A 128002-nucleotide genomic window follows, 5' to 3' on the forward strand; every position below is an offset into this window, starting at 1 on the left:
CAGAGGTCAATTCAGTCAGGGAGGATGTGGCCCACTTCTAGTAGCTGATGTGGAGGTGTGATACCGGGATACCAGAAATGGGGATCACCACATCCAAAAGCATAAGTGGCTGCATCTTTAGTTAGCATGTATAGCTGCTAGCTATAACAACTCATATTGTCAGTGAATGAGTACGCATGGGGACCTATAAAACACACGCACACACGCTCTCTCTCTCTCTCTCTCTCTCTCTCTCTCTCTCTCTCACACACACACGCAAATATCAGGAATTACACTTAAAATTAGTAGGCTGTAAAGGTTTTAAATAGCTCTAGTTCTGGCACAGTCTCAGATGAAGACTTTAACCATGCTTTGTGTTATACTTTAATTTTCTATTCATATTGACTAAAAAAGGGAAAGACAATTCTGAAGGCATAAAATTTCTGACTTTCCAGACATCTCCAGATAAATGACATTCATAGCTCACTTCTCATCATTAGACTAAACACATGTAACAGGGACTTAAACTTGTATATTCTAGTTGCTGCCAAATAAAATTGGAAAACAAAATATTTTTAGCCTGATTCCTCACTACAAATGGGTATAAAGTGCTACTGAATCAGAACAGTAGAGGTTTATGTTAGGGATGTAAAATCCCATATAATTAGTTAACTGGTTAAACATTAAGTTATAAACATTACTTACTAGTTCTGGGGGACAAATACTTTTCCTTGATAGCAAATAGGCAGGATAGCAATGCAGAAGAATGGGAAATGGGTACAGCTTCAGTTCTGTCTCTCACACCTATGATGTGTTTGCCAGCAGAGCTGTAACTGTGCATGTGGGAAAACATGCTTTACAATGTTAAGAGCTACAGCAAATTATTTCTCACCCACAGATCAAGGGAGTGCACAGAAGAAATTCAGACTTTCGGTAAAATTTCTTCTCAGGATACCACCTAAGGTAGCCTGTCTATGTAAAACATAGGGCTGAATGTAACTTCTCAATCAAGAATCAAACCTTCCGTTTTTGGTGATATTGAAGAAAATGTAAAATATACCATTCTCCTAAATTCCATCTATAGCTCAGAGCTATACAAGTCAGCCATCTTGAATTCTCATTACTTGCAATAGCAGGTAATTTGCATAAAATGAAAAGACTAAATTGTTAGGAATCTAAAAATGTACTGTTGCCAGGATACGTCTTGATAGATGCAAATGTAATTGTTTGTGTAGATCAGCTAAAAATAGTTTGGTACTCATAAAAAATCTTATTAACATTATTAGTGGTAAGTGAAATGATACATACTCAATGAGCTACTAAAACGTGGCCATACATTCTGAATAATAGGACAAATAACTTTTGCATTAGTGACATTATTTCTAGCAAATTGGAAAATTTTTACAGGGTAATTTTAATCCTTTAATAACCTTTTCCAGTGTAGGTGACACTATAGAAGGATCACATTATAAGGGTAAGTATTTTATTTCAGCTTTAGATGCACTGTCTTGTACAATAGATTAGTCATTTATTAATGCTGGCTGCCAGGCAACATTCCCTTCCAAAGCAGCAGCAGTAGCAACAACAAAAATTAAACTAGCAATATATAGTATCACTACTTCTACTTTGTCACTGCATACATACATTGTGGAATCACAGCTTTGAATTAGTATACAAAAGTGCTTTCCTAGGCTTTCAACCTACACTTGTTGGAGTCTATAATAAAATGTTTAATGTGGTATATCTATTTATTCCTGTTTATCAAATAAAATCAGAAGAAATAGATTTGTTTTACTCAAATAATATACTTTAGAAATATTAAATGATTACAAATTGAACGTGCATGCAGGGACTTATTTTAAAACTCTATAAAATTTAATTAATTATCACTTCCCTCTGGGAAATTGTTTAATTTGTGTAATACTGAGTGAGAGGAATGCCAAATCACTGATGGGAGCAACTGGAAATTAATGTATACAGACATGCATATTGGTGATGTGTGCCGTTTAAATTGCCAGAACATGGATACTGAATAAATCTTGAGGAATGAATTGGATTTTGTCATGTTAAAACCTGATGTTTTTAATATTTCAGGAAGTAACACAAATTTATACATCCAAAAACTCTACTGCAATTATAATATTAAGTAAGGAATGAAAAGAGATGTTTAGATTAAAATAATGAAGATGGTTAAAATAATATTGCCATGTCTTCCAAGCAGGCAGGAAATCTTAAGCTTACTCAGCTGCAGCCATGCTTATCCTGGCCCCGGCATGCATGGGGCCATTCTATTCTATACTGGCTGATTGAGGCCCTATATAGGCAGGGCCTATCAGTACACATTATAGCCATACCCCTTCCTAACCTCCTATGTTGGATGTCTCAAAACAAAGTGGCCTATGAATTCATTATGTTAAATCTGCACCCACTGGGAACAATGGAGCTCCAAGTGTTCTGTTCCCTTTGGGAAACTAGAAAAGAGCTCAAGATTCACCCTTGTACTCAAGGAATAGATTTCTTCTGTGACTAGAGAGAGAAGATTGAACAAAAAGGTATTTTTGAAACAGAAAACAAGTATTACATTGTTGAAAAGAGATATTAGATGGAATAGGCCAATTGTGCCACATAATTGAGGAACATCAGAAAATGGATTTATCCCTCACATAGAATTCATTGGTTTGCATTGATATAATTCTATCCATGGCTTTATTGGAGTTACTCCTGATTTGCATCACTGGTGCTGAGAAAAGAACCACGCCCCTTAACCACAGAAAATAGCTCTGGGCCCACTTTTTCAGAAAGCCTAAGTATCTATATTTCCAGCTAACGTCACTTGTGCAAGGATTGGCAGGCTCAGGCTAGCTATCAGCATAGTTTATTTAATCACATTTACAGTATTAACTTCATTTTTTTCCATTTAACCACAAATTGTAGTCCTCACAGACTGAGGAAGGGTATGTCTACACTACAGCACTAACTTAATTCGAACTAGTGCATCTAGACCTAAAAACTAATTCGAATTAGCATTTTATGTCCACATTGAGTGTACCCTGAACCGAAATTAAGGCTGGCTAGAACCAGTGCCAACAGGGCATCAGGTTAGGACTTAGAGTGTGGAGCTGCTGCCTCAGGCTAGCCGAGGGCTGTGCTTAATGGGACCCGACCCCCACCCCGGACAGACAGTTCTCAGGGTTCCCCTCTTGCTTGTCTACCTCGATGAGGGAAAGCAAAGCAGTCCTGTCTTGGAGTGCCCTGAGTGCCCGCACTCGGCACGTCACAGCACTCAGCCATCAACCTGGCTGCACTTGCTGCAGGCTGCCATCCGGGGGGGGCCAATCGGAGGGCTGTCAGGATCCAGGATGCCCTGCAGGAGAGCTTCCACCCCGAGGAGCCTGCAGAGCCACCCCAGTCCTCCCCATTGGGGGCTCGTGCCCCATTCCTCCCTCACCTCCTTCCACTTACCCCTCCCTAGCCCCCCTTCCTGATGTAAAATATAAAGGACTATATATATAAAGGATTATTTAAATCACGGCTTCATTTCCCTTTACCAATTAGCCTAATCGACATGGCTCCATCGATGGAGCAATGTAGTTTAGACACACCCCAATGAATGGGATAGCAGGCTTCAAACTAATAAGTGGAAGTTCTTCTTCACACAGCACATAGTCAACCTGTGGAACGCCTTGCCACAGGAGGCTGTGAAGGCTAGAACTATAAGGGTATGTCTACACTACCCTCCTAATTCGAAATAGGAGGGTAATGTAGTCATACCGCAATTGCAAATGAAGCCCGGGATTTGAATTTCCCGGGCTTCATTTGCATAAAGCCGGCCGGCGCCATTTTTAAATGCCGGCAGTTCGAACCCCGTGCCGCGCGGCTACACGCGGCACGGAGTAGCTAGTTCGGATTAGGAAGCCTAATCCGAACTAGCTACTCCGTGCCGCGTGTAGCCTCGCGGCACGGAGTAGCTAGTTCGGATTAGGCTTCCTAATCCGAACTAGCTACTCCGTGCCGCGTGTAGCCGCGCGGCACGGGGTTCGAACTGCCGGCATTTAAAAATGGCGCCGGCCGGCTTTATGCAAATGAAGCCCGGGAAATTCAAATCCCGGGCTTCATTTGCAATTGCGGTATGACTACATTACCCTCCTATTTCGAATTAGGAGGGTAGTGTAGACATACCCTCACAGAGTTTAAAGAAAAGTTAGATAAATTCATGGAGGTTGGGTCCATGGAGTGCTATTAGCCAGGGGGTAGGAATGGTGTCCCTGGCCTCTGTTTGTGGTAGGCTGGAGATGGATGGCATGAGACAAATGGCTTGGTCATTGTCTTCGGTCCATCCCCTCCGGGGTAGCTGGCGTTGGCTGCTGTCGGCAGACAGGCTATTTGGCTAGATGGACGTTTGGTCTGACCCAGTATGGCCATTCTTATGTTCTTATGTTCTAAGCTCAGGGCTCAGGGTTGGGGGTCTCACTGGACCAACTTGATTTTCATGCAAACCTGCTCCTGGGTTCGCATGTGGCTTTTGGTGGCCATAGAGGGCCGTTTTCCTGTGTCTAGTGCAGAGATTGTGGATGTTGGAGGCCTTCCCCCAAATCTCGATGAGGTCCACGATCTCCGCACTAGACCAGGTGGGCACCTGCCTCTTGCGGCCCCGGGCAGGCTCCTGTGAGCCGCCAGCCTGGTCCTGGGAAGAGGTGGATGGCTGGGTGGCAGCGGGTGGCTGGCTCATGCCATGCAGGTGCAGGGTCTGCTGGCTGGGTGCTGGCAGGCTTGCAACTAGCACAAGCAGTGTAGCTAGACCATGCCCCTTTAAGGGCTCCGGGGCTTGGAGGAAGGCAGAAGAGTTTCCCTGGTTTGGCCCAGAGTGGCCACCAGGGCAACCTGGGAAGGGCTACCCTCCCATTAGTTCGAATTAAGTGGCTACACAGCCCTTAATTCGAACTACTTAATTTGAACTAGGTGTTAGTCCTCGTAGAATGAGGTTTACCTAGTTTGAATTAAGCGCTCCGCTAGTTCAAACTAGCGGTTTGTAAGTGTAGCGCCTATGAAAGTTAATTCGAACTAACGGCTGTTAGTTAGAATTAACTTTGTATTGTAGACATATCCAAAATGATTAAGGACTTGAATCAAAGGCCATGACACAGATGAGTCTTTTTATTGACTTCAGTAGTCTTTGGTTCAGGATCCCAGTCTTTTTTGTTAAAATTATATTACTTCTTTTTGGTCTTCACAGAGGAGAAAAATGAGTATTAACCAGGGTTATCATTTTATTCCATATACTAGATCTTGTGTAATGAGGAAACAAACAAAAAAACCTACTACAGTTGAACCTCTCTAGTCCAGCACTCCTTGTTCTGACAATACCCATGGTCTGGCATGATTTTATTTAGCTGGATGTGTCACTCAGTGTGCAGGAGTCACTGGGCCCTGCACCCCTATATGCAGCCATATGTGACTTTCTGCCAGCAAGTAGAACGGAAGGTTTATTCATTGACAGGGACACAGCGTAGCTCAGACTTGTTGTGACAAGAATCAGGAGCCTTCAGTTCAACCCATCTTTGGGGATAGGGCCAGCTAGATTCCCTTCTCTCTAAGCCAGCTGAAAAACTAACTCACACACTTAGCAACTAGTCACCTAGCCTCCAGGCTGCTCCACCTACTCTTTTTTCCTGCTTACATAATCTACTGGTTCTGCAACATCAAACACAAATAACTCTCTCTCCCATCTGTTCTGGGACCATTGTTTGCACCCGACCCATGTTCCTCGTGGTGCAATTTTGCATAATGAAATAGTTCAACAATTGCAAGGCTTCCTATCCTCCAAATAGAAAAGGTTATGTCAGATGGATAGTCATTTGCCAATGTTTTCAAAATGATATTACAATTGATTCATACTCAAAAATCATTCAGAAGTCCATATTTTAGCAAATCATTAGATTTTTTTAAAACAATCACATTTTAAAATTATTTTACAAATGTATCCTTAGTATCTATTTATTGTTGGTTTCTTCTAAACTCTCATCACATTCAGTGAATGTCAAAACTCATATTGATATTAGCAGGAGAGGATGGTACTGTGATAGTCACTTTCAAATGAGGCAAAATGTAGTAGCTTTCATCCAATATGGTCCCCCCTGCCAATGGTCACTCTGTTGTGGTAGTGCTCTCTCTTCACAACTCAGTCTTCTGGCTTGGTCATTATGTGACACACTGAGTAGTTTTGTTTGACCAGCTGTCCATATGGCACCCCTTCCAAGTGGAAGCTAGGGAAATGTTGTCCCCCCCTCCCATATTGTGTTCCAGTCTAGGCACCCTATGTACAGCACTTATAGTCTATTTGCTCCCAGACCCCACTGCTATTTTCCTGGATTCCCTCCTACTTCCCTTCTCTATCCCTATCCTCTTCTAGATTCGCTAACCTAAATTCTTTCCTCCCAGGCAACAACTGTAACTGCTCTCAGTCCCTCCTCCCAACTTCTTACCAAACTCTGTAGTCCCAAAGAAATCTTCCTTCTCCTAGGGAGTGACCGCAGAGTACTTCCCCTGCAATCCTTTCCTTTTCTTCCTTTTTCTGTTCTTTTTTCAACATTTTCTAGCAAAACAGCCTTAGCAGCATCTATAGCAGTTTTCACATAAGCAAAAAATAATTTCCTTTCACCCTTTCTTGTATCCATAAAAAAGCAAAAGCAATACTTTATAAATGCTATCACTATCTTGGTATTCATTAATCCTTTTAGACTATATTCTTTTACCTTGAGGCATCTCAGTTCTTCATAAAGAATCTTTCTGTGTAATGCTTCCTGCATTGCCACAGCAGATGCTCAACTGTTCCTTGGACTTTGCATGTATCACACAACCAGTCCTTGTACTTATTTAGTAAATATAAATTGCCATTCAGGTCACAGTGACCTGTTGGCAATCTAAATATAGTTACTTCACTTCATTTATCATAGCTATTAAGTATATCATTGTCCTCGAGTTTAGGACATATTTCACAGAATCTTCATCCTTTTTTTTTGTTTATTTTTTGCTTTGGTCCATAGTTTTCTTGCCATTGCTCCTTAATTCCTCTCTTAACCTAACTTTTGGAGTCCTGAGTACTCAGAGGGATTTTTACATCAACCGCCAATTTGTAAATCATTTTGTCAACTTTATCTGTCTTATTAGTGACCAGTATCAATGCTCGCAGTAACCCTTATATTCATTGGAATCGACACTATTACTATATGTATATCTAGTTGTACTAACTCCATAGCTAAGAACAATATTTCATTATTTGTGTCATTCTTACTTTCCAAGACTTTTAATTGCCATTATACCAATAAAGGGTCAGATAGGAGAGCAGTCACGTATAGACAAGAGTCCCTTATCCAGGTGAATGCTCGCAGTAAGCCTATTACAATGACCACAGGATTAGACAGTCTCATAGATCTCTAAATTCCTACCTCGAGGATACAAGTCTGTTCCCACTCTACCAGTTTTGTCCTGGCTACAGCAGACAGTATTAATTTGGCAGTGCTGACCTCCTTTGCTAGGTATAGCCTTAGTCATCTTATTTGACAGTCCTGCTCTTCCCTTTGTTTTATTGTATAATTCCAAATAAAAAACTGGAGAGTAGGGATGAGGGGCTCTCCAGGGCTACGTCTACACTGTAGCCTTCTTGCGGAAAAGCTTATGCAAATGAAGCTCGGCATGGAATATTGCCACGCTTCATTTACATAATTAATGAGCAGCCGTTTTTGCGCAAGAGGCTTTTGCGCAAAAAGGAGCTGTGTAGACGGCTCTTGCACAAGAGGGTTTTTTGCGCAAAAAGGAAGAGTTGATTGTTCCTAATTCCCAACAGTCCTTATATATCCATTTTGTACTCTTATCTTTCCTGTTTCCATTAACTTTCACCCAAAACTTTAAACCTGACAATTTAATTCTTAAATGTATAGACATTTTGCTGGTTGCTAGCTGCAGCACATACAATGGATTCGTGATACTTGCACTACATATGTTATTCATAGAGCTTGTGCTATGATTTACTTTAATTTTTAATGGTTGGTTTAGAAGTTGAATTAAAGGCTTGGTGTCCATGATTTAAAACAGGTCTTATTAATATTCTATACAGCATCAGTGACTTCTAACATTAGATATTTATCAGGAGAAGTTTGTTGATACAGGAAAAATGTATCTTCTATTAAGAGATCTGGCAAAAAGAAGGAAATATCAATCATTTGATGACATTCCACAAAGAGAGAGAAATCAGACTGAGAACACTGCAAAAGAGGATCCTGTTTTGGGTGATCTTGTTTCTTCTGCTGTTGTTCTAGAAAAGAAAAGCAATTTAGAAAGAAAACATCTCAGACTCATAAGGGACCCCCTAAAATTGAATTTAACAAAAGTAAACTCTCTCAACATCAGCCCCTTCCAGAAGAAGATCGTATAAAAAATGGAATAAGGGATCTTTCGGAAAAGGCTTTATTTTCTGAAAGATCCCCGTCTAGACTGGCGCTTTTTTCCGGCAAAGCTCCGAGCCGGAAAAAAGTGGCAGACATGTTTATGCAAATGAAGTGGGGGGGATTTAAATCCCCACTTCATTTGCAATTGCGATGTGTCTAATTTGCATCCCTTTTACGGAAAAGGGATGCAGTCTAGACACAGCCTTAGTAAATGATTACAGCATCTGTCAAATTGACCTATGTGCAGAACTAGAGGGGTTAGGCATTGTAATTTCATTTTTTGACAACAAAGAGGAAACATATATTTGGCACAACACAGTAGTCTTGTTCCCTAGAGTAAATTGGGGCATAGCACTAAGGTAATAATTTCCAAGAATCCTCTCTTTGAAGGGAAATATATGAAACTAGAATCAGAAATAGTCAAGCTTACTAAAGATGAAAAGCAAGTACTAGGAGAAAAGAAGACACTGCCATTTACATCAGTGGGTCCATAAAAGTGCAGGGAGGCATTTGGATTGCTTACAAGAAATCAGTTTGCAAGTCATCATTTGCTGGAGGAAGGTGTGTACCAGAAATAGAAAAATTGGGGTGGTTATAGAGAAGAGCTGTAACCTATTCCAGATTTCACAACCCCCCATATGATGTTCATTGAAAAATACTTGGTGACTAAGAGTTCCAATATTAATGGTTTAGGAATTATTTCCAATTTGAGAAAACACAATCCATAAATGTGTTAAGTGGAGAGTGCTTTGTCTATGAGAATCCTGACTTTACAGGGCAGCATACTTGAGAAATGACTGTATCCCAGCACTGAGGAGCCACAAATTATAAGATCTCTTCAGTTCTGTCTACAGTTGTGAATATCTTCAACAGCCAGATGGGGAAATAAAATGTCCAGTTATTTTCATAACTAGATTTCAAAAGTTTGGACCGTTTGCTAAAATGTCTTTGAAGATTTTGGGTGGCAGCTGTATTGTATACGATAAAGAAGATTTATCTGATATTCAGTATTTGTTAGAAGTAACCTTTCCTAATTAGTCTGAAATGGGACATCCATTCCAAATAAGCCTTAATATCCATATGTTATAAACATTAAGCTTTCTGGCTCAGTCATAGACATCTTTGAAAAGGAAGGTTTCAAGTGGAAGAAAATTGAATAAATCTCCAGTTCCAAAAATACAATCCTCAAATAGCATCAGTTCAAGTTCTTGGTGCAATGTGGGTAATCTGTGAGTACAGCAATTACAGAAGGCATCAGAAACTGCTGTCTCAAAATGAAATCCCAGATCAGTATAGATTAAGTGGCTAGCACCAAACAGGCTCCTTACATCTTTTATTAGAAAAACATGTATATCTCTAAATTTGAAATAAGAAAATTGGAAAGTATGTCAACTGATAGAAATATAGATTTGAATCTTCTCTGGTTACAATTTAGGGCACATTACCCCAGAAGAGTAATGTGCCCTAAATTGTGTGTGAGGTGACTGTCTCTCTCTCTCTCTCTCTTTTTTCTGCTTCTCAGCTGGTAGGGACACATCAGCAAGGGGTTTTTGTTTTGCTTCTCACTTGTATGTGGCTGGTGGTCCCAGACTGATTTTTCTGTGGGTCGGTGCCCCCAGATGCAAAAAAGGTTTCCCACACCTGCTTAAAATACCTCCAAGCTGAGAAACCAGATTTGCATAAGTAAGTGATTTCAAATGGTAGAAGCACTTTACTTGTTGTAGTTGAGATTTGGGTCTAGGCTGCTTTTAGATAAACTCAAAAATTAGCTAGAGGCTGAGATTGGAATTGCTGCTTCAGAATGGAATCACATAAAATGTCACTCAATTCCTCTTGGCTGTGTCTAGACTGGCCAGTTTTTCTGGAAAATCAGCCACATTTCTGGAAAAACTTGCCAGCTGTCTACACTGGCCGCTTGAATTTCCGCAAAAGCACTGACTTCCTACTGTAAGAAATCAGTGCTTTTTGCGGAAATACTATGCTGCTCCTGTTCGGGCAAAAGTCCCTTTTGCACAAAACTTTTGCGCAAAAGGGCCAGTGTAGACAGCTGAGATTTGTTTTGCGCCAAAAAGCCTCGATCGCGAAAATGGCGATTGGGGCTTTTTTTGCGCAAAAGTGCTTTTGCAGAAAAGCGTCCGTACCAATCTAGACGCGCTTTTCCGAAAATGCTTTTAAAGGAAAACTTTTCCATTAAAAGCATTTCCGGAAAATCATGCCAGTCTAGACGTAGCCCTTGAGTTTTCAAGGTGAGATTTTAATTTTGAGGTAAGGCAATGGGCAGTCAAATGGTTTTCTTATCCAATTAAATATGGTTAGGTTACAATCAACAAAACATTTCAAAAACTAGGATTGGAATGTAGAGACATTTTCTTTTATATCTCCAATGATAAGGCTATTGGATGAGAAATCCAGGAAATCGTTCTGTATTGAAAACATTTGAAAAATGTTGTTGTTGACTTGTGATTTCCAAGTATTTTTAGTTAAGGCATTAATTTTGTCATTGAGTTTGAGAATGTTAGTTTCTTTTTCCTTGTAATGCTACTCATTCAATGAATTTAAACAGTCAAAAATATCAGCTAGATATGTGAAACAAAAACAGGACTATGTAGCACTTAAAAGACTAACAAGATGGTTTATTAGGTGATGAGCTTTCGTGGGCCAGACCCACTTCCTTAGATCAAATAGTGGAAGAAAATTGGCACAACCATATATACCAAAGGATACAATTAAAAAAAATGAACACATATGAAAAGGACAAATCAAATTTTAGAACAGAAGGGGAATAGGGGGGAAGGGGACGTAAATGTCTGTGAGGGTATGTCTACACTACCCCGCTAGTTCGAACCAGCGGGGTAATGTATGCATACCGCACTTTCTAATGAAGCCCGGGATTTGAATTTCCCGGGCTTCATTAGCATAAGCGGGGAGCCGCCATTTTTAAATCCCCGCTGCTTCGAACCCCGTGCAGCGCGGCTACACGGGGCTCGAACTAGGTAGTTCGGACTAGGTTCCTATTCCGAACTACCGTTACTCCTCGTGAAATAGGAAGCCTAGTCCGAACTATCTAGTTCGTGCCACGTGTAGCCGCGGGCACGCAGTCCGCACTAGCGGACATTTAAAAATGGCAGCGCCCGGCAACATGCAAATGAAGCCCGGGAAATTCAAATCCCGGGCTTCATTTGCAAGTTTGTATGACTACATTAACCACCCCAGTTCGAACTAGGGTGGTAGTGTAGACATACCCACATAGACCAATAACTGCTGCCAACAAAACATCAGTAGATTCTGTAAGGAAAAGAACTAGTTCTTTTGAATCCTTTCCATCATTGGCTCTCTTATGTCATTGGACATGTTGTCAATATGACAATTCACAGTGCAATAAATCTCAGCCAAATGGCAGCATATTTGCCAATCATAGTTTCTCATATTTGTTTAGCCTCAAGAAGAAGAGAGTCGAGATGGTGTGAGATTTTTTGCTTTAGTGATTAAAAGTGAAACAGGATAAGCTACCTTCAGAGTTTGGCTGTCATAATTGATTTACAGATAACAATTTCTGTTGCTCAAGTTCATGTATGTAAATGTTGCTGGATTTTATTTGTTTTTAGGCTGCTATTGACCAAAATTTCATTGCACAAAACACACTGGGGACTTGGAATGTCTTCTGAACCAGAGTAAGTAAATCCAAATGCAAAATTACAACTTAAGTATTTTGTGTTTTTCACCACACTTGTGATTCCTAACTCCCGTTCTCCATCATCTGTCATCTTCACGACTCCTCCTCTTGGCATAGTTAGGATGGCTTGGTATGCTATTGCCACCTTTACTTCTGAGCTACAGCTGCCTGGAGCTCTGGGCCCCTTTGAATCACTGCTGAAGCGCCGCTCCATGTGGCTCAGTGGGCTGAAGTTGAGAGGGGTTGTCAGCCGACGGTCAGGGTAGAGTGTGTGTGTGTGTGTGTGTGTGTGTGTGTGTTACCGAGAAAAGGTTTAACGTCCGTGCCTTTACCGCTAGGACCGGGGTCCCGTCGCGGAGGGCAGCCAACAGGCTGACAGATGCCCCGAGTTAATAGGAAGAGCTTATTACATCTCAGATTTTAGCTGCTAGGATACAGGATCCCTTTGCAGCGGGCAGTCTAGGGAAGATTGAGAGCTGCCCCAACGGATCTGTCACCTGGGAGTGACACGATCCAAACGCCCAAGCTCTTCCTATACCTGTCCCTTATGACCAGCTGAAGTTCTTTTAAATTGTGCTTGGTTCTGTTACAGCAACTGAAGGAGTCAGGTTAAAAACTTAAACAGTTACAGGTTAATTAAAAGTGACGAGGAGTCCTGTGGCACCTTATAGACTAACTGAAGTGTAGGAGCATAAGCTTTCGTGGGCAAAGACCCACTTCGTCAGATGCATGTCAGATGCATCTGACGAAGTGGGTCTTTGCCCACGAAAGCTTATGCTCCTACACTTTAGTTAGTCTATAAGGTGCCACAGGACTTCTCGTCGCTTTTGCAGATTCAGACTAACACGGCTACCCCTCTGAGGTTAATTAAAAAGACTTATAAAGCATATGGTTACAATGGCTATTGCTCTATTTCTTAACTGCTAGCAAATATAGATATAAAAAATAGTTACAAAGAAAATAAAGATAGAAAATAGAAATAATTGTACCAAGTGACAGCTTAATCTTTAAAGAGCTCTAAGTCTATGTGTACACTTAAGACAAAGGACCACATCCAGGTACAATTTTTACCCCCTTCTGTGCCTCTCAACTCCAGCGGGTCAAGCCAGGGCCGGTCCCTCAATTCCTAGGAAAGACGAATACGAGGTGGGCGTCCCCGTGCAACCTCGGGAGGTCATACACCTAACCTGACCAGCAGATAGATAGTAGATTGACACTCAGAGTAAATGTGCTGCTGGACCCATCTTTATACCCATAGGCGCCCGTATCCTCTTTCTTATATAAGATGCCAAATTGTACTGGTCCGTTTCTGTGGAGCCAGTTCTTACAAGCAAGTTTCAAGTTAATTTACACTTGCAAGAGAGATAACTAAATTGTGAGTACTAGACATTTTTTTACTGGGCGAGAGATTCCTCTCCCCGCGGACGGCTGTGTGTTCGTATCAATATGGGTTTCACTCAAGGGCACTCCTCAGAAGCCTCTTGGTCAGCAATTGGCATATCTCTGTTTACAGCAATTCACGGTCACAGCAGCCTGCCATATCCAGGCAAGCAAAATTGGATGTTACAAGGGGGGTTCCTGTCTGGCTACAGGGGTGCACAGTCCTAGCGGCTCTGAGAGCAGGCTGCCCTGTCCCTGTCCCTTTCTCGTGATGCTTGCCCCTTGAAGCAGCATGGAGCTGCCCCCACATGCCTTGCTCAGGGGCCCGCAATAGCTGTCGGCTCCACTTCCTATAATAGTCTTGCAACCCCTTTTTGGACCAGGACCCCCAGTTTGAGAAAACTGGGCTAGAGAATCCATTTAGTAGCAGATCCAACCTTCTTGCCCCACCATCTTATACAGCCCCAAAAGATAGGCATCTCAGATCTCCCCTTCTCTTATCCATTAGATCGACTCCAATTCCATCCATAGGTCTTGTCTTCACTACATAATTTATCAGGCTATAGAGTTCAACAATTTAAATATCTTGGTTCAGAGTTGATGGAAATGGGACTGTGGAATATTAGGAGTCACAGGAAGAGCACTTGATGGAAATGGAGAGAGCTGATGGGAACGCATCACAAGACCTGTGATTAGGTCACTCATGCTGTATGGATCAGAAGGTTGTCTAATGAGGCAGCGAGAAGAGCAACTTCACTGCTGCCGAAATGAGGATGCTTTTGTGGATGTTGGGTGCAATGAGAACTCATAAGCTATGGAATGAAGTGACTTCTGCCAGGATGCAAGTAGCCCCTATCATGGAAAAGCTGAGGGAATAGTGACTGAGAAGGCTGGGTCAGTGCATCGTTTCTCCTCCACTTGCACTGGGGCTGAGAGGTCCCACTGGCTGTTCCCCTCTTTACGCTGGGGCTGCCCCCACCAGGGTTGCCAAAATTTATTTCGTAATAGTACCAAACTTTTCACGAAAAGGTACCAAAACACACAAAAACGTACCAAATTTTAAACATCAATATATAAACCCTATAAAACATCTTAAGCAGGAAAAAATACATTTAACTTACATTACATCTTACTAAAACATCGAAATGGAAGAAATACTTTCAACTTACCTTATATTTTGTTAAAAGAGAACTTTTTCGTCAACTGCTTCATTACTATACCATCTTTTTTGTTGCATTCTATCACAAAGCTCTTTTGGTGGATTCCACGTTGTGCAGTTAATGTCTTGAAGTAAAGATTTAGATCTTATTAATGTATTTAAGGTGGACATTTTCAGAGATGCACGATTTTTAACTTTAATGTTGTTGAGTAAGGAGAAAACTCTTTCAGCAGCTGCTGAAGAGTGAGGCAATGAAAGAAGATTGATCATAAATTTTGACAACAGAGAGAAGTGATATTCGTCACCACATTTTTCTTGAGATATGTTAAACCAAAAATTTTCAGGCATTTTTTCAGCATTAGGAGGTTGATCTTGCGTTGTCAGCTCCCTCCATTCTTCATTTATTTGTTCATCGACTAGGTTAGAAATTTCATAACTAGTGGGATAATTGATTTAGGCCTTCCCTCAATAACATTAGCTGGGTCCAACGCCTTAAGCAACTCCAATTTTGCAAACAATTCACAAGATAAAAAGCGCTGAAACATCTGCTTTGTAAGGCAAACATAGAAATTTAAAATTTTTACTTGAAATTCTTGCAATTCTTTCCGGGAAATTTTTCCTGAATTATCCAGGTAAATGCTTTCTACAGTGGCACCACAATAAATGTCATCTATCCTGAGATATGTTGAAGGATCATTAATATTGATTTTACTTATATCATTAGGTTTCAAAATTTCTCGTTTGATGAAATTACTGAGAATCCCTTTAACACTAGTATTAATAGAATTCCTTAACTTATGAATTCTCAATGTTTCTGCTTGATACTCCAAATTGAGCTTATTGATGTCAGGCAAAATGTAAGCTAAGAAAGCATAATACATTTTTGTAATTGGATTTTGTAATCCCTCTAGAATTCTTGAAGCCATAGGAATGCCATCTTCTAATGCAGCAGATGTAAAGAACATTAAAAGTGCAGGCCATTGTTCTAAAATTCTTTTCACCACTTGCTCAAGGGAAAGCCATCTTGTGTAGCTAATGTGGATATTTTTTTGAGGATTGGTAATTGTAAATGTTTGAAATTCTTTATATTCATTTAGGCGCTTAGGACTATTGCTCAAATATGAAAAAATATTTCTGGCTAACTCTTCTAAATAATGTGGCAGTGCAGTGCAGGCTTTAGGAGCACACAAGTACAATGAATGGCAAACACAAGGTTGTATGAAGATATGAGAAATTTTCTGTTTTAAGAGATGCTGAACTCCTCCTTTGCTTCCCATCATAACAGTAGCATTATCGCTGGCAAATCCTATTAGGTTTTCAAAAGAGATTTCATTACTGTTAAAAAACACCTCTATGCAATTATAAATTCCAAGAGCAGTTGTGTCTTTAATTTCTAATAGTGTTAGAAATTTGTCCACTGTTTTTTGAACTTCAGTATCATAATGTCTAGCTACCAGAACAAGTTGTTTGATAGTAGAAATGTCATCAATAATAAAAGAAAATTTTGTCACCTTCAACTTAGAAACTAGGTTACTGAAGTCATGTTCACTGATCACATTAGAAAAAATGTATGTTCCTTTGGTTTTAGCACACTTGATATCCTTTGCTATTTTTGAATCTGGACAAACGTTTGCAACGAGGCCAGGCAAATGATCCAAAAGGGCTATAGGTAAATTGTGTTCTGCAATAAATCCACACAGTTTAAGCTCAGCAGCTGCTATCTGTGCTGAGTGAATAGAGGATGGACCAGGTTTCATAAAGTCAGTTACTTTTGAAGTTTGTTTTGTAGATTTTAGGGTTTTTTTATGCTTTTCTGTGTTTTCATGTCTTTCAATTTGACTTAAACTACCAGCAATTTCGCAATTGCATAATTTGCAGAAACCTTTACCTGGGTTGTATTTACTAACTACTAGCCAGCCAGAAAATTTTTCATGTGTCAACAACTTCGACGGCAATTTTCTCTCGTAAGAAGCTGTACACTTTTGTTTTTTTCTCTTAGGAGTGTTATCCTTATCATTTTCATCACTATCTGAACGAATAACCATATTTTTCTCTTCACTCATAATGGGTTCACCAAAAACAACGTGAAAACACAAAATGTTCACAAAGGATTTGTAAAAGTAAGCAAACAAGTAGCCGAGTAACCGGAACACAGCGCTAACTGCATCACTGCAACTCAAACTGACGCCAGGGCGGCTGGGCCAGTGACGCGGCCACGTGAAGAGGAGGAATACATCACATGATTGCATCACATAACACAATACACGCAGTCACAGTCTCGTCTCCCCAGGCTTCATTTGCATAATAAACTGAAAAGATATTAATGAACATGTATCAGATGTAAGAAATGTTAACGTTTTAAAAATGAGTGTGGAACATGAAATTATAACTTAGAGGCTTCTGAGCAAAAATTTATAATATTAGCACAAAAATTCCTAAAACGTACCAAAAATATCAGGCGTACCAAACGTACAACAGGAGGTAAATAGGACCAATAGCAACTATGGCAGCCCTGGCCCCCACTTGCACTGGGTTTGGGGAGGAAGCTAGAGGTTGCCTCCTCTCACACTGTGGAAGGGGGTTCATGGTCCATTATTCCCCCCCCCTCCCCCATGCACGGTTTGGTTGGTCCCAGCTGCCCGTTAGCTCTGATTAGGATGGTAGGAACGCGCTGCCCTGTCTGTCACGGCGAGGAGGCGGGGTTGAGGGGGACATGTGTCCGCCCATAGTGGGCTGGGGTCGGCGCCCGTGATAGGTCAGTTGGCGGAGGGAGGTGGGGCAGAGTAGTCTACGCCTTCTCTGACTGGGCGGGGACTAGGACGCCTGTCTCGCGCGGGGGAGGCGTTAGTGCGGGTGGCTGCCGCCGGCAGAACGTAGCGGTTCAGGTAAGAAGGACGGTTGGAGGCCTTCCCCCTCCCTCCCCCCGCACCCTCACGCGTGGGGAGGTGGCGCTGGGCTCGCGCGGCCTCTTGCGTTGCCCCGGGAGACGGTGCGGGTGGGCGCAGGCAGGGACATGTGGGCGCAGACCAGAGCACCGCCGCTTTCTCCTCTGCGAGCAGTTCCCCGCCTAGGCGTCCAGCTACCCGCTCCCAGGGGTCCCGGACTCCTCCCCTCCCCCCCCACATTCGCTGAGGAGGCGGGTGGCTACCCGCGTACTGCGTTGCTGCTCCCCCCCCCCCCCCCCCGCGCCGCCACTCTTAGTTGGGCTTTGGGGAGAATGTGAGGTTCCCGCTTTACATTTGGGGTGGGGGTCGCAGGGCCTGGTCTCCTGTCCTAGAGCACCTGCGGGACCAGTGCGGGGGCTAGCACCGCACAGGCACTTAAGCAAGTAGGTGGGTAGCTCTCTCCCCAAAGAGATGATGCACGTAGTTCAAACTATAGCAGGTGGATAAGGCGAGCAGTAGGAGGGTGTGTGCATGGGGGAGGGGGAGATTAATGCACATATATTTAGGTGTCTTTCGTGTCCACTGAGCTCTGTGTTTATGTGATTGTATTTTCCCTTTTATTATAGCTATTCTTTATTCATCCAGCACACTGCACAATGTGGTTTAGCCTTTGAACCAATCATGTGCCTATAAATAGGGTGAAGCAGTACCAAATGGCTCCTTTCTCCCCTTTAAAAGCAAAATTTAGTGTGTGTGTATGTGTATGGGGGAGAGGGGATGGTTGTTTATTGTTGAGGTTTTTTGTTTGTTTTTGTTTTTGTTTTGCCCTACTGTGAATCCTTGAAACTCTCCAGGCCTCATCAGCATGATAAAGTTTTACCAGTTACGCTGGTATCCTTATATCAATATATAAGCCCTGTAAGGACACTTCTATTATAGAATAAGGGTGCTTTTCTTTAGTTTAGCTTAATTCTCTTTCCAAGTAGCACAAATTAAGTCCAAAAACTGCCAGAGTGGCGTGTACAAGCAGTATAATTATACTGGTTTTAATTCATGTCTCAGGTTACACTGAAAAAAAAATTCTTTCTAGCAGCTAGTGACATCTGATTGTAAACTGCTTTGAAAATGCTTTTCTTAGGTTAAACAAGAGAATAATGAAGTTAGTTATGAGGATGGATAGAAAAGACTCTGACTCCACCCTTTTGGCTGAATCCCTAAACAACCCTTTTATTGTGATGTATTTGACATTGAACTTATACCACGCTTGATTTCACTCATTATTTTTCTAGTTTAGCTTCAAGGTACTCTTCATTTTCAATTTATTGATTGGGCTTTGATTATGCTAAACTCTCAACATTCCTGTGTTATGTACTAGAATTGTGTGTGTTCCATAAAGTGATAGAAAGAGACTTTCGCTTTGCACTTTCTCCATTTTCTATTTTCATGTTGTCCTGTCAATTTTTTTTATTTTGATTTTTTTTTCTCTTCCCTCCTCCCAGCATCTCCCTGTCTGCTTAGTTAGAAATATATAATAATCTAAAACTCACTTTTGCAATGAGGAAAACTCGCTTGCATACCTGGAGGAATAAAAACATTTGTGACATAAGATTGACTGTTGAGCAAGTAATTTTATCTACTCACCACTTGACTACAAAAAAACAGTGAAGCTTAATGCCAGATAGAGGAAAAAAATAAAGCTAATTTGTTGCATGTTCTGTAATGTGTGATACTGTTAATTTTTCCTTTAAAATATAGATAATATTTGTACAGCAGCAACTTGTCATTTTTCTTAGACATGATTTCTGTATGATGACAGAGTTTCTTTCCTGACTTCCCATGTGTCTAGTTTAAATGAATAAAATTATGAAGAGCTATAGAGAGCAGGAATTTCTTACCCTACGCAGGCTATACTGTAATTTTTTTCATGGCTATAAAAGAAAATTATAGATTACATTAGAAAAACATCAAGAGCTTGAGTTAAACCCACAAAAGTGGAAACTAATAGTTTAAGGCTAAAATTCTTCCAAATACTGCATTTTGTTCAACTATTACAGCACATCTGGTTTATAAGATTGTACCTAAATGCAACTAACTGTATCTAAGATGTTCAGGATTGCTTATTATTATTTTTTTTAATTGAGTACTTCATATGCACTCTCTTGTAATTTCCTTTTATGCTGTCCTCTATTATCCTTTATATAGTAACTCTTGAATTCCTGTTTCCTTCACCCTCAATTTAAAAAATCTATACATTAGTAACCATTAAAAAGTCAAGTACCTGCTAGTAAAAAACAAACAAAAAAACCCCAACCCCATGGGGAAACTGTAGTAATGTGGATTAGTTGGATACCATTGGGGAACATTGAGTAGTAGATTGTCATAGTGCTATGGAGATTCTTTATTGACAGTGTCCTGCATCTTAGTATGTCTGCATAACACTGCTTTATATGCTATACATTTGTTTTAAGTGGTAGGAGTCCTGTGGCACCTTATAGACTAACTGAAGTGTAGGAACATAAGCTTTCGTGGGCAAAGACCCACTTCGTCAGATGGGTCTTTGCCCACGAAAGCTTATGCTCCTACACTTCAGTTAGTCTATAAGGTGCCACAGAACTCCTCTCCGCTTTTACATTTGTTTTGTCAGGCCAAAAAATCTTTTCTGGTAGTCTGACAGTTTGTATTGATTTGCATATAGGTGATGTGAATTCCCATAAACAAAATTCCCATATTGTTGTTTAAAATTAGTGTTTAAAAATACATACTCAAAGTATCTATGCTACACAATGCAAATCATCGAGACTAGAATGAAATTTCCACCTTAAAAGAGAAGCCTTTTGCGTATGTACAGATAATGTCAAACTGGTTAGTTCTCTCATCAGTCATATTTGTATGCACATCTGAATACCCTGTAATTATAGCTTGTAACGTAAATTATTTGTGTTGGGCATGCTGCAAAATTCTAGTGGCCTTCTTTAAAACCATTTAATGACTAGATTCAGAAACCCCACTTTCTGCTGCGTGTATGAAGTTTGATCATTCACTTACTAATTCATATATTTTTATTTTGTAGTAATAACAAATCACAACATTTTCATCCTTTGGATTTAATTTGATTATTTAGCTGTAATACTGATGATCTGATATTAAAATCCTGAAAATAAACTTATGCTACTGATAACCCTTAATTTTAATGTTCCTAGTGGACAATAAACCATACATAGTAAATATGAGGATTTTGGGAGGCAGAACCTGCAAGAGATATATATGTTTGTATGTAGTCCTGCTGAATTCACTGCCTGTCATGATTTCGGCCCATTATTAACACTCTAACAATAGTATATTTCATGAGTCTCATTCAGTCTTACTATATTGTTCATGGGTATAGTGAATAGAGAAAGTAATTTGAAACGAGTGAGTTAAAATGTTTTATACTGAGCTAACCCAAAAGCTCAAAGAAAAAAATGAGGTAAAATGGAATTTCTCTGAATTATATACATGGTGCAGGATATTGGGGATGTATTTGTAGTTATAAAATTCAAACTGCGATAGATGATGGGATTCCATGGTGAAGGGTGTAGGTAATTTTACTGAGAGGCAGTGAATGTCCTTTGTTTCAGTGAAAATACAGAGTACTACTGGTTTTGTTTTTCTATATGTTTGTGCAGTGCCAAATCCTAACTGGAGTTTTGATGCTACCGCACTACAAATGACTGAAATGGGACAGTTATTTTGGGGGGGCATATCTAATTACTGTTCAGGGGCACTCATTCTCAATTCTCATTTTTTAAATGTTTGTAAGCTTTATTAATTTTGAACTCTAGAAATGGCAAAAGCTGGGTAACTTTTGTTTTAGCCTAATTAAATATCAGGCAGTCCCAGTGAGATACATATGAATAATTAATTTTATTTCACTAATTGCTTTAATAATATACAAATCAGTAAAGCACTTCAGAAACTAAGAGATGATTATCTAATTAGAAGTGCCTGAGTTACACAGATTACACTCACTTCTCTGATTTCATTGTGTGTTCTCTACTTAGTTTATAGTTCTGTGTGACATCATGCAAGTCAGCTTGCAGGATTTGCTCCTTAGTCAGTAGGAATAATTACTGTGCTCAAAGCGAAGTACACTATAAATCTTTGTAGGATTCAGCCCTATATATTCAAGTGATTCCTTTTTGTATGTAACTGTCTATACTCTAAGATACGATTCTGCTAGTGTAGTAGTTATGGGTAGCATAGTCTATCAGCAATCCTGTTTTTTGCAGTACTTTATTGTAGTAATATACTGGTCCAGTTCTGTGAATGTATTCTTTCTTTGATCTGGTAATAAGTATTGATGTGGTGTGACATTAAATGGTTGTATAAATTATGGAGTGTGTGTCTCAGATTCCTGCGTGACATTACTATTTTTGACTATAGCATATTGGGAGCTTATGTTAAGCATATTGTCCACCATGATCCCCAAATCCGAGTTATTACAGAATAGGGCACTCTATCCTGGGTAAGTATGGTCTACATTCATTGTTCCTAGATGTATGTACTTATTTTTAGTTGTATTAAAAATGGGTATCGTTTGCTTGTTCCCTGTTTACTAAGCGGTCTGTATCACTCTGAATCGGTGACCTACCCTCCTCTTTATTCACCACTCCCTGACCTTTTGTGTCCTCTTCAAACTTTATCTGTGATAATGTATTTTCTTCCAGGTCATTGATAAATTGTTAAGTATTGTAGAGCCAAGAACTGATACTCGTGGGCTGTCTCTGAGAAAACACCCACTTGGTGGTGATATGCTGTTGAGAATTATTTTTTGACACCTATCAGTTACACAGATTTTTCATCCATTTAATGTGTGCTATGGTAATTGTAGATCATTGTGGTTTTTAATTAAAATACCATGCAGTACAAATTCAAATACAGGTTGAAACTCTCTAGTCCAGCATCCTTGGGACTAGGGATGTCAACTAACTTTTTTTGTGTGTAAACATGTAATTGTGTGAATTTTTAGTGGTTACACATTTACACTAGAGATGTAAGCTACTAGACAACTTTCCAGTAAGCAAAAGCTTATTGCATAGTCGATACACTACAGAAGGAGACAGGATGGGGTGGGTGGGTGGGGGGGGGAGGAAAGTGCAGCTCTCTGTGGGGTGTTGGCTTAAAAGCTGGTTTCCCTCAGTTCTAGTTCTGTGGGAGGGGCGGGGACGCAGTGGTGGCTTTCCAACTCCCTGCTGGCCTTGGGCTCCATGCGGTGTTTCAATCTTTGAAATGCACAAGAGCCCCTGCTGAGGCTCTTGTACATTTCAAAGGCGGAATGCTGTGCTAGTACTTATTAACTACAGGCAGTCCCCGACTTACGCGGATCCGACTTATGTCGGATCCGCAGTTACGAACGGGGCTCGCCCCGGAGGACACGGACTGCGGGACCTCGTGGTCCTGCCGCCCGTGTACTCCGGGGCTTTCTCCGCGTCTCCCTGGTCTGCAGACCAGGAAGATGCGGAGCAAAGCCGTGGGGGGGGGGGGGGGGGGCTGTCCTGCTGGCAGCTGTCCTGCTGCTGGCGTCCTCAGGGGCTTTGCTCCCCGTCTCCCTGGTCTGCTGGTCTCCAGGCACTCCAGCAGACCAGGGAGACTGGGAGCAAAGCCGCGGAGGACCCAGGCAGCGGGACGTCTCGGTCCACTGCCCGCGTCTTCCTGGTCTGCTGGGGTGGGGGGGGCGCAGCTAGTACGACCCCCCCCCCCCCCCCCCAGCAGACTAGGCTTTTCTCCAGACTCCTGTGGCAGAGCAGCTGGGGCGCTTCCGGTTAGTCCCGCAGCGCCGCTCTGGGCGCTACTGGACCAACCCGGCAGCACCCCAGCTGCTCTGCCCCAGGCATCCCTAAGTCAGCTGCTGCTGAAACTGACCAGCGCTGACTACAGGAAGCCCGAGGCAGAGTTGCTCTGCCCCGGGCTTCCTGGAATCAGCTGCTGATCAGTTTCAGCAGCACCTGACTTGGGGACGCTTGGGGTTCTTAAGTTGATTCTGTATGTAAGTCAGAACTGGCGGTCAGTTTCAGCAGCGGCTGAATCTGGACGCCAGTTCCGACTTACATACAGATTCAACTTAAGAACAAACCTACAGTCCCTATCTTGTACGTAACCCGGGGACTGTCTGTATTCAATTAGTCAGTGGAAATCCCATCGACTAGTTGATTAGTTAATTGAAAGTTAACATTCCTAGTTTACACACAGATGGGGCATATAGGAGCTACTGCTTATGGGGAGCTGGCTATCGCTGAGCACTGGCTCCAGCCTGCACACCCATCCCTTGGATAGAGGTAGCAGAATGGGGAGCAGACAATTGGCAGGACCCAGTATGTTTAGGGTGTCAGTTTGAAAGCCAGCTTCCCATGTGTACTGTCTTCTATCTGCCCCCTCTCTCCTCCCACCTCCCGCTGCAGCGGGACGGGGGAGGAAAGAGACAGGTAGCTCTGTAGGAGCTGGTGCCCTGGGGGAGCTGGCTCTCTCCCCCGCACCTACTGCCTCTGTGGGAAGCAGCTCTGTGGGGCGAGGGGGAAGGCGGCTCCACAGTACTAAGCACTCTTTCCACACACCCCGCACTTGCTACCTGACTGTTGCCAAACCAGAGAATTTGCCAAACCGCAGGAGATCAATATTGTCTAACAGCATTACCAATATTTCCACTAGGCTCTTAGAAGATAACACCTCGGAACACTGAGAGCCAGGGCTGGTGGCTGTAAACAGAATTTTTGGGATTGCAGGAAACTTGACCACACCCTGGGTAAGTGGGCTTTGGCTTACTAAAATCATACCAGTGCTCCAAGTCTAATTGGAAGAGTAATGATGATTTTCAGTGGTTTACTTGGCTAACTCGCTTAATTATTGAATGTGAATTATCTGGACTTGCTGATTTAAAAATATTTGCCTTTATTGGATTTGGTTAATATCGTCCATGAGTACTATAGGTTGAACCTCGCTAGTCCAGAACTCTCTGGTCTGGAAACATCCATTGTCCAGAATGATTTTAGTTTTTTCATTGGTATGGACAGTTTTCCCACAGTCCCATAAAGTTTGTTTACGGCCCTCAGTCTTGGCTCTCAGTGTACTGTGCCGTTGTTTAACTCTAATCTACCTTTAAATGTCCTCTAACAGCCCAGTAAGCAGTAAAAGTGTTGATAATGCTTCTAGACAATATTGACCTCCCATGATCCAGAAAATTCTCTGGTTCAGAACTGGTCAGGTCCCCTCAGTGCTGGACTAGAGAAGTTCAACCTGTAGCAGAATAGAAAAGAATATTATTACTGCCTGGTGAAATGATGTAATCTTTTCCCCCAAATTGAGAACTTCAATATTTATTGAACACTTGTGCCATTTTTGTATTATTATTGATTGTATAGTGGTCTTGTGTACCCATATTATATTCAGGTTTCTCTTGTTCCTAATGCATTTTTATAACAAGGTTTGTTGTTATCCACAATTCTTCTGGTCTTTTTTTTCCCTTTTGTGTTCTTTGACTTCCCTAATCAGATGTCTGTGACTTCTAACTGCCAGTTCCATATTCCTTCCTATCAGCTTTCCCTTTGTTATATTTTGTTAGTATTATTTTTAATTGTTTTTAGCTTTCTTCTCTTCCCCTCCAAGCCAGATGTTTGTTTGTTTTTTGTTTTGTTTATTTGTTTGTGTTTTGCATAGTCTTCTTCCTTAATTGTTAGGTTGTGGCTTTCTGGGAATCTGTCAAGATATTCTTAGATGATTCCAAATTATCATTTGCACTGTTCTGAGTCAGTTCTTCTTTGTAGCTAATTGGCTCGAGATTGTTTTCAGCTTTGTGAAATTGGCATAGCTAAGGCAACAAATCTATATAAATGGTATGGATGTTTATAAATATATCAAATCATGATTACTTGTACCTAAGCTAACATTTATTTTTACTTCTGTTATCAGTTCCTTTTATCTCTTAAAACAGATTCTAAACTAATAAAGAATTTCTCCATATTAGCAGTAAAATGTTGGATCACGAAACTGTAATCTGTAATGTTTATAAATTCCAAAGAAATTTTAGAACTGGCATCATGAGACCTCCAACATATCACTTAAATTGAAACCCATGTTCACACATCTTTTCTCTTACACATTATCGATACTTGCATAAGGAGGTCGTTATTCTTTTCCCTGTTGTCACTGAGTGGTCTGTAATAGATGCCAACTAAGACCCTATCTTGTGATAGAACAGTTAGAAATGTATTCATAAGCATCTGAGTTACTTGGAAACAGGGAGTAAGGTTTTGTTTTTATGACATTTATTGTTTGTTCAAATGACTTGTTTTCTAGATTGGATCCTTTACTTAAAGTGTGGAAATTGAAATTGCAGGATTGTTTCTCTTCCTTGTTGTCATTATTTCTAGAAACTGTTAGCATCTAATGTTTCTTCAGCATGATAATCCCACCTTTAGTGTAATGTCATTTCATTACGTTAGAACCTAGTTTTGTAGTTCTGCAGTTCTCATACTATGGTGTATGCTGCTGCTGGTTTCTGTAGAGGAGGTTTTATGTTGCCTGCTCCTTATTTTGAGATCTGAAAGGGTTGGATGCCAATAGAAGCAGGTAGAAACCAGGCAGAGCCACCATAATTGTGTCCAGTAGAGGCTCTTCCGGCATAGAAGAGGAAATGGGTGCTGTCTGTATTCACCTGTGCTATGTCCCCCACCTGCTGCACTGGGCTGGGACTCCGTGAGCTTGGAACATCTGTGGTGCTGCGCCAGACCAGAGTCCCAGTTTTATAGAAGGTTAACCTGTAGTTACATTTTAACAAGCATGGTTGGGATATCACTATTCATTGTCACAAACACACATTGGTTTTTTTGGGGTTTTTTACTGAACTAAAAGTAAATTACCTAAAAAAAATCCCCTTTTCATTTGTTACTGAAGCATCCTGTTGATTCCCAAATCCTAGCAAAGTTATCAAAATTGTAGTAAACGTCTGTATTTTTGTGAATGCAGTTACATTAATTATCTGCTTTATTTATAAATCAGGTAAATGTCAGCTTAAAATGTTAAGCTTGCTTACATTTGAAATAGTATTTGATTATACAAAATTAAAACTTTTTCACTATTCTGCTAAATGCAAAGAGAAAATTCTATGGCAATAAAAATGATTACGTTTCTAACAAATTTCTTTGTTAGGGTCTCATGTACTAGCAAAGATAGTTTTGCAGAAAACCCCAAGAACTTTTTTTTATGAACTGATTACAAAATCCAGTGTTTTAATCATTTTATCCGACAGTGTGAAAGAGATGCAAACTTTTAACAAGGCAGTTTAGTTTTAAGGACCAAGACTCCGCTAATTCAAATACTTACACGTGTTCTTAACTTGAAGACTTGGCCTGTGATCCAGCAAACACTTTGCCTTGGTAAACTTGGTTTGCTGCATAAGTGCCCAAGAAGGCAAGGAACAGCTCTGTTACAATATTAATTATAAAATAGCTGAGTAACAACAAGGTGGATTTTGGATGAGTCTGCAGCCCACATGCTATGGGGCTGGTGAATAGGTTGATCCTATAAATAATTTGTATAAGAAACTGTATTTTGGAGAATATATGCATGCCAGGAGTTTGGCCAGGCTTCCTAATTGTTGTATTAGTTATTGAGACCCCAAACAGAACTTTGTTTTGTTAGTAAGGCAGAGCAACAAAACTCATTGAAGGCATGCTACAACAATGTGGAATGGCATTTACCTTACTACAGTTTGGTGCATTAAAAAGTTGGCAGTGTTTTTGAGAAGTCTAAATGTTTGTGATTGACATTATTAATCTGTTTCCTAATTCACTGTATAAAAAACATTATAAAACACATACAGGATTGTAGAACAGTAAATACTCTATTATACAGTTTTGCATTTTAATTGAAGCTTTGAGTCATTGTCAGTGCATCTTATTCCAAAAGAGAAATTTGTATACCAGTGATATGGCATTAATTCAAAAAGGGACTGTTATATAAGCAAATACAATGCATATACTGCATCCTTTAGTTTTTAATACAGTCTTTAAAGGGTAGATTTGAAACTGACACATTTTGTGACGGATATTAGTATATATACATTGGAGAAATTGTCTGTACTTTCAGGGTATGTGTTTATGTGTTTTTTTTTGTTTTTTGTCAGCCTCCTCCTCCCCCTGAGGTAGAAATGAGTGAGTAGCACAGCAGCTCACAACAAATTCATATGCTGGCACTGAAGGGAGCAGGCTCTGTAGTGGTGCTGACTTCCTTCTGTTCTTTTGACCATAAAAGGAGAAAAACACTGCCATATGACTTGTACTGGAGAGAATCACAGGGCAAAAACTGCATGTTTTTAAAGTTGCCTTAGGAAGCTTATTCTGTTACATGGCTTGCTGAATTCTGTTTCATGTGTCTCTTGTCTACTTCCCACCCCTGAGTGCTGTGCATTTCAATTCTTTTTTAAAAGGCTGTAGAGGTAGTAGGTGAAGAACAGCTTTAACTTTTCCTGGGAATACTTATTAGTAACAAGTTTAATGAACATCTGAAGAACTGAAATATACTTTATTCTGATCAAAAATAAGATTTTTTTATATCAAATATCTGTAAATTAAGGGCTCAATTGTTCTTTCTTTTCTTTTAACATGAGAGGATTCTGTTAGGGGACTGGGTGTAAAGAAGGCGGAAGGTAAATAGCTCCTCAACCGAGCCATTTCTAAACCTTGCTGGAAAATTTCTCCCGGGGCTGAGAGGAACACCTCTCCAGAACATATTCATCCTGTGCCAGTGACTGTCTACATGCACAGTCACTTAAGAATCACTTGTTAGTCTTTAAAGTGCTACCAGACTATTTGTTGTTTTTTAAGTTTATCCTGTACAGACTAACTTGGCTACCCCCTGAAGGTTTTGGATTTCACAGAGTACCATGCAACGTTATCAATAGCATTGTTGTGTTGGCTACTTTGAGCTAAAATAGACCAGCAATTTGAAATATGTAGCGCAAAATCATAGAATCAGAGGGTTGGAAGAGACCTTAAGTGGTCATTGAGTCTAATAACCTGCCCAAAGCAGGACCAACTCTTTAACTGAATCATCCCAGACAGAGCTTTGTCAAGCCGGACTTAAAAACCTCTAGGGAAGGATATTCTACCACCTCTCTCAGTAACTCATTCCACTGCTTCACCACCTTCCTAGTAAAATATTTTTTTCTAATATCCAACCTAGACCTCCCCCACTGCAACTTGACACCATTGCTCCTTGTTCTGCCATCTGTCACTACTGAGAAAAGCCTCTCTCCATCCTCTTTGGAACCACCTTCAGGTATAAAGGGAGTTGTAGAAAATCATTTCATTGTGTGACTATTCTTGTATGAGCAAAAATTGCACATAAATTGCACATTGAAGTTCAGATTCTTTACTGCTTTCCAATCTTGTGTAATAATTTACTCATATGCAAAGCAGGTATAAAACATGACTAGTGATACTCTCACCTCAGTGGTTCATGAGCTAAATTAGCGAGCAGCGTTATCCAAAAGAACCACAATAGTGTGAATACATAATTTAATTTACGTTAGTAGATATTCATACTTAAACAATATGACACTGGAAATATTTAATATGTATGTAATATAAAAATTATTCTCAATAAAATGATTGATCAATTAGTTAATGTATTAAAAGTATCCTGATTAGCTAATCATTCAGTTGGTGTTTTAATATCATGTGTGGAAAATAGCTGCAGGAGATGCATTGAAGAGACACTTGCTCATTCTGAGTATAGGCTGTGTTTTATACCCACTTTTTACCTGGTGTAGCCAGTTATGTAAACTGGAAAATCACACCTTATTTATGGTGATTAAAGAGTCCTTGTTTTGTTTATTTTAACCAAAATTGAGGGGAAACTATTGTATTAACTATGAAATCTTATTCTAGATTAGGGATGTTAAATATTGGTTAATTAAATAGTCGAGTAACCTCATGAATTCTTGTCGGTTAGTTGACTATTCTATAGTCCCTGAGGGTGGGGCCCACAGCCGCTGTGCTCTGGCTTCATTCCCGAAGAGCCCACTTACAATCTACACTGCCGCCTCTGATAGAGGCAGCAGCGTGGGGTGCCAAGCAGGAGCTGGTCCGTAAGGGGAGCCAATTTAAAAACCAGCTCCCCTTGCAGACAGGCTGCCTGTTGTCCAAGTGCTGTTTCCTCTGATAATGAAGCAGCAGTGCAGGGTGGTAGCACATCCTCTCTACGGGACGTCTGAGCTCCCAGACCAGGCGTGAGCTGGAACTGAGCTTGGCTGCCTGCCCATGTGGCTCCTAATACACTTCAGATGTAGAGCCACAGGGTGGGAGGTCCTGGACCCAGCATGAGCCAGGACTGAGCCTGCCTGCCTAGCTTCTAAAATGGTTTAAATGCAGAACCGCAGCAGGCTAGGTCTCAGACCCATTGCAAGCCAGGAGTGAGCCAGGCAGCTGGCCAGCCAGCTAAAAAAATTTACTGTCGGGGGGGGGAGGGAAGTGCATGTATTTTGTAGCATTAACCTAAGTTTTTGCTAATCGGTTAATCGACTACACGATTACATCCCTAATCTAGATCTTGGTGCCTTTTGTTTTAGGGGAAAAAAGTTATCTAGTTCGATTTTAATACCTAGAGAATTTTGTTTGGAAACAAGTTAAAACATCAGTAATTTCCCCATGTAATTCATAAGCAGAAGCAAACATACAACCTCCGAAAATTCGTGATTTTTATAGTACAGTCTCTTCTCAAAGAGCTTGTCTTCTTCAGACTTCCCAGATAACAGCCAGCCAGCCAGCCTAATGTGAGGAGAGATGGAGGGTCATATTGTCAGCTTCTCTTATATCTTCATTGAAGCTGGTGGACCTATACCAAATTACAGCATCTGACAATCTGGTCCGGAGTCTCTTCTGGTGTTGGAAGCAATCCAGGGTGATTAGAATTAAGGAATCATGTGTGCAGATACAATTGAAGTGGGCACATTAGTTGTATTTTATTATTAAACAGAGATCGAGAGTTCTCAGGTTTCTATGATAAAATGCACTTAAAATTCCAGATATTCCCCATAGTGCCAAAATGTGGAAAGACTGTTGTCTTTGATCACTGAAATACATGGGTTGATATGCACCAGCAGAGGATCAAGATCTTTATATTTTATTATCTAACAAAATATTGCAAATCTGTAGTTAAAAATATGATTAAATGTAGCAAGGAACTGCTTGAGTATCCCTCTGGCACACCTGGAAACTTAAGATACGGTTTGCCTTGGTAAAATTTCAGTATTGTTTAACTCAGCAATGTCTCCAGAAATGGAATTGCAGCAACCCTCGCACAAAAGAGTATTATGAGAAGCTTCACAAACTTTCCATTGATGCTGTGGGGTAAGCTATGGCAAGTTTATCTTCAAACTTCTCAACCTGCTGTGGGGAAATTCTAGCCACATTTAGGAAGCAAGAAGTGATATCTGTGGGGAAAAAAAACAATACTCGTATTAAAAACACATTGAGGGACTCAATATTATGCAAGGGGTCTCTTCGGGGCATGTTTTGTGTACAGCCTTTTGAGAGAGCTTTCTAGAATTAAAATCTTCTAGTCAAAGAGCTAAACTTTTTAAACTTTATAATAATGTTAATAGATTTTTTTATCATGCGCAAAGGATACATACCCTGGTTCAAGTCCAAATTTATTCCCATTTGCCTACTTGCTTTGTAGTGGGGATGTTAAATGTTCAATAATTGTGTAACCACACCAAATCTTATTGGTTAGTGATGGCTGCTGGCTCGCTCCCAGAAACAAATGCATTCCTGTGGACAGAGGCTGGTCTACAGCATCAGCCCCTATCTGTGGGGGGGCCCTAGCTCCCCATGGACAGAGGCTGCTCCAGCATCCTGTATGCCACCTTAGGCTTATCGGTTAATTATTTAAATGACTAATTGCTAACATCCCTACTTTGTAATTAACTAAAATAATGGCACCAACACACAAACATAACGTGTAAATGTGGTTGTTGCTACTGTTTCCACTGCAGAATCTCCCTGCTTCTTGGGGGATGCTCTTATCGCTTTTTATTCTGCTAAATTTAAGACCACTGGACAAACTTAACCTGAGAGAAGACTTCTAACCATGCAGGGTTTATCCACTTTCGTCTTACGTAATAATTAATACATATCTGGTGTGGACAAATCCTTACCTTATTGAAACCATAAACTCATATTATTGCAACATAGATTAAGGGCATCTGTACTTTTCTTAAATCAAAATCCAGAACATGTAACTTCATTTTAGACTATGAAACTTGGTACCTTAAGTAATGAATATCTGAGATTTGAGGTAATTTTATACAGTAAACTTCTGATAATACGGCACCTTTAGGACCCAGGAGATGCCAGATTATCAGATATGTCGGCCTATACGAAGGGGGGGCTAAGAGGGGTCTGGGGTGGAGTGGAGCGATGTGCCCCTTGGCGCTGTGGGACCAACCCGGAAGCACCCCAGCTGCTCTGCCCCAGGTGTCCCCAAGTCAGCTGCTGCTGAAACTGACCAGCGGCTGACTCCGGGAAGCCCGGGGCAGAGTACCCCAGCTGCTCTGCCCCGGGCTTCCCGAAGGCAGCTGCTGGTCAGAGTAGCTGGGGGTTCTGCTGGGTTGGTCCCGCAGCGCTGAGGGGCAATGCTATGGGACCAACCCAGCAGCACCCCAGCTGCTCTGCCCCTGGGTTCCCTGAGTCAGCTGCTGGTCAGTTTCAGCAGCGGCTGAATCAGGGAAGCCGGGGGCAGAGCAGCTCCAATTGTCCGGCTGCCTGGAGCACTTCTGGGTTTCAGATGGTTCCGGACCATCAGGAGTGCTGGACCATTGGATGCCGGACCACTGGTGTTTTACTGTAGTGACCTTGTTTAGAATCTGGTGTGTTCTTTATATTGCATACTATCTTATCTAATCATTCTGTTTTACCTGTGGTCTATAACGGTCAAATTTTGCAGTCCTATGTTGAATCTACTTTGCTTAGCTCTGTACATGTAATTACTTCAGTATTTATGTACTATTTAAGAAATGATGAAGCCATATGATCAGTATTAAACAGCAGGAAACTGTTAGAGGGCACTGCCTTAAATTAAACTGTGGGCAGAGTAAGACTGCTCAATAATCCCTGATTTACACTAGGAAGTTACTTAGAGAAATAACTCCCGTTATTTTGAAATAACAAGCAGAGCATTCAAACTACCAAGCTCATTATTTCAAAATAATAACTCCTGCTTTCCACGTGGAGTAACACTATTTCAAAAGTTATTTTGAAATAGCGGTAGTATTTTTTGTTTTAATCTAGAACCCTGCAAACATGTGGGTATCCAATGCAGATATCCATGGATCAATTTTATGGCTGCAGATAGAAATTTTGTATTGGTACAGGACTCTATAGAAATATGACAGTCTTTTCAGAGAGTTTCTCAACTTGAGCAGTTCTACCAGTCATCTCTAATCAAACAGGAACTATTTTTTAAAATGCTAAACCATTTTTCCTTCAGACTTTGAAAACAAAATTCACCTTCAGGCATAGCTATTGCATGAAAAATTTCAGAGAATGAAAATGTGAGGTTAGATTGGAAACAGTTATTTTAGATCCTATAATAATTGTATCTATAGAAGTTCATCTCTGGGATTTCAAGAGCCAAATTTTATTCCAGTTATTTATTTGCCTCTAAGCTTGCTCAGCAAAGGAAATAGTAAACCTGGATTCAGAGTGGAGAGAACTCTATTTTCTACAGCCATGTTAGAAGTATTGTGGTTATGGGTGAGCTGGTATTTTAATTCCAAGCTTTCATGTTGTACCTAGTACAACAGACTTCCGATAATCTGGCACCTTTGGGACCCAGGGGGTGCCGGATTATTGGATATGCTGGAGTATCAGTATGGAAGGCTGTGACAGGTATGGGGGTGGGAGGAAGGTTGGGTGGGGAACGGCGTGGCGTGGGGCGAACTGGGTGCTCGTGAAGGGCAGCGCTGCGGGACCAACCTGGCAGCACCCCAGCTGCTCTGCCCCAAGGTTTCCCCAAGTCCACGGCTGGTCAGTTTCAACAGCGGCAGACTTGGAGAAGCCGTGGGGCAGAACAGCTGAGGTGCTGCCGAGCAGCGAGGTGAGGAGTGGGGCTGCGGGACCAACCCGGTAGCACACCAGCTGCTCTGCTCTGCACTGCTTCCCCAGGTCCGCAGCTGATCAGTTTCAGCAGCGGCAGCAGCGGACTTGGGGAAGCAGCTCCAATTGTCTGGCTGGCCGGAGCACTTCAGGGTTCCAGTTGGTGCCGATCTATTGGGAGTGCCAGACCACTGGATGCCGGACAATGGGAGTTTTATTGTAACATTTTTAAAGGTGATTTCACTTGTGATCTTGATAAAGCATGAGCCTTCAAAATTAACATCATAAGAAAAAAAACAACAACCAAAAACCTGTGCAGCCATTCTTGAGTTTGAATATGGAACAAGTGGTGGATTTTTAGTCATAAGAAAGTGATAATGGTATACTACAAATTACCTTTGTTTTCCCCCTGTATTTACATGTTTTTAAAGCTTTGGTAACTTTCTGAATGTATAAGAATTTGATCTCCGAAATCCTCCAGCATGCAAAGGATTTTGGGAAAAACAGTTCCAGTTTATGTAAATATTTTTGTTTTAAATGCACATAGGAATTATGACAAGCAGCTAAATTTTACAAGACGCATGTCTCATGCATTTTCCATAACTTAGTTGAATTTTTAAGGGTACGTCTAGACTACATGCCATTTAAATAATTGCCGCTTCATTTAAATTTACATGGCTCAGCACGATAGTCTGGACGCTCCCCTGCCGACATCAAAGGTATTTGTCGACCACCCAGGTATGCCTCATCCCAGGAGGCATACCTGGGTGGTCGACAAATACCTTTGATGTCGGCAGGGGAGCGTCCAGACTATCGCGCTGAGCCGACAAACAGCTGATCAGCTGGTTGTCTGCTCAGCGCGGCAGCCATGTAAATTTAAATGAAGCGGTGATTATTTAAATTGCCGCTTCTTTTTACTATGTCCAGTACCCTAATCTGTCGCCAGAGGCATGTAGTCTAGACGTACCCTAAGATAATGCACATGCCTCAGCTACATAAAAACCACCTGCACCAATTTTGGCAGCAATTCATCACCTTAATCCCAACTACCTTATTGAGTCAATTAAAAAATAATTGAACATTTTCATGAATAAAAATCCAAACTAAATATTTCTAAAAAAAATCAGATCTGCTACAACTTTTAAAATTGTTATTCTATTTTAACAAAGTTCCAAATTTCACTTAAAAAATGAGAACAGGCTTAACCTAACTTGTTTTCTTTTAAGCTAGAGAAGTCTTATCTGCAAAGTTGAAAGAAAGGAAAAGCACAGTGATCCTGTGTGGTTTTTTGTGACAGACGGATGCTGAGCCTCTAACTCCACGGTTCCAGATTATTGAATCTGAACTAGAAATACTACTTTACTAGGTAAGAAATTGCTCTGTGTGTGCTGTATAAGTCTTCCTCTTCACAGTGTTTAAATGAGTATTTACAGTATTATGAAAGGTAGTATTATGTAGGATTGTAGAGTATTTTTAGTTTAATGTGTTTGGCTTTGCTGGATGTACCTGCATTTCTCAAATGATGAATATAGTGTCCTCACTGTCATGAGACAGCAGTAATATGCTCTGATTGAGATGACTTGTTGAGTTGAAGTGTTAGAGCATGTCTATATGAAGAATTAATGTTTGGCAAGCTGGGGTGTAAATGTGCAGCACTACACTTTGATAGGTACTAAGCAGTCACGTGGGCTTTTTTTCTGTGCTCTAGATTAAGGTCCCTAATGTGCTTTGTTGTACTGCAGTTTGAAATAGCTGGCAGTCAAAGTATACTATGGAATTTAGAGCACTGCACAGCTACAGTCCACCTTGCTATTCACTAAGTTGCTGTATAGATAATCTCTTGATTTCCCTCCAAGAAAAGACTTCTGAGGCATCATGAGCGAGAAGGAGCCTGATCTGAAGGACTCCACAGATTCCATGGTACTCCACAGATTCCAGAAGGATGACTTTCTCCTATCACACTTATCTATGGGGGAAAGCCTTGCTATTACTCTACTGATGCCCATCCCTGTGGAGAATACAAACTCGAGAGAAATATAATGGTTCTTTTAGCACTATTAACAGTGTACAAGTTCTTGATAAGAAATATTCTAGATCTTCCTGGCAGCATGCCACAGAACTGTTCTGACCAGATCTCACTTAGATGAGCTGCTCTTCACTAGTTCTTCTTAGCTTGTTTGAAAACTTTGGTAGATGTTGGTGTTTGCCGTGGACTGTCCCTCAGATAATAACTTTTGTCAGTCATAAACGGAGGGACAAATTTTGTTGGCATAGTGTTTGTGGGACAAGGATCATTAGCAGAGGTCATCTTGGGGCTAATGGTTCCTAGCAGAAAGAGAGAGCCTTTAGATGTGTGGAAAAGAATCTTTAGGATAGCTCTTTCTCACTCTGTCAACAGGGCATCTCTTGTGCATTATCCAGCATGTCATGGCATGAGCATGAAACATCAAAAGAAAAATCAGTCTCAATTAATCACGCTAGAAGTCTGTGTCACTGAGGATGTCAGGAAACAGATATGGTTCAGTCACACTCACATAAACTCAGAGAACTCTATGCTAATATTATAGATGTGATATAAAAGAAACAGAATAGAACCATCAGCAGAATTAAAGATTCACTTTAAGTCCTGTTGTGTGTAAAATGACATAACCAAGTCCATAGATAAATACACCCTGAGATGTAATCAGTTCATCATAGAGAGATCCCTCCTAAAAACATCTTCTGCAGTTTAATAGAAAACAATCACTGGTATATTTCTACAGGATTTTTTTAAGTTTAAAGAACATAAACATTAGAAAGAGTATAGAGCATTGCCCTTAGTTACATTCCAGGACTCTTGAAGAATGAGAGGGAATGACGGTTGAGTAGCAGTGCATGTGTTGCTGTCACTTTTACAGACAGGAGCCGAAGGCCTGTGCATCCAGAAAGTCACTGTTCTTAACTGAATGGGGGAGAGGAAATTGAATGAACCAGTGAGTGAACAGCTGCAGCTGTAGGGGTGTCTGTAGGATTGAGAAAATGAGAGAAGAGGAAGGGTTTAATTAAGGCAAAGGAAAGAGAGATCTTTGGGGAGGGGGAGTGAAACGGGGAGGAGAAGGAAGAGGATAAGAACAAAATGATCTAAGAGGAGAGGATACAGGTGTGTGACGGAAGAAGAAAAGAGAAGCGGGTCTAACATAGAAGAGCATCTGATCTCTAATAAAAATGGGTTGAAGATAGGAAGGGGTAACGAGGAATAACAAGCATAATATCTAGTTAATTATGGGTGTTTTAAAGTTTATTAAATAAAAAGTCAATAACATTACAACCAAATACGACAGTTGTCTTTATTTTGTTAAATATCGGGGTTATGGCTTATAAGGGCTGTTGTGGTACAGTTATTTTTTCCAGCAAGTTCTCCTGGAAAGTAGAAAGCCTTCAATGAGACTTACTTGCCAGTGGACAAAGTTCTCCTGCTGGGTGTCAGAGTGGGGCATCTCTCCTTTACATCCTTCCGTGCAATTGGTATTGACTACTTACTGAACTTCAAGAACAGTGGTCTAGCACACTCCTCTGTCAAGTTGTGCTTTGCTTTCATCTATGCTTTCCACTAGGATGTTAAGAAGCCTGTAATTTGTTAATTGAGTAGTTGACAAAAACTTCGTTGAAAGTACATTGAAAGTACTCAGTTCTGGATCCCTGCTGCGGTAGTTTCTGGGACCTGGCACAAGCCTGGACTGAGCCAGCCTGTCGGACAGCCTGTTAGTGTTCCCGACCACTATGGCCAGAACCTGTCTCAGGCTCGTGGTACACTTGTCAGCCTGTACTAAGGTAGTTCACTTTACCAGATTGCATTGAGGTCTCTGCAGGCCTTGTTGGCTCAAGTTTACAAACTGGGTTGTCGCCACTTAGAGTAGTCACCTTAGCTCCACTGGTGCTCAACTCTCTCCAGTGGTGGTTAAACCAAGCCACTGGGTGCACTGGGGTTCTGTTCTGTGCACTCAAACTCTCGCTAACATTGGTCATGGATGTCTCCATTGGGCTGGGGAGCCCATCTGGCTGAACTCAGAACACAGGACCTGTGGTCACCAGCAGAAATTTCCCTGCATATCAACATCAAGGAGCTATAGGTGGTGCGTTTGGCCTGCAAAACTTCTGAGCAGCCCTGTGGCAGGTGTTTTCTCATTTGGACAGATATCACTCTGTTTTCTATCCTTGCGCGGGTTGAATTTTCTTATGTGCACTACCAATATTGAGGGTGCGTGGATGTGCACCACCAATACAAACAAAACCAGATAATTTTAAGCAGTTCATAAGTGTGTGGAAGGCAGTATATTAAAACAAGGGATATTTAATACTGAGCAATGCATAAAATATTTAATATGAAATTAAATACAAAAGAAAATTAACACTCCGTTGGAGTACATGTATCAACTTTTCTAACAGCTCAAGCTAATACATGCTACTCCTGATTCATAAGAGCCAGAACTCTACCAAAAAGCAAAGATCTGGCCTTAATGCAATATAGTATACCATGTATTAATTAGTAACACAGATTTTTTAAAAAAATCGTTAAGTTCAGAGTTTTAGATATCGGTAACACTCCAAAAACATTCTGTTAACAGAATCTTTTTCTTCCTTATCTTAAGCCATTAACACCTTATGCAAACTTTGTTTGAAATTCAATCATGCAAATGTCCCGGCATGCACCATTTCCCTTCCAGCCTGCTCCCCCACTCAACCCAGTCAGACAGCTAGTCAAACACCCCTGCCTCCGTCTCACTGCACAGATGCCAGCACCCACCTACCCTCTCTTTCCCCAACCTGCCCTATGTAGTCAGCCCCTTATCTCCATTCTAGCTCCTTTGCTATGCACTCATTCAGCATTGGCTCAGGCCTTCTGAGCTGTGTTCCTTGCTCCTGTCCTTATCCAAGACATTTGTAGAGCAGCTACCTGGTCTTCAGTACATACTTTTAGGTCTTATTGTATAATTCAGCATAAAGCAAGAGAAGACACGGCTGAGCAGTATTGCAGTCAGCAGATCGGTGAGCTCCAACTCCTCTTCAGTATAATGGCTTGGGAGCCGCCTGACTTGGAATAAACATGAACAATCACTCGAAGAAAAAATGGTTATGTACATTTTATAATGGCTATTCTTTGATATGTGTTGCTCATGTCCATTCCAATATCCCTCCCCCTGTGTTGGCGAATTCTGGAAAGAAGAAATTGGGGGGAGGGGGCCGCGAGGCTTGGCAGAGGACTATATATACCACCACATTGAATCAGCACCGCTCTAGGGATCTCCACAGCTGATCTGTGTACACTGCTATGGGAAAACCTTCTGATGACTGTGCACAGAGCTCATACGTGTGACTTGGAATGGACAGGAGCAATACATCTCAAAGAACAATAGTTACAAAAGGTATGTAACTGTTTTTCACCTGTTCTGTAACGTGTTCTTCAAGCTGTGGTGTTTATCATGTCCATTCCATGATCTGCCTTCCTTCCCCACTGTGACTCATTACTGTTACTGGAACTCCTTGGGTGCTATTTCAATAAAAATATATAATAAATAGCTTTCAGGTTACACATCCCGCCTAGCTGCTGTCACATGTTCTATGAGCATTGTGACATATGTGAATGTTAAGGAGTTGTAACACATGACAAGGAATTACAATTACTTGCAGGAGGGATTTTGTTAAAAGGTTTGTTTTTTTAGAAAATAGGCAGATTTAGAATTTTATATTCTGTGCTGGGTGGTTCCACAGCCAAATGCCCAAACTGGAGAATACCTTTGTGCTAGCCTTGACTGATACTCTCAAGGGACTATCTCAGAGCACATGAATGGGGAGGTGTTCTCTGAAGCTTTTTGTGACCAACCTATTAATGGGTCAACATATGAGTAGGGTTTTCAGAATCATGTTCATGATTTAGGGGCACACGTTCCATTGGCTTTTTTTTTTTTTTTTTCAAGCTGTAAGATCAGGGCTTTGAACGAAAGCAAACTGAGAGGCCATAAGAAGTGAGCGTAGTGTTAATTTTTTCACAGCATTCATGTTAATATGTTCTAAAAACACTTGTTTTTGTGGTGTCCATGTCCATTAACATAACTCATTGACGTCTTCCTCAAGCACAAACAAAAAACAGGACTATGTAGCACTTTAAAGACTAACAAGATGGTTTATTAGGTGATAAGCTTTTGTGGGCCAGACCCACTTCTATTTGATCTGAGGAAGTGAGTCTGGCCCACGAAAGCTTATCACCTAATAAACCATCTTTTTAGTCTTTAAAGTGCTACATAGTCCTGTTTTTTGTTTCAGCTACACCAGACTAACACGGCTACATTTCTATCGCTATTCCTCAAGCACAGTACTTCCTGAAATTAAAGGTCAGAACTGAAAGAGAGCAACAAGCCATCTGTCTCTTTCACTTTCCATCTGGAGCAAAGAAACATTTATAAAGAGCTCTTTAATTAATTGATGTGAAAAATTGGATATGGATTCGATCATGTGTACCAAATGTATAAGGTAGGTGGGTGCAGAAAATAGATTGCTGGCCAGGTGTGAGCTCTGCTGTGCTTACACAAATCAAGAATTTTTTTTTTAAAAGAACAGAATGGCTTCACTCTTGCAAGTGCGTAAGCATGCAAATTAGACTATACATGTGCACAAAGCTCATGCTTATGTGCTTGCAATATTTGGGCCTAAATAAGGAAGTCATTATTTAATCCACAAGCCACATCCAAGACTGAAATTGTGCTCTTGTATGTACTGATGAAAATTCTCTGCTGCCTTATGTAGTCATTTACTGTTGTGTGAAATGGACATAGAATACTGCTTAGTTTTGTTGGCAGTGTTTAGTGCGTAATGGCACTCACTCTTCACAGGTGTAAGTAACTACACAAAGGAAATCAGGCCCATTTGAAAGCTAAGTTTATTCTACTGAGCTAGCACTTTGCCTTAAACGCTCTGAATGCATATGAGTCAATCAGAAAATACTTTTTGTGCATTAATAATCTAAATAGCATTTTGAAAACCTACCCTTGAGCAGTAATTTAAGTGTTTTTATTCAAGAATTATGGTATAAATACAGTAATTCCTCATTAACACGTGCCCGCTTAACACGTTTTTGTGATAGCACGATTTTTTTTGGGGGGGAGTGTTTTTTGAACTACATGACCGTCCCCGGAATAACACGATTTTCCCCAGTCGGTCCATCACCAGTGGCTGTGCTGGGCTTCCCCTGCCTCCCTGCAAAGTGGCAGAAGGTTTGCCTGTCGCTGTGCCGTTCCCCACTGACTCCCCCTCGCTGGACGCCTCGCCCCCTCTCCTCTGCCCCTGCTTGCAGGCCAGTGCCTGGGTTTCCCCAGCCGGCCCGTTGCTGGCGGCTGTGCAGGGCTTCCTCCACTTCCCTGCAAAGCGGCGGAGGGTTCGCCGCTCGCCGCGCCATTCCCTGGCAACACCCCCCCCCCCCCTGCCGGATGCGGTGCGGGTCCCGGCAGACCTGTCACGGGGCATACTCCCAATCTAATCTCTCTCTCTCTCTCTCTCTCTCTCTCTCTCTCTCCCCTCTCCTCCCCTTACCCAGAGCCAAACACCTCCCCTCCCTGCTGTAACCCAGTCCCCTTTCTCCCCCAGCCTTCTGTCCCAGTCGCCACAGACACCACCACTTGAAACGCAACCCCCACCTTTTCCATTATTTTCAATGGGAAAATTGACCCCGCATAACATGTTTTCACTTAATACGATCATTTTCTGAAACATATCTATACTGTTAAATGAGGAATTACTGTAGCACCTTTGAAAGTGTTGAGTAGACCCAATTAACCTACACTAGGTACATAACTTTTAGGTAATAACTTTTAGAAATACTAGTGCCAAAATCTTCAGACAGGCCATCTAAATAGCTGGCATGATTTTTAGAACTCGTACACACAACTTGAAATAATTTGAGTTGTGAATTTTCAGCACTTCTGAAAAATCAGCCACTCTTACAGATGCCTTGGTATGAATCTAGGTGTCTAAATTTGAGGTATCCTTGAATAAAAATATTATACAGTCCTTGGTCAAACACTCTGCTTCCATTGTATTAATGTTACACTGATTCAGACTTGAATTTCCATGGCTGGATTTTTAGGAGTATGTTCTTCTAAGTAATCCTAATGAGTATCCCGTTTCCTGCCCCTCACTAACGCAACTCTGAGGGAATCCAAGCCTTTGCTGCTCTGGATTCCTGAGGTGTTTTAAAAAAAAAAAAAAAGTCTCCACCTCCAAGGGAAAAAAAACAAAACTAGATTCTAGTCACTGCCCTGTTTACAGGGTTTCTAGGAATACTTTCAGGATACAGAATTTATGTGAGACCCCCTCTTTGGGAGTGCAGAAACTTGCCTTCTTTTCCTTCTGTGTGCAGCAGCAAACAGATTCCTCACCACTTAAACAATTCAATGCAAAAGGTAGGAAACGTCATTTACAGTTCAGCTGTCACGGGCACACAGTAGTAGAGAATCAGTTAATTTATCTGGGCAAAGTTACATCTCTAACACACTTATGATCTTTTACTTTATTATTCAGTACTTAGGAGAGTGCAGACGATAGAAAACAAACACTGTACTTGTGTCCCACACCACTCCAGGGAATTCTTTGGTCTGTAGCAAGCTGTCCAGATTTGCTTCTGAGATTGTGCTTGGCTCATAGCTGGCACATGCTGGATTGCTTTTCCTTTGGGCCATTTTTCTTCAGTCCACCTGTGCAAGCAAATCAGTTTCTGCCTTCCTAAAAACTTTCCCTTCCCTCCCTGAATTACTTGACAATCTTGCCAGCTTTCCCACATGACAAACCCTGTGAGATGATTTTGTTGTCCAGATGACCTCCCCCGGCTATGCTTCTTCTTCTGGGTAGGAATGAGTCTTCTCGCTAGATTTCCAGTAGTGAGGTACTTAGCTACCCTTTGTCAGTCGTGTATCTCTACATATTGGGTCTCAGTCCAATGGGGAGGCAAACAGGTAACAGACAGTGGAAAAAACTGTACATTTGAAATGGAGCCTCATGCAGAAACATAGTTCATAATTTATAAATTGTACTGATTTCCAAGTTATCACAGCATGATATGACATTTCTGTTTTGCATCTTTCTCATGATGGCAAAAGTGTCTAGTCACAAAATAATGTATTTACAATTGTGTGGACTGAACGAAGAACCTGGTGGTGTAAGGTTAATAAACTTGAAATCTGTTAAGTGGAATAATTCTTTAATCTTTGACATTAATACATGAAATTAATTATACAAAATATTATTGTTCCGCCTAGGGGGTACCTCTTTTACATTAGGGGCCACTGACCCACAGAAAAATCAGTTGTGGGCTGCACACAAGTGAGAAGAAAAAACACCCCAAAAACCTCTCACTGACATGGCCCCCAACTGAGGAGGAGGAATACACTCCCCTTATTTCTTTTGCACACCAAAAGCTTGGCCGGAGGAGTGGGGGGGGGGGAGCGTTGATGTTGTTTGCTCTAGCCCAGTAGCGGGGGGAGGGAAGGCTGTAGTGCTAGTGCAGGCTTCCCAGTGCTGGGGGACTCAGAGCTTTGGGAGCTGGATCCAGGCAAGCTGTGGGACACATCCAGCCCCTGGGTCTGAGGTTCCCCATCCCTGGTCTATATAAATTATCATTGTATTGCTATAGTCATGTAAAATATGCCACTTAGTGGATAACTGCTATCACTACAGCCTCTTTTGCAGAATTAAATTACAGTAATTTATGGCTCCTTAATACTGTCGTGTTCTATCTAAAAATAAAATAAAAAATGAAAAAGTGCCATCTTTATCATAAGACTACACAAGTCCAACATGTATTAATGTTCTTTGCTTACACATTGCTTAAATAAAGTGGAGTCAAAAGTGCAGATAATTACTTTTTACAGAATTTGAAATACATTTGTATGAAATGCCTTAGAAAAGTAGAGTAGAGGTTTTGTTAAGATAAAAGATGCAAAGGACTATGTACAAAATGTCTATTTTATACCAGCTATCTTAAGAAAATACAACACATCTTGGTGCCTGCTCAGCACTTCAATGTTTACGTAATGGCTCTGTTTTCTGTGTGAGGGTAACTCCATATGCATTGTGCGAGGTAGTGAGAAAATTGAGAAATAGAGAACTTGGAGTAAATTTTAAACTTTCTAAATCGAGCTAAATTTAAAACATGGAACAACTGAGTTTCATAAATTGGTCACTTTCAAGCTCTGTAATCAAAGGATTGATGGCTGACTAGCCAAACACCTAGAATGAACAACAAATTGTTTCCCAGAACTGGAATGAAGTAAGAAAAATTAAACCATCTTATTTTTGACTCCATTGGTAAAAGAAGAGAATAGTACATTATTAATGGAGAAGAGATTTGGGGGAAGATAAAAATATTAAGAGGATGAAAAGAATTCTTTCAAATTCAAATGAAATCCTACTTTAGACATCTCTCTAGATTTCATGTCAAATTAATCATTTATTCTAAACACAGAATTGTGTGATCAGATGCACTATTGCATCACTTCAGTGCAACAGTGCTTGCTTCTTGACCTATGTTCTCTAGTACTGTCCATGGCCTACAGAGCAATAACATATAGCAGTGTATTGAACAAGTTATACTACAAGATTTGGATGTCAAAATCACAATGAAAATCCCCATAAACTAGCCTTAATCTACTCATGATGAAGCAATAGGTGGGGAACAGTGCTGCTTTAGATCTTGTGGTGCGGAAAGTATTAACAGAAAATGAAGCAACTGGGTTCAAGTCAAAGTTCATTGTAAGGCATTGGGGCATGAAATCAACTTGGCAAAATAAAATAAAAAAATTGGAAGGTGTAGCGTTAGATGATATAGAGGTGAGTTCCTTAGCTTATGCACTGTAAAACTGGAAGACATATTTGAATTGGAGATATTTTATTTTGGGAAGTTTTTGTACTTGACCTGTATTTACAATAAATGCCAAGAAGATTAAGTGCATCTTGGGAAGGGGGCAGTAGACAGTGTTGAATGCAACAGTAGTGAAATCATCAACAGTAAAGTCTTGTGTAATTAGGAAGCTTGATCATTCCCAATAGCTCCATAAGGGATGACGTTCTAAGAGCTGGGACACAGCTACCAGTGGTGCATTGAAATTGACAAAATAGTGGCTGCTATAAATATTCATTTTGGTTCTGAAGCGTACTACCAATATTATGCTATCGTCCAGAAACAGCTGTTTTAAATGAAACAGACATCATAAGGCTGGAAGTAGTAAAAATGAGATTTTTTTTGAAAGATGTGAAGTGGAATAATTTTAAGATAAATCGTTAGAAGCAGAATAGAATGTGAAATCAGTATAGGATTGGCTACAATAAATGATGATGTTGACGAGAAGGTGAACATGATAGAATGCCATACACTAGTGTTTCTCAAACTATGCTCCACGGAGCCCCAGGGCTCCACGTGGTTGACAAACTAGAAAGCCTTCAAAAGCATAATTGAGAATCGCCTCCAACTGATGCAATTAACACACACTGCTGGGGCTCTGCATAAATTTTTATGAATGTAAAGAGCTCTGGAGCCCAAAAAGTTTGAGAACCACTGCCATACACAAAAAAAAAATGCAAAACCAACCTATGTGATGGCAGGGTAGGCTTATTGGAGGAACAAAACATAATGGGAAAGAATACTGACTCTGTTCTGCTTCCCATGTTTGCACAGATACTTTGGGATAAGAGAGAGGCATTCTTCTTTTGACCTTGTGCATGAAAGCTAATTGATGTACACACCCTGATATTAGTACTATAAGAGCCTGGCTTCTGATTATTAAAGCTAATTTAAAAAAAATCTGGATACATTGTTAGACTCTTAAATCCTTTGTTAGGTGCTGAAATAAGTGGTCTGATATTTCTCCTTTGAACACCTGAAAATTCTCCTTGCCTAGTTTTAGGCATCCCCCCCCCCTTTTTTTTAAACTAACTAAATGTTGTAAAAATAAAAGAAGACGCTTGAGCGGCTTCCAGGGAATATATTCTTTGCACTGTGAAACATACTTCCTCGTAGAAAGAAAAAAATAGAGAAGTTACACTCCTTTTCTGTACTGTCTTGAATATAATTGTATGTGCTGGTGGTATTTTTAGGGTTGTCTGGACCCCTTTTTCTGGAATACATTTCCACTGCTTCTCATGAGCCTTGATGTTCTGTTGTGCTTAGGGTTTGGGGTGTGTTTTTTTGGAAGGGGGGAATTATTTCATTGGTCTCTGGAACATGTACAGTAAAACTCCATTAGTCCGGCATCCAATGCTCAGGGACTCCTGATGGTCCGGCACCATCAGGAACCCGGAAGTGCTGGGGCATCCGGACAGGCTTCCCCCATTCAGCTGCTGCTGAAACTGACCAGCAGCTGAATCGGGGAAGCCGGGAGCAGAGCAGCTGGGGTGCTGCCGGGTTGGTCCCGTAGCACTGCTCCTCGGGGCTGCGGGACCAACCCAGCAGCACCCCAGCAGTTCTTGGGGATGCCTGGGGCAGAGCAGCTGGGGTACTGCCCGGTTGGTCCCGCAGCGCCACAGGATGGCGCTGCCGGACCATCCCGGTAGGACCCCAGCTGCTCTGCCCCAGGGGTCTCCGTTTCAGCCGCTGCTGAATCAGATCAGCGGCTGATTCCAGGAAGGCTGGGGCAGAGCTGCTCTGCCCCGGGCTTCCTGGAATCAGCTGCTGATCTGTTTCAGCAGCGGCTGACTTGGGGACCCCTGGGGCAGAGCAGTTGGGGTGCTGCGGGGTTGGTCTCGTAGTGCCGCCCCGAGGAGCAGCGCTACAGGACCAACCCGGCAGCACCCCAGCTGCTCTATTGCAGGCATCCCCGATTCAGCTGCTGCTGAAACTGACCAGCAGCGGCTGAATCAGTGACTCCTGGGGCAGAGCCTGACTATCGTAAGGGGGGGGCTATGAGGGGTCTGGGGTGGCATCCCCTCCCACCCCACTCCAGACCCCTCATAGCCCCCCCCCCCTTCTGATAGTCCGGCATATCTGATAATCCGGCACCTCCTGGGTCCTAAAGGTGCTGGATTATCGGAAGTTTACTGTACTAGGTTTCAACTGCAGAATTTTTGATTCATCAACAGCAAAAAATCAACTTGATTTTCAAAACCTATGATGAGTTACTGATTAAAGACTTTTTTCACCTTTAAACTGATCAAGAGTTCTGTGGAAGTTGTTTAGTTTAAAAAAAGGACATCCATACCATTTTTATTCTCTTTGGAGTTTCACCTTTCAAGCTTTTTTGTATGTCATTCCTGTGTCCCAGTTGTGATACTGAGATAATGCAAAATACTTGAAACTTGTCTCTTCCTTGTAGTTGTCCTTGCAAACAGTAGAGGGTGGTATGTATTCACTAACTGTCCCTTCCTAAGTTTGTTTTATCCTTTCTCATATGAAGCCATATTGAATGAACAAATGTCTATAGATTGGCCTTTTGAGTTTGAAATGTCTCCTTCACAGGAAATCCACTGAGTAGCATTGCAGGGTTGTGAAAACAACTGCACAATGTCCACTTTTGTGCATGTGTTTAACTTTTCTCACGTCACTGAACAATACTCTGTTTTCTTTATATAATGGCGATTTCTGGTCATGGGCATTTTGTAATATGAAAGGAGTAAACTGAAAATTATAAATGGGTTTATATGATTATTTACTACCAATTTGACCAAATAGTAGTGAATAGAGTTAATATAATACCATTTAACACAGTTGAACTTGAACATACAATTGATAAAGAATAGAATTTATTGCCTTAATAAAATAGCTTTTGAAATTACACCAAGTTAACAAAGACAAATCACAATCAGACACTGCTGTTATCTCACAACATATTTTGTTTCCGTTACCATTTTGACAAGTTTCACTTAGGAATGTGAAAGGTTAACCCAGAGGTGGGGAACCTTTTTTTGCATCGGGGGGCCACTGACCCACAGAAAAATCAGTCTGAGGCAAAAAAAGTGTGAGAAGCATTAAAAAAAAAAACCAACCTTGGCTGACATGATCCCCGACTGAGAAGACACTCCCCACACTCCTCGCCTGCACCACAGGGGGACAATGGTGGGGCTGGAGCACCAGCACAGGCTCTCTAATGCTGAGAAGAAACCTTGAGCCACGGGGCTGGATCCATGTGGGCTGTAGGCTGCATCCGACCCTCGGGCCTTATGTTCTCCACCCCTGAGTTAACTGGTAAGTTCACCCTTAACAGGTGATGCTTACTAGTTCTGGTTAACCAATGGGGACTGGAGCAGCTTCCCACCCACCACAGGCAGGGGACTACTGCAGTCCTGTGGGACCTGCTGTGGACACTGGCTGCTCTATGTGGAGCAGCCTCTGTCCATGGCAGACCAGGGTGCTCTGCAGGCAGGGGCTGCTCTGGCGTCTATCCCCACTTAACCATTTAAACAATACATTTAACTGGTTAACCAGTTAAGTGAGATTTTCCATGCCTGCTTTGAGTTGTTAATTCTGATTGTGTGCTTTGACAACATTGTGCTTTGTATTTGTTCAGCTGCTGGATTGTTTTGAAGTTGAGGTGGGGGGGAGGGGAAGAGTTAAACTGTTTAAAACTTTGTATCTTGGAGGCAGAGTGGAGGGTGCTGTTCTTCTTACCTATTTAACTTGAATGGTTGGCTAATGTTTTGGAAGAAGAAAGTTTATAAGATTCAATAACTTGATCCACAAATTGTGATAGTAAACAATATATACATATTAAGATATCCAATAGGTATTCATAGAATTGTAGGACTGCAATTTACCATTAGAGTTCATCTAGTCTAGACCCCTGCACTCATGGCAGGGTTATATTTAACTTGCTCTTAAATCTCCAATAATGGAGAGTCCACAACCTCCCCAGATTATGTATTTGTAAATTCTTGTTGCGTCTGACGAAGTGGGTCTTTGCCCATGAAAGCTTATGCTCCAATAAACCTGTTAGTCTATACAGTGCTACAGGACTCCTCTTCGCTTTTGCAGATTCAGACTAACACAGCTACCCCTCTGATACTTGTGAACTGTTATATCATCTATTCTTCAGTCTAAGCAAACATAATTTTTTCAGAATAGTGGTAGAAATGTAGCCGTGTTAGTCTGGTGTAGCTGAAACAAAATAAAGGACTATGTAGCACTTTAAAGACTAACAAGATGGTTTATTAGATGATGAGCTTTCGTGGGCCAGACCCACTTCTTTTTTTTGATGAGCTTTCGTGGGGGACCCACGAAAGCTCATCATCTAATAAACCATCTTGTTAGTCTTTAAAGTGCTACATAGTCCTGCATAATTTTTTCAGTCTTCCTTTTCTTGACCTTTCATAATTTTTATTACTTTTCTCTGGACTTTCTCCACCTTGTCTACATCTTTCCTAAAATGTGGTACCCAAACTTAGATGTGCTATAGGTTGAATCTTTGAGGTCAGGGGTTCTCTTTTCCAGCATCATCCGTGGTCCGGCCTGACCATGGTGGTTGCTGGACTAGACAGCCCCAGCACAAAGGTTGCTGGCAACGGGGAGCAGAGTCAGCCAGCGAGACAGCAAAGCTCATGGGACCTGCAGCTTGGCTGGGTTGGGAAACTGGTGGGGCAGCTAGAGCGTGGTGAAGTTGCAGAGCCCATGGAATGGGGAAGCCACAGAGACTGCAGCGAGTGGGGCCAAGAACCCAGTTGGATCACTGCAGTTCACAAGGCAAGGGAGTGGCAGAGCCTGCAGCTGTCAGGGCCACGAGTGCTGGCAGGACCGCTGCATCTCATGGAGCTGCAAATGCCAGCAGGGATGGCAGGGCCGCTAGCATCTGGAGGGCTCTCAGAGCTCCTGGGGCTGGCATGGCCACCAGAGCTTGCGAGGGTTCTGGGGCCACCAGAACTTATGGTACCACAGAGCCCACAGGGCTGCTGCAGCCAGGGGGTGAGGGCAGCAGTTCCAGGTAACTGGGGAGAGGAGCCAAGCGGAGAGGCTGGTTACTCTCTCTCCCATATCTTCCCTGGTCCAGAAAACTCCCTTGTCTAGGACTGGTCAGATTCCAAAGGTGTAGGACCTGGGAGGTCTAATTTACACTCCAATTGAGGCCTAATCAGTACAGAGTTGAGTAGAAGAATTTCTGTTCCTCCTTTAAAAATCTAGATAGCTTTTTCTCATATTTCTGAAGTAAAAAGCAGAGTGTAGAACAAAAACTTTCAGGCACTCTTTATAAATTGTTAAGCAATAATGTCAATGCCAGCCGTTTACCTGGTCTCTTTATATTTGTTATTCATATCTTCTTTTTAAAAAAAGTCTATCTGGCCTAAGGTAATTCATGTTCTTATTCTTCCGAGTCTTGCCATCCTTCCCATTCCTTTCTAGTGCTAATTATTCTTAGTGCTGTGCATTGATTTTTAAATTAGGCTGCAAAATCTTCTGCGACAGCCTAATTGGTTGGTATGGGACAGTGGTGCACCAATCACTTTTGGGGTATGCGAACGTTAATTTAATACAAATAATAAATAATAGGAATGTGTTCTGTTGCTTTTGTTTTTCCTGTGCTGTCACTCGGAAATGGTGCCAGGCCTTGGACTAGCTAATTTGAAGATCCAGGTGAATTAAAATTTTCATAGTAGCAGTCAAAATATATATATGACCTAAGTTTTCCATCAACCTGTTTGCAATGTTGTCGAATAATGCATTATATTCACTGGGGAATGTCAATAGGATATGAAAGTGCAGGTGTAATGTTTCAGAGGAGTCAATGATCATTGTTATTTTATGTAACAGAACTGTTAAATATTGTCATCCCAGGCATACTAAAACACTTAAATCAAGAGAGGGTAGTCTTTATAAACGCCTACTATTTCTGCATACAGAATGTCAATGACCATTTTTCACAGAATTTCTTGACAGAACTAATTGCTTGCTTAGCATTATAACATGCTTGTTTTCTTTTGTCAGTGGGATACTTGCAAAGATTAGTTCAGATCTGTGCTCCATACTTTACTTTATTTTTTTCCATTTGTAGGATTTATGGATATGGTAATGCACATGTATTAGACTGGGAATAATACAGGCATTATGCTCTTAATCCTTACATTTGAAGTACACATCACCATTTACCTCAAGACTGTTATGGCATGTTAGAAATTAGATTTGATGTTTTGACACATACAGAACAATGGTGATAAAATATTCATTTATGTAGAACTAGGGTAAGATTCCTTAGAGCTTTGAGAGATGTGAAAAGGTTTTTAAAGTATTTGTATTGAATTTTCTCAGTATACTCCAGAAAGAACATAAGAACGGCTGTACTGGGTCAGACCAAAGGTCCATCTAGCCCAGTAGTCTATCTGCCGACAGTGGCCAGCACCGGGTGCCCCAGAGAGGGTGGACTGAAGGGTATGTCTAGACTACATGCCTCTGTCGCCAGAGGCATGTAGATGAGGCTACCAGGCATAGGAAAATGAAGCGGCAATTTAAATAATCGCCGCTTCATTTAAATTTACATGGCTGCCGCGCTGAGCTGATCAGCTGTTTGTCGGCTCAGCGCGGTAGTCTGGACGCGCAGGTGTCGACATCAAAGGCATTTGTTGACCACCTAGGTATGCCTCCTGGGATTATTTAAATCGCCGCTTCATTTTCCTATGCCTGGAAGCCTCATCTACATGCCTCTGACGACAGAGGCATGTAGTCTAGACGTACCCCAAGACAATGATCAAGCGATTTGTCTCCTGCCATCCTTCTCCAGCCTCTGACAAACAGAGGCCAGGGACATCATTTATATCCCCTGGCTAATAGCCTTTTATGGACCTAACCTCCATGAAATTATCTAGCTTCTCTTTACACTCTGTTTTAGTCCTAGCCTTCACAGCCTCCTTTGGCAAGGAGTTCCACAGGTTGACTACACGCTGTGTGAAGAACTTCCTTTCTTTTATTAGTTTTAAACCTGCTACCCATTAATTTCATTTGGTGTCCTCTAGTTCTTCTATTATGGGAACTAATAAATAACTTTTCTTTATCCGCCCTCTCCACACCACTCATGATTTTATATACTTCTATCATATCCCTCCTCAGTCTCCTCTTTTCTAAACTGAAATGTCCCAGTCGCTTTAACTTCTCTTCATATGGAACCCATTCCAAACCCCTAATCATTTTAGTTACCCTTTTCTGAACCCTTTCCAAAGCCAAAATATCTTTTTTGTGGTGAGGAGACCATATCTGTACACAGTATTCAAGATGTGGGTGAACCATAGTTTTATACAGGGGCAGTAAGATATTCTGGGTCTTATTTTCTATCCCTTTCTTAATAATTCCTAGCATCCTATTTGCCTTTTTGACCGCCGCTGCACTCTGAGTGGAAGTTTTCAGAGAACTATCCACGATAACTCCAAGATCTCTTTCCTGATTTGTCGTAGCCAAATTAGCCCCCATCATACTGTACGTATAGTTGGTTTTTTTTCCCGATGTGCATTACTTTACACTTATCCACATTAAATTTAATTTGCCATTTTGTTGCCCAATCGCTCAGTTTGGTGAGATCTTTTTGGAGTCCCTCACAGTCTGCTTCTGTCTTGACTATCCTAAACAGTTTGGTATCATCCGCAAACTTTACCACTTCACTGCTTACCCCTTTCTCCAGATCATTTATGAATAAGTTGAAAAGGATCGGTCCCAGGACTGACCCTTGGGGGACACTACTAGTTACCCCTCTCCATTCTGAAAATTTACCATTTATTCCTACCCTTTGTTTCCTGTCTTTTAACCAGTTCTCAATCCAAGAAAGGACCTTCCCTCTTATCCCATGGCCATGTAATTTACACAAGAGCCTTTGGTGAGGGACCTTGTCAAAGGCTTTCTGAAAATCTAAGTATACTATATCTACTGGATCCCCCTTGTCCGCATGTTTAACCCCTTCAGAGAACTCTAATAGATTAGTAAGACAGGATTTCCCTTTACAGAAACCATGTTGACTTTTGTCCAACAAATTATGTTCTTCTACATGCCTTACAATTTTATTCTTTACTATTGTTTCGACTAATTTGCCCAGTAGTGAAGTTAGACTTACTGGTCTGTAATTGCCAGGATTGCCAGTAGAGCCCTTTTTAAATATTGGTGTCACGCTGGCTACCTTCCAGTCATTAGGTACAAAAGCCGATTTAAAGGATAGGTTACAAACCACAGATAATAGTTCAGCAATTTCCCATTTGAGTTTTTTTAGAACCCTTGGATGAATGTCATCGGGTCCCGGAGATTTGTTAAGGTTAAGTTTTTCTATTTGTTCCAAAACCTCCGCTAATGACACTTCAATCCGGGACAGTTCCTCAGATTCATCACCCATAAAGGACGGAGCAGATTTGGGAATCTCCCTAACTTCCTCAGCCCTGAAGACTGAAGCAAAGAAATCATTTAGTTTATCCGCAAAAGCACCATCAAGAGTTTAAATAGCAGATGAGATAAGCAGAGAAAGGAATGGCTACACTATTAAAATGCTGTGCAAGAGCTTCTGATCCTAGTTTATTTCATATTTATTTGCCATGTGTGATGAACAATGGCATACTTTCATTTTCAGCCTCTGCATGATCTATGGGATAATTCCCAAATAAACCACTTAATTCCCAAATAAATGCACTTATGCAAGGGTGTATTTTATTTGTGTGTGTGTAGCACTTCAGATTTGGAACACCTCAGGAATAAATGGGGTTTTGATGTTATGATGCTGTCCTAAAAATTTTGATGCTGTCCTAAAAAATTATGTAAATGAATAGAAAAGATCTTTTCCCTACATGCTTATATAAATTCCTAACTAAACTTGAATAGTTTGGAAAGCAGAAGAAAGCATAAATATATAGCTGAGAGTCTGATGTCAGCACTTGACTGATTTAAAGCATGCCACCAAAAGTTAAGTTATTTCTAGAATTTTAAGTGGTTTGGACACTAAACAGAATTTGGCACCCCATTTAGGAGTATTACAGTACATGCATTTTAGTCCTGTGTATGTGGTGCTGGAGCTCACCTTTTAAAATGAGTCCACAGAATTAGAGAGCAATTACTTTCCAGGTTAGTGAAATGGAACATTGTGCTCTACTAAAACTAATGATTATACATGATTTGCTAGTCTATAAGCTTTTCACATAAGTGATTAAGGAGATGAATTATATTCATACCCCTGAGTTGAAGTAATTAGCTGCTATTTTGTAGAGTTCACCACTACCACAAAAGATTCTTTATTACATTAAAGTTTACAACTGGTTCGTACTTCTACATCTTCCCTTATGACAAAACTTAAAATATTGCATTTGATGTTTTCCAGTGGCAGTTTTGTGGAAATTCTGAATTTTATACCCTAAAATGTGGTAGAGCATTCAGCTCTCTACACACATTTGTTTGAGGAGTGAGCTACAACATGCGAAATATGAGATTAATGTATTGTATTTATTAACTGTTAACACAGCAGTTGACCCTTTGCTAACAACATTCATACTGCCATAGTTTCCCCTCACTGCAGAAAGTTCCTGAATAGGCCTTAATATTGTAAAATGTTTTCTTTGTTGGAAATAACATTGAAAACTATAGTTTAATGCAGCTCAGACAGTTGCAGGCATTTTTACCATCCTGTCATTCAATATTATATGCACATACATATTTTTGAATGACATTAATTCATAAACAAAAGGCAGATATCCGAAGAGGGGATCCAAGATGGATCCTGACACACTCTTTTCTCCCCACCCACTTCCTTATTGAAAATCTTTCTTTTCATATCCCTGAAAACTGTGCAGAACCTTCCTTATAGTTAGTTGTTCCTAGTGTAATTTCATCTCTTAGTATGATGGGTAACGTAAGACCAGGAACAATGTGAGACTGAGCACATTGAACATATATTAAGAAGACTGCGTAAAATGCAAATTGAATTTCAAAAACTCATTGACTAGGCAGGCTTTGCAGGTATTTCCAACAGATACATAATGTTTCTTATCCCTGAAGATTTATAGCCTCTCTGAAGAGGAGCAGCTATGTATTTGAGGTTTGGTTAACAGAATAGATAATAGCAAGTTTCCATGGGATACTGGAGCAGTCTCTGTCTTCAGGGAGCTCAGACCCCCGACACCTCCCCTCCCTTCCCCCATGTGGGCCTGCCATGAACAGAGGCTGCTTGTGGCAGTCTCCCCTGGCACCCTTCTCACCCCCGTGCTGCTTCCTCTATCAGTTGGGAGAGGGGTATGCAATACTGCAGAGCTGGTGCTGGAGTGAGCTAGCTCCTGCCTACACCCCCTCCGCTGCCTTTTGTAGGAGGTAGCAAGAGGGGGCAGGTGGGTCTGCGGAACCAGCACACGCAAAGAACCAGCTTTAAAGTCGGCTCCTTGTGTGTATTGGCTCCTACCTGTCTCCCCTCACCTTCCATGCTACTGTTTATCTATCTGAGGTAGCAGCGTGCGGGGGTGGGAGGGGGGGGATGGCTTAAAAGCTGGTTCCCCATGGGCACTGGCTCTCAACTCCCTCCCCCACTTGCTGCCTCTGATGCAAAGGAAGGGGAAGAATGCATGTAGTCAACGGGATTAATGGATAAGACTAGGCTTATTGGTTAATTGTGTAGTTGTCTACAAGTTGACATCCCTATTACTAACTCCATTTGGTTTACTATTCTCATAGTGGAGGAAATGGAGAACTATGTAGAAGGAAAGAATGGGTGCAATGTGAAGATTGGGAAATGGGATGTTTAATTTTTTTTTAAATAATCCATGAGCAGAAATCTTTAAGAATGTTTTGAACATTGGATTTTAACCTCTAAGTACAGTACTTTGAGACGAGTGAAAAAAATCTCACAACCGTTTTGTGTTTATTGCCCTTTGATATTAGTACTACAAAACAAGAAGCCACATTTAGTAATCCACTTCATCAAATTTTTAGATATAGAAGTTGTTTTTGTGTTTTTATTTAGGTAGCTTTAGACAGCAGAGGTAGAGGATATTGAATGGCAGAGGTGGCAACATGACCATCAACAATTATCACTGTGAAACAAATACTTTGCTAACCTACTTTTTTTTGTGATGGGACAAATGAAACTTGAGGTGAAAATAATTAAATTACCCGACTATTCCAAATGAGGGAATGAAAATAAATGTAAAGTGGAAATTCAGGTATATGTAACTTATATCCAGGAAAATGTACTTAAATGAAATGCATTTTGATATTTTTCCTTTAGCCCTGGTGTGCAACACTCCAGGACTATTCCTAAAATACCTAATATGAGATAGGAGTTTGTCTCAGACTAGCCCATTTGTTTTTTGGCAAAGGGAAATGCTTTCTTACTGTTTCTAGCATGCTATCAACCAAGCCAATATTTGGATGTAGTTTTGACTTTGGAACTAGAAGAAATCGCTTCATCAGATGCTGTCAGAAGGGTGAGGTAAGACAGTTTAAAATGAGAGGAATTTGAAATGGGACTGAGTAATATTATCTACTTTCTTAAAGCAAATGTTCAGTAACAGTGCATTGTTGTTTTCCATGTTTATGAAAAAATGTGATCTACATACTCTGTTTTCTGCATGATGTTGATAGCAATTCGTTACTGTTGTGGGGATGAAATATTACATTGCTGACTAACTACATGATTATTACTGTATGAACTAATAGTTTTATTTTCATTTTGTTCACTTATGTAATTGAAAAGTTAAACTCAGTAGATATGATAGACCTCACTTAAAGTTTTTTAAAAATTGGTGTTTCTGTGTATGCATTGTAATAACTTTCTGAAAAACTAATTTTTGATATTTTGAATATATGTTGCTAATTATAAAGGGCTTGACAGTCTGCGCTTTAGAGGATTTTGAAAAGGACACTTACAGATAATTTAATTCTCTGAAAAATATAGAACTGTATTAAGCCTAATATGACTTCCCTAAAGCAAGTTAGATCATCAGTCTTTGACTGTTAAGTTATAACACTTTATGAAATAAACAGGACTGCTTTAAAATCATGGAAACATTCCACTACGAGGCTATTCCTGTTCGTTCTTATGAAAAAAACATCCTTTAAATGTGCTACAGGAAGGTGTCATGTCACCCTCACTCACAATATTTATAGAAGAAACTCTGTGGCTGCTCTTAATAAGTCAGAGTCATGTTTGGTTTAATACGCCTTTACATTAAAAGAGACAGGAGGAGAGAGATGAAACTGAAAAATAGATGACTATCCAGTACCAGTCTAAAGTTCTATAGGTGATAGGGTTTGACAAACATACTTGCAATGCTTAGATTGTCATTAACGTAGTGCCCTACTTATTTTTAATATAGTACTTCTGAAAGAGGTACTTGTATAGAATGAAGGTAAAGGGAAAATATTGTGGTCCTGGATCGCTGTGGGCATTGTCTAAACATAAATTTTTTTAGTATAACAGTGTAACGCTTTCTCTCTCCTGTTATAAGTGTGCCTTTTTCAGTTTAGCTTCTCTCTCCCTTGAGAAGTGGAGATAAGTTAAACTGAAAAAAAAAAGTCTTTTTATACTCTGCCAGAATAAGAGTCTCTATTGTAGAATGATTCTACTGGTATAGTTGGTAAAACTTTCCAGCAAAGAAATGGCCATATAGAACTCCTCTTGTGTTTCATTGACAGATACAATAGCTTTTTCAGGAATTTCTTTCAACTTCTCTGATAATGAGTGGGTGTTTTTTTTTTTCATTAAGATGGAGTCTAGGTATTTTTGAAATCACTAAAAAGATGCATCTGAGGTTTAAAGTTTTTCATTTAAAAATGTATTATGATGAAGGGGTACAGGATTTGTCAACAGTTTTGTAGCCGATATTTTGATGTTGATGATGATATTTAAATCTCTTAATTTTTTGAAACATAGAATAAAAAAATTGCTTTTCTTTATTTCTTACATTAATGAAGGGTGGCTCTTTTTCAGATGACTTCTTGCGTTTCTATTTTTAAATACAAATCAAAGACTGAGGCCTTGCTTTTTCTTTTGGAATATTCCTGATTCAGCAATTCAGAGTCTGTCAGTTTTGCTAAGAGAAGTAATGCCAATGCATCTTTGCATAAGTTTAAGGGTCAAAACAAATGCATCTTCCCTGATTGGGAGACAGCTGGTCATCAATCAGAGATATTCCTGAATGTAAGACAAGGCCTCTCTGAGTTGATATGTAAATAAATACCACACAATTAATAATAAACACTTTCTGAAAAGTTCAGAACTTACCATGAAACTTAATAGATGCTGCAGACTGTGTCAAGCCCTTAGTTGTAACTTTCTAATTCTGTATATGTAACTTTTTATAATTTTGTTGCATTCACTAGGTTTGCTGGGATGGGTAATCTTCTTAAGGTCCTTACCAGGGAAATTGAAAACTATCCACATTTTTTCCTGGATTTTGAAAGTAAGTTTTAAAAATTACAAAACAATGAGTGAATCTTTTCCATTAATTTAAAGCTGGCTGAGAACTTTTTCATGATTGAATATAGTGACAAGTTTCCAGCAGTCGGACTATCTAAATCTGTGTCTCCAAGATCATTCACTCAAGATGCGCTTTCTATTTCTTTTTCAGTAACAAGAAATAAAACCTTCAAAACTATTCATTTGCATGGAACTAGGTCAGGGGCCAATTTTTTTCCTTGACTTTGAAAATGAATATAGCTTTTTGTCTGGTTTGCTGCCTTATTCCTAATAAAATATGGATTTATGCAGCATGTAATATTTCAAGAGATTTGCAAATAGATTAATTTATGCTTCCGTTTTAATATTGAATTCCGATGCTTGTGAAGTATTTTACTATAAAATAGCTAAATTCTTGTTGGGCAAAGAGTATAAATGTAAGAGTAAAGTCTTAAATTGATTTCAATATATATATACTATCAATCCTGAAAGTAGATGCACACATACTAATGTTTCTGATGAAAAACCTTCATTTGCCTTAAGCAATATTTTCTTTTATTATTTCATTATATGAAGGGTGTGTTTTTTAAATGGACCAAATATATCCATAATTAGAACACATGCCACTTTTATTTGCATTATTCAATACTGATTGAACTGGGTTATTTTTATAACTTCTAAAACACAACTATGGTCTGTATATCTGCTTTATTGCAACTCTTTGTCAGATGTCTGTCAGCTTGCAAAATGTAATGTGTTGCATGTTAATTTCTTAACTACATATGTACCTTGATGCAAGATTTTTGTGTGTGTTTTGTTTTTGTTTTTGCTGGTTGGTTTTGCTGCATGTATTCTAGACATTCATTTCAAAATTGGCCATCAAATTGTTTAAGATAGATTGAATCTTAATTCTGTTACTTATGTGAAATGCCTTTTTAAATGATACCAATGTATGTTGGCATGGCTTTTTTTCTTGGAAGAGTATTTAAATACATTCATTGAGCATGGTACTGGCAGAAATAATTAATTACATACTTCTATCAAATTTGAAAGAATGAAAAGGGGATTTTCAGATTGAATCCAAATGTGTACTTATCTTAAAATACTCCGCTTGAAGAATCTGATACTCACCTTTTTTCTAAAGTCATATTTTTTAAAAATTCAATTTTTTTAAGTGATTTTTCAAAGTGATTAGTTAGAATACTTAACAAAAAACAGATTTATACTCTCAGGTTAACATATTCTTAAATCAATGCCCGTTCAAGAAACTACTTGAGCATGCTTTTGTGAATTGAGGCTACAGCTTGGAAATAGTATTATTTGGACATACAGTACTTTCCCTCCTACACCTTGATTTAATACAGTATAAAGAATCCTGCTGATACTACTTGTAGAATTTAATCTGTTAGCTGCAATAAATAAATACATACAAAGATTGGCGTTTATAAACCTTGTATCTTTCTTTCCTTTGTCCAAATCTTGTGAATACTTTTTATTGTAAAACAGGTGTCAAACTTTTGTCCCAGATACTGTAATCTGGTCTACCAAACTTCAGAGTACAGGCAGTCCCCGGGTTACGTACAAGATAGGGAATGTAGGTTTGTTCTTAAGTTGAATTTGTATGTAAGTCGGAACTGGTACATATTGTACCCCAGGTGTCCCTGATTCAGCCGCTGCTGAAACTGACCAGCGGCTGACTACAGGAAGCCCAAGGCAGAGCTGCTTTGCCCCAGGCTTCCTGGAATCAGCTGCTGATCAGTTTCAGCAGCAGCTGACTTTGGGACACCTGGGGTAGAGCAGCTGGGGTGCTGCCAGGTTGGTCCCTGCAGCGCCGAGGTGCGGCGCTGCGGGACCAACCCGGCAGGGCCCCAGCTGCTCTGTGCCAGGCATCCAGATTCAGCCGCTGCTGAAACTGACCAGCAGCGGCTGAAGCGGACACTCCTGGGGCAGAGCAGCTGGAGTGCTGCTGGGTTGGTCTGGTAGCACCGACCCTTGGCACGGCGGGACCAACCCAGCAGCACCCCAGCTGCTCTTGGGGACGCCTGGGGCAGAGCAGCTGGGGTGCTGCTGGGTTGGTCCCGCAGCGCCGCTCCTCGGCGCTACTGGACCAACCCGGCAGCACCCCAGCTGCTCTACCCTAGGCATCCTGATTCAGCTGCTGCTGAAACTGACCAGCGGTGAGAAAAGCCTGGTCTGCTGGGGGGTGGGAGGGAGGGGCGCACTAACTGCACCCCCCCCCCCCCAGCAGACCAGGTTTTTCTCGCTGCGGAGGACACGGGCGGTGGGACCGCCGAGACGCACCGCGGTCCCGCTGCCCGCGTCCTCCGTGGCTTTGCTCTGCGTCTCCCTGGTCTGCTGACCAGGGAGACGCGGAGCAGCTTTTCTTGCTGCGGAGGACGCGGGCGGCGGGACCGCCGTGGCGCGTCCCGGTGGTCTGCTAGCGGGGTGGGCTGCAGCTAGTTCGGGGTTTCCTCACCCCGTTCTTAAGTAGGGATCTGACATAAGTCGGATCCACGTAACCCGTGGACTGCCTGTATTCTAATTGAGCTCTATACCTGCCTTTGTTTTTATAAAGGCCTTTTACTGCCTTTAGGATGAACTGTTTAATCAGTACCATCATGTCATGGATTGGAAAAAAGGTACTTCTGCCAGAACTGCAGACTCGGCAGGTGGTCTGGCTGCAGTAGGCCTTTAAGGAAAAAAATATCTATTTTAATATCTTGGCTCTGGAGCTGGATTTTCCTGAAATACATTGCCAACAAGAAATGAAATGGGGTAACACAGAGAACACCCATTCCCTGAGGACAGCAACAAACAATAATTCTAGGCATATGCACACATTTGTCTGGCACTCCCAATTATTGACAAGCCAAAGTGACTACAAATTTTAATTTGTTTGATACTGCTGAGTGAAAGTTTAAAAATGTTATGGTTTTGTTACTACTGTTACAATCATGTAGTCTTTATTGGATCAAGTCTAAAATGTATCAAATAGGTACAACAGAAGAGTCCCTTAGCTGCATGATTTGATGTACATTATTTACCCCATTATAGCATAAAAAGAGGCTTTTATACTAATGTACATGCATAATAATGTACTTAAATACTTTGTTGGGCTTGTTTTGTAGTTTTAGGTTTAAGTAAATTAAAATGCCACCAAAGCTGATACTTCAGAAGGCATTTCTACACAATAACCAGTGCCCTTCAATTTACTGTCTTTTGCATTGTTGAATTTTGTTTGAGGGAGCTTGCAAACTGTAAAATTACTGCAAACTCATCCACCGTAGTTCTGGACTTGGGAGGTGGCCCCATTTATTTTGATACTCAGTGAAACAAGATATTACCCTTAGTCGGAATCCCCTCACTTAGACCCACCCAAGGAATTCCAAGATACAGGCAGTCCCCGGGTTACATGGATCCGACTTACATCGGATCCCTACTTACAAACGGGGTGAAGCAACCCCGCACTAGCTGCTTCCCCCCAGCAGACCAGGGAGACGCGAAGCTAGTGCCTCCCCCAGCAGACCAGGGAGACGCGGAGCGGCTTTTCTCAGCAGACACCTCAGCTTGAGAATAAAGGGCTGAGGAAAGTGAGGTATGGGAGAATAAAACTGAGCTCTGGAGAAATGTTTGGCTAGAGTTTCACCTACAATATGTACCAGTTTCGACTTGCATACAAATTCAACTTAAGAACAAACCTACAGTCCCTATCTTGTACGTAACCCGGGGACTGCCTGTATATGCCTTGATTCTGCAAGCACTTATGTTCATACTTAAGTTTAAATAATCCTGTCAGTTTTATGGGACTACTCTAATAGTGGTAAATGCATTCATAAATGTTAGAGGATTGGGGCTATATTGAGTATGCTTTTGTTCCATGTTCATTAAATGACCACCTCTGATTTGCAACCAGTTGTTGTTGGTCCCTTACAGTGAAAACAATCTTAATCATGTATTTCAATAATAAGATAATTTTCACTCAAAATATAAATATAAACAAGAAAAATAGAACTATCAAATTAACACATGCACCTCCTTACAGTTTCTGTGCTCCCTCCCCCCTCATTGTATATGAAAGGACTTGTATGATACATGTTTTATGAATATATAGTATATATTACAGCTGTTTTTCAAAATAATATAATTTTACATCTGAAAATAGTTGTGTTCAATAATCTTTCAAATTCTTATGAAGTTGAAATGTTTATATTATGGAAGTCAGAACTATTTTCACACTTGGTTGTGTGTTGCAAACACAGGCTCTGTGTCTCAGACCTTCCTGCTTGTCACAGGTGCACAATAGAAAAGTGATGATTAAAGTGATCATTAAAGGTCTCAAAAATATGACCGATGAGGGAAGACTGAAAGAATTGGGTTTGTTTAGTTTAGAAAAGAGAAGACTGAAACGGGACATAAGTTTTCAAGTATCTAAAAGTATGTGTCAAGGAGGTGGGAGAAAAATTGTTCTCCTTGGCCTCCGATAATAGGAAAAACTGCATTTTAAGCCCATTGCTTCAAGGGAGGTTTAGGTTGGATATTAGGAAAAACTTCCTAATTGTCAGGGTGGTTAAACACTGGAATAAATAGCTAAACGAGGTTGTGAAATCTCCATCACTGGAGATATTTAAGAGCAGGTTGGATAGACATCTATCAGGGATGATCTAGGTGATGTTTGATCCAGCCATGAGGGCAGGGGACTGGAATTGATGATCTCTTGAGGTCCCTTCCAGTTGTTGGAGTCTATGATGTGTCTGACTGGTTTGAATATAGCATGTATCCACACAGTGAATGTATATTCTTATCTTTAGATGTATAGTTCTTAAAGTGAGATTACTGTGTAACAGCCAATAAAAACAGTTTGTATTTTCAGGGCCGTCCTACATATCTGATATGTAATTTTAAAAGTGCCGAGACTTCAACAAGTGTGACCATATTCTTCTGCTTTTGAGATTATAATGAAAATCAGTATGGAAGGGCTATAAATATTGTCTTTTGGTTACTTTGATGTTAATTTAAATGTATCAATTGAAATCATAAACCCAATCCTCTGTGTTTTTCTTAAACCTAGTTAATCATCCTAGTCCAGAAATGACTAGTTAGTGTACTGTAATAACCAGGGTTCGCCAAGTGGCGGCGAGCCCTGCTCGCCAGCTACATTGTTTTGTGTGGTTCTGTGCTCTGCGCATGCGCAGATCGCTCTGCACTGGCTCTTCCGGGTTCCTGCCACGGGCAAGTAGATTACATTATTTGTCGAGCCCTGGTAATGACATGTTTGAGGTAAATAGGAAGAAGTTTAATAGGGACAAATTCAAAGTACTTCACTTAGGAAGGAACAATCTGTTTCACACATACAGAATAGGAAGTGACTGTCTAGGAAGGGATTCTGCAGAAAGGGATCTAGGGGTCATAGTGGACTACAAGGTAAATATGAGCCAACAGTGTGACACTGTTGCGTAAAAAGCAAACATCCTGGGATGCATTAAGAAGAATCTATGATTCCATGTCTGATTTACTACACTTAGTAAATATTAGTTTTGTTTAGGACAACTGCCTTTGGTAAAGTGACTTTATTTTGTGATTGTATTATTAGAGCCCTGCGTAGATACAAAAATGTGGATCTGCTTCCAATTCATATCTGTGATGTAATCCTTTAGCCATCTTTTACCACTTTCTGAATTCTCACCCAGAGCAGCAAGTTGTCTTGAGACGGGGAAGAGAGTGGAAATAAGCAAGTAGTGAGTTGGGTCTTGCAGGTAAGAGGCAGTGCAAGGACAAGGACTGGAGATAGGGAGGTGTTGGGGTCTTTAGAGAGGATGATGTGGAGATAGGGAGCTGGATACGCAGGGTATCACATTTCTTTCTGCTTATTTAAAAACTTAAGGCATGTTTGGAAGTAAATGCAGTAAAGTTCCTTTCAATAAGTGAAGTACAGGTTGGAAGTACAGGGCTTTATAAAGGAGTGAGTCAGCGACCAGGGAGTTTGGGAACAGGGACTGCCAACAGGAGTTTGGAGAGGGAGTTCTCTAAGTAGAAAAAGAGCTAATACAGGACCCTTGAGGAAAGTGGCTGTCTGTAGTGTGTGTTTGTGTTTGGGGGTTTATTGCTGTGTGCTGAGCTTGTGTTTTATCTGTCTGGGGTTTGAGTTTTTTTTTTTCCTCCCTCTTCTCCTCTCCTCCCCCTCCCCTCCCCCCCAGAGTGTATGTGCTGTGGCTGACAGGTGGAAGCTGTGAGCTTCTATCAGGGTTTGAAATCTAGAAGCTTCTGCTCATTGGTTGAGTCTTAGCCCCTCCCCCTGATTATCAGGCAGTCCAGGGCTTTATTAAGGAGTGAGTCAGCAACCAGGGACTGCAAACAGGAGTTTGGAGAAGGACTAGGAAAGGGGACTGGGAAGGGTGTAAAATACACTCGCAATTCTGTTAAAATTTTCTACTGCACTCCTGCCCTTCAAGGAGGCATTTAATAACTGAGGAATCTCTCAGAATGCAGGTATGGATATTGATAGGTCTGCTGCTGTTACCTGCACAGCAGATGCCATGTTTATCTCCCTCCCAGAAGAAAGAAGGGATTTCATCTGCACTAAGTGCAAGCTGGTCGCCATTTTGGAAGAAAAAAATAGAGGACTTGAGGCACAAGTAACGACCCTACGTTCCATCAGAGAGGATGAAGACTTCCTCGATAGAAGACAGCATTTAATTCTGCAGGCACAGCAAGCTGAAGAGCCAGTCAGGGCAATACAGGACAAGGAAGAAAACTGGCAGCATGTAAGCTCTAGAAGAAGGCGGCGGCCAACTCAGGTATCCCCGATTCATGTAGAAGTAACCAACCGCTTTCAGGCTCTCTTCACAGGCACTGCGGTTGAGAATGCTTTGTCAGGGACCTTTCAGGGAAGAAATCAGAAAGGAATGCCATCTACTGGAAGGCATGGGATGCATAGTCCTAGGGATGGGGGTTCCACGACTACCACCCCCAAAAGAAGATGACGGGTGGTGGTGGTGGTAGAGGACTCCTTCCTAAGAGGGACTGAGTCATCCCTCTGTGGTCCAGACCTGCAATCTCGAAGTGTGCTGCTTTCCGGGATTACCCTAACCTTAACCCATACCCATTCATGATGTGACCGAGAGTCTTCCAAAAGTGATTAACCCTCCGGATCGCTTCCCCTTCCTGCTTCTCCATGTAGGAACTAATGATACAGCCAAGCATGATCTTGAGCGGGTCACAGCAGATTATGTTGCTCTGGAAGAAGGATCAAGGAATTTGAAGCTCAAGTGGTGGTCTTGTCCATCCTTCCGGTTCAAGGAAAAGGTTCGGGTAGGGATTGTCGAATTAAGCAAATGCATGGTTGCACAGGTGGTGTCAGAGAGAGGGCTTTGGTTTCTTCGACCATGAGACTCTATTATGGGAACAAGGATTGTTAGGAAGAGATGGGATCCATCTAACGAAGAGAGGAAAAAACATCTTCGTGGAAGGGTTGTGAACCTAGTGAGGAGGGCTTTAAACTAGGTTCATTGGGGGACAGTGACCAAATCCCTGAGGTAAGTGAGGAAGTTGGATACCGGGAAGGAACACAAGGAGGAACAAGCAACAAAGGAGGACCCCTGATTTGGATGGAGAAGATAGGGCGATCAACTGGTTATCTAAGGGTCTTGTTTCCAAGGCTTGTAGCACTTCTGTACAAACAGGAAGAATTAGAAGCCCTGGCCTAGTCAAAGAACTATGATTTGATTGGAATAACAGAGACTTGGTGGGATGACTCGCATTACTGGGGCACTGTCATGGAAGGGTATAAAATGTTCAGGAAAAACAGGTGGAGGAGAAAAGGAGGAGGAGTTGCATTGTATGTAAGAGATCAGTATGATTGCTCAGAGCTTCAGTATTTAGAGGGAGAAAAGACTGTTGAGAGACTAGAGGTCATGTTGTAGTTGGTGTCTGCTATAGACTGCTGGATCAGGTGGATGAGGCTTTCTTTGGACAACTGAAAGAAGCTTCCAGATTGCAGGCCCTGGTTCTCCTGGGGGACTTTAATCACCCTGACATCTGTTGGGAGACCAAAACAGCAGTACACAGACAATCCAGGAAGTTTTTGGAGAATGTTGGGGATAACTTATTGGTACAAGTATTGAAGGAACCCACCAGGGGCCATGCACAGCTTGACCTGCTGCTCACAAACAGGGAGGAACTAGTAGGGGAAGTAGAGGTGGGTGACAACCTGGGAAGCAGTAATCATGAGATGGTAGATTTCAGGATCCTGACCAAAGGAAGAAAGGAGAGTAGCAAAATACACACCTTGGATTTCAGAAGAGCAGACTTTGACTCCCTCAGAGAACTGATGGATAGGATTCCCTGGGATACTTATATGAAGGGGAAAGGAGTCCAGGAGATCTGGCAATATGTTAAAGAAGCCTTATTGAAGGCACAGGAAGAAACCATCCTGACGCGCAGCAAGAAAAGCATTGTTTCCCTCTGTTATATAATGGTCATATTCACTTTCAGAATATGATCTGAAGAAGTGGGTCTGCCTCACAAAAGCTCATCCCCTAATAAACTATCTTGTTTTCTTTAAAGTGCTACATCATTGCTTTTTTTTTGTTTTTACCAAAGAAGGGTGTTTGCCACAATAAGGGAGATTGGCCCCTATGCTGGTGGACTCCGGATTCTCCTGGGGTCTGTCAGCAGGTCACCAGGCTCTTGGCTCTACCCTGGTGCCACCTGGCTTCTGGCTTAATTTTCTCAGATCTGAAAAGATTCCTTTCTTGATAAGAGAAACCCCTGTCACAGAAAAAACGTTTATTTCAATTATGTGCTTGTATTTAAATCAGTTCAGTATTGGTTCTCAGTTTATTCAGCATACAATACAATGTATAAAATAGGACAAATTAGACATTTTATATCAGATTGGATGAATCTCAAATACATTTAAAGGAAGGATAATCTGCATGTATGTATTTACAAGAAATTATTCCAGGCACATATCACGTCTGTGCTATCTCTAAAGTCAGACATTCTGGTTAGAAGGAGTAGGTTTTAGCTAAATACGTTCCTTCCTTGGGTTCTGTTTTCCTTGTAGTAGTTAAAATGAAGTCCAACTGAGTCAAAAATATTATTTCAGCCATTTCATAGAATAACTGCTGTTCAGTAACTTTCTTAGGTGTGAAGTTACTATGCAAACAAATATGCAACACTCTTGAGAATTATTAGATTAGAATGTTATTTGTCAAATAAATGGTGTTTCAGGTCAGCAGATTCTGTTCTCTGCTTTTTGAGACTTAGCAGGACACTGTCCTCTCTTCATAAATGCATGTAATCTCTGCATCAACTCAGAAATATATATCTTTTGTAATTTACCTTGCAATTCTTTGCTAGGCCACAGGATATGTCAGATGTAGAGTGTGTATCACTTTGTCATGGATTCAAATTGTCTTAAAAGATTGCAATCCCTGTTGCTTTCTTTATCCAACCAATCTTTTTGAAAGTAAATATAACTATGGCTTACATGATTGCCCTACTTCTAAACAGGAAACGGGCAACTATTGGTCAAAAGTTGTGCAGAGAAAAGGTAAAGGATCTGAATGGGGGAAGAGAAACCAAAGAACAGCAGGATTCTATACTTTCCATCCTTATTGTGAGCGGTCCATAAATTTGAGGCATCTAATTGTAGGGATCAGCTGCATATCCTCTTCCAGCAAAGTAACATGATATATGTTTGTTAAATACTGATTCTCCAAAGCTGTTGTTTCTGGATTGACCAGTCATTCTGTAATTTGATAGTAGCAGGGCATCTTCACTTAAGGAAGTGAAAAATCCTACTACGTAATTTTCCACAGAGGACTTCAATCTGTTTCCAACTGCTCTTCCTTTTCATCAGCTGAAGGCTCTTATTTTTATCTGGATCACTTATCTCCCGCCTACTCCTTACATCTTTTTGTCCTCTGTGTGTCAAATTCTTTTGACATAAAATACTTGATTCTGCTATGCTAGATATTTGAAAAATGAGCTGGGGACTCTTGAATATTTGTGTGAAAATTCACAAAACAGCCCTTTTCAAATCAAAATTTGTAAAATGTTATCTAGCTTTACAGTTGATTGAAAATGGGGTTAAAGCAGGAATGGGCAATAATTTTAATGGGGGGCCACTCCCAAGAATTTGGTAAGTGGTCAAGGGCTGCACTTCTGTCCAGTGTCTGGGACAACGGGTGAGATGTAGAAGGGAGCTTGGGATAGAGGAGAGGAGTGTAGGAGAGAGTGAGGTCTAAGAAGGAGTTTGGGTGAAGAAGGGGGTTATTATCTGGGGAAGGGGCTTGGGGTGAATGGTCCAGGATGGGTTATGGGTGCAAGAGAGGATTCTGGCCTGGGGGAGGGCTTCAGAAGGGGGTGCAGGGTCTGGGAGGGAGTTGTGACTTGGAGAAAGTGGGGAGAGGGGATAGCCTTGGGCATGTAGTTGGATGGATAGAGGGGGTGGGATGCCAGAGTCAGGCTCTGCCTGGGAGGTGATTACCTAGGTGGCTTTCGGTCAGCAGCTCTGCAGGAACCCTGCTTATGTGCTGGGTGGGCTGCTCCATGTGGCCCTGCTGCAGCACGGGGAGGGGTGAGGAGAGTGAGGAGGCTTCATTCACTGCCCTTGTCTTCAGTAAGATTTCTCAGTTCTTCTTCGAGGATGTCCCCGCGGGTGCTCCACTATGGATGCTGGGCTTGCCCTGGCGCCGCAGACGGAAGCTTGTTAGGAGCAGTATTCAGCCGGACTAAGCATGTGCCGTGAGGCTCGCGGCTTTCGCGCTCTTTTCCTTGGCGCGTGGTCTGGCCTCCCGTCAATTCTTCAAGACCGCCTTAGGCTGCAGATGCTTGTAACTGCGCTTCTCACTTTAACCTCTGGAGGCTAGTCTTGCTGTAGCCTCTCGCTGTTCTTAACTTCTCCCTTCTCCTTTCTCCCCTCTGCCCCATAAGTTTAAAAAAAACCACGTTAACAGCGCTCCGTCCCTCTCAGCTGTTTTCCCGACTGTCTTCTGTATATAATTGCTGGTTTTAAAAAAAAAAAAAAAAAAAAAAAAGAACATTAAGAACAAACTACTACTACTTCTACATTAAGAGAAAGTGAGAAACTCACTTCTCCCTGACTTCGGGAAGGAGCCTCTCACCACGGAATCAAACCGGCATGTCGACCGCTTCAAGAAATGCGGCTCTTGCCGGGAGGCAATGTCTGCCTCTGACGGCCACGCAGAGTGCATAAAATGCCTGGGCGAAACTCACGTTCCTCAGAAATGCACTCGTTGTAAATTAACCTCCAGGGCTAGAAAGGACAGGGAGAGGAGGCTGCGGATGCGGATGCTCCTCTTTGATTCAGCCCTGCAGCCACAGCGAAATGACACCGGGGATCAGCCCCCTAAGAGGTGAGCTTCATCCCCCGCTGCCTCTGGCCAGAAGAAGACCAGGCTCTCCCCTACTAGATCGTTGCCACCTGCTTTACGTGGCAGGGAGAGCCAGGGAGACAGACCAGGAGCGTCCGGCATTGTAAAGCCGTGTGCCTCAGCCAAATGTCCGTGGGAGCCTCCAAAGACCGGTATCACAGGTGCCGCTGGTTCAGCCCGCATCTGTGCCACCAGCACCGACCCCTGAGCCACCAATGAGTGCTCCCCCGGAACAACCAGGGACAGTGCCGGCACCTGCACCGCCTTCTAACCACCTTGTGGTGCCAGAGCTCTCGGTGCCGATGCGCCTGGTCTCCCCCGCAACACTGGCTCCTGCGATCTCTCAACTGCCGGCACCAGGGACTGCAGCGCATACTGGCACCTCTGCCCACGCCGCTCATGCTGGAGCGATGAGCCCTGCTCCTCTCTTTTCACACCAGAGCCGCTCTCGCTCCCTCCTCTTCTCCCTGGCACTATCAGCATCTCCTCCAGCATGGCACTCCCCATACTACCGTGGGAGCCACCGCAGGTCTTCTCCTGCCCCGTCCAGGCTCCTATCTCCATTCCTGGCTGCTGGACCCTCTCATCAAAGAGATGATGACAGACGACTCTCTCTTTCCTGCATCCTCCAGGGCGTCATACAACCGCTCTCTCTCACCATACTCTCCACGCAGTCATCGGTATCGTTCGCATACCCGCTATCTGGACAGATGCTCATCGCATGACCAGTTTTATCATTACAACAACCGTTACTCCAGAGACTTTCGCAGCAGGTACTCTTATCGCTCACAATTTACACATGGCTATGCTTCATCCAGGCTCTCCCCAACTCCAGCTCCACTCACCCCACTGGAACGGACGGCTTCGTCTTCTCAGCTTCCATCTGAGTCAGAGCACGTTCCTTTCGCGGACCAACCAACTGGGCTTTCTCCACCTCATTCCTCGCTGCCACACGAAGCACTCACTCCAGGCAATGCCTCCCCTCCTGATGATCTCCGTCATTTCCAGGAGTTATTTAAACAGGTAGCCATCACCCAGGAGATACCATTGCAGGAGATTAAGGACAAACAGCATAAACTCTTCAGGAACCTCCAGCCCCAGCACAGGTCTCGCCTGGCCATTCCCCTCAATGAGGGCATTCTGGAAATTGCCAACGAAATATGGCACACTCCGGCATCCGCTCTACCGACTAACAAAAGAGCTGACAGAGTATTTCATGCCTCCTAAAGGGATGGAATTCCTCTTTGCCCATCCCAAGCCAAACTCCTTAGTCGTTGATGCAGCCCAACAGAGGGCGAAGGCCTCACATTTCAAACAGGCTTCTGAGAAGGACATGAAGAGGCTGGACCTCCTAGTCAGAAAGGTCTATACGGCTGCAACTTTGCTCCTGAGAATTGCCAATTATTCGACGCACCTCTCTAACCTCACCTTTGACACCTTTTCACGCTTGACTCCTCTCATGGGCCACTTGCCAGACTCAAAGAAATCCATACTGAAGTCTATTATTCAAGAAGGCTATACATCAGTGCGAACGTCCCTTCAAATGGCTATGGACGTCGCCAACACTGCTGCACGCTCTATGGCTACCGCTATAGTTATGCACAGAGCATCGTACCTTCAAGCGGCAGGGGTCCCTAAGGAACTCCAGACTAAGGTCGAGGACTTACCCTTTGACAAAGACAAGCTTTTTGCGGCAAACACAAACACGGTCCTACACTCATCCAAGGACTCCCGAAAGACCCTCCGAACGTTAGGGATGTATACACCCGCCCTTCAGGAGGCGCCGATACACACCATACCAACGTAGGTACGACTACTCCTACATTGAACACCAATGGCAACAGCAACACCAGCAACAAAGGGCCTTCGATAACCAACGCTCGTGCCAGAGGCCTCAACGCCGCCGCAACGCAAATGGCAGGCCAAACATTCCCCCCCCAACAATAAGCAGCAAGTTTGATGCTTTGGTCAGGGGCGGGCAAGCAAACAGTCACAGGCAGTACCATGAATTGTCCTACCCAACCTTTTCACCATCGGTTGAGGTCCTTTTTCCATCAATGGGCCAGAATCATCACAGACAGATGGGTACTTGAAATTGTTCAGACGGGTTACCCCATTCCCCTTACCTCAATTCCGCCAACCACCCCCCCACTCCATCCCTTTTCAGGGGCCCCTCTCACGAGGCCCTCCTATGAGCGGAAGTCGACCGCCTTCTTTCACTGGGTGCCATAGAACCAGTCCCAAATGACTTCAAAAACAGGGGCTTCTACTCCCATTATTTCCTCACCTAGGGTACGTCTAGTCTACATGGCTCCATCGACGGAGCCATGTAGATTTGTTTGTTCGGCAAAGGGAAATGAAGCCGCGATTTAAATAATCGCGGCTTCATTTAAATTTAAATGGCTGCCCCGCTCTGCCGATAAGCTGTTTGTGGGCAGATCGGGGCAGTTTGGATGCTCCCCTGTCGACATGAAAGCCTTTTATCGACTTCCCCGGTAAACCTCATCCTATGAGGCATAACGGGGAGGTCAATAAAGGGCTTTCAGGTCGGCGCGGGAGCGTCCAGACTAGCGCACTGAGCCGACAAACAGCTGATCAGCTGTTTGTCGGCTCAGCACGGCAGCCATTTAAATTTAAATGAAGTCGTGATTATTTAAATAGCGACTTCATTTCCCTTTGCCTATCAGCCTAATCTACATGGCTCCATCAATGGAGCCATGTAGTTTAGATACATCCCCAGAAAAGATCTGGAGGCTGGCGTCCCATCCTAGACCTCCGCCAGCTGAACAAATTCCTGCGGAAACAGCAATTCAAAATGATCACCTTAACTGCCATAATTCCCTCACTAGACCACCAAGACTGGTTTGCCTCCCTCGACCTCCAGGACCTTCCACATCCCTATCCATCCAGCTCATAGAAGATTCCTGTGGTTTGTCGTCGGAAAAGATCACTTCCAATATAAAGTACTTCCTTTCGGACTCTCTTCGGCCCCCCGGGTATTCTCAAAGGTCTTAGCAGTAGTCGCAGCCTTCCTTTGATGGCATCTTCCCGTACTTGGACAACTGCCTACTCCAGCCTCCTTCAGCACTCGAGGTCTCCCTCATGGTCCAACTCACCCGGCAAGTTTTCCAGTCGCTTGGTCTCCTTCTCAACGAGCAAAAGTCCATTTTACACCTGACCCAGAACCTCGAGTTCATAGGTGCCCACCTGGAATCGCTAGAAGGCAGAGCCTTTCTACCTCTCCAAAGATTTCAAACCATCCAGGACCTAATTCATCTCATTTCCCTCAGCCTCGCCATTCCACTCATAACATGCCTCAGACTAAGGGGCCATATGGCCGCCATGACGTACGTGGTCAAATACGCAAGACTACACTTTTGCACACTCCAATACTGGCTGACACTGGTCTACAACCACACCAGATATGACCTTCACAGGCCAGTAGCACCTCCACCTTCCATCACACGGTCACTCTGATGGTGACCAGCCGCAAGAATCTTCTATTGGGGTACCCTTCCATTAGCAACAACCCCTCCATCAAATCACGACAGACACCTCCCTGTTAGGATGGGGTGCACACATGGGACCTCTCTCAGTACAGGGCCAATGGTCCCCACGTGAAGCACGACTACATATACATCTCTTAGAACTATGCGCCATCTTCAACGCCTGCAAATCCTTCCTCAAACACATCCAGAGCACCATGATGAGGATACTCACGGACAATGTCACGGCCATGTATTATGTCAATTGCCAGGATGGCACTCGCTCCCCTTCTTTGTGCACGGAAGCTATCCGCTTCTGGAATTGGTGCATTCGCCATGGACTAACACCTACGACATCTTGCTTACCTGGCACCACGAACGTGACTGCAGACTTCTTAAGCAGGCATTTTGATGCAAAACACGAGTGGGAATTGCACGACGGTATCCTACTAGAGCTCTTCCAATGCTGGGGGACTCCCACAGTGGATCTCTTCGCAACATCCTGCAATGTAAAATGCCACGAGTTCTGCATCCGAGCGGGTCTCGGTCACTTATCCATGGGGGATGCTTTTCTTATCAGCTGGAACGGACCCCTGCTATACGCTTTCCCTCCCATACCACTGATCCCGCGGGTCCTTCAAAAAGTGAAAGCGGACAGGGCGAGGCTCATTCTCATAGCACCAGCTTGGCCTCGCCAGCACTGGTTCCCCTTCCTCCACCGCCTGTCTGCGCGTGCACCGCTTCACCTCCCAACACTTCCAAACCTGCTCACTCAGAACCAAGGACACCTGGTACACCCCCAGATACACACCCTGAACCTGACAGCATGGCTCTTCACTGGCTGAACCCATTCGAATCACTTTGCTCGGCACCAGTCCAACGCGTCTTTATACACAGTACATGACAAGCCATGAGGAAAACTTACCTTCATAAGTGGTGCAGATTCACCTCCTCGTGTGTCACGAACCACCACGTTCCGAAACGTGCATCTATTCCACTGGTGCTGGACTATGTGATGCACCTGAAAGACACAGGACTGGCATTAGCTTCAATCAGGGTACATTTGGCAGCGATCTCGGCTTTTCCACCATCTGTGGGTGGCGTTTCCATCTTCGCCCACACTACCACAAAGAGCTTTCTCAAGGGCCTCGCCAACATAACCCCACCGCATGACCCAGTATCGCCGATGTGGAACCTGGATATAGTCCTCGATGCCCTAATGAGGCCATCGTTCGAGCCTCTGGTGACTGTACCCTTACATCTTCTCATTATGAAAATGATCTTCTTACTTGTCATAACATCAGCTACGCCACCATACACAATCTTTCTCAAAGATGGGGTAGTGTTGAGACTGCACCCAAAATTCATACCTAAGATTGTTTCCCATTTCCATGTCAACGAGCCAGTAATCCTACCAGTTTTTTTCCCGAAGCCCCGTTCCTTACCACGGGAAGCGGCCCTACGGTCCCTGGATGCCCGGAGGGCCCTAGCTTTTTATATAGACCACACCAGTCCCTTTAGACATATGGACCACCTATTTGTTTTCTTGGCACATAGGTCGAAAGGTCAACCGTTATCTTGCCAGAGGATTTCAAACCTTATAGCCTCATGCATAACACAATCTTATGCAGCAAAGCACTTATCCCTTCCCGCCCAACCACACGCCTACTCTACCAGGGCCAAGGCGACCTCGACAGCCTTCCTTAAAGGGGTCCCCCACAAGGATATTTGTAGGATGGCCACCTGGTCATCACACCAAACCTTTGCCAAACATTACTCTATATCTTCGGGCATTCGCTCTGATGGGGCACTGGCGACTGCGGCGCTCTCCACAGCGGATAAATAGGGACTTGTTTGCTCTCCTTCCGTTCTGGTGACCACTGCTATGCAGTCACCCATAGTGGAGCACCCATGGGGACATCCTCGAAGTTGAAAGCGAAGTTACTCACCTCCGGTGCAGTAACTGTCGTTCTTCGAGATGGTGTCCCCGCGGGTGCTCCACTACCCGCCCTCCTCCCCTCTTTGGAGTCCTCCTTGCCTCGGAGTCTGTAAAACACAAGAGAAAAGGAGGACTCCAAAGAGGGGAGGAGGGCGGGTAGTGGAGCACCCGTGGGAACACCATCTCGAAGAACGACAGTTACTGCACTGGAGGTGAGTAACTTTGCTTTCCTATTGGCTGGAAACTGGCCAATGACAGCTGAGCGTTTTTGCTACTGGGTGGAGACAGCGTGTGATGCTCCTCCCTGCCCAAACTGCTTAGCAATTAGCAGCCTGCTGTTTAAAGCATCTGCAGCTGCTCTGTAGTAAAGGTGCTGGTGAGGTGGCAGCACTGCCATGTTGAAATGTCAACATTTCACACAAAAAGTTGACCAATTCCATTTTCTTAATTTTCATCTGTGACTTTCAGGTACAGAAAAATTTTTACCTCATTTTTTTTTGTTTTTTGTTTACACAACTAGCTATCTGATCAGTTTGAGTTATGTGGAAGTTTTGTGTGTGTGTGTGTGTGTGTGTGCCTGCGTTATATTTACAAGGAAGCATACTTCTGATCTGCAGATAGAAATAAGAGCTATGAGGGTAATATTTTAAAATTGCCATTATACTTATATGTAATAGTGTCTTGCAAGCAAAGGGAGTTCAGCATACACAGGAGTAGTTTTCCTGAGTCAGGCAGGTACTGTGATTTGTGATCAGTGCCAAAAGCACCTAGACAAATTAAAATTGTAGACGGGGAAAAATTAAAGCTGTTTAATCACAGCACATACCTCAATATAACACTTGAGTCGATTCTGCAGCTTCCATTATCATCTTTCACTCCAAACTTGAAATCAAATATCAGTGCCCAAGACAGTGCTGTGCCACTTCAGGAAGCAAGTCTTGTCTCCTATGAGTGGGGGAAAAAGTCATTTCAAAAGCCTTGCAGATAAATGTAAGCCATATCATTTTAATAAACGACTGCCAGGATAATCTTACTTTACTTCCAGCATTAAAAGAAATGAGCATTCTTGAAACGTTTGCATCACCAATACCTCGTTTTCTCATTCAAACAGATTTGGATTAATTATACACCTTATATACGTCTTCTCCTTATCCCACCACATTTTGAGTTTAATGGAATAAATTATACGGAGCCGCAACTCATATGGCTTCCTATTGGTCATGTGACTCTTAAGTATCACAACTTAAAGACTTTCATTGGCACTTACTGTGAATTCCCTAATATGTATTTTGTTAATTCAAGGGGCATTGTATTGTTTGGGTCTGGCCAAGTTTAAATTAAGGGCTAATAGACTGAACTTGAGTACCTGAGGCTGTTCTCAGCAGGCTCTGACTTTTCTCTCTCATAAAGGATTTATTACCAGACTTTACTGTTGCCCATGGAGGCCCTTCTTCAAGGAGTACAAAGAAAGCATTAAAAAAAAAAACTTGTTGCGAATTCTTAGTGTATACTTGGGAGTCTCCTTAAAGTAACAGAGTCAATTTTGAACATGGAAGGAGTTCTATTTTACAGCAGTTGTGCATGTTACTGTGTGTGTGTGTGTGTGTGTGTGTGGTTTTTTTTTTCTTGAGCAGGTCCCCTCTCCCATGTACTGCTTCTCCCCTTTCCCCTTTAAAAATACCTTTCATTGTTTTTGAAAGCAGGGGAACTTCCAAAATCCCAGAACTCAATGTAACTTAAACAGCGCCCTGCTGAACTTGACATTTCATTTTTGAACTGTTAGCCAATATTGTTTTTATTTCTATTCAGATAGCTTTCATAAAATATGATGAACTTTGTAATGACAGCCCAGAGCATTTAGGGCTGTTAGTATAGATAAGTTTAGCATGTCTTGGGAATAAAATGGTTAAGACAAACAATTTCAAATTAGATGGTCTCAGTTCTGTATTTAAGCACCTAAGGAATGAGCCTGTTTTTTTTTTTCTTCCAAGCCAATGATATTTGTGGGTGTTCAACATCTTGGAAAATCAAGCAGGCTGATTAGCTGCCTAAATGGGAATTTGTGCCTAATTTGAGATACTAGAGTCTTAAAATTTGACTCTTCTGAACTCCTTTTAAAAAATAAAAAAACCAACAACTGGTACTCTGTTTCCAAGACCTTTTTTATTCATATCTCAGTGAATGTAGTAGTAGATATCTGTAGTACATCACAGTCTAGCATCTTAACATAGTTGGAACTTACGCTCCTTCTACTTCCCTCATATCTACACAATGAAGGCTGGAGAGTGTGCAGATGCTGAAAAGGTTTGACCCAGTCCTTCACCTAGATTTGCACATTTGTAGCTTCACACAGAGGAATGTAGTTATCCCCAGGGCTGGACCGAGCCATTCCAGTGCCCAGGGCAGACAGTTTAATTGCGCCCCGGGTTGGGGGAGGGCACATGCGTGGCCCTGTCCCCACCTGGTGCATGGGGGAGGGTGCGCGGAGCTGGCGGTAGCAGGATGCACGTGCCCGGCCTAGCCCAGCTACCGCCGCTGGCACACAGCCCAGGGCAGGCTGAACCTGGCCGTGCAGGACCCCGCGGCTGCAGGGGGAAGGGTGCTGCTGGCCAGCACTGCAGGGGTTAATGCAGCCCCCGCTCTGCGTGGCCGCTGCAGGGTGGCCACTGGGAGCTGTAGCAGCCCACGAGCCGGGCACAGGGTGCCTGATGGCAGCTATAAAGGACGCTGCATGCCCCTTTACAGCTGCTATCAGGCGCCCCCCCATAGGTTGGTGCTCCGGGAAGCTGCTCGGCTATCCCATGCCTTAATCCGGCCCTGGTTATCCCAGGAATCCCAGGTTTTGTTACTTTGCAAAAGCATTGTAGCCAGGAAGTAATGTTGGTTATAGTGTTCCCTTAATGGGTTCCTGGGTACCTCTGTTCAATGGAGGTACCGGAGCTACTTAAAGTTCAAGAAATTGGCATGCAGGTGATGTAGACTTCCTAGACTCTGAAAACACAGACGTGTAAAGTCCTTTAACATACATAAAAGTGCTTTTAAGTGACTCTAATTTCTCCCTTAAGTTTTCCTTCAGTCTTTCAAAAAAATCCTTGCGAAAGGTGCATTCGTCCTTGCCAAGACCAACAAATTTAGAATTCATTGGGAACGCTTTGTTTGGAGGTAGAGCCAGAAAAAGTGAAACCGCTACCTCTTACTTTTTTTGTAAATACATCCTTGAGATACCTCTGCTGAAAACATCAAAAAATTCCCATTGTACATGATCGTACACAAGAAATTTCAAGTAGCTTGGTTTTATTTGACTAATAAACTAATTTGGGGAAAAGAAATTCATGTAATTTAGAGTCCTCTTTGCTACAACAAATATTCTTGGGGTAACTAAAACTATCTTTTGTCTAATTCTTTTGATACATGAGGGGAATCAATGTTGCTGTGATGTTAAAATTTATGACTACAGCATACATATGGTATCTTGCATTCTATTCTGTTCTTTGTCCACAATACAAATTCTTAACAGCAAGATCTATTGATTGGCTTTATTATCCCCATAGCCTATAATTTGAGTGATATCCAGTCATTTGTACCAGCTTCACCAGAAAAACAATCCTTTGTATATTTGACTGATGAGCAAAGCCCTGCTAGACAGTGGCATTTACACAGCTAACATTGATGCACATGTAGCAGTTGCTACACTTCCAGCTACTGCATGGCCTGAGGCAGATCTTTTGAATCCTGAATATTACACCCTGAGAAAACTGAGGGCAAATTGTCCCCTCTACCCCGCCTGTGTAGAAGGAGGAGACAGAGAGCTTTTCCTCAGAAATGTCTGACTTCGTGGTTTATAGGTAAATTGGCATGGATTATCTCTTCTACTTTCGAGACCATTAGAACCCCATGGCAGGCATTTTGAGTCACATTTCATAGAGGCAGCACCTATACATAGGGTAAGTGATTACTACCATCCTGTTCATGACTAGTTGGTTGAATAACAACATCCTTGCATCTTCCTGTCTATCTCTAATGGGACTGACAGAGTATCTTCTTTCAAGGGTTTGCACTAGTTGTTTTCCACCTTCCTCAGGATGATTTGCAGTGGGGAGGCTGTAAGAGGCAAAGCCAAATTAGCCAAGCAGTGTTCTGATACAGGATTTACCAGTTAATAGTAATGATAATTCATATTAGGCAAGCAAAACTTGAAGCTGGTGAAGAAGAGCTCACTTCTTTGTCTATTTTATTTCCTGGAAGAGAGAAGTAGCAAACTTTCAGTGATAAACATGTAGGCAATTAGACTAAGTGCAGGTGTTTCAAGTGATGGTGATGGTGTCATATTGAGGGCAGTTGCATCTAGCACAGGTGCTTGCTGGCTCTCATGGCTGTGGCTGTGTTTATCAAAATTTTAAAGTAGAACCTAGAAGTTACGAACACCCTCTGGAATGGAAGTTCATATTTCTCAATGTCCACAACTTTGAACCAAACGTTATGGTTATTATTTCAGACGTTTACAACTGAATAGTAACTGAATAAAGTTTTGAATCTTTACTGTGCAGAATAATAATGCTGCTTTTAATCATTTTAAATGAAACCAGCACAGAACGTTTCCTTATTTTGGCAAAGCTTTTTCAAACATTTCCTTTCTTTAAAATTAATTTACATTTAACACAATACTGTACTGTGTTTACTTTCTCTTTCCCTGCTACTGCTGCCTAATTATGTACTTCCAGTTCCAAATGAGGGGTGTGGTTGACCTCTCAGTTCATAACTCTGGTATTGATAAAACTGTAGTTCTATTATTTATGGAGATTCAGTAGCAACTCTAGGATCTGTTGTATAATGGAGGCAGCTTTTTTAAGGAAAGGTAGACATTAGTTTTCACAAAGTCTGAAGAAGATTGAAAACATTCTAAGATTTGCCATCCTGTCCTCTGCTTGTTTCACCCATAAAAAAGTCCAAGGAAGATCACCTGTCAAGGAGCAGGCCTATAATGTTAGGTTGGGGTTCAGGAATACCTGTTACTCTGAGTCAGAGCACTGAGGCTATGTCTAGATTATATCCCTCTTTTGAAAGTGGGATGTAAATTAGACATATTGAAATTGCAAATGAAGCCGGGATTTGAATTTCCCGTGCTTCATTTGTATAATCACGTCAGTGTTTTTTCAAAAAACATTACTTTGAAAGACAGATTCTTCCGAAAAAGGCTTTTCTTTTTGAAAGAACTGCGTCTAGACTGTGGTTTCACTTTCGAAATAGTGTTTTTCGAAAAAAAATCATGACGTGATTATGAAAATGAAGTGCGGAACATTCAAATCTTGGCTTCATTTGCATTTCGATATGACTAATTTGTATCCGCCTTTTGAAAGAGGGATGTAGTTTAGATGTACCCTGAGCTTCCTATATATCAGCACTGAAGGAAATTTAAATGTTGAAGGCCTGAATCTGAGTGGATTTTTTAAATTTTAATTAAATCTATTCAGAGGAAAATGAAATATATTCAATGATATTACTTTACTTTTGGTAGTTATCCTCATGAAGAACATGGCCCTAGTCTGTCTTGATCATCTGTCTACATAACAAGTAATCATACACCATATGTACATAAAATGCAGGATAGAAAAAGTAAACTGAATCACTCTGTTTTATCTTACATTTTCAGAAAATGCTTTTTCTTTTTGAAAAGTATATGTATATTTAAAGTAAGTTAAGCCTGCAGCTCTTTGTCCCCTAATCTGTCTCCTAAGGCTGCACTCAGAGGTACATTTTGGACATTTGTTTGATTTAAAGAGTTGCTTTAAAATGCTTTTAAAAATCTTTCAATTGATAGCAGCTATGTTGGAAACTCCTAAGCTCCCTACTTAAATCTGAAAGCAGCTAATTGCCTACAGAGCATGGATTTGTGTGTGTGTGTCCGGGGTTGGGGGAGGGTAAGGGGGGTGTAGGATAGGAAGAAAGCAATTTTATATAGAAAACAAAGTGTAAAATAAAAACTAAATTACAAAACTTCTGAGTAGAAGTCCATTAATTGTTGTGTCCAGTTGTCCAAAGGTCTCAGTTCCACACACTTGTCATGCACTAATGGAATACTTAAATCTCTTCTCTTGTGTATTAATAATTAGCACCTTATTTGTAAATGTTCTGTTTGTTATCATTAGCATAACCTTTACAAAAAAATATGTAGCCATTTACTTTGAATGGACACTGCACCTATTCATCCATCTATTTTCATGATCTGTCACTTTTCAACAAGATGTCTGCTGTTTCTAGTATGCTCAAAAGAGCTCATTGAAATGTTAATGTCTTGTTTGTGCAGAGGTCACAAATTCATTACTATGAGTGTGTCTGCCTGCTTGCATCTTGGGGCAGAGCCAACCCATTAATCATTGGCAGCAGTGGAATACACACCCTTGGATTTCTCTATAGTTTTATCTACCTTCCAATTTTCTGCTGGAGGCAGATAATTTCTGACTAATCATTGGCTCAGTACTGTCTAATTCCCTATGCATCCCCCCCTGCATCCCTCTCCTGTTCTGCAATGTGATTTGTCCTTTTCATATTTGTTCATTTTTTTTAATTGTATCCTTTGGTATATATGGTTGTGATTACTTTCTTCCACTATTTGATCTGAGGAAGTGGGTCTGGCCCACGAAAGCTCATCATCTAATAAACCATCTTGTTAGTCTTTAAAGTGCTACATAGTCCTGTATTTTAATTCCCTATGTTGATTCCAGGCTGCATTTGCTATGGGGAAAGTGTCCCCTCTGCTCCTCTTCTTCTTGTGAAACATTTTGCAGTGGTTAGTGCTCTCCAGTATTCAAAATGATTGAGTTAGGCCAACTAGAGAAGAAAGAAAAATGGCCTGTTACCTGCATTATTAGGGTGTGTGTGCATGCGTGTGTGTGTGCGGGGGGAAGGGATGAGAGGGACTGGCCAGCCCTGTCTTCACAGTACAGTCTCCCTCACAGTACAGTCTGGGTCATGTTACCTAAACCTTACCTGGGCAAGAAAACAGAAAGGCAAATATGGAAAAGCCATCTCTGCTGGGCAATATCTTAGGCTGGATATGGTGACCTTAATCCCTTTCTCCCAATCTGGAAAGGAACTCGGAAAAGCAGCATGTAGGGGCTAGAAACTTGACTCTCCCCATCTCTGTGAGTGTAGTGACACCAGAAGGTTTGTACACCAGGTGACAGGTTGAGGTACTTGGCTTTATAACTCACACCAACATCTATATTTCTAGCTGCAGAATGCATGCTCCTCTCCCTGTAGATTAAGGAAAGAAGGCTTTAGACCCAGCATAGACACCGCCAATACTGGAGAGTGTGATAAGGGACTCTTTAGAAATTATTCCATTCTAATGCTTCTGCGTCTATATCTGAGGTACTTACTAATTTTCCAAACTATAGTGTCCAGGAGAAACGTGAGCTCAGCATGGTCAGGATGTTAAAAAGTGATTATCTGCCTAATTGTATAGTCGATACAATTTATATCAACTATATGATTAGTCGATAAACGCTGCTGTGCAGAGCTGCAGTGGCGCTAGCTCCAGGAGCCAGCTGCAGAGCCACCTGCGCTGCTGCTTGCATTTTAAATGTAGTAAGAATCATTGGGCTCTTACTACATTTAAAATGCAGAGGTGCAGCAATCAGCATGAGCCATAACTGCTCGGTCCCAGCTCGCACTGAGTCTAGCAGCCCCTGTCAGTTGCCAGCCCTGGCTGCCACCAACAGGGATGGTGCCGGAGCAGCATCTGTCCATGGCGGCAACCGTGTACAGGACTCATGTATATTTCAAAATTAGAAGCACCAGCAGTAGGAACCGGCGCCAGTGGGGACAGAAGCAGTCCCTGCTCATGCCGTTTCCCTGCTGTGCCTTTGCCTCCCCTGCCTCCTGCAGAGAAGGTGCTGGGGGGAACTGCTTAAAGCCAGTTCCCCCCAGCACAGGCTCCTTCTCCCCCCTCCCTCCTTCTCCCAGATGCAAGTGTGGAGGATAAGCGACTAGTTGAGTGGTTACTCGACTATCTAGTCACTAACATCCCTAAATCGTGTGCAGTGGAAAGGAGTAGGACTTTAAAGAAATCATCCTAAAACCAATGCCTTCCTTGAGAGTCATCAAAAAGACCTATGTGGAAATGGTCTCTTGAGATTATTTAAAATAAATTTCCAACAATTTCTGAGCCCACTTTTATTCCACTCACACCCACCATCCTTCTGAAACAAGATTATTGGGATAGACTTCTAATAGACAATAATTTAAAATTAGCACTGTTTCCCCTATTCACCTTTCACAGAGTTCAACAGAAAATTTCAGGCTTTTAAACGATAGCTAACCTCAGTTGCCTCAGGGCTATAATCATGACTGCCAGCCAGCCATATCTGGTCATGCCAAGTCCATAGTTAACAACAGTGTTAAATAAGTGAAACATAGACTTCAGTTCCTTCATATTGTGAGTATTTGCAAGTGTGTAATCAAAAACTTCAATTTTCTGTAATATAATATTAATCAGCATATGAAAGGAATGGAAGTTTTATATAAATCCCACCATTAAGTACTCCCTTGGGGCAAGAACTCTTTATTCCAGAGTTACAGAGCACAACCTGGAAAACTTCCTTTACCTCCGTACAGCACCACCGGATTGAACCCTTGGAGGAGATGTCTTTTTAAAGTAAATCTGTCTTCAATCATGAGATCTCCCTACTTGAAATCAGACTGATAGTTCTCACTTGTCCAGAATATTCATTCCAAAAGTAAATGCGAGAGATTTTTTTCTTCTGTTAAGCTTGAAAGTGTAGTCCTTAGAAGAATTTATAATCTTGAGGAATCGATGTCCTGTGCAATACGTTAGATGACTGTTTGATCATATGTACATAAATTAACCAAAATTCAACGTATTGGTCCTTAGCTAATGCCATTTTGGGGCAGAACTGTTCTATATGCGTTAGAACCTAGAGGAAACATATAAGTGTAGGACTGAAAGGGACCTCCATAAGTCATCAAGTCCAGTTAGGTATAAAGTGGGGAGTGGCGACTAAAGAGAGATGCTTGCAAATCTGTGGATATCTGCAAACTTTGTGGCTCATGGATGAATACGGATGTACATTTTGCATCTGTTCAGAGCTCTCTCTAATATAATATACTTAATCTTGGATGCAGGCCCGGCCCTAGGACAAGGCAAGCAATGCAAATGCTTTGTGCCCCTTGCTTTTGGGGCCCTGCGCTGCTGGGTATTCACCATCCACAAGCTAGGCCTGGAGCCCTGCTCCCAGCATCCTGCCTTGGGTCCCGCAAACCCTTTTGCTGGGTCTGCTTGGATGCCTGATTCTGATCTTTTTTCCTTTGATGCAAAGGAATAACTACTTTGAAGTTAGTGGAATCATACCACAATAAAATAAGAATCCATTATGAGTTATCCCGTTGATGTTAACTCCGTAAATAGAACTGAATTATGTTGACATTTGTATTTCATTTGTAATGTGAGGTATATTTGCTTTTTATATTTTGTAGATGCACAGCCAACAGATGGAGAAAAGGAGGTATGGAATCAGATCAATGCAGTCTTACAGGATTCTGAAAGCTTGCTTGCCGATCTTCAGGCTTACAAAGGAGCTGGACAAGAAATAAGAGATGTATGATAATATAGCAATGACAATTCTCTTGAAGAAAAGATCAAGTATTTATTTCTACTTTGCATGCAGTATTTATTTCTACTTTGCATGCAGACAGTTCACAAAAGATATTTTGTTAAACATAGTCAGTAAAACTACTTATAAAATACATTGGATTGCTTTAACTCTTTCATTGACTCAGAGGTGTAGCTGTGTTAGTTTGTAACTGAAAAAACGAAAACAACAAATGGTCCTGCAGCACCTTAAAGACTAACAAAAAATATTGATAGTATCATGAGCTTTCATGGGCTCAACCCACTTCTTCAGATGATTGGAGCAAGGGGTCTTTCAATGACACCTATTGTGCTGCCACTGGTGTTTCATTTAAACATCTTACTATTAATACTTTGCTTCTCAAAAACACAGTTTATGTACCTTTATGGAGGAGTAAATCAATATGCCTATTGAGAAAAATATTTAAATATCATTAAGGCTCTGTAAAATCAGAAAATGCAAAATAGTTTCTGATCTATGTATAGTTTCTGTATTCTATGTACTGTCAAATGATACTATAAAATACACTAGTTACAATTCCATATGTATTCCTTAAGCTTCTGAAGTCCTGCAACTATCTGCTAACATTCAGAATTTGTTTTTCTTCTTTTAGCTTTCACTTGACCTAGGCTGTTTGCGAAGATAGGTGTGTCTGTCTTTTACATAAGATATTCATGGTAATCATTAGTGAGAGCAGTTAGTTACTTAACAGCCAAAATCTAAAAGTAGTGGAACAACTCCCATTCACTGTGTAATGATAGAGCTTTGACCTTGTAAACCTCTTTTAGTGTGAATTTAGTACAAGTGACCCCTGTTAATGTTTCTACTGTGGATCCTTTCATCTAGAAGACCATTCCAAAGCATGTTCCTTGATGTGGGTGTTGCATTTTGAATGAATAGTTTAAAAATAGTTCCCAGGACCTCATTAAATGGTATTGTTTCTATAGCAGCTGAAACAGATGTCTTGATATTTTTGTTTTGCTCTTTTTTTGAAAAAGCCCTTGACCTAGTATTTTTTCCTTTTTTTTCCCTTTTATCCAACAGCTTTTTTCCCCTTATAGTTCTAGATTTATTTTAAGAAATATTATTTTAAACCTACCATACCCAGAATCTTCCTGTACCTGTACATCCACAAGAGCCTGGTTTTTTTTTTTTTTTTTTATCCCAGTGTCCTACAACTATTAACAGTAATATTGTCATTGCAGGCAATACAAAACCCAAATGATATCCAACTTCAAGAAAAAGCTTGGAATTCAGTGTGTCCTCTGGTTCTGAGGCTGAAGCAGTTTTATGAGTTTTCAATTAGGCTAGGTGAGTTACTCTGCATTTGGTTTAACAGAATTTTTTATATATGCAAACATCCAAAGATTTTCTCTTTCTGAAAGCTTAGAGAGTTGAATAGTAATCCGTACCACTAATTTGACTTACAGTGCCTAGATTTCTCTTTTCTGGGAAGACTGTAGATTCTGTTTGCACAAATCTGAATGCAAATTTATCCTGTTGTAATTTTTCCACTTTATTAAAAGCAGCATGAAGCCACATACTTTAACATGTTAAGTTCTGGCCAGCCCTTGAATATGTTTTCACTATCAGTATTGGTTAATTTCCTGAGTTAAGGGTCTATAAATAACTGGGAAAGGAGGTCTAGGTTAGGACTCCTATATGGAATGGGTAACAAATATGGACAACTGTCATGTCCACCTGGCTTAGGTTTGCTCTCCCGAAGCCTGTGTAGGAGATTATCCCTGCATCCTGTATTGCCAGACTCCACACTTTGCATTTGTAACCCTCAGGTTGGATCCCAGTGACCTTGGTGACTAACGGTGAATTATTTTTGGCAGAGGTCCCAGAAGCATCTTTGTATTGAAGGGGGATGGTGACCATTATGGGGAAAGAATGGGAAAGGAAAGGTGGATGAACAGTCTGAGGAACTCTGTGAAATATATCTTAAGTATTTGTGTATGGGGAATTGTGGTCAAATATCAGGGAGGTGGAAGATCTTTTTTGAGAGAGGAGAGAGAATAATAGGATGATGTGAATAATTGTGAGTGATGACAGAGAGTGAGGAGCCACTGTCTTTGTTTTCTTTCATATCTCATTTTAGATTCCTAAGGACAATTACTAATTATGTCCTTAGGTCATCTATGACCTGTGGAGCCCTTCCTCCTTGACAGAATTTTATTTAAAAATCAATTTACAAACATAGCTATATAATGGCATAAAGCATCAAGATAAAATGTGACATTGTTTCTAAAATGCAGAAGACTTGAGTTAGTGCACTGTTTATGCGGGCTTTTTAATCTTCCTTAGAGAAAGCACTACAGAGCTTACTGGAATCATTGACCTGTCCACCCTATACTCCAACTCAACACCTAGAACGAGAACAGGCTCTAGCCAAGGAGTTTGCAGAAATCTTGCATTTTACTCTCCGCTTTGATGAGCTTAAGGTTAGAAATGTTTTTTACATGTACACTGAAACATTTCCTTGTATTTTGAAGTGTTGAATACTGATTCTTTTTATCCATTAAGATGAGAAACCCAGCCATTCAAAATGATTTCAGTTACTACAGACGGACAATAAATCGCAACAGAATAAACAATATGCATGTAAGTAAATGGAACTTGGAAATTTTGTTTGCACTCTGAAGTTCGTAGATGTGCATTCCCACCATTGATGGCATTTTTTTTTTTTTTTTGGCTTGGCTTACATGCTATCTACATTAAAACCACATTGTCAACTCCTTACATTGGTGAGCACTCCAGTTAAATCAAAAAAGTTGTATCTTTGGCTGCAATGAGTACATGTATTCATTTTATTTGTTTCTGCCTGCTGGTAACATTTTGAAAAGTGTCATTTATTAATTACTTGTTCTTCATGTTTTCATCAGATAGACATTGAGAATGAGGTAAATAATGAAATGGCCAACAGAATGTCTCTGTTTTATGCAGAAGCCACGCCAATGCTAAAAACTCTCAGCAATGCCACAACATGCTTTGTATCAGAAGTAAGTGCTAGAAAATAGTGCAAAAAACTTAACTTTTCATTGTACAAGTTGGTTTAATGATTGATTTGTGTTTAACTTTTCTAGAACAAAACCCTTCCGATTGAGAATACAACAGACTGTTTAAGTACTATGGCCAGTATATGTAAAGTCATGTTGGAAACACCGTAAGTTATTTATTCCATTTTTTTTGGTCAGTTTAAGTAGCCATGAAGTATGTCAGCAGTTTTTTGAAACCTAAATCTGTATGTATACTGTAAATTAATTCTTAGATTTTTTTAATAAAGCATCCACCCTAGTAGCATATAAGCAGCCTTGCCTCCTATCTTGACTTGTATGAATATTTCTCATTAATAAATTACCATTTTTGCCCAGGGAGGTTCTCAGCAAAGTGACAGATTTGGTACTACTGTGTGGGACTACTTTCATCCATAAAGTTATATACATACTCTGTTTTGCCTGATTGGAAGTCATTGGACATTTACTTAGAAGATCCACATCTTCTGAATGGGGAAATCTTGGTATAGTTTATATCACAAAACAAGATATTTCTCTGTGAGCTGTGCAGTTTGTATAGGTAAACTGATGGCAACAGAGATATTTATGGAGAAGTGTGTGTGTTGGTTTTTCTTTCTTGATCAGTAATCTTGTCTAAATATAATCACCATTTTGCTGTAAACCAACCCAGTTGTGATGCTTGGCCAATTCTACCTTCACTGCAACAGTTCATATAAAAAGTGTATCTAAATAGAAAGCGCAGATGAACTTTAACAAAAAAAAAATGTTCAAATGCTCCTCTGCTTTGATGTCTATAAAATGGCTGTACTGACACCATCGCTTATGAAGATGATTATAGTCACTTGCTACATTGTGCTTTTCTCCCCTCCACCAATTTTTATTCCTTTCCAGTCAGATTAAAGCAATCTTTGAGCTAGAAACTAGGGATGTTAGATAGCAGGTAATAGAATAGTCGACTCACTGCACAAATTCTTACTAGTTAGTTGACTATTCGATAGTCCCTGGGGGTGAGGCCGGCAGCCAGCACAATCCGGCCCTATGGAGAGCTCCCTGCCACTCTGTGCTGCTGCTTTTGTATCAGAGGCTGCAGCATGAGGTGCCAGGTGGGAGCTGGTCCACGAGCGAACCAAGTTTAAAAACAACTTCCCTCACGGACTGGTTGCCTGCCACACCACGCTGTTGTCTCTGATACAGAGGCTGCAGTCCGGCGTTGGCACCAGTCCCTTCCCCACCCCCTTCCACCGTGCAGACAGAGGCTGCTGGAGTTGGGGGGAGGGCAGGAGAGGCTGCTGTGAAGTAGCCTCTGTCCATGGTGGCTTGGGCTGGCTGCAGACAGAGGCTGCTCCAGCAGCCTATCCACAGGAAATTCAGACACCCTCCGCAGTACCGTCAGGATAGGAGATGTAGGAGAAAGAGAGCCTGAAGCATGGGGTTGGTGCTTGAACCAAAGTAAACAAAAGTTATACACGTACGTCGTCTTCACTTCATGACGACACAACCATGCCCTCATCACCAGTCAGTGGGGATGATTTTCGGTAGCGTTAAGATCTTTTAAAGAGAGTCACTGAGACTTTAGATATTTCGCTGTCTGACGTGCCTCAGACACAGTATAAGCTGACAAACATTCTGAACGCATCTCCCCAGGTAAAATTGTCAATCCCCATGAATGAGATGCTTATGGACCCTGCTAAAAACATCTGGCAAACACCCACCACAATCACACCAACCTTCAAGAGGGCTGAAAAGAAATGTTATGTTTCCCCTAAGGGAGCAGAATTCCTCTTCTCCCACTCCACATCAGACTCACTGGTTGTTGAAGCGGTCAATCAAGGAGGGAAGCAGCAGACCATTCGTACCATCCCCTATGACTGGGATTGGAAGAGGCTGGACACAGGAGTAGTTTGAGGACGTCTGTGGCAGCTAGCGCCACAGGCAGCCGGCGCAATTGGCACCCCCGCCTGCACGGCCGTCAATGGCTATGATGTCATCATCAGGCGCCCAGGCCAGCGGCGCTCTAGGCAACTGCCTAGTTTGCCTAGGCTCACGGGCCATCCCTGGTTGGACACAATGGGGAGGAAATCAAATTTGTCAGTGAGTCCAAATTTGTCAGTGAGTCTTCAACTCAGAATAGTTAACTATGTGGCATTACTGGCAAAATACACACATCACCTTTTCGACCAGTTAACATCCTTTATTGAGTCACTCCCAGACAACAAAAAAATAGGACCAAGTAACATCCTTGACAGATTTGCCCCAGATTCCTAAATGTCCCCTTCAAGGAATGAACTCTCAACTCTGGATTTAGCAGGCCCGTGCTCAAACCACTGAGCTATCCCTCCCCTCCCAAAAAAGGAGCAGTTTAAGATCAACATTAAAGAGAGCACACTAATATCATGAATGGTCCCTCCAGGCAGCATTTGACTCAGCAGATACAGCTGCCAGATCCCTGGCCTTCGCAGTGGTGATGAGGGGGTGGTGTTGGCTCCAGCTCTCTGGCTTTCTGAGAGAGGTCCAGTCCACAGTACAGAACCTGCCCTTTGTGGGCACTAAGTTATTCGCAGAGTCTTTGAACACCTCACTACATACCTTGAAGGACTCCAGAGATACTCTGAAAACTTTAGGCATCCACGTGCCTGCCACAAAAAGAAAAAAAAAAAGGCTGTTCATTCACTAAGAGATACCGACCAGCACCTTTCAACCAGCAGCAATGACACTATAACAACAGATGTTGACCATTCCAAAACATAATATTGGATGGACTAGTCTCAGGCCTCTTTACTGCTTAATTCATTTTTCACCTTCCAGATTATGATGATTTCAAGAAATAACTGTTGTAGTGACAGTTTAACTTTGCCATCCACATACTGAGGCTGCCATTTATAAAGCAAATGAACTCTTAGAAATCTGAGAGTTATCTGTTCACTACTCATATTTAAATAGGAGTAACATTACTTTGAATTCCTATTGTTTTGGAAATGAATTATGAAGATATATAACCTTTTATAACCTTCCATATCTTTGGAGATCTCAGGTAAAAGTCCAAGATTGATCATTTGATAAAGGCAATAATATGACCTTTGAAGAAGTAGTAGAAAATCAGTTTTCTGGTTTTTTTCTCTGTAAATTGCTAAGTTGATGATTCAAGGATCATTACTCATGTTGGTTTCCTTAAAACTTACCGATTTACACTTTTAACACTATTACATCAGATCTGAGATTTCCTTGCATTGATACTCCAGTTTGAGAATAAAATTCTCCTGTGAAACACGTGAAAGAATAAAATTGTGCTATACAGTATCAGTCAAGATTAATTTTTTTTATTTTGCAGAGAATACAGAAGTCGGTTCACCAGTGAAAAGACTCTTATGTTCTGCATGAGAGTAATGGTGGGCGTTATTATTCTCTATGATCATGTTCATCCTGTGGGAGCTTTTTCAAAAACATCAAAGATTGATGTAAGCATAATTTACAAAGAAGATCTTTTTAATGGAAAATTTTGGAAAATATTTATCTACAGATTTCTTCCATGAAGTTTAGGCTTTTATACCAATCCTTTGCAATTGTTTTTGAATCCTGTCTGACACTAGTGTTCATTTGTCCTACTTTAAGCCAGTTCTGTTGCTTTGCTAGCAGTTCTGTTACAGTAAAATAACTTGTGGTATTGACATTCTGTGTGTTTCTTTTGTCATAATTTCTCTTTCACTAACCTTGTAATTCATCAGTTTTAAAACTCTCACTTTTTTGTCATTGTTTCTAATTTAAATAACCAGCTCTTTTGTGTAGTTACTATTTTGGTTGAAACCCAAACTAAGCCTAAAGTGTATCTCTTTCATGCTAATGTAAGCTTTCAGCTAAAGTTTTAGTGAGCATAGTCATGAAGTGAAATCAACATTTAAGGTTATATATTCGAAAGTACCCAACTGTTTGCCCAAAGTTTTTTCACAAATTTAAATCAACAATCAAGTAGCTAATCTTCAACACAATTAAACTGCAACTGACAAAAACGTTTTCCCTATCAGTCCCCTCTCTCATAAACTGACTACTTTCAAAAAATTGTGTATATACTTTTCTTATACTATTGATATAGTTAGCTTTTTAATATGCTTTAAATACTATTTGCTGACTCCATATTACACTGATGAAATTGAGGCATAATAGGGGAATTTATGTTCTCAAGGTTACAAAGTAGGTCAGTGTTAGAGCTATGACCAGGTTTCCTGATTCCAGTGGATCATGCTGCCACAAAAATAAAACACTTGAAATGTTGCCAAAAGCCCCATTGTATGTTACCTTTTGTAATATATATGATTGTTTCACAATGCAGTTATCAAATGAAGGGGGCTCTTTGTGTGTTTTGTAATCAAATTTATAAGAGTGTGGACAGTTAGATATGCAAGTTAGTATGCAAAGGGGACCCATATGCTATCTTCATTTCAAGTGTAAAGTGCATGTCCAAGCATGAATATGTCCATTATTTCATACTGTTCTATTCAAATGAAGTCAGTTTTCTGCAGAAGGCAATTCTCCTCTAAAAACCAGTAATCTTTTGGGGAAAGTTTTGGAGCACCCTACAGACAGTGGAGCCAATGAGCCCTTTCTTATCCTCTAAGTCTCCTAGCTTCTGAATGTTTCTGTTCTTGAGAAAAGCCACTTTCCTGCTGATCAATTTGGGTGACTGTGGCATAACTTCTGCCTGAGGCTGCACCCATCTGTCTATAGATGGCTGATAGTTATACTGTATCTCTCATATATAGAGAACGAGCAACTGGCTATGCCAATTTGATTAGTCACTGGGTAGAGGCTGAGACAGACATTTTCCAGATCATCTAATCCGTAGACCTGGCATTAGTTAAGAGTCTAGGAAGTGCTTAACTCCATTTATCTACCTACAGATTTAGACACACGTTTATCAAAATTTGGAAGGAAAGACTGACCTGTGGTTAAAACTCTGCAATGGGACTCCTCAGTAGAGCTATCCAGAAGACGACGATTCTGTTTCCCAGCAGATTTTGAATTTTGTTTTGTTCTACAATGGAACAAAAACAATATTTTTAATGATGTTGGAAAAAACAGAATTGTTAAGAAAAGGTAGTGGGTTTTTTATGTCTATCACCTGGTGGCTAGGAGAGTGACCTGGAATGTGGGAGACCTAGTTTCAAGAACCTGTTCTGACTGATTTTGAAGTAATCTGAGATGACAAATTATGTTCTGTATTGGGTGGGAATTCCACATTATAGGCACTGCCCAAACTATTAAACTGTAATCTCCCCCTACCAAAAGTTTCTCAATTAGAGTTTTAGAGAAATAGACACATCACCGCTGTAGCTATGTCAGTCCCAGGATATTAGAAAGATAAGGTGAATGAGGTAGCATCACTGGATCCATATCTTCTGGTGAGAGAGAGGAGCTTTTGGACCATATGTGGGTTGTAGGACTAAGAATTGCCATGTAGATATTCTGGCTTAGGCTAGAGCCTGAATTTTGGGAGACTCTACTTTTGCCTGTTGTTCAATGTAATGACATTCTACTGCCATTTCATGCTCACTGGCTATATGAGACATGGAAAGAAAGCTGACCTGCATTTGTTAGGTTTCACCTATTCTCAATATTTATTGGACTTTTCAATATTTATATATTTTTTCCAGATGAAGGGTTGCATAAAAGTGTTAAAGGAACAGCCTCCGGATACAGTAGAAGGCCTTCTGAATGCTCTCAGGTATGTACAGCAGTAGATACAATAGGATAGTACAAAGTAATCAGGCCATATGGTAGGAAGGAAGAAAGACACGTAGAGCCCTGCAAATGTCCACTTTATATACACGGATATCCACATATGTGAATGCAGATATCTGTGCTCTTTTTTTATGGATATGGACGTGGATACAAATTTTGTATCCATGCAGGGCTTGAGACACATGCCACATACCTAAGGTAGGTAGATGTACTAAAAGAGGATTACAAATTCTGATTATTACTAAGCAAAATTAATGAGATTGTTTTGAGAGCATGGAGATAAAATGCATGAATGGTAATGGAACCACTGGCTGTCTTCTATAAAATATTAATATCAAACCATACAATTACAACATCCATTTTATGTTCCAGCAGTAGCTTTGTTTTTCATATGAAAGCTGAAGAAACCATGTTTAATATACATAAACCTACTACAGGAGTAACATTTCATATTTCACTTGAAGTACAGCAAACAAAACTGTGAAGATGTCCTAATTCATGTTCACTTTTTGTATATTACCATTCACTTTATATTCATAATTCCTAGGTTCACTACAAAACATCTGAATGATGAATCTACTTCCAAGCAAATTCGAGCTATGCTTCAATAGTTTCTTCTGAGACAAGTGAACTTGTGTATTGATCACAGAAGATGTGTATGTTTACATAATTTAATACAGATTGATGTTAATACTTGTATGTTCTTCATGTCACTGAAATCTATTAATCTTATTCATTACATGACTGATTTTATATAGCACAATCTCTATTTACGCATCAGCCTTATCTTTTGACATTTTACTTCAGCTACATGCTATAATAGTCTGCTGTTTGTATTTTATCCATATATGCTGCCTCTTTTACAAAAATAAGCAGCAGTAAGGACAAAATGAAGGTCAAATAGACTAAACCATAGGTGTGCAACCTTGAAGGAGAAATTTTAATATGAATTAAAATAAGAGATATTGTCTATTCATTTTTACTGGGCCATTTAAAACTAAATTTCCAACTACAAAAGTTTTCCATTTTTTTTCTGGAGTGAAAGTCATTTGACTGTTCAGTACCATTGCATGAGACCTAACATATTTTATCAGTTACTGCTGATTCTGGCCTGGCAGATGACAACCAACAGATTATCTTGCCACAGAAGACATTTTGTCTCTTTGGTTTATTACGTCAACCTTGTCATTCCACAGTGGAGAAATTAATATGCTGTTTCAGGTTCAATGTATTTTCTTGTAAAATGCAGTTGAATACTGTCCTTCGAATCCAGCAAGTTTGATTAATGAAACCTAATGCCTGAAGCTTGGAGAATAATAGAGAAATACTAACGTTCGTTAGAAAATGTTTGGTCGTGTAGCTATGACAATGAACTACCCTAACAGGGAGACAATTTATACCAATTAAAGAATTATTTTGCCAATATAGCTTATGTGAGTTTCCCCAAATAGATTCTGAGGGTCTGTCTACACTGAAAAAAAAACAACCCACCTGCATCTGGCCCACATCAGCTAACAGTCTTAAAGCACATGAGCTGCAGGCTGTAACATTGCACTGTAAATGTTGGGTCCTGACCTGGAGTCCAGGACCATGTCCTCTCAACAGGTCCCAAACCCTGGGTTCTAACCCAAGCCCAAATGCCTGCACTGCAATTTTCTAGTCCCAATCCCTGCAACGTGGGCCGGATGCATGTCTCTTGTTGTAGTATAGACATACCTTAAATGGGCCAAAAGCATTTTTGTTAGTATAACTGTACTGGAGCTTTATACTCGTATAAAAATATTGTTAAGACTCTTACCCCTAACTGACATCACAGCAAGTTTCTAGCGCAGACCTGGTGTCAGTAGATCGGGAATCATACAAAGGAGAGTTTGACTGTTTGAAAGTTAGGCTATTTGTGAACTCGTTTACAGTCATACTCCTATATAGTATTTTTTATCAACTAAAAACGTGAAAACTGAGACTTTCAGTTGCTTACTTAGCCCGTGTTTTCACACATTTGATACTTTCAAGAAGTTGAGTTGTTCCTGTTGAAGGATTAGAGGTCTTTTGCCAAAACCAGCAAAATACTCTTCTGAATGTCTGAGTGACCTGCAGCAGCTGTGAATTTTCTAGTGAAGAGGATCACATTTTCAAAAATGTGCACTAAATTTTTCATGCTTGGCTTACATGTTTTCATGTAAACTCTAAGGCATGTGCATAAATCCTGACTTATGTATCTGTATACATTTGCAGTAACTGGAGTTTTCATGAATGTACTTCAGAAAATGTCTCTCTTAAATGTTTTGGAGGTGTATTGCTATGTACTAGAAACTGTACTGCACTGCTACAAAGCTATTTATCAATGTTGATTCCTAGGCAGTATTTAGTTTGTAAATTCCCTCGGGTAGGGATTGCCTTCTGTTTTATATTTGCACAGTACTTATTACTCTGAGGCCTCAATTCTGATTGAGGCCTCTAGAAACTAATGTAATACAGATAATAATGCTTATGACTGTAATATATTACTGCTGCTGCTGAGTACTCAAATGTCATCAGAAACAGAATAGATTGGTTTGGTTTGGTTTTTCCCAGACCTAATAATGTCCCTAATGTATTTAAGACGTATTACTGTTTAATATAGGGATATTTACCAATGTACTTGGGGGGAGGAGGGGAGTACTTTCACCATTGTCAGCTAAATGGACTGCAGATCTTGCAGTGGTCCTGGTGGATTTTTTTATTTGCTAAATCTGCTAAAGTTAATACTTGTCTATCTGTAATTATAACTGTTAAACATTAAAATATTTTAAGAGCCAAAAGAGCAGGGCCGTGTAGTAAAGAAAATCGTAATCCTAAAAGCAGTCTTAAAGTCGTGATGTGCTGTTTGCAAATGTCAATGCATTTCTTTGCCTGGTGTGACAGGGCTTTTTGTACAGAAGTTTGTTTGAAGTAATAAAAAGTTTGGTACATTCACAACATTTGGGTTGTCTGTATATTTACATGGGTAATAAGAAAGGAGAATATGGATTGACATTTAAATGTTCCATTTAATATCACCAATATACCCAATTTATAAAAAAGGTTATACTTTTTATATCAGTAATAATACAGATACTACAGTTGTTAGATACTTGAACAGTTCTGCTGGTTGAATGTATCCTATATAAATATTCTTGGTGGAATTATGCATCATTGTTCAATAAAGAATTTGTGCAGAAACTAAATGTTAGGCTCAGAATTTCCATTCCCCCAACAGAAATTGACTTCTGAGTTGCTGGCCGCCATTAGGGAGTGGTATGCCCAGTCCCAACTCAGAAATAGAAGACACTGTCATAGGGAGTGAGAGGGATCTGGAGGGTTCTTGGCAGCCACAGTTCCCACCATGCCATGAAGGAAGGAGTCAGCCTAAATGAAACTCCATACAAACCCAGAACCCACATCAGGATGTTTCTCCCTCTGGATCCCTAGGGTTGGGGTGAGGTGAGAGATGGTCGGTGCATGTAAATGTCTGGGCTGAGGGGGCACAGGTGAGCTCTAGATAGTAAGAGTTCTAGGAGTCTGGGTTGGAAGGAATCTGCAGCTGGCCTTTGGGAAGAAGGGTTGCGGGTGTCTCGCCTCCAGGCCGAGCTCTGGAGGAGGGGGGGGTATAGAAATAGTAACTGAATTGTAGGTGTTTCCTTAACTCTCCACTCCTTGGATATTTTGTGTGTGCGCCTGTATTTTTGGACATAGCTGCTGACAAGTATTTTGAAATAAATTACCAAAACAATTGAATCTGGCATAATTATATAGTATTATTTTGACACAATGTTCAGAATTTTGCAGAATTATAAAATTGTGCACAAAATTTTTATTTTTTAAATGTAGAATTTCCCCAGAAATATATAATATACCTTCAAGTACTTGTACATGTCCATTGTGTGTGTGCTTGCCACATGCACTGGTGCTAGAAGCTTTTCCCTCAGTGGTATCTATCGGGAACTGGCTCTGGTGTTGTGTGGATTAAGGATGTTAACATGTGGTTGTCAGGCTAATTGTATAGTTGATAGGATTGTTCTACAGAGCAGAGCAGGGGTAGCTGTGACCGAGCAGTCCCGGATTTTGTTGGCTCTGGAAGCCACCTGCGCTGTGGCACTGCATTTTGAATGTAGTCAAAGCCACTGAGTTCTTACTACATTTAAAATGGAGAGGCTCAGTGATCAGCGTGAGCTGGGATGGCTCGGTTCCGGCTCGCGCTGAGTCCCGCAGCCCCAGTTTACAATGGACAGCCCTGTCTGCCGCAAACGGGGGCGGGTGCTGGAACAGCCTCTGTTCCCCGTGCACAAGGCTGGCCACCACAAACAGAGGCCTCTCTGGCACCAGCTCCTGTTCACAGCAGCCAGGGCTGGATGCTGATAAGAGCTGCTACTGGAACAGCCCCTGCCCGATGCTAGCCCTGGCTCCCATGAACAGGGGTTGCTTGGTGGCAGCAGCCCCTGTCCATGGAAGGGGGGGGCAGCTCTCCACTGAGACCCCTGCAGACAGGGGCTACTTTGCAGCAGCCTCCTCTATCCCCCTCCCCACTGCCTCTCAGAGTCAGCATGGGGGGAGCAGGTGGCACCCTGGAGACAGTACTAGGGGGAACCGGCTTGTAATCCAGCTCCCCCCCCCCAACACCAGCACATGTTCCCTGCCCCCTTGCTGCCTCTCAGATAGGAAGCAAGGGGGCACTGCAGGGAGTATGTAGTCAGCGGGGACACAAGCAGTCCCCCGCTCCTCCATTTTCCAACTGCAACTGTTTTAATGGGGCTCTTGTACATTTCAAAGGCTGAAGCAGCCATAGTTGTAATTGGTGCAAGTGGGGGGTCTGTTTCAATCCCCTCTTGTGCTGTTTCCCTGCTGTGCCCCTGCCCTCCCCCCATGGATCCCTGGAAGGATTGCAAAGGGAAGATCTCCCACTCCCTGTAAGGGAGAGGAGAGCCAACACCTGTTCTGGGCAGCTCAGTGCCTCAATCAGGGTATGTCTACACTACCCTCCTAGTTCGAACTAGGAGGGTAATGTAGGCATACCGCACTTGCAAATGAAGCCCGGGATTTGAATTTCCCGGGCTTCATTTGCATAAGCGGGGAGCCGCCATTTTTAAAACCCCGCTGGTTCGAACCCCGTGCAGCGCGGCTACACGGGGCTCGAACTAGGTAGTTCGAACTAGGAGTGGAACAAGGTGTACCGGTAGTTCGGAATAGGAATCCTAGTTCGAACTACCTAGTTTGAACCAGCGGGGTTTTAAAAATGGCGGCTCCCCGCTTATGCAAATGAAGCCCGGGAAATTCAAATCCCAGGCTTCATTTGCAAGTGCGATATGCCTACATTACCCACCTAGTTTGAACTAGGGGGGTAGTGTAGACATGCCCTCAGGGAGTTGGGCTCCAGCTCAAGTCAAGCCGTCCAGCCAAGCCCAACTAATGCCTGCCATGCTGGACAATGACGAGGACCTCTATCAAGTAGATAGATATGACATTGCACAAAAATGTCAAAACTCGGAGCTGTCCATTCAGTCTGTGAGGTCTTCCTATCACATATGTCATGCAAGGAGGTGAGTGTTGATAGACAATACAGCCTCAACATCAATAGGCAAGAGGAGCACACTCAACTTCAATTCTTCGAGTACTAAAATGCCTAATCTGTCATGTCTGGAGTAATTACCCCTATGGTTGGTTGTGCTCCTGGAGGTGGCTGGCATGCCCCTGCAGCCCCCTGAGAAGATCAGAGCAGGGGTTCTCCACAGGCTGTGCTTGCCAGCGGACACCACTCCTGCAGCGCCCATTGATCAATGAGGGAGAACTGTGGCCAGTGGAGGCATCAGCTTTCACTTGGTCCAATTCTTGAGAGGCCTTAAGAGATTCTTCCCAAATGCCTGGGCTTCTCTCTCACAGTGGAAACTTAACTTGGTTTTGCCTAGGCTCCTGGGCCCACCTTTTGAGCTATTGGACTTCTGCTGCATTTCCTTCATGTCATGGAATGTCACTTGCCTTATAGCAATAATATCAGCAAGACAAGTGTCAGAGGTTAAGCCTTGACATCGGAGCTGCCATATAAAATGTTCTACAAGGACAAAGTTCAGCTGTGACTCCATCCAGCATTACTGCTGAAGATGTCTTCCTGCCATTTTAAGCATGATATTTTCTTCTCAATGTTTTGTCCCAAGCTGCACGTCTCAGGTGAGTAAAGAAGGCTGCATGTCCTGGATGTCAGATGTGCATTGGCATTTTATCTGGAGCCTACCTAATCTTCTTCAGGTCTACCCAGCTTTTCATCATGACTGTAGACAGGGTGAAGGACCTTCCATTGTCCTCATTGAGGATTTCCAACTGTGTCCCCTCCTGCATCCCTACTTGTTACAAGCTGGCACATCCCACAAATGCCTGAAGCCCCTGTGGCAGCAGGGAATTGATTACTTGACATGCCCAGGTAACCTTTGCAGGTTCTGTGTTGCAGAAGAAGGTTATAAAGTCACAAGGTCTTTGGCAATTTGACCTGGATGAATATTCTTTCCTGATACCATATCAAGAAATCTGTGTGAACCTGAGCATGTAAGCGTCTGCTAAATATATAGGAGAGGATTCTCTGTACCTCCTTGGAACATTGGTTGATCTCGTCCTTTGGCCTGATTTCAGCTTTGGCCAATATCTTATGTTTCAGATGAAGGTGACGAAAAAACCCAGAATGCAGCTGGCTAAATGTGCACGGAGGGGGGGAGGGGAATCCTTCCTGACCCTTGCAGGTGACTGAAACATGAGGTTCGATTGTAGCAATTGACTAAATACAGACCTGCCAGCGTTATGGACAAGATAAAGGCAATGCAGAGTTCTTGTTCTCTCCAGAGCCCATGAAGGAAGGGAATGAACAGGGGGAAGGGAAGAGGTTATACTCTTTGACAGTGAAAAAGAGAATCAGGAAATAGTGTGGACCATGCCTTCAGTGCACTCAACGCTTACACAAAACAAATCCAAGCAGAAAGATTCCATGTTATCTTCTGTTGTGTGTGTGTGTGTGTGTGTGTGTGTGAGTCATTTACTAGGCTCTCCCTTTGTGAATGATGGCTTGGCTGATGGGCTTCACGCTCTCATCCCCCTCTTATTCTGTGTAGATTTAGAAGCATGTGGTCAGGATATGTATAAAGAAAGTAGCCGACCCCACACACTGAATTCAAAGCATGTGGATCTGACTGATCCCTCACCCGTGCAAATCAGGGGTTATTCTGCTGAAAAACAGATGAGTGAACAGACTGAAGTGCTCTGTGATTTGTATTTTCATGGGCAGATGAAGAATGATGATAAAAAATACTTTGCTGGGTTTTTAATAACTCTTCTCTCTTTTTTGACTTTTTGTTTTGACCTGCCAGCTGGCTTACTTGGTTTCTGGTGCTATCTCAAGTGGATAACTGAAATAAATGGGACATTGTCCATGAACTATGGGTAGTACACAACCATTAGCCATCACCACCTGGATTAAAGCTACATACCACAGTAGAATTGGTGGAGATCATTTACAGCTTTTCAGTATATTAGTAACAAAACTATAATGACAAAAAGGTGTGCGCAATAAAATGGGCAATCTTGGGAAGTGTATTTTTTTTCATTTTTACCTGTATGATACTTAATGTCCATGTGTAAAATACTTTGCAAGCATTAATTAATAGCCATACAGCATCCATAAGTGAAATTTTCAACCTTATTTTACAGGTGGTGAAATTAAAGCTTGATGGGTGAGACATGCTCTATGCCAGGGACTAAAGTGTTGTCAGTCTAGGGATTAGAGTTGCGGAGTTCCCAAATTCTAGGCCTCTCACAAATCCACCTCTTGACAGTGTTTGTTATTATGTACACTGAAAGAATTACATATAGTCCCGGGCCAAGAGATTGCTCAAAAGTGTAGGATTCTATAGGCATGAGAATTTGAAAAGCCAAATCCTGGAATGCAGAAGAATTCCAGATTCCATGGTTGTAATTACATACCACGCAATACAATATGGGAACCAATGGGTAGAAACAGTTTATAAGATTTCCACTTGCAAATAAGTGAATGAAAACCATTTTGGTTGCATTGAAATATGACTCCAATTCTCCTCAGAGATAATTAGCCGAAGTAATTATCAATTCTAATTGTTACTGTACAGACTAAAAATAATAGTGTATGACTATAATATCAAAATTCTATAAGCCTCATTCCATTCTCAAATTAGTTTCACACCCGTGTCACTGAGTTGATTCCAGTGAGAGAATTCTAATTGAGGCTAATATAAATGCTATACTTTGTGTTTTCTCCATCTTGGTCTTCCTTTTTACTTGTTTTGTAATAAGGATGTGAAAAGTTTAAAAATGTAACCGTGTAACCACTAAAAATCTAGCGTTACATGTGCTGCAGGCTCTGCAGTATGGGAGGCCCCCTGAGATACAACCAGAGTTCCGACTCCCCACGCTTACAACCATTTTTGTAAGTGCAGAAGGGGCCGGAAACCCCCAATTTATGTCCTTGGTCTGCATTTACGATGGTACATGGTGCCTACTGTAAATGCGGGTTTGAGTTACGACGCCCCCGACTTGTGATGTTTCCTCTGTTACGAATCGCGTTGCAAGTTGGGTGCCTCCTGTATAAAGCTTATGCATAAGGTTTGTATTGCAGAGCTTGCAGCAAAGCTGGCTACCTGGGAGCAGGGCCAGCAAGGGCTGCAGGCCCCACTCATGGGGAGGTTTTGCTGCTGGCTTTGAATCAAATTCTGCGGGAGTGGGGCCAGTAGCCTCGCTCCCAGGGAGCCTGCTTGCAACCCGCAGTGTCTGAGCCCAACAGAAACAGGGTCTGCTCTGGCTGGACCATCCCCTGTCTATGTGGGGCCCTGTGAGGCTGAAGCAACATCCTGCTTAGAGCGGTCGGGAGCTGTTCCAGCCCCTATCAGTTAACTAGAGCTGGTATTTGCCTCTCTATTTTATTATGTTGCTTGGACAAAAACTGGAAAGGGGGGGGCGGTGTTTTTTGCCTTTTTAGCACATTTCAAATCCTGTTTTGTTTTTAGTGTCTATGTTGTTTGTTTGGACAAAAGCAAGATTACCATATTAATTTGGTTGGGTGCTAACTGCAGAAAACATTAATCTACTTTAATCTAGAATGATTTTCTGATGTTTTGGTTTGTCTGGGAACACTAAATTCTCAATTGGGCACAGAGAGAACATTTTCTTAAGTTCATTTTCTAGTTCAGAGACTACAACAGCTCTGTATAGCCCATTGGAACTGTTGTACCATATTTCAGGCTGAGGACCATGGATGAGATCCACAAAGGGGGCTAGATATTGCAAGGCTGAGCAAGGCCACACCAAAATTTCGAGACACAAAAATATCACGTGAACAGTACTGACTCACAAAGCTGAATTAGGCTTCTGGGATCCCTAAAACTGCAATTTACAAAAGCCAACACACTAGGTAGGATGCCACCTAAACTCTTAAATAGGTGATACCAATCAACCGAATATGTGCAAAGCTAAATCCAGGCTTCAGGGAGATGCTTAACTACTCAATCAGGTGAACCAGCTGCCTGGAGTAAGGTGCCTAAAGTGCTTCTTGAGGAATGAGTTAGGAGTCTGCCTTGCTCTACTTGAAATGGCCAGAGGAGATATGTACCTTATAATATTTAGCCCAGAGATTAGTGCATTTGCCTGGGCTGTAGGAGACCCACGTTCAATTTGTCCTATCAACCATAAGGAAAGACAGGATTTTAACTGGTATCTTCCACTTCTTAGCAGAGGGTGTTATACACTGGGCTGCAGAATAATTCTCATTCTTCTTCGAGTGGTTGCTCATGTCCATTCAAATCAGGTGTGCGCACCACGTGCACCGTGTCTTCCGGAGCGTTTTCCCTAGTGGTACCCGTAGCGCCGGCAGGGCACCTCCTGGAGTGGTGCTACTATGGCGGAGCATAAGTACCCCTACCGGCGCTCCCCCTCCTCAGTTCCTTCTTACCGCCTGTGATGGTCGTTGGAGCGTGTCTCTCTGTTAGAGTAGTTAATGGTTCCCATTTCTCTTAGTGTTGTAGATAGCTGTAAATAGTTCATATTAGTTCGATAGCAGTTCTTTGGTTTTCTTTTTTTCCTTTCTCCCCCTTCGGGGGTGAGGAATGCCTGGGCCACAAGGGTTTAAGGCTTGTGCTGTATGCGCTAAATTCATGCCCAAGGGAGACCCTCATGACAGCTGTTTAAAGTGTTCGGGTGAGGGTCACCTAGCAGATGTCTGTAAGATCTGCAGGTCATTTAAGCCACGCATGAAGAGGGAGCGGGACTCTCATTTGAAGCTTCTCCTCATGGAGACGGCTTTACAGCCGGCACCGACTGGACATTCCACGGTGCGCAGTGTACTGGCATTGATGCGCAATGCTCCATCCCGTGCACGGACTTCGGTACTGAGGCCTGGCACGGCTGTCACTCCCCGGCGCTGAAAAAGTCAAGGTCTTCGTGGGGTAGGTCTCCGAGCCGGAAGTCCAGGTCCGGCCTACACCGTTGCCTTGAATCCCTGGTGCAGGCGTCTCCGAGTGCTGCGGTACAGCGTAAAAGAGCTGGACGACCATCAAGTCCCAGTCAGCTACCCTCGCGTCGTCCTTCGACACCGGACACTTTTGAGGCAGCGCAGGACCTGATTAGCCTCACTACCTCCCCTCTGTCGTCGGTTGAGGCAGAGAGGTCGAGGTCTTCAACGCTGGGAGCCATGTTGGCACCGGCTTCTCCTCCGCACCGGTTGGATCGGTTGGCACGGTCACATATGCAGCGGGACTGTCCATGTGGGACCAGTACCGCTTGCCTCTATCTCGGTGCCAGCCTCGACACAGGCTGCCAGGCCTCACGCGGTTCCTGACTGACCTCGACCCCTGTCGGTGCTGAGACCTTTCCCGGAATCGGTCTTCGCTGCCCCGGTGCCGTATTACTCAGGCCTTGTGGCATCGTCAACGGCACTATCAATGGCACCATATTACTCAAGCCTTGTGGCACCATCAACGGCACCAGCACCGACCCTTTTGACCGGGGTGCCACTTCAGTCTTGGGCACCGGGCTCTTAGGCACCACTGCAGATACCGGCATCGGCCCTGTTGGCCATGCTGGTACTATCAATGCCGATAATGCCGATCTCTTCGAGGGCGACTACTACGGCTCCAGCACCTTCCATCCTGCCTGCTGTGGTGTCCACAGGGGCAACGATGGGGGTGCTATCTTTGGGGCAACTGGACTTGGGAGTTCCACACCCACCACCGGCACCCACTTCGGCACCGCAGTCCACATGCGCTGCATCGACACTGCATGTGGCACAGGGGCCTGTTTTCTCAGCACCGGTACACCCTCACCGCACGCACGCAGGCAAGCCAGAATCTATGGCCAGTTTCGCCCCTCCAGTGGTGGCAGGGTACTCATTATTTGCACCACCCTGGACTGAGTCTGACTACTCTTCAGATTCTGATGTGGGCTGTTTCACATCGGAGTCCTCGGGAGCTTGGCAACATCATAGATCCCATTCACGCCGGTGCCGGGACCATTCGTGTGTGCAGCAGACTTGGCCACCTCACCGCATTGGTCTTTTTGGACGCCGTGAGCCCTGGTAGTCCAAGCCGTGGCCCAGAAGGAGAGAATTCCGTAGCCAGGGCCGTCCCCGAAGGCTAGAGAGCCCAAACGCCTCGACCTGATGGGGTGTAAGGTATATGCCACTGGTGGGGTGCAGCTCCGCATTGCTAACCAGCATGCAATGCTGAGCCAATACGCCTATAACCAGGGCCCTACTCGCCAGCTGTGCTGTCTGGCGATCTGCGCATGTGCAGATCGTTCTGCGCATGCGCAGATCGCCCGAACCAGGCTCTTCTGGGTTACAATCTACTCACCTTGCCTATAACACACAGCAGGCGATGAATAAGTTTAAAGATAGGCTTCTCGCCGAGGCACGTCAGGAGTTTGCGGCTATGATCACAGAGAGCAGGACTATCGCCCGTACTGCTCTTCAGGCTTCCCTGGATGCTGTTGACTCTGCAGCCCGCACCATGGCGCCAAGTATAGTTATGCACCGTGGTGCCTGGCTGCAGGTGTCTGGAGTACCTTCTGATGTCCAGGCTACTATTCAGGATCTGCCTTTTGACGGCAAGGTGTTAATCTTGGAGCATACGGACTTGAAGCTCCATATGGTCAAGGACACAAGGTCTACTCTCCGGTCCTTGGAGATCCACACGCCGGCTCCTCAGTGACGTCAGCTTCCCTACAGACAGCAGGGGGGAACGCAGTCCCAGTTCCCCCGTGGGGATTACTGGAGATGCCGTCCTCGTGCTCCCAGTGGGAGTGCGAGGGCAGCTGTGGCCCCGTTGTCGGCCAGAGGTCGTCGTCGCCGCCCGAAAGGGGATAACCCCCGTGGGGTTGGACAGGACCCCTCTCAACAGTCCAAGCACCCTTTTTGACAGTCCTCTAGAGCGTTGCACACCAGTTTCCCCCTCTGGCCCCCTGTTTGGGGCCAGGTTATCCCGTTTTGCCCTCACCTGGGCAGGAATCACCACCAACGCCTAGGTTCTGAGAAGAGTCAGAGATGGCTATACTATCCCTTTCCTGGGTTTGCTCCCTTCCAACCTACCCGCCCCATCCCTTTTCAAGGACACCTCTCACAAAGGCATTCTCCATCAAGAGGTGTCGGCGCTGCTCCAAAAGGGAGCAATAGAGAGGGTCCCTCCACATTTAAGGAGCAAAGGGTTTTATTCACGGTATTTTATTGTCCTAAAACTCAAGGGCGGGGTTCGTCCCATCCTAGACCTCAGGGACCTCAACAAGATGGTGGTAAAATCCAAATTCAGAATAGTAACCCTGGCTTCTGTTATCCCAGTATTACAGTTAGGAGACTGGTACGCAACTCTCGATCTCAAGGATGCTAACTTCCATGTGGCAGTAAGACCCAGCCACAGGAGGTTTCTCCGCTTTATTGTATTCCGTTGTCACTTCCAGTTTACGGTGCTCCCATTTGGTCTCTCAACAGCACCCAGGGTCTTCACGAAATGCATGTCGTTCGTAGCGGCTTTCCTCCTCAAAAAAGGGGTACACGTCTTTCCGTACCTAGATGACTGACTGATTCGTGGTCGATCCTACGAACAAGTGGAGGCTCAGGTTTCCCTTACAAGGACTCTCTTCATAAAACTGGGCCTCATGCTCAACAAGGAAAAGTCATTGTTGACTCCCTCTCGGCGCCTCGAGTTTGTGGGGGCTCTCTTGGACACCAGGGTGGCAAGAGCATTCCTCCCCAGAAACAGATTTCTGGCCATAGTGGAGCTGGTCTCCGAGTTAACCCGGTTCCCCATTACGACCGCCCGAGTCTGCTCGAGAGTGCTGGGCCACATGGTGGCATGCACATATGTGGTACGCCATGCTCGATTGAGGCTCAGACCCCTGCAGGCCTGGTTAGCAAAGTCATTTGACCAGTCTGGGGGTCTCTGGGACATGGTTCTCTCGGTGCCTCCAGAGGTAATTGTCTCCTTACAGTGGTGGACTCAGGAGGCTGTGGTATGCAGCAGGGTTCCGTTTACTGTGCTTCCCCCCTCGATCACTCTGGTGATAGACGCCTCGGACCCGCGTTGGGGAGTGCACCTGGGGCGTCACAGGACCCAGGGCTTGTGGTCTCTTGCAGAGCAAGCCCAACACATAAATATCCAGGAGCTCAGGGCGGTCAGAAGAGCCTGCGAGACCTTCCTGTCAAAGCTGTCCCGCCGCTCCGTCCTGGTGTACCTGGACAACAGCTGTTTTGTTCCTCAACAGGCAGGGGGGAGCCCAGTTGCCTCCCCTCTGCTGCGAGGCTTTGTGGTTGTGGGACTTGTGCATAGTGCACAATATAGCTTTGCAGGCAGAGTACCTGCCGGGGTGTAAAAACTTGCTGGCCGATGCTTTGAGCAGGTCCTTCGGAGCCCATGAATGGTCCCTCAAGGATTCAGCCCTTCGTCCGGTCTTCCACAGGTGGGGTTGTCCCCTACTAGGCCTGTTTGCCTCAGCACACAACACCAAGTGCCAGAATTACTGCTCCCTGTTGGGCCTGGGGGAACACTCCAGGGGAGATGTCATGACCGTACTGTGGCCAGCGGGCATCCTCTATGCATTCCCTCCGTTTCCCCTAATTCCCAGGGTTCTGACCAGGGTCAAGACCTTCAGGTCCACGGTCATCCTGATAGCCCCTTGGTGGCCCAGGCAGTTCTGGTTCCTGATCCTGGTGGATATGCTCACCGAGGAGCCTATAACGGTCCCACCAGTTCGGGATCTCCTCACCCAACAGGGGGGCTCATGGTTCACCCAAATCTCAGCTCTCTCCACCTTATGGCCTGGTTGATCTGTGGCTGACCCAACCAGAAAGGGAGTGTTCCCAGGAGGTACAGATGGTGCTCCTAGGTAGCAGGAAGCCATCCACCATGTGGCGGTGGTTCTCGTCTTGGGGGTCCAAAAGGGGAGTGCACCTGTCCTGTGCATTTGTCCCGTCCATTCTGGACTATCTTTTCGAGCTCAGGTCCAGTGGCCTCTCTACCTCTTCTATCAAAGTCCATGTGGCATCACTGTCCGCCTTCCATGTTGGATTGGCAGGAGTCTCTCTATTCTCTGACCCTGTGGTCAAAAGGTTCCTTAAGGATTTGGATAAGTTGTACCTCTCGGTTACAGCCCCTCTCCCCACTTGGGACCTTCACCTCGTGTAGTCTAGGCTTGTGTCACCCCCCTTTGAGCTGCTGGCTACGTGCTCTTTGAAGCACCTCTCTATGAATGTTGCATTCATCATAGACATTATGTCGCCTCGCAGGGTCTCTGAGCTGAGGGTGCTAACTGTAAACCCGCCCTACCTAGTGTTCTCGGAGAATAATGTGAGGCTCCACCCTCACCCGGCCTTTCTCCCCGAGGTGGTGTCACTGTGCCATCTGTCCCAAGAAATGTACCTCCCGGTTTTCTTTCCAAAACCCCAAACCTCTCCTAGGGAGCAAGTCTCCACTCCCTAGATGCTAGGCAGGCGTTAGCCTTTTTATGTCGATAGAACAAAACCCTTTTGTAAGTCCACGCAACTGTTTGTTGCTTTCACAGACAGAATGAAAGGGCTCCCTATCTCGACCCAGAGGTTGTCCAATTGGGTCGCGGGGCGTATCAGGGAGTGTTATGTCCTGACCAGGAAGGTCCCGCCCCGGGTTACAGCACATTCCACCAGGGCGCAGGCATCCTCTGTAGCTTTTGGGGCGCAGGTTCCAATTACGGAAATCTGAAGGGTGGCCACGTGGTCGTCAGTGCATATCTTTATGGTGCACTATGCACTGACACAGCAGGCCAGGGAGGACACAGGGTTGGGCTCTGCAGTTCTCAGCTCTGTATTGTAAATATATTGGTTTTTTTCTCTGTACCACATTGCACTTTATTCAACAGTTCTCTGTATTATGTTACTTGAATAAATATGTTTTGGGTTGATCAACTTTCCTGGGCTTCTCTTTCTGGGTGCTCCGACCCCTCCTCCGTAGAATGGGGTTGGCTTGGAAGTCACCTGATTCGAATGGACATGAGCAACCACTTGAAGAAAAAAACGGTTACTTACCTGTAACTGTTGTTCTTCGAGATGTGTTGATCATGTCCATTCGATTCCCACCCTACCTCCCCTTCGTCAGAGCGTCTGGCAAGAAGGAACTGAGGAGGGGGAGCACCAGCAGGAGTACTTATGCTCCGCTATAGCGACGCCACTCCAGGGAGCGTCCTGCCGGCGCTACGGGTACTGCTAGGGAAAACGCTTTGGAAGACATGGTGCACACGGTGCACACACCTGATTTGAATGGACATGAGCAACACATCTCGAAGAACAACAGTTACAGGTAAGTAACCGTTCTTTTCTTCCTTCAACAGGAGAGATTGGAAGGAGATTCTCATCAAAACTATCTCAGATCCCTCACATCAGAGATGGGTACCTTACCAGAATTTACCTCATTTTTTATATTTTAGTCCACACAGAGGGTATGTCTACACTACCCCGTTAGTTCGAACTAGCGGGGTAATGTAGGCATACCGCACTTGCAAATGAAGCCCGGGATTTGAATTTCCCGGGCTTCATTTGCATAAGCGGGGCGCCGCCATTTTTAAAACCCCGCTGGTTCGAACCCTGTGCAGCGTGGCTACACGGGGCACGAACTAGGTAGTTCGAACTAGGCTTCCTAGTTCGAACTACCGTTACTCCACGTGGAATGAGGAGTAACGGTAGTTCGAACTAGGAAGCCTAGTTCGAACTACCTAGTTCGTGCCCCGTGTAGCCACGTTGCATGGGGTTCGAACCAGCGGGGTTTTAAAAATGGCGGCGCCCCGCTTATGCAAATGAAGCCCGGGAAATTCAAATTCCGGGCTTCATTTGCAAGTGCAGTATGCCTACATTACCCTCCTAGTTCGAACTAGCGGGGTAGTGTAGACATACCCAGAGATAGTAGTTCCATTTAAATCAAGCATAAATACCCTTGGCCTTAGAAATCATCCTCCCCATATAATGTGACTAGGTATCCCAATTTTATAGAAACAGCCTTGATATTCATGGCTTTGTCTTACATAAACACTTATTATCTCCACCCCCATCCCAATGTTTCATACTATTTGGTCACAAACCCAATAGAATGGTTTCTAACACAGGATTCCTTAGAGTGGGTTTGAACCAGGACCTATAGATGAGTTTTATAGAAACCAGTATATTTTGTCTCAGTTACTCATATTTGTCTGTCTTAGTTTATGCTTTCTCAGGTGCTAGATGTCATGATGAAGGCAGCCTTTTTAAATGCTTCTGAAATTAATAACTAATTGTGTAAGTAAACCATTGTGAACCTGAAACCAACCTTATTAGATTACAAGTATGTATTCATTGTGATGATTTTTGGTTACACACATTTTTATTAAAATAGATGTCCATAATATCCTAATATTTATACCCTTGAAGATTATTTCCAGCTACTTGTTCAGTCAATTCTTTGTAGTGGTGCTTTAAAATTATAGAGTAAGTGCCACATTTGTTTAGCTTAATGTGTCATAATGACATTTGTTTTATTAATTAACAAGTTAAATAAGCTAATGAAGATTCTTTGTTCAATGGGTTCATGTCCACATTTAGGCTTACCATTCTGGTGTCTTGCACAGCTATAATTTTAATTAATGTAGTGAAATATGCATTTAAGCTTGAATAATTAATCTTTATTTTATCACTCATGACATAATTGCCTATATCCTAAACTGATGCAAATTGCTCTTGTGCAATTGAAGCGAATAGAGCTGTTACAATTTACACCAGATGATGATTTGACTCAAATAATTTAAGCTGGTTTGAGGCTAAACCAGCTCCCACTAGCCTTTTTTATGTTACAGTGAGAATGATTCATATCAGAACTGCTAGGGATAATTCAATGTCATGGATTTTGCATTTGGTAATGAATGGTAGATAGGAAACCAATAAAAAAAAGAGCTGCTTCTCCTCTCCCCCCCCAAAGAGCGAGAGTCTAGTACTCGTGAGGACGTGTAGGGCCCAATTCTGTCATTTACACCCATTTTACATAGTGTAAGTTCCTGGTCCCATTGAAATCAAAGAACATTTAGCCATTGGTATCAGTGGTAATATTTTGATTTAAACTGGCTGTAGTTCCAATGCGACTCAAGATCTCCTTGTAGTTATTTGCCTTTTAGCTGACAATAAAATAATCTTGTTTCCATAGGTTATATTATATTTTAGATCATTAGACTTTAGAATGACAACTGGGTCTTATGAGGAAAGTGCTAAAGCATTTTTGCCTTCAGTGGGTTTGTCCAGCTCTGACTGGAATTTAATAAACAAATCTATGAGTAATGCGCAAGAAGAAACACAGTCCAGCTTACTCTCTCCTACATGTGTTGGCTATGCGAAGTGAACAGGAGTAAACAGAGATGAAAGTAACCTACATTTCTATGGGGGTACTTTTTTATTGGAGGGGTTGCATTCAATCTTCCCTATACTCTTTTCCATCTGTGTGCAAAATAATTTGTATGTGTACCAAGACATGTCAAATGTTCACCACCAGTAGAAACCAAAAACCTAGCTGCAGGTGCTCTGCTAATCACCTGGGCGGCATTTGAATCTCTCCTGGGTGGCTGCACAAGCACACAGCTTATCATGATGTGACAGTATCTGTAAGAAATTTAAGTGTGGGTGTGCTCATGGCAGAGAGTTGTGGGTGTGCGCAGGGAAGGGAGTGGCCATGTGGGGGCGCAGGAGTCGCAGCAGGAACTTGGATGGGGATGTGTGGATGCAGAGAGTGCAGGGGGCAAGGATACTATTTAGGGAGTCTGGGAGGGGCTCAAGCTTCCTAATTTTTGTACTAGGATGCTACTTGCTGTTCCCCTTTGTGTCTCTAAGGGATTAAGAAGGAAGCTTAGCGAAGGTCACTCACTCCTGTCCCTTGCCTTCTGTTCCCCAGCCAGGAGAGAGGATTGCGCGCACACTATGTGCTTTGCTCTCACTCCCTGAGGGAGAGGGGAACAGGAACAGCAATCAGCATCCCCATATGTCTCTCAGGAATTGGGGGCATTAGTGTGTCCCCCCACACACACATACACCCTGCTTAAATGGCACATTGAATGTGGCTAGGGGTTGACAGCAAGCTGCAGTGTGAGTCAACTCTACATTTGACTGCTGTTGATGAATAAACCACCTGCACTGTTCTGAAGCACGTTAATAGCTCTTTAGAACAGTGTTACTCAACCTTTTTTTAATAAAGTACCACTTTTTAAAAAATAAATAAAATTATAAGTACCCTCAGTACCTATAGTTTTCAAACACATTTTTTTCTACAATTGCAACACATTTGTTGAATACTGGGTGATGAAATTTTTGGGTGTAAAAAGTACAAAAATATTAAAGCACTGTAAAAACTTAAAACAAAAATTCAGTTTTTTCCAAATTTTAGTTGTGTTGACCCCCCCCCCCCCCAGATTTCTCTTGAGTACCCCTGGTTGAGAAACACTGCTTTAGAACACTTTGACAGAGTTGTCTTTGAAACAGGACTGACACAAAGTGGTCTAATGAACAGTTAATTTGTGGGATGCAGACACAACTAGTGAAGCCTGACACACAAGTCCTTATTTTTAGTCACTTCAGTCAGCAGCTATTATTCTGAATTAGGGTTGTAATTCAGTATTGGTAGTATTTTCTGTGAAAATCATTGTACACAGTGGGAAAAAAAATAGAATTACTAGTCCCCAGAGCTCCTGGCTTCTCTTCCTTCATCCCTTCCTTATAATCAGTCACAGAGAATGCCTACAAGTAATAAGCCAATAAGCTGAATGAAAGTTGCAGCTTTGCTTTCTTTTTACTCATGTTAACTGAAACATAGCAAGCAGACTAGAAGAATATATACTCATTAGCCATACAGGAGTTGCTGTATTTGAACTAACTCAGATGATGGTTCTTTTATATCTTATCAGATTCAATGTGAAACAAGTTGAAGAAGCAGACACAGCTCCCAGGAAAATGGCAGTTTTTAGCCTCATGCAGAAAGTTTCTTAAAGGCTCTTTGTTTGTGTGCCCCAGAAGCTCATTTTTCATGGAACTTTTGTTCCATTGTATTATGTGCTATGGGTAATAGTAACTGCCTCTTACTGCGTATATTCCTTTGACATAGCTTTTATTGACTTCCCAGGTCAAGAAGCATAAAAATGAAAGATAGCATGTTAACCCCTGCAGTGGTGGCCATTTACCTCCATGATCTCTAAAGCAGTATGAAAACAATTCATGGTTGAGTGCTGGTATTAGGGCAGTTAAAAAGACATTCTCTCAACTACTTTTTAATGGGCTTTAATATTGTTTTTACTAGCTGCCACCTCCTCCTGCTTAAAAGCTTGAAAATAAAACCTCTTTCCCTGACTTATTCTCTACTCGTCCATTTGGTGCAGGGCTATTTCTCCCAGGTCCTGTTTTGCAGTATGTCCAATGGAACTGGAGTGAACCCTGAGAAGCTTAGACTTCTAAATGCTGCCAGCAAAAGACATCACGGAAAATATATTGCATATGATTCCCAGCATGAAAGGGGGAACCCTAAACGTGATTGTTCCTTGTTTTATTTTATAGGCAATATCAGCAGAATTCTGGGAAGGGGCTTCTCTCCCAGGAGCCTTGGGGGTGGTGGGAGGCTTTGTTTGGGTCAGTTTGGCAGACAAAATCCAGATTTCTCTAAGATAGCACCCCTACCATTATTTTCCTCCTCATGGGCCTGAGAAAGATGGCATAGGTCCCCTTCTTATAACAAGAGTTACTAAATGACCCCAGGAGGTGAAGCCAACCGCTCCAGGCAAGGAACCAAAGCTCAAGGGCTTCAGCTCTAGGCAAGGGGCCTGTAACCTGAGCCCCACCAACCAGTGCTGAAGTCTGTGGCTTCTGCTTCTGCCTTGGGAGGTGGGGCTTGAGTTCTGGCCCTGAGTCCTAGCAAGTCATAAGTCAGTCCAGGTGACCTAATTAAAATGGGGTTGTGACCCACTTATGGGTCCTGCCCCACAGTTTGAGAAATGTGATTACTTAGCTTGATTGGCTGAACAGAAGCATTCAGCATAATCTATTTGTTAAGATTAGTCCTGCCTTGGGCAGGGGGCTGGACTTGATGACCTCCTGAGGTCTCATCCAGCTCTATGATTCTGTTGGCTCCTGTGCACCCAAGGAGAAGGCGTATGAAACCTTTGTCTCCTTAGTATTACAGTAGGGCTGGGGTTTTTTTTATTCCCCTTGCTGTAAGCATCATGCTAGTTGCCTTTTGGGGGTGGAAAAGGACTTTTTCTTCACTGACAGATTAGTCTGGGGGTGGAGGTTTTTTCCCTTCACCTGCGCAGCCCAGAGATCAATTAAACAGTAAAAAATCACTAGGACCCAATGTTATACACCCATAATATGAAATGCAGAACTATTTACTGTTGAATGTCCCCTAATGCTGAAATCAGCCACTGTACCAGATGACTGCTAGCTAAGGTAATGCTAACTTTTAAAACAAGCTCTTAAAGCAATCCCGGTAGTTATAGGCCAGTTAGCCTAATTTCACTTCCAGGAAAATTGATTGAAAACTATAGTGAAGAATTGAATTATAAGAGACACAGATGAACATGATTTGTTGGGGTTTTGTAAAGGGAAATTAAGCCTTCATTATCTATTAGAATTCTTTGAGGGGGATAATGTACACATGAACAAGAGTGATCCAGTAGATATAGTGTAACTGGACTTCCAGAAAGCCTTTCACAAGGTTCCTCACCTAAAGCTGTAAAGCAAACTAAGGTTTCATGAGACGAAAAAAAGGTCTAGGCCAGAAATAAAGGGTAAGACTAAATGGTCAATTTTCACAATCCAGAAAAGTAAAAAGCAGTTCCTCAGGGACCTGTACTGGAACCTTGGCTGTTCAATATAGTCATAAATATCTTGGAAAAGAGGTGAACGGGAAGCTGGTGAAGTTGGTAGACAATACAACATTACGTAAGAAGTCCAAAGTTGACACTGAAGAATTATAAAGGGTACTTACTAGAGGGAGATTGGGCAACAAAATAATTGATCAATCCCAATATGTATAACAGCAAAGAAATACACATATGAATACATAAGTCCAACTTTACATTAAAATGATATGGTTTAAATTAGCTGTTACCTCTCAAAAAAGAGATCTAGGAGTTACCATGGATATATCTGAAAACAACATCTGCTAAATGTGCAGCAGTTGTCACAGTCACAAAAGCTAGCATTTGGAATTATTAAAAAGATAAAGACAATAAGACAAAAAAGTCATATTGGCACTATATAAATCATGGGTATGGCCAGACCTTAAATACTGCATGCTGTTCCGTTTGCCCCATCACCGGGAAAAAGTTCAGAGAAGGACAACAAAAAACAATTAGGTGTATGAAACACCTTCAGTACAAGGAGAGATTAAAAAGACTGTGACTTTAGCTTCAAAGAGAAGAGTAAGGGGAGATACATAGAGGTCATAAAATCATGAACCTTGATCAAGAAAGTGAATAGGAAAGTGTCATTTACTCCTTAACATTACACAAAAAATGGGGGTCATGCAATTAAATCAATATGTAGCAGGCTTATATAAAACATAAAGAAGTATTGTAGATATTGTGAATACCAAAAGTATACCTAGGTTAAAATAAATGTAAGTTCACAGAAGACAGGCCCATCAATGACTGATAGCCAACATGGTCAGGGACAAAATCCCAGCATATGGATTGCCCTAAACCTCTGATTGCAAGAAGCTGAGTGTGGACAATTCTGTTCTTTCTTTTTTCAGAATCTGACACTAGTTACCACCTGAAGACAGAGTACGGGGTTAGATGGACTATTGGTTTGACCCAGGATGGCCATTCTTATTGTTAGCACTTTCTTATCTGTTATTTACAATCATAATAATTAAATAAAAGATCCACTAAGATATGTTCATGTGTAATCAAAGTATCTGTATGAATGAAAAAATATCACCTCTCTCCTTTCTCATTCCATCTCCTTTCTTTTTCATTCTAATCATGTTCTGAACCATATTTATTATCATTCTCTTCCCAGGGAGGAAGTTATGTGCACGTTGGAGTGGGTTTTTTTTTTTTAAATTTTGGTGGGGATGTTTTGCTTCTTAGTTTTTCATATATATGCTACTCTGCATATATGTGATGGCATGTCAAAGACGTGCACCTTGGACTTGCAGCAGATGAAGGGCAGGCTTATTATGAAAGTTTCTGTGAAATACTGTAATATTGTTCCACAGTCTCGGACTTCTCTCTGAAAAAGCTTTGTCTCCTGCACAGCTGAGCTTTATCTTTATGGTAAAAAGTCCCATTGAGCCCAAAGAAGGAGAGTCATTCTGCTGTTGTTCTCATTCCAGAGCTTTTGGTTGATCTTTTAAATATGGTGGGCCCAGATAAAGTAAAGGGTACCATCTTAAACTTGAATTGATATTCCATAAGTGAGTATAGATGGTAAGAGACAAGTCTGATGTTCTGTGGTAGCTTTAGTAGCTGAGGAGAAGTGCTGCTACATTCTGAGACAGTTGGAATTTGCTCAGTTGACAGCTTTATGACCAGGTACATTGCTTTGCTGTAGTCCAGTTGGGAGGTAACCAAGGTGTATAACTTAGGATGGGATGGAATCTCCTTCCCTAGCCAAGCAGAGATGGTAGAAAGTATTACATACAGATGCTGCTATGTAAGTCTTAGCATCAATGAGGAATTCATGGAAATACTTAAGGTAGACTGATTTGAATATGCTCTTTCAAGCAAAGGAAAAATGTACCATGACAGAAAACTCATCTACCCTGGACATACACAACACCCACCAATCCACCAAAAATGTTTGGTGTATGTGTGCATCATACTCTGGGCTCTGTCAGGCTGAGATGATTACAACTGCTAAAGAAGAGGTACTTATATCACATGGAGTACTCCTGTAGAACCTTAGGGTATGTCTACACAGCAGCGTCATTTTGGAATAACTGACATTATATCAAAATAACAAAATGCACATCTGCACTGCAAGCCATTATTTCAAAATAATGTCGAGTTCAAGGACATCTTACTCCAACTCCTGTAACCTCATTTCACAAGAAATAAAGGAAGTTGAAGGAAGCGTTCTTCTTTCGACTTCTTGCTGTGTAAACAACTCCAAAAGCCAAATTAAGCTATTTCGACTTCAGCTACACAATTGACATAGCTGAAATTGCGTATGCTAACTTGACTTTTGCCCTGCAGTGTAGACATGCCCTTAGAAACTAACAAAAATATATGTACAGACTTCTGATAATCTGGAACCTATGGGACCTAGGTGGTGCCGGATTATCAGATATGCCGGACTATCAGGAGGTACATATAAGCTGGTTTTATTTATATATATATATATATATATATATATATATATATATATATATATATATACTGTATACATTATATACTGTATATAAAGTGTTCTTAACCCTTTTTATTGTACATACTGTATACAGTATACTGTAATGTTTTAGTTTTTTAAAGCCTTTTTTCCCCTTTTTGCTCAGTTCAGCTGCTGCCGCTGTTACCTTGTGACTCATTTTTTGTCGAAGCTCACTCACTAGACTCTTGCCATTTTGATGCTAGACTATCAGGAGTGCCAGACTATTGGATGCCAGACTATTGGAGTTTTACTGTAGTATCATGAGCTTTCGTGGGCAAAACCCGTTTCATCAGATCACAGGAAGAACAATGCAATTAAAGCCACTCACCTGGCTCTCCTATTGTAAACAGCTTAAGATCTGTTCTAAAGTCCCGTGAAGCCAATGTGTTTCAGATTGAGCCTATTCTGAACTTGAAAAGAAAACAAAACTAAAAAGCAGTTATTTCAAGTTCTAACATATTTGTTTATTCCTTATGTATCCCGATAAATCTTCCTTTTCTCTCTGGTGGCCACAGGCTACCTGACAAGCTAACCAGCAATGCTAATTTCTCCAGAAGGGTTCAGCAGTTCATCCTTATTGGGTTACTTGGAACTCCTTTTCACTCAGTCTCTTTGGGTCTCTTTTCCATCTGTATCCACTTTGAACAGAGATCCTTTCCAATGCTATTATGTTTTAAGACATGTTCCATTTGCCGCAGCACAAGTTTTATATCTACCCATAATTGGTTAGAACTGACCAAAAATAGTCCAAATGGCAATTTGAACCAGAATGTGTACACTCATCACACATAAGTGTAAGAATCTTTGAGAATTTTTCTCTGATTTAAAAAAAGAAATGTAGAAAATCAGCTAAAATCTATTTTTCCCCTAAGCGAAGCAAATACATCATCGTAATTAGTTAAGGAACTATGCTCATTCCTGATTTTTTTAAAAACCCAGTATTAATCCATGCCCACAGTATTCAATCGAGTTGCAAATATTGAATAATATGTTATGAAAATATTTGTTTGAATTTCAAAATAAATTGGCCTCAGCCATTTTCATGCCCCTAGATGCATATACTTTCCTTTATCTTTCTAGGAAGGTCTGTGGATGAGAATATGGATTGTGTGTTTTTTATAATACCTTAGAAAATGAATTTTAATTGTTTAATCATGAGAAACTGCTTTAAAAACCTGATTCTAAGACATCTGCTCATCCAGTCAGAGAACAGGGAATATATCATGCTCTCCAATTTGACATTTGAATATTGGACATTAGCAATAAAATACTCACAAACAAGCTACAGTCAAATAATTGTTTATAAAAATTAGTGAAATTTTATATTATGAATTTTGAAGAAAACTATGATCTGTTGATGGACAAACTCCTGGAAAATATGCAAAATTCATTAAGGACCTGATCTCAGTCTAAACAATGTCAATATAAAGACTCACATTAATTCCAAGGGCTTTGGAAAGGGCACTGAATTATTTATTTCATTCAGCTCTACTAGAAGTCTGAACAGAAGATTACTATAAAATCTGAGAGTTCAGTCTCAGCAAGGCAAAGTTCCTATTGAAAGTTCATCTCAGTGGGAATGTGTTTGAGTAAGAATTGTGAGACTGCACCCATGTAGTCAGTCTCAATAAGGTATTTACCATGTTGGTGACTTCCTTTAATTGGGTCACATCCTCCCTGACTTCGGCCTGTCTCCTTGGAACTTTTCTTATTGTAAAATGCCTGTAACAAATGATCCAAATTCTCTACTGGAATACCCCCAGGCCATGTCTACACTAGGAAAGTATTTCAAAATCACTAAATTCAACTTAGTAATTTCCAATTTAACAAATTCGAACTAGCATGTCCACACTACAGGAAAGCCTTGAAATTAGTCTGAGGCAGGGTATGTTAAGGTGGATGCCTTACCTTGGACTCAGAGCCCAAGGAAGTTCTGGAGAGTAATTAGTTCAAATTACTCTGGGGAGTAATTATTTCAAAATAGTGGCACTGGAGCATCCATATTACCGTTATTTCAAAATAGCTATTTCTGAATTAACGTTATTCCTGTTGAAAAGCAGGAGTACAGATTGCTAATTCCATAGCCATTATTTCAAAATAATGGGCTTGGTAGTGTGGACACTCTGCTTATAAATTCGACCCTGGGTGGATATTTCAAAATAAAGTCCTAATGTAGACCAGGGTCTATTGACCTTCAAGTACTTATCTCCGCAGATAATTTGACCTCTTGACTAAAATATGCCAATACTCCTATGAGTAAGAGGTTGGCAATGAGCTTTGTGCAAGTCATACAGTACATTGTTGCCTAGAGCAGGATAGAATTTTGTCCACTGTAGAAAAAGAAACATTTGCTACAGATGCTACTGAATATTATATGCTATGATCTATACAGTCTCACCTACCTCAGCCTTTGATTTTTGTCAGTTTTTTCACAGTCTGTTTTCTCTTTTATTGCCAAGTGATATTCCCTCTGTCAACTCAAATTTGCTTCCTGCAGTTACATTTCTTAGAAGGGAAAAATAGCAAATCATAACTTTTCACTTATGAGTTTCTGCTTCTAGTCAGATCTGCTTTCATCATATGTGGAAGGAAAAAGAAAAGAGAGGCGATTCTGCTATCTCATATTTCAGCTCAGTCGAACATAGATTTGCTTAGGGGGGAAAGGGGTTGAAGGAAAAAAGGAAAATGTCAAAAATGAATAATAAATGGTATATAAACAGAAGCAGATTTTCTGCTATACATTACCCCTGATAAACTTGATAATGTTTCCCAAATGTGTTGACTTGGTTCAAAGCCAAGTTGACTGGTCAGGTTTTATGTGCTATTTTTAATTTTACTGCTTAAAAAACTTGACATCATCCTGTAGGAATTCCCTCCTACTGCATAACTGCATCTAGTTATTTGTATGTTAAAATTCATCTTAATATTGATTCATATAAAACATGTGTTATCACAGAGGCAGCAAAGAGTCAGAGCTGGGTGGGTAAAACAAGCAGGATTTGCAAGGAAACCTTTTTTTTAATGAAATATGTTTTCCTTTGAGGTCACTGCACTGTTTGATATTGTAGACCCAAAGGTCTTTCCATTCAGTAAACTTTCCTTGCCCTTTATGCAGTGAAATCTGAATGTGAATGCAAACAACTAAGGACACGGGAACCTAAAGACGTTTTGGGTTTCACAAAAAGCCTCTAGAGCTATACAATAAACTCAGGAGGCTTTGCAAAACAATTTTGCTTTTACTTAATACATAGAAACAATGGGCCTGATTTTTCTCCCCCTGCCAGCAGTACACCAATAAAAGACTGTCAACCTGAGTACATAAGAACAGCTATACTGGGTCAGACCAAAGGTCCATCTAGCACAGTATCCTGTCTGCGGACACTGGCCAATGCCAAATGCCCAAGAGGGAATTAACACAATGGCTGTGTCTAGGCTGGCAAGCTTTTCCGCAAAAGCAACTGCTTTTGTGGAAAAACTTGCCAGCTGTCTACACTGGCCGCTTGAATTTCCTCAAGAACACTGACTTCCTACTGTTTGAAATCAGTGCTTCTTGCGGAAAAACTATGCTGCTCCCGTTTGGGCAAAAGTCCTTTTGCACAAAACTTTTGCGCAAAAGGGCCAGTGTAGACAGCTCAGATTTGTTTTGCGCAAAAAAGCCCCGATCACGAAAATGGCTATCTGGGTTTTTTTGTGCAAAAGCGCGTCTAGATTGGCCACGGATGCTTTTGCGCAAAAGTGCTATTGCGGAAAAGCGTCCGTGCCAATCTAGACGCTCTTTTCCACAAATGCTTTTAACGGAAAACTTTTCAGTTAAAAGCATTTGCAGAAAATCATGCCAGTCCTTACACAGCCACCAGGTAATCATCACGTGATCCCTCTCCTGTCGTCCATTTCCAGACAAAGAGAGTAACATTACTCCAGTTTTACATCAATGTAAATGAGGGTCTAAAGTAGAAAGAATATTGCTCTGTATCTCAGAAGAAAATATTAAAGAGTGATAAGATTTTTTTTTAAGTATTAAGATGTACCAAGGACACGAGCAAGTGATGCTAATAATGAGACACTCGTAGTAGGAAAAGCATCGCTACATCAGTTTTTTTTTTAAAGTTGGCCCACCATTTGGTTACCATTCAACTAGTTTTTGCTTTGCTCATTAGTTCTCAGGAAGTGATAGCTGTATTGAAACAAATCTCCAAGAGTCTCTCAAGTGACTGAGGTTTCTGTGTGCTAGCTCATCAATACAGAAGAAAGAGTCATACGGACAGATCCTCAGCTGGTGTCAATTGACTTCAATGAAACTATGAAAATCAGTTTAGGGTCTGATCCACAGAGCCTGTTCTACTTTCATTTCTTCCGTCACCAACCTTTTTCCAGAGAAAGAAAGTCTGTCAGCTATCCAAGTGTCTTACTTTCTCACTACCCAGAGTGGGAGCAGCATAATGAATCCCATCTCCAGAGGGGAGATAATTTAGGAAGTGCTGCAAATCACATTATGTGGGGAGCTTTATTCTGCCTGTCTGGAAATGTATACAAGGACTATGTAATGATATTGGTTTATTGACTTTCTCATACCTACTTTCCCCATAGGTTGATCACAAAATTGACTAAAGAATTCAATTTAAATCTGGGCAGCTTACTTGCTGACTAATAGTTTACTTGCCAAAAAATGCAGCACTAGAGTGACCAAAAGTATTGTATCAAATTTGATGACTAGTTTCAGACAAAAATAAGAGAAACATGTTTCCAAAAGCTGAATATGCTTTGTTTCACCATTTTAAGTGAAACATTATAATCTTTTGTTTCAAAACCATTTCATTTTGAAATTTAGCCAAAATTATGATTTTTTTAAAAAGATAAAAATATTTCAAAATGAAAGGCAATATTTCATTTTGGATTGAACAAAAGCTTTTGTTTAACCTGAAATGAATTTGTTTGTTTGCTTGTTTGTTTCAGTGAAGGGGAAAAATTTCCAGTTGAGAGGAAAAAAGTCTCCAGTTTTTCTTGGTTTTTTTTAAGTAGCTACAGAACCAAGTAACTAATCATTCGCTCATCTCTATCTGAAAATGCACAATCATTTATATCAAATATTACGGCCATCGTCCCCAAGTTATTTCGGAAAAGATGCAAACTCATCTGAACTTCTAGCTGACGGTTAACTGGAATGGCAGGGGAACGGAATATGGTTGGAGCAGGAGATAGAGTGAAAGAGCAATCAGGAAAGATGAGGAGATTGGGAAAGGAAGCAGCAGTATAATAAACGCATGTGCTATGGACAACAAACACAGTAATGAGATAAATCTTACATGCACTTGGAGAGTCAAGTCTATACACCTGGGGTGAAATTCTGTCCCTAGTAAAGTCAGTGGAAGTTTGCTTTTGACTTCAGTGGAACCAGGATTTCACTCATTTCATTTCCACAAGCACAGATCTCTCTGGGTGACCTGAAGGAGATGTCCCAGATCTGGGCCTAGTACTGTAGTCAGTTCTTTCTTCTTACTCTGATCCACCCACTAGATGGCAACATTGAATTACGTTCTAATAAAGTCAATAGTACAGACGCAAGGTTATAGGAATAGGGTTTATACTTGAAGATCACAGAACATTTGAATTTTGTTTGTTTTCTTCATCGAGATGTTATTCTTCTGCTAAATTCCTGCATTTCTTTAGTTTCTACTCCAGTAAATTGTGATTAACTGGCCAAAATCAAATCGTATGAATTAATATTTCCAGATATCTATGATATTTTCTACTTTTATTAGAGGAAATTATATAAAATGTGACAGTTTATTTCATTTAATGAGAAATAGTTTCAACAGTTCAGTTTGAGAAATAGATTAGCACATGGGGTGAGAAAAGAAGGATCAAAATCTAGAGTCCATCCTCAAGTAACAACACTAGCTCAAAACACTGAAACGATGTAATAAGAGCATCACAGCCTTCTCACAGGAAAACTACACAGTTTGTTTTGAAAGAAAAAATCTCTTGATGTGATCCTTTTCATTTATAAAGAGAAGGACTTCTGACATTTTGAACTATCATACGCATTATGAAAATAAGACAATTTCCATAATCATGGATGAAAATAAATTAACTGTAAATTGTTCATAAAGAACTTTGCTGCAGAGAAAAAACATTAATGTGGGAAGAGTGTTATCTACTTTATTTACATCTAAATAAAAGGGGTTCTATATGAAATAGGGGAAATTAGGTAAAATATTAAAGAGAAATTCAGATATTCATAGAGGTTAAGGTCAAATGAGGACACCTTATCAACTAGCCTCAGCTCCTATATATCCCTGTCCCCTAAAACCACCCAGCCATCTCCCACAGTGCTAGAGGGTAGGCATAGCATCTAGAGTGACCTTGACAAATTGGAGGATCGGGCCAAAAGAAATTTGATGAGGTTCAACAAGGACAAGTGCAGAGTCCTGCATTTGGGATGGAAGAATCCCAAGCACTGTAATGGGTTGGGGGCCAACTGGCTAAGCACAGCTCTGCAGAAAAAAGATTTGGGGATTACAGTGGATGAGAAGCTGGATATGAATCAACAGTGCGCCCTTGTAGCCAAGAAGGCTAATGACATATTGGGGTGCATTAGTAGGAGCATTGCCAGCAGATCTACGGAAGTGATCCCAGCCTGCACCATTCCCCACTTTCCCTTTATTTTGCACTGGTGTGGCCAAATCTGGAGTATTGCATTCAATTCTGGGGCCTCGTTACAGAAAGGATTTGGACTATGGATGCACCGGAGAGAGTCCAGTCAGTGGAGGACAATAAAAATTACTAGGGGGCTGGAGCACATGACCTGTGAGGAGAGGCTGAGGGATTTGGGCTTATTTAATCTACAGAAGAGAAGAGTGAGGGGGGATTTGATAGCAGCCTTTAACTACCTGAAGGCGGGTTCCGAAGAGGATGGAGAAAGGCTGTTCTCTGTGGTGACAGATGGCAGAACGAGGAGCAATGGTCTCAAGTTGCAGTGGGGAAGGTTGAGGTTGGATATCAAGAAAAATTATTTCACTAGGAGGGTGGTGAAGCCCTGGAATGGGTTACCTAGGGAGGTGGTTTTTAGGTCCCAGCTTGATATAGCCCTGACTGGGATGCTTCAGTTGGGATTGGTCCTGCTTTTAGCAGGGGGTTAGACTTGATGACCTCCTAAGGTCTCTTCCAACCTTGTAGTCACCAGTGGCTTCTGGAAGCGGAGCAACCTGGCCCCAGGCCACTCCGCTTTACTGTCTCCCAGCCATGCCATGTAGGGAGGGGGTTTAGGGGAAGTGGTGGAACTGCACTCACCAATGGTGGGAAGTGGAACAACTTCATAGGAGTCAGGAGAGTGGTGCAGACTGGGATCAGTTGCAACACTTTCTACTGCTGCCACTACTGGTGAGTGCAGGGGTGGGCCACGGCCTGCTGCCAGAACCAGGCCTCCCTCTAATCCCCTGGGAGGATTGCTCAGGGGAGAGGGTTTGTGGGAAAGACTGATGCCCTTCCCAATCAGCTCTGCTGACTCCCAGCTGCATTGCTCCACTTCTCACTGCTGCCGGTGAGTGCTAGAGGCAGCTCCACCCCTTCCTCCAAGGCACCACCCATGAGTGACATGGCTGTGAACCAGGAGAGTGGAGCGGTGTGGGTCAAGCCACTCTGCTTCCCACAACAGGTCAGTGTGGGATCAGGCCTGACCCCTGCTGCTGACCCCAGGTCCTCCGCAGGACCCCACAAAGTATGGGGCAGAGTGGCTGCCCCAATCTGTTCTATGGACAGGATGACTCTGGGTGTAGGGACAAAATCAGGAAATCCAGTTCAAAGAATGTGTTATAGCTGGAAAGACAGGCTAGAGAGACAAGGGCTTTAGGGGATTCACCCTGCAGAAACAGACTTGGGGTCTGCAGCCATTTAAGCTCCTGTGTTCTGACCATCCCTTCCTGGCAGGAGGTTTGAGGAGTCAGCTCTGTACACTGCCATTCCTCCCTCCTCTCTAGGCTGGAGTTGCATTGCCTCAAGCACCGGGAAGCTGTCCTCATACTGCCCTCACCATTGGCTGGGAATCATGGCTTATGGAACTTGTGCGGGGCAGTGCCTACAGGGCAGCGTGGGCCACACGGAGCCACCTGTTCCACATCCACTTCCACCAAATGGAAGCTGTATTGTGGAAGTGCCCCAAGCCCCAGCTCCTTTCCTCAGCCCCGAGTCCCTTCCCCCAACCTAAATCCCTCCCAGATCCTAGCTTCTCACTCCCCACCCCAGAACTCCCTCTTGTACCCTAACACCTTACAAATCCCTACACCCCAACCTTGAGCCCCAGCCTTGAGCCTAATCCAGCACTCTAAACTCTTTGGCTGCAGCTTGGAGCCCACTCCTGCACCCCAAATGCCTCTTCCCCAGCCCCACCTCAGAGCCTTCACCCCAGGTAGGAACCCTCACCCACCCTCCTGTTTAAATCTGCAGCCACCAATCCCCTATTTTGGTCTCCCAGAGCCTAGAATCTAATAGCCCCAGACTTCGAGAAGAGTTAATTCAGCCCCAGTGGGGCCAGATGCTATTCTCCTGAGGGTACTGAAAGAATTAGCTGAGGAAATCTCAGAGCCACTGGCAATTATATTTAACAGGATGACAGAAGAAGTCCTGGAAGACTGGAGAAGTGCCCACCATAAAAAGGGGGAACAGGGAAATGTTAGCCACATCAACCTAACTGAGGATGAAGAGGGAGCCACTAGCAGACAGCACAGCTTCATCAAGAACAAACCATGTCATCCCACCTTGATCTCCATCTTTGACAGAGTAACTAATTTGCTACGGGGAATGTGGCTAGGGGGAATATGGTGGACATAAAATACCTGATCTTCATCAAGGCTTTTGACACCTTCCCACATGACATTCTGATAAGCTGGAGAAATGTAGATTCCACAAAACTTTCATTAAGTGGATAGTTGGTTAAACAACTACAAACAAAGAGTAACTATTAATGGAATGATGTCAGATTGGAGGAGGTCTCAAGTGGGGTCTGTTCTGGGTCTAGTGGTTTTTAGCATCTTTATTAATGACATGGAGGTAGGTATCAAAAGCAAAGTGATCAAGTTTGCAAATGGACCCTCCTCCCCCAGCTTTGTGTCAATATTTTGGTCAGAGGGATCTTGATATACCAAAGAACTGGGCTATAGCTAAGGCTATGATTTATAAATAAATACTTTGAAATAATGGCTGGCTTGTGTAGATGCAGTCGTGCAAAGTAGACGTACCCTCAGGGAAGAAAAAACAAATTGCACAAATACAGAATGGAGGATATCTGGCTTGACAGTAGCACTGTTCAGACGGAGCTAGAGGTCGTGGTGGATCACAGCCTCGGCAATAGTCAACTATGCAATCCTGTCAAAAAAACAAAAGCAAAAAAAAAAACCAAACAAATTCAATTTTAGGTTGCATTAACAAAGGCAGAGTGTGCAGTTCACAGGAAGTGATAGTACACTTCTACTCAGCACTGATTAGGCCTTTACTGGATCCCAGTTTTGATCACCAATGTATGGATGTAACGATACAGGAGAGGAGCCAGAGATGATCAGCAAAGATTATCAAAGGGATGGAATGCAAGACATATGAACAAAAACCGAAAAAAACCCAACCCTCCTGGTATATTTAGTTTGAGAAAGAGGGGATTAAGATGGAACATGATAATGGTCTTCAAATACTTAAAAGACTGCTATAAAAATGCAAAAAAAAGTTTCTCTGTCATATACTGCAGGACAAGATGCAGTAGGTTCAAAATACAGCCTAGCAGATTTAGATTAAATGTCAGGAAAAACATCCTAACTGTAAGAACAATAGGACAATGCTATGCACTGCTGTGTGAGATTGCTGAAGTTTCTTCACGAAAGCTTTCAAAGGGATGGCTTATATACAACAAATCCTTCATCTTTTCAGGGGGTTAGATTAGATGGTCCCTTCTAACCTAATGGTTCCATGATTAAATGTAAAGAAATTTAACTATGTCTCATACAAATTGGCAGGATACCTTCATCCAAAAGGTTTGTTTCCTAGAATCATAGAATATTAGGACTGGAAGGGACCTCGAGAGGTCATCGAGTCCAGTCCTCTGCCCTCATGGCAGGACCAAATACTGTCTAGACCATTCCTGATAGACATTTATCTAACCTACTCTTAAATATCGCCACAGATGGAGATTCCACAACTTCCCTGGGCAATTTATTCCAGTGTTTGACTACCCTGACAGTTAGGAACTTTTTCCTAATGTCCAACCTAAACCTCCCTTGCTGCAGTTTAAGCCCATTGCTTCTTGTTCTATCCCCAGAGGCCAAGATGAACAAGTTTTCTCCCTCCTCCTTATGACACCCTCTTAGATATCTGAAAACTGCTATCATGTTCCCCCTCAGTCTTCTCTTTTCCAAACTAAACAAACCCAATTCCTTCAGCCTTCCCTCATAGGTCATGTTCTCTAGACCTTTAATCATTCTCGTTGCTCTTCTCTGGACCTTCTCCAATTTCTCCACATCTTTCTTGAAATGCGGTGCCCAGAACTGAACACAATACTCCAATTGAGGCCTAATCAGTGCAGAGTAGAGTGGAAGAATGACTTCTCGTGTCTTTCTCACAACACACCTGTCAATGCATCCCAGAATCATGTTTTCTTTCTTTGCAACAGCATCACACTGCTAGACTCATATTCAACTTGTGGTCCACTATAACCCCTAGATCCCTTTCTGCTGTACTCCTACCCAGACAGTCACTTTCCATTCTGTATGTATGACACTAATTGTTCCTTCCTAAGTGGAGCACTTGCATTTGTCTTTACTAAACTTCATCCTATTTACCTCAGACCATTTCTCCAATTTGTCCAGGTCATTTTGAGTTCTGAGCCTATC

At 42.1% G+C, this 128002-nt stretch overlaps 2 protein-coding genes and 3 long non-coding RNA genes across 20 annotated transcripts; 1 reads left to right on the forward strand and 4 right to left on the reverse strand.

Moving 5' to 3' along the window:
- Nucleotides 1-8013: 8013 nt before the first annotated feature.
- Nucleotides 8014-17194, reverse strand: LOC112543793 (uncharacterized). The gene is made up of 2 exons (XM_075923456.1): nucleotides 14646-17194; nucleotides 8014-8290 (listed from the first exon to the last, which is right to left on the reverse strand). The coding sequence occupies exon 1, from the start codon at nucleotides 16882-16884 to the stop codon at nucleotides 15052-15054; it is 1833 nt and encodes a 610-aa protein (XP_075779571.1). The 5' UTR covers nucleotides 16885-17194; the 3' UTR covers nucleotides 8014-8290; nucleotides 14646-15051.
- Nucleotides 17195-17380: 186 nt separating this feature from the next.
- Nucleotides 17381-96180, forward strand: CYRIA (CYFIP related Rac1 interactor A). 14 transcript variants are annotated; one of them, XM_075923457.1, is made up of 13 exons: nucleotides 17386-17520; nucleotides 24205-24298; nucleotides 34877-35016; nucleotides 57919-57998; nucleotides 84313-84434; nucleotides 85673-85778; nucleotides 86778-86914; nucleotides 86997-87074; nucleotides 87356-87472; nucleotides 87557-87636; nucleotides 90816-90942; nucleotides 93133-93203; nucleotides 93768-96180. In XM_075923457.1, exons 4-13 carry the CDS (start codon nucleotides 57929-57931, stop codon nucleotides 93829-93831), a joined length of 972 nt encoding a protein of 323 aa, XP_075779572.1. In that variant the 5' UTR covers nucleotides 17386-17520; nucleotides 24205-24298; nucleotides 34877-35016; nucleotides 57919-57928; the 3' UTR covers nucleotides 93832-96180. The 14 variants fall into 14 exon arrangements, with proteins under 14 accessions (XP_075779584.1, XP_075779572.1, XP_075779580.1 ...); XM_075923465.1 differs by having other exon boundaries at nucleotides 84313-84341; XM_075923462.1 differs by having other exon boundaries at nucleotides 34948-35016.
- On the reverse strand, nucleotides 30850-39209 carry LOC142827765 (uncharacterized). 2 transcript variants are annotated; one of them, XR_012902505.1, is made up of 3 exons: nucleotides 39072-39209; nucleotides 38602-38717; nucleotides 30850-30985 (listed from the first exon to the last, which is right to left on the reverse strand). It is a non-coding gene; the product is annotated as an uncharacterized LOC142827765 (long non-coding RNA). The 2 variants fall into 2 exon arrangements; XR_012902504.1 differs by having other exon boundaries at nucleotides 38602-38721; nucleotides 39072-39204.
- On the reverse strand, nucleotides 68209-76002 carry LOC142827763 (uncharacterized). 2 transcript variants are annotated; one of them, XR_012902502.1, is made up of 5 exons: nucleotides 75948-76002; nucleotides 75644-75762; nucleotides 73804-73899; nucleotides 73245-73380; nucleotides 68209-69004 (listed from the first exon to the last, which is right to left on the reverse strand). It is a non-coding gene; the product is annotated as an uncharacterized LOC142827763 (long non-coding RNA). The 2 variants fall into 2 exon arrangements; XR_012902501.1 differs by having other exon boundaries at nucleotides 75852-75975.
- On the reverse strand, nucleotides 89324-119755 carry LOC142827764 (uncharacterized). The gene is made up of 4 exons (XR_012902503.1): nucleotides 119534-119755; nucleotides 92422-92513; nucleotides 90074-90120; nucleotides 89324-89541 (listed from the first exon to the last, which is right to left on the reverse strand). It is a non-coding gene; the product is annotated as an uncharacterized LOC142827764 (long non-coding RNA).
- Between the last annotated feature and the right edge of the window lie 8247 nt (nucleotides 119756-128002).

The sequence above is a fragment of the Pelodiscus sinensis genome, chromosome 3 (assembly GCF_049634645.1).
Source record: "Pelodiscus sinensis isolate JC-2024 chromosome 3, ASM4963464v1, whole genome shotgun sequence".
Classification (NCBI taxonomy): Eukaryota; Metazoa; Chordata; order Testudines; family Trionychidae; genus Pelodiscus; species Pelodiscus sinensis.

Coding starts and splice junctions, on each gene's coding strand:
- LOC112543793 (XM_075923456.1), bottom strand. CDS start 16,884: ATGCAATCATGTGATGTATTCCTCCTCTTCACGTGGCCGCGTCACTGG.
- CYRIA (XM_075923457.1), top strand. CDS start 57,929: ATGGGTAATCTTCTTAAGGTCCTTACCAGGGAAATTGAAAACTATCCA. Junction 87,637..90,815: donor AAAGTCATGTTGGAAACACC/GTAAGTTATTTA, acceptor TTTATTTTGCAG/AGAATACAGAAGTCGGTTCA. Junction 93,204..93,767: donor GGCCTTCTGAATGCTCTCAG/GTATGTACAGCA, acceptor CATAATTCCTAG/GTTCACTACAAAACATCTGA.